At 47.2% G+C, this 142,993-nt stretch overlaps 4 protein-coding genes across 4 annotated transcripts; 1 reads left to right on the top strand and 3 right to left on the bottom strand.

The window, feature by feature from the left end:
• Positions 1–39,065: 39,065 nt before the first annotated feature.
• Positions 39,066–73,729, bottom strand: GABARAPL1 (GABA type A receptor associated protein like 1). The gene is made up of 4 exons (XM_060236759.1): positions 73,491–73,729; positions 50,918–50,996; positions 48,343–48,461; positions 39,066–41,163 (listed from the first exon to the last, which is right to left on the bottom strand). Exons 1-4 carry the CDS (start codon positions 73,578–73,580, stop codon positions 41,098–41,100), a joined length of 354 nt encoding a protein of 117 aa, XP_060092742.1. The 5' UTR covers positions 73,581–73,729; the 3' UTR covers positions 39,066–41,097.
• A 22,813-nt stretch (positions 73,730–96,542) lies between these two features.
• Positions 96,543–110,034, bottom strand: TMEM52B (transmembrane protein 52B). The gene is made up of 6 exons (XM_060236337.1): positions 109,944–110,034; positions 109,699–109,831; positions 109,176–109,219; positions 104,257–104,295; positions 99,643–99,815; positions 96,543–96,963 (listed from the first exon to the last, which is right to left on the bottom strand). The coding sequence occupies exons 2-6, from the start codon at positions 109,750–109,752 to the stop codon at positions 96,740–96,742; spliced, it is 534 nt and encodes a 177-aa protein (XP_060092320.1). The 5' UTR covers positions 109,753–109,831; positions 109,944–110,034; the 3' UTR covers positions 96,543–96,739.
• Positions 110,035–126,439: 16,405 nt separating this feature from the next.
• LOC132569866 (oxidized low-density lipoprotein receptor 1-like) lies at positions 126,440–132,838 on the top strand. The gene is made up of 5 exons (XM_060236298.1): positions 126,440–126,607; positions 127,698–127,840; positions 129,685–129,838; positions 131,898–132,011; positions 132,833–132,838. The coding sequence occupies exons 1-5, from the start codon at positions 126,440–126,442 to the stop codon at positions 132,836–132,838; spliced, it is 585 nt and encodes a 194-aa protein (XP_060092281.1).
• Positions 132,839–138,107: 5,269 nt separating this feature from the next.
• LOC132569904 (olfactory receptor 10R2-like) lies at positions 138,108–139,069 on the bottom strand. Its single transcript, XM_060236336.1, has one exon. The coding sequence runs from the start codon at positions 139,067–139,069 to the stop codon at positions 138,125–138,127; it is 945 nt and encodes a 314-aa protein (XP_060092319.1). The 3' UTR covers positions 138,108–138,124.
• Positions 139,070–142,993: the final 3,924 nt, after the last annotated feature.

Here is a 142,993-nt window from a genome sequence, read left to right as displayed (position 1 = left end):
GGTGCAGCCAGGAGACATTGGGGGTGGAGCCATAAGCAAAGCTGTGATAAGCACAATTGAACTCCAAAGGGAGTTCTGGCCATCACATATAAAGGAACCACACACCTTTTAAATGCCTTCCTACGTTAGAAATAATGAAGGATAGGGGCGCCTTCTTTTGGGGCTCATAGAATTGGACTCCCTGGTCCAATCTTTTTGAAATTTGGAAAGCATTTTGAGGAGAGTCATCAGATGCTATGCTGAAAGTTTTGTGCCTCTGCCTCAAAAAACAGCCCCTGCAGAGCTGCAGATACCCCCAGATCAATTCTCCATTATACCCTATGGGAATCGATCTCCATAGGGAATAATGAAGTGCCCAGCAGACATTTCCCTCCCCCACAACCCCGTTGCTGACTACTCTGAAGCAGGGGAGGGCCTGCTCTCACCTGGGGATTGGCATCTCTACTCTCGAGGTGCTGAACGTCCACCTTCTTCAAAGTAACACAGAGCAATCAAAGGTTCAACTTTACCTTTCCTATGCAAATGACCTCTGAAAAGATTGTGCAACCAATGGAGGGTCTGGGCTGCTTCCACAGCGGCTGGGAGCAGCCATGTTGTTCTGCCTCCTCTCCCCACCCCCATTAAGCCTTAAAGACACAGACACACCATCCTAAGAGGAAGCCTTTACGAGTGGAGTCTGAAGCCTCCGGAGGTGGAAAGCCACATGGTGGCTGTGGGGGCAGGGCTTCCCCCACCGACCAGCTGACTGGGAGCGGGAAGGAGCCTAGGAAAGCAGGAGAACCCCCACTTGGACCTGGGGATCGACAAGCCTAGTCTTAGCCCACAGAGAGGCCTTTCTGCAGCCAGAGTAGAGAGAGTATTTATGATATTGTTCCAAAGACATAATACACAGGCTTAGCACAAAAAGCATGACTGCACAGAAGCATTTGATATAAGTAATCCCAGAACTGCACAGGAACATTTGATATAAGTGGTGCATTCAACGTTGGCAAGAACCAGTTCTTGACAGCCCCTAGTCTTCTATTGAATCTGAGAAGCCTCTTGGTCTAGGACTCCCTCCCTAGTCTTCTATTGAATCTGAGAAACTTCTTGGTCTAGGACTCCCTCCCTAGTCTTCTATTGAATCTGAGAAACTTCTTGGTCTAGGATTCCCTCCCTAGTCTTCTATTGAATCTGGCAGCCCCAGAAAAGCCCTGGAGAGAAGCTGCTTGCCAGGTTCAGGAATGGGTGGTGGGTTGAGTGCAAAAACCAGATCAAAATAAAGAAGACTGGGAAAGGCCTCTCTTTGCTTGGGATTTCTGGAGAGCAGATGCCAGACGGTGCAGGCAGTCTGAGGCTTGATGGGCTAATGGTCTGACTCAGTCATTGAATACATGAAGGGAGCAGTACAATTACTAAGAGCAGGACTACACGTGAAGCAAAATCTTGAGTTCCCCTTCTTCAAAGGGGGCAACAAGTTCACAGATTCACAAAAAGCATGAGACACAGTTTTCCTAGGATTTCCTAAGACAGAATAATAACTTTGAACACTTTTCTGTGTCAGAAATTCCCTGCAGGTGATGTTACCAGATCAGAGCGATGTAAGCTACAACATTTCCTGACACGTTATCTTTTCATATGCTGCAAGTGTTAGACTCAGGAATATTAAAACATATGATCCCTTGCCTGCGCTCACGTGCTTTTTGGCCCTGAATTGCCTCTGAGAAAGCGCGGATGAATCATTCCTCATCTTCTTTCCTGTGCTTTCGTATCAGACCCAGAGGGTTGTTGTAAAGATAAATGCCATATAAAGCTGCCCTGATAACCTTGAAGAACATAAGAGGAGCCCTGCTGGATCACACACACACTGGCCAAGCTAAAGTTGCCAAGTCCAATTCAAGAAATATCTGGGGACTTTGGGGGTGGAGCCAGGAGACATTGGGGGCGGAGCCAGGAGCAAGGGTGTGACAAGCATAATTGAACTCCAAGGGAGTTCTGGCCATCACATTTAAAGGGACGGCACACCTTTTTAAATGTCTTTCTTCCATAGGAAATAATGAAGGATAGGGGCACCTTCTTTTTGGGCTCATAGAACAGGACCCCCTGGTCCAATCGTTTTGAAACTTGGAGGGTATTTTGGGAAGAGGCACTAGATACTATAATGAAAATTTGGTGCCTCTACCTAAAAAAATAGCTCCCCCAGAGCCCCTGAAACCTCTAGACCAATTCCCCATTATACCCTATGAGAAATATTTCACATAGGGAATAATGACGACGTTTCCTTCTCCTCCACACACCCCCTTCTCGCAAATCTGATGTAGGGGATTGGCTCTCTACTCACTAGCCAGCTTCTTCACAGTAACAAAGACACAGACACAGAAAACTGAAGCCTTTCACCACCTCTGGAGGTGCAAAGGCACATGGTCCTTTAGGGCAGAGCAGGAAGCAGCCTGGGAAAGCTCCGGCTGTTGCGATAGAGCTGAGTGGGAAGGGGAGGGGCAAGGAGAAGCTGCTGCGATCAGAGGTAGGAAGGGAAGGGAAGGGAGGAGGAGAACCATCAGGGATCGGTGGGAAGGGGAGAGGAGAAGCTGCTGGGTTCTAGGCTGCATGGGAAGGGCAGCCATTCCCCCCACTTTCTGGATTTTTGCCAAGCGGGGGGAGGAGGCTCCAAATTGGGGGTCCCCCGCCCAGGCGGGGGATTTGGGAAGCCTAGGCCAAGCAGTTCCTCAGGGCATAGAGGCCGAGGCCTTCCCTTCCTATCGCCTCCTGGCTCTGGAATTCAGAGATTCCGTGCCTCTGAATGCAGAGATTTCCCTCAGTTGTCATAACTAGTGGCCCTTAACAGACTTATCTTCCATGAATTGATCCAATCCTCTTTTAAAGCTGTTTGTTCCTATGGTCACCACTACGTCCTCCAGCAGCAAATTCCACATGTTAATCACTCTCTGTGGAAAGTAGTATTTCCTTTTGTCCGTCCTGAACCTACTGCCCATCAGCTTCATCGGATGCCCTCAAGTTCTAGTGTTTTTGGAGAGGGCGAAAAGTTTAGCTTTGTCAACTCTCTGCATCCCTATGCATTATTTTATAAACCTCCATCGTGTCCCTCCTCTTTGCTAAACTGAAAAGTCCCAAACTCTTCAGCCTTTCCTCACAGGAAATGGTGTATAAAAAATGAGAAAGTGATAATCAAATATTCAAGAGGGAGAATTTTGATAAACAGATTTGTTTCTATTTACCCGGTGTGAAGAGATAGATGGCTGATACCATTCTCGCTGTCACTGACTGAGGCCCCCTCAGAAATAAATATGGAGGCCATATTTACACAAAGGCTTCCACTTAATCTCTGTCTTGAATAGGGCTGCCACACTCCCACTGGGGGCATGGGATCCCCCAGTTGGGAGGGGGCCCAATCCGCAGACACAGAACAGGATGTCTGGGGGATCCCCGCCTCCAAACAGCCCTGTTACCATGCAATGTGCTCTGCATGAAGATGTCACCCAGAAGTGATGTCATCATGCTGGGCACATCATGCCATGGACGCTCTAGGATTTGTGGTAAAACTCTATGGTTCCATAGAGTTTTACCATGAATCCTAGAGCGAGTCCCCCACCAGAGCAGCAGAAGGACTTGGCAACCCTAGTCTTGAAGAACTCCCAGTTTGCTCAGCCTCATGTTATTTATATGAATAATCTAATGCCTTTTACACATCGTGTGGCTACCAACAAAAAGCATAGCTCCTTACAGAAAATCATGGCTGTATAGGGTGAAATCTATTGGGGAGTTCTCCCATGTAAGCCTGACAGCTATAATGACTCCATATTTACTTGCAGTAAGGAGAGCCAGTTTGGTGTAGTGGTTAAGTGTGCAGACTCTTATCTGGGAGAACCAGGTTTGATTCCCCACTCCTCCACTTGCACCTGCTGGAATGGCCTTGGGTCAGCCATAGCTCTCGCAGAGGTGTCTGTTGTGGGGGAAGAAGGTAAAGGAGATTGTGAGCTGCTCTGAGACTCTTTGGAATGGAGGGCGGGATATAAATCCAATATCTTCTTCTTCTTCTTCTTCTTCTTACTAACTTGGTCCCAAGCTTTAAGTGCCTGTAAAGTACTGGGGTCGACGCAGTAAGAGACCAGAGTCAGAGAGTGATTTCAGCAAGCTTTACTTCAGGAACACAACACAGACTGAGCTCTATTCAAACCTCCCGCTCCTTTATACAATTCTTGCCCCCTTCTGATTGGACCTTAACTATGTACATGGATTGGCTATTTACAGAGGCCTAAGGGCCTATCAGGGTACAGTATGAGCCTAGATGTTGATTGGCTACTTATGTTTCAATCCTTCCCCTGATTGGGCACGCTTAGGCCTTCTCTGGAACCCTGGTGTGGAGTACAAGCTTGGCTTGTTCAGCTTCCCTCCAAAAGTAACAGTTCCCTCCAAAAGTAACAGTTCTCCATTTGAACCTAGGACACAACAGTGCCATTGGAATCAAAGGGGATCCCTAAACTTTAGCTAAATTGTCCCCTTTAATTTCAGCTGGCCTGAAGCTTGACTAAGCTCAGCTGGGTTTATAACCATCTGAAAAGAAGAGAAGAGCTGTATTCAAGGCCATCCATTATTTATGCTTGATTGTGAAAAGCCTTTCTCCAATGTTTTATGTAGCAATAAAATCTAATGTGCTTGTTTTAATTTGTCCTCAGCAAAAAGCAAAAGTACAGTTACATGGTGGTCTGTTTTTCTGCTCCATTAGATCCAGCTATTTGCTTCCGTTCTTTAAATGGATTTTGTCTTGATCTGTAATCGGCTTGTACACGCGTGCATGGCTGCCTCCCTCAGTGAAATCTGCCAGCTCAGAGTCACCATCTGCAGTCTAAATTTCAACTATTTGCAACTAAGGAATCATTTCTCAGGGAGGCAGCTTTTAAACGGACAATGCGTATAATTAGGGACGTTTTACTATCCTTTGCAGGAGAAAACTGACATTGCTTAGACTGAAGGGGAGCATATTTAAATTCACCATACTGAATTGTTTCGACAGGCCTTCGATGCTTAAACTGAGAGAGAGCTGCCGCCTGATGTCAGCTAGAGTTCCCGGTGACCAACCGTCTGAAAAGCGGAACCGCCAACATAGTAATGGTACAGCACCATGGGATAGTTTTTAAATTTTAATTGTACTAATGTTTTATAGATTTTATTGACTTATCGTTTTAAATCGTGGAAACGACTGTTGTAAGCCGCCCTGAGTCCGCTTGCGGAGAGGGCGGGATAAAAGTCTAATGGAAAGAAAGAAAGAAAGAAAGAAAGAAAGAAAGAAAGAAAGAAAGAAAGAAAGAAAGAAAGAAAGAAAGAAAGAAAGAAAGAAAGAAGAAGGAAGGAAGGAAGGAAGGAAGGAAGGAAGGAAGGAAGGAAGGAAAGGAAGGAAGAAGAAAGAAAGAAGAAAGAAAGAAAGAAAGAAAGAAGAAAGAAAGAAAGAAAGAAGAAAGAAAGAAAGAAAGAAAGAAAGAAAGAAAGAAAGAAAGAATAAAGCATTACAAAATGGCAAGGGATCTTGAGAGGTTGCTTCTCAACCTTGGCTACCTAACTAGAGCTCTGTTTGGGGGGGGGGGGATCACCCCAAAAAAGGTCAGCCTCGAATCAGCCATTTACCAGGTTTTTAATTTCCTCTGCATATTCTTTTGAAGCCTGGTTTACAGCTATCTTTTTGGGAAGAATAAAGCCCAAGCGTGTTACCACACCACTGGGATGGGAATGGCCACCATTTTGAAGACCCTCCTCACAACGATGCCATTTCCCTTTTTCCAGCCCACTGCAGCAATGACTTTCCTAGAAAGATTTTGTGAGGTGTTAAAAATCGGTAATTGCTATAGTGCCATCACACTACATTGAGTTCTGATTTGTTTTACGCCTGTAAATGATTGGGGGAGGGGGAATGCAGGGGATATATTGGGGCTGACAGAGGATAGTGCTCAGAAAACTCCAAAGTAGAGTTGCCAAGTCCAATTCAAGAAATATCTGGGGACTTTGGGGGTGGAGCCAGGAGACATTGAGGGTGGAGCCAGGAACAAGGGTGTGACAAGCATAATTGAACTCCAAAGGGAGTTCTGGTCATCACATTTCAAGGGACTGAACACTTTTTAAATGTCGTCCTTCCATAGGAAATAATGAAGGATAGGGGTACCTTCTTTTGGGCACACAGAGTTGGACCCCCTTGTCCAATCTTTTTGAAACTTGGGGGGTATTTTGGGAAGAGGCACCAGATGCTATGCTGCAAATTTAGGGCCTCTACCTCAAAAAACAGCCCCCCCCCAGAGCCCCAGATACCCGCGGATCCATTCTCCATTATTTCCTATAGGAATGCATCTCCATAGGGAATAATAAAGTACCCAGCAGATATTTCCCTCCCCTCCCCCCGCTTTCTGATGACCCTGAAGTGGGGGGAGGGCCTCCAAATTGGGGGATCCCCTGCCCCCACCTGGGGATTGGCAACCCTACTCCAATGTCATTGATTTTATTTATAAAATGGACATCCCTCTTTTTTTTTTTCCTTTTTTCAGGACCACAAAGGCAGCAAACCAATCAAAAACATCCAACTACTGTGGTCGTCTTTGGAGGCTCCGCTTTGGTTGTGAAGTGAAAACACTTTACAACCAAACAGAAAACCGTTAAAGCAATTAAAACCAAATGCACACGGAAAAACCATAAACAGCAATTAAAACAAAGGGCAGGAAGGCGAGATCACTGATGAAGCACCGGAGGAAACAAACAAAAAATCTTCAACTGCTGGAGGAAGATGTGCAACCGAAGCGGGCAGACGAAGCTCCCTGGGAGAGAGTTGCCGAGTTTCAGCAGGACTAGGGTTGCCAAGTCCAATTAAAGAAATATCTGGGGACTTTGGGGGTGGAGCCAGGAGACATTGGGGGCGGAGCCAGGAGCAAGGCTGTGACAAGCATAAATGAACTCCAAGGGAGTTCTGGCCATCACATTTAAAGGGACGGCACACCTTTTCAATTCCTTCTTTCCATAGGAAATAATGAAGGATAGGGGCACCTTCTTTTGGGGCTCATAGAATTGGACCCCCTGGTCCAATCTTTTTGAAACTTGGGGGGTATTTTGGGGAGAGGTACTAGATGCTATAATGAAAATGTGGTGCCTCTACCCCAAAAAACAGCCCCCCCTGAGCCCCAGATACCTGCAGATCAATTCTCCATTATTTTCTATGGGAATAAATCTCCCTAGGGAATAATAGAGTTCCCAGCAGACATTTCCCTCCCCTCCCCCCACTTTCTGACAACCCTGAAGCAGGGGGAGGGCCTCCAAACTGGGGGATCCCCTGCCCCCACCTGGGGATTGGCAACCCTAAGCAGGACGCCTGAGAAGGCCCTCTGCTGGGCTGCCACCTGCCTGATCTCAGGAGGCCGAGAAACCCAAAGTGGAGCCTCCAAAGATGACCACAGTAGTTGGATAGATTTGTAAGGGAGTAGGCAGTCCCAAGCCACATGGGGCTTTAAAAGTCAACACACCAGAACTTTGAATTGGGCCCACAAACATATTTGGAGCCAGTATAGATGGGGCACCAAGCCCCACGGCGCAGAATGGTAAAGCTGCAGTACTGCAGTCCAAGCTCGGCTCATGACCTGAGTTCAGTCCCGGCGGAAGCCGAGTTCAGGTAGCTTCCGGTTCAGGTTGACTCAGCCTTCCATCCTGAGTGGGTAAAATGAATACCCAGTCTGCTGGGGGTAAAGTGTAGATGACTGGAGAAGGCAATGGCAAACCAGCCCATAAAAAGTCTGCCAAGAAAACGTGATGTGACATCACTCCATGGGTTGGTAACGACTCAGTGCTTGCACAAGGGACTACCTTTTTATAGATGGGGCAAGACTGGAGCAATATGGTCCCCTTGACCTACTCCAGTCAATATCCTGGGATTGCTGCAGCATTCTGTACCAGTTGAAGTTCTGAATGTTTTTCCAGGGCAGCCCCATGTAGAGCGCATTGTAGTTATCTAATCTAGATGTAACCAGGGAATGCACTGGATTTTTTTGGCCAAGGAAATACCACAGTTGGCTCACCAGTCAGAACAAGCAAAAAGCACTCCTGGCCACATACATAATGCCTCTGTATAAATCGATGGTGCGGTCTCATTTGGAGTACTGTGTGCAGTTCTGGTCGCCGCACCTCAAAAAGGATATTATAGCATTGGAGAAAGTTCAGAAAAGGGCAACTAAAATGATTAAAGGGCTGGAACACCTTCCCTATGAAGAAAGGTTGAAACGCTTAGGGCTCTTTAGCTTGGAGAAACGTCGACTGAGGGGTGACATGATAGAAGTTTACAAGATAATGCATGGGATGGAGAAAGTAGAGAAAGAAGTACTTTTCTCCCTTTCTCACAATACAAGAACTCGTGGGCATTCGATGAAATTGCTGAGCAGACAGGTTAAAACGGATAAAAGGAAGTACTTCTTCACCCAAAGGGTGATTAACATGTGGAATTCACTGCCACCGGAGGTGGTGGCGTCCACAAGCATAGCCACCTTCAAGAAGGGGTTAGATAAAAATATGGAGCAGAGGTCCATCAGTGGCTATTAGCCACAGTGTGTGTGTGTGTGTATATATATATATATATATATATATATATATATATATATATATATATATATATATATATATATATATATATATATATATTTGGCCGCTGTGTGACACAGAATGTTGGACTGGATGGGCCATTGGCCTGATCTAACATGGCTTCTCTTATGTTCTTATGTTCACTGCCCCCAGCAACAGGCCTGGATCCAAGCAGGCCCTCAGACTACAGAACTGTTCCTTCAAGGGGAGTTAGAGTAGACGGACCCCTCCCCCCGGTGTGGGTGTGGACCTCCTGGTTTCATGTGCTTCTCCCCCACCCCCCACCCCTTACCAGCAGGAACACAGAAATCATCATGATGTGTCTACAAAAACCAGAAGTGATATAAGCACGTTGGGGGTGATGCTCTGTTTGGGGGCAAAACTCTGTGATTTGAAGTGAAATCTACCATAGAGTTGTGCCCAAAAATCAGAGAATTGCCCCCCTGATGCACCTACATCATTTTCTGTTTACATAGGCACATCATGACACTCCTTCTCACTCCTGGAAATCCCCCTCCCCCCTGCTGGCATGACGATCGAATCAAACCCCATCCGGAATGGGCACAGGCCTGTAGCCAGAATGTTTCTCTTGGTGGGGCCCAAAGCCAGGATTTTTGTTTGGTGGGGCACATTTTTTGTGTAGGGGAGCCCCTAACTAGGGTTGCCAATCCCCAGGTGGGGGCAGGGGATCCCCCGGTTTGGAGGCCCCACCCCCGCTTCAGGGTCGTCAGAAAGCGTGGGGAGGGGAGGGAAATGTCTGCTGGGAACTCTATTATTCCCTATGGAGATTTATTCCCATAGAAAATCATGGAGAATTGATCTGCAGGTATCTGGGGCTCTGAGGGGGCTGTTTTTGGGGGTAGGGGCACCAAATTTTCAGTATAGTATATAGTCCCTCTCCCCAAAATATCCCCTAACTTTCAAAAGGGTTGGACCAGAGGGTCCAATTCTATGAGCCCCAAAAGAAGGTGCCCCTATCCTTCATTATTTCCTATGGAAGGAAGGAATTGAAAAGGTGTGCCGCCCCTTTAAATGTGATGGCCAGAACTCCCTTGGAGTTCAGTTATGCTTGTCACAGCCTTGATCTTGGCTCCACCCCTAATGTCTCCTGGCTCCACCCTCAAATCCCCAGATATTTCTTGAATTGGACTTGGCAACCCTACCCTTAACTATTATGATTAAGTGTGTAGCTTGGTTCCCTTGCTTCAGAACAACATTTCTTTTAACCAGCTTCTCAGGGTCTGACCCAGCAAGGCAGGTTTAATTTGGCCGCCTTTTACTGAACAGTAACATCAATACTAACGTTAAAGATTTGCAAACCGTTCGCAAGAAGAATCATGGAAGGAAAGAAGATCAAGAATCAAAGAAAAGTGGGGGACTTACCTGAAATGGGCGAAGGAAGAAAGGAGAGTGGACATTCAGTGGAAGCTTCGGGTCCTTTGTCCCTGGCTGGAAGAAGAAGAGGATGTATAGACTAAGGGGGGTGGGTTGGGGGAAACATGTAAATGGATACTAGAAAGCATGTAGAGAAATGGATAATGAATAATAATAATAATAATAATAATAATAAAAAATATACATTTAAAAAAAATATTTGCAAACCGAGAAGTATGGGTAGGGCAGAATATTCACACAGTAGTGAGAATTGCTACAGAATTAAAGTTGAAACCGACACTTCCATTAGTAAATAAATAAAAATGGCCCCTCCATTCAGCTGATTGGAGGGGTCATAAAAGTAGAACAGGGGGAGGATTGGAGGGGCTTGGAACCCCCTGGGAAACCTCTGCCTACGGACCTGAATGGGTAACACCTTAAATCTTGGGTCAGAGCTTCCATTTACCAGCAGCACTTCCATCATGTTGGGATTAACTTTCAGTTTATTATCCCACCTCCAATCCAAAAGTGCCTCCAGGCTCCACTTCACGCTTTTTACAACCTTCCTGGGACCGGACGGGAGGCCATCGGCAAAGGTCTCTGCATCCACAGTGGCAGTAAATGCACCACAGGGAATTTGCTTTTTAGCATGTCAAAGCACCTCCAGATCTGCCTAATTTCTGCAGTGGAGTTGGAAACTGATCCATGCTGCTTTCCCTTTGTTCTAGCAGCCATTGTGAAAATCACAGCTGTGACTGGTAGGTATTGCTTTCTGCAGCAACCCACGGATAGTTCTGCTAGTGTTTTCATAGAATCATAAAATAATAGCGTTAGAAGGGACCTGCAGGGTCATCTAGTCCAGCCCCCTGCACAATGCAGGAAACTCACAAATACCTCCCCCTAAATTCGCAGGATCTGCATCGCTGCCGGATGGCCTCTGTTTAAAAACCTCCAAGGAAGGAGAGCCCACCGCCTCCCAAGGAAGCCTGCTTTTTAGGCTTTATTGGTTTCTAAAAATAAGAAATGTTAAGGAACAGTATCTCATGCCTTATTGGTGAATTTCCATTTTTTTTAAAAAAAACAGTCACGTAATAAACAACAAGTCTCCCTCTCTGGAAATGTAAAAAAACGTTAAAAATACCCGGTATTTATCAATTCCTTTCCTTGTTCTAGATGTAAAGTTGAGAGCATCAGGAAAGGAAACTTTCCCCCCTCAGAATTGGAAAATAATATTAGATAGTGCACCAGCAAGCCAGAAGTACTGTCTGTGTAAAACCAAACTTTTTAAAGGCCACATAGCCTGTGTTATTAGATTGACATTGGAGACATTGGGGCAGAGCCAAGATCAAGGCTGTGACAAGCATAATTGAACTCCAAAGGGAGTTCTGGCCATCACATTTAAAGGGACGGCACACCTTTTCAATGCCTTCCTTCCATAGGAAATAATGAAGGATAGGGGCACCATCTTTTGGGGCTCATAGAATTGGACCTCCTGGTCCAATGTTTTTGAAACTTGGGGGGTATTTTGGGGAGAGGCACTAGATGCTATACTGAAAATTTGGTGCCTCTACCCCAAAGAACAGCCCCCCCAGAGCCCCAGATACCCATGGATCAATTCGCCAATTCGCTTCTGGTGCGAAATCCATGCAGATTCGCCGGCGTCAGGAGGGTCGTGGCGCCAGTAAAACGTGAGTGCGAAAACACCCTATGGGAATAAATCTCCCTAGGGAATAATAGAGCTCCCAACAGACATTTCCCTCCCCTCCCCCTGCTTTCTGACGACCCTGAAGCGGGAGGAGGGCCTTCAACCGGGGGGATCCCCTGCCCCCACCTGGGGATTGGCAACCCTACATCCATGAGAATGACAGCATCCTCTGTTTGAATACTACCCATTTGCATCTTCCAATGGGAGGGAGAGATCAGATGTTTAGACATTATGGGTGATAACAGATGGACAGTTTGAGGCAGTTGGAAGGCGTCCCAAATTGGGCCAGCTCAAAAAGAGCCGTCCCGAAGCCTCCACATGCTCCTCAGTGAAGCGCCTGCATCCCGTCTGCCAGGCATCCGGGCATCTCCAGACGTGGAGGCGTCTCAGAAGCTGGATCGCTCTTCCTTCCCCCGACAAGTTAAGCACTCATGCACTCAAGCGCTCCCGACAGTTTTTAAGGAGGAAAAAAGGCAGAAGCGGCTTTGGGGCAGCTTGGTGCTTTCACACAGTCAAGTCGCCTCACCTCTGCCCTGCTGCTGCTTCTAGACGGCAAAGATTTGCTACTTTGAAAGTGGTAGCTTTTTGAGCCACTCTGCAGAACCTGGAGGATGGGGTGAGTATGAGACGGGGACGGGCAGCAAATGTCACCTTCTGGAAGGATTTTTGGGGTCGATTTCAGAGCCATCTCTGAGTCGGCCCAAAGTGCCATTTTGTAATCACCCTATAAGTTTCAAATGGGACAGAAATCTTCCTGTTTCATTTCTTTTATCAGTCTTTTGTACCATAGCCCTGTAATCTGTATTCTCTAGATGTATGTTAGTAGAATAAAGTCTGATTCAAGTTAAAGACAAATCGGATTTTGAGAGTCAAAGCTCCCTTGTCAAGTAAAGCCAGATGTTTAAGAAACCATCACAATTCCTATTTGCGTGCCTTGGCTGTGATCAACTTTATCAAAAGAGCTCTACTTGATGCTGTTCTTGGCTTCAGATTAGAAAGAGATGGTATCCAAGAGGTAGTGGTAGCTGATGAAGGAAAGACCCTCTCCCCAAAAAACTCTCAGGAGAAGGTGGGAGCCATGAAGGATTCTCGCAGAGGAAGGTTTCCCTTGGACATGACTCCCCCTGACCCAGTTTCTGATACCAGTCTGTTAAGCTCTGGGCTGAAGACATTACAGAACCCAGATTAGAAAGCAGGTCCCCAATGGGACAGGTTACTTGCTCTTGATGGGAGAAGGTCCCGTGGGCCCACAGTGGTCTTCCCTGTTTATAATTCACAATTACAATTGCTAGGCTAGCGAGGGTTAATATATTTAAGGATTACAGCATGTAGAATGTGAGTACAAAAGAAAATCAGCTGTACTAGTGCCTCAATAAATTCTTCAACCGACCATAATATGTGTAATTTTTTTGGTTATTTATTTTGTTAATTATTTTACATAGAATATTCTTTTAGAACAACAGGCAAACAGCAATGCAAGGACAGTTCCGAAGACTGCCTCGAAGGCACACCAAATATAACTTACAGCATGGCAATTTTCATACAACATATATGACAGCAATATCATACAACATATTCAATGCCATATTCCATATCAATCAGCATATTTGATGCAGTGTTCAACATTCACTCCAATGTTCATATGAGAATTCTCGATATACATCTCATTGCGAATGCTCTTTCAATGAACCCACTACGCTGATTAAACTGGTCCCTAGTAAGACATGGCAATTTTCTACAATGTCCCAATAATTTTAATTTGTTCTTTTTTCTAGCAAGGCACCTTCAAAGTTTTCTTCCTCACAGATTAAAGCATCCGTTTTACACTGTGGTTACTAGGATTGCCAAGTCCCTCCATTGTTGCGGCAGGAGACTTGTTCTTCACATGCACTTTGCGTGTGCGATGTGATGACATCACCCGGAAGCATAGTCATTGTGCTGGGGACGTCAAGCGGGGATGCCCTAGGACTCACGCTAAAACCTCTATGGTACCATAGAGTTTTGCTGTGATTCCTGGAGCATCACACCGGAAACGCTCTAGGAGTCGCTGTAAAACTCTGTGGTACCACAGAGTTTTTAGTGCGAGTCTTAGAGCATCCCCGCACAACTTTCATGTGACATCATCACACTGGGGACGGCATCGCACTGGGGGCAGGGAGCCCCTGGCTGTCTGCTCTCGGCAGGATGGGGCCCTAAGGGCGGCGGATACCCCGCCCCCAGGAGGAGCTTTGCAGCCCTAGTGGTTACCGTGTGACTGAAGGGGCACCAAAAGTAATTCAACAGCTGCATGAACTAGCAAAGGTTAGCATTCTATGAGGAAGCTGGGCTGGGAGATGGGGGAGAGGCGGAAGTTAGGCAGGCGAGGGTGTTCAAGATTTCAATAAGATTTCTTAGACTGAGAGGTAATTGTTATACAAATAATATAAGCAGCTAATATATGTTCTGTTGAGGTTTAGCTCAGGAGCTGTAGTCTTCGTTCAGCAACGTATTGTCAAACCTGGCAGGATGAAAGCCATAGGAAGTGTTAGCCGTCATTGCCCCTGAAGTTTGTATGCCAGTGGAGGCACCAAGAAGACTCACGTTGGCTTGTCTTTTTCCACACTATGCCTTCCCTGCACATTATTTCCTCATCCCACTCCATGCCAGCCCCCGTATCCTCTTCTCTTTCCCTGCTTCCTTCTCTCCCTCCTACCCGCTCACCAGTTTATCTTTGTGTGCTTTCTAGCCCGCAGCTTTTGCTCCTTCCCTCCCTCCCCCCCCCCCAAGCAGCCTCTCCCCTTTTCTTCTCTCCCACCCACTTGTCTTTTCCTGTCCCTCCCCTTTCTGGTTTCCCCTTCACACACAGACTCCTTTGAGGGACAGAAGCCAAGACTTGGAAGGCTGACTAGTATTTTTATGATTACCTAGAAACCGTGAAGATGGCTACTAAGATTTAATAATGCTGTCTCAAAAAAAAATCTCACTGAGCATTCTTCCTTGAAATCTACAGGCACTGGTTTTATCATTTTTGTGGGGGGAGCGGGGTTAACCTCCAATGTATTTTTTCCCCTTCTTTTTAGATTTCAGGTTTTCCTGCAAATCTGGGGTTCCCTCTGTTGAACAGAAAATCTCTCTGGTCTGTGCCAGGCCTTATTGTGCGGATGTCTTCCTTCCAAATCAGATATAATGATCTGGCTGCTGTTCTAAAAGAAATACTTTCCCTCAGGAGTCTTTGGTAGGGTTGCCAAGTCCAATTCAAGAAATATCTGGGGACTTTGGGGGTGGAGCCAGGAGACTTTGGGGGTGGAGCCAGGAGACATTAGGGGTGGAGCCAAGATCAAGGCTGTGACAAGCATCATTGAACTCCAAAGGGAGTTCTGGCCCTCACATTTAAAGGGAAAGCACACCTTTTCAATGCCTTCCTTCCATAGGAAATAATGAAGGATAGGGGCACCTTCTTTGGGGGCTCATAGAATTGGATCCCCTGGTCCAATCTTTTTGAAACTTGGGGGGTATTTTGGGGAGAGGCACTAGATGCTATACTGAAAATTTGGTGCCTCTACCCCCAAAAACAGCCCCCCCCCAGAGCCCCAGGTACCTGCAGATCAATTCTCCATGATTTTCTATGGGAATAAATCTCCATAGGGAATAACAGAGTTCCCAGCAGACATTTCCCCCCCTCCCCCTGCTTTCTGACGACCCTGAAGCGGGGGGAGGGCCTCCAAACCGGGGGATCCCCTGCCCCCACCTGGGGATTGGCAACCCTAGTCTTTGGGCACGTGGGCTCAACTCACCCTGTACTGAGTCTACAGCCCTTGGAGCAGGCTAAAGAACAGAAACGTATTCTAATGTTAGAGCCCAGTGACACCTTTAAGACCAGCAAAGCTGTATTCAAGATATGAGCTTTCGTGTGCACTTCTTCAGATAAAATGAAATGGAAGAGAACCATTCAAACTTATAGAGAGAGGCTGAATAGCAAATTAACATATAACATGAAGAAGATATTTTGAAATATATCTAGAAACCAGGGCCGGTGTGTGGGAGTAGGCAAAGCAGGCAGTCGTCTAGGGTGCCAACTGGCCAAGGGGGCACCACTGGGCACCCCCTCCCTGACGCATGTCTCTGGCTCCTGACCGCTGTCCCCTTGTCCTTTCCCATCACCAAGCTGCCCTCAACAAAGCCAAGCCACCCCCCTCTCCCTGATGTGTGACTCCATTCTATCCTACCACCCTCCTTCCTAACATAGCCTAATCTCACAATTTTTTTTATAACATCCCCCCCTTTTTTAAAAAAGAAAAAGATTAAAAATCAGTTAATTAAAAATGTGAAAAGTTTCAAATTTGGCGCTCTTCAATTTCCCTGTATTTTTTAATAATGGGGGGGGGGGTAGTGGGTGATTCGCCTAGGGCGTCAGAAAGCCTGGCACCGGCCCTGCGAGAAACTTATTCTATTCCTCGTGAGTCCTCTTAATGACCTCTAGGGAAGGGACCTAAGCAAGAAGGTGATCCTGGAGGGTAGGGTTGCCAAGTCCAATTCAAGAAATATCTGGGGACTCTGGGGGTGGAGCCAGGAGACTTTGGGGTTGGAGCCAGGAGACACTGGGGGCGGAGCCAGGAGCAAGGGTGTGACAAGCATAATTGAACTCCGAAGGGAGTTCTGGCCATCACATTTAAAGGGACAGCACACCTTTTAGAATGCCTTCCTTCCATAGAAAATAATGAAGGATAGGGGCACCTTCTTTTGGGGCTCATAGAATTGGACCCCCTGGTCCAATCTTTTTAAAACTTGGGAGGTATTTTGGGGAGAGGCACTAGATGCTATACTGAAAATTTGGCGCCTCTACCTCAAAAGACAGCCCCCCCAGAGCCCCTGACACCCGCGGATCAATTCCCCATCATTCCCTATGGGAATTGTTCCTGGAGGTGCATAATAGCTATGGGGGTGGAGCTTCCCCCGCCGGCCAGCTGGCTGGGGGAGAGGGGAAGCCTGTAAAACCAGGGGATCCCCCGCTGGGACCTGGGGATTGGGAAGCCTACTGGAGGGGTATCAAAGTGTAGTCCCAGTTTGCCAGGGGCATCCCCTCCCCAGTGCATCATGGCCCCTTTGCATTCTTTCATCTCTTTCAGTCAGCCATCCGATCCTCGCCCCTCCCGCTCCCCTGGGAGCCCGACCAGACTACACTGAGTGTTTTGCTGGTGTCTTTGTGAAGTATCTTCAAGAAATCTGGCCCCCTGTTTTATTTTGTTTTGTGTGCGTGTGCCTGTGTGTGCATGCACCTGGAAGTCATGGTGACTTCTTGTGCCTTACCCGTACTAGGGTGCTGGAGGAGATTCAGAGAGGTCCCGTCCTCCTGTCTGCTGGTATTCCAAGGAGGTCTCCCATCCAAGTACTTGCCAGAGTCGACTTCGTTAAGCTTCTGAGATCTGCTTAATCATGCTTGCTTGACTTATCCAAGACAGGGCAATAAATCTGGCTTTTAGTATGTAGTTAAGTTTGCATGAATCAATTACCACCCTCCATCTCTGTCTGACTAGTAACAGCAGGAAAGCAATGGTCTTCCCCATGGTGTGTCTTGGATGTCTGCTGGTCAATTGCACATTGCATCTTACTACCATAAGCTTTTGGTTTATAATCACTAAACGCCTTTTTTTCTTCATGAATGCCTGATCTGAATTATTAGCAACATGTATTTTAAAAATGTCGAGTGCCACAAAAAAAACCTCTTAGCCAATTGACTTCTGGGATGACTTCTTGAGGAAGATTTTTTTTTAAAGGGCAGTACAATGGATGGCTCCATGTCAGTAATCAAATAAATAGCTGCAGAGGTAGAGCGAGGGGTGTGCTGACGATGAATCAGTCAGGGAGATTGGTTGGTTGGTTGATCTAGTTACCTTTCTAGCTGGCTGAGTCATTCTTCTTGAGGTAGGCACATCAGGGTAGGTCCCCAGCTCTATTGAACATATGAACATATGAAGCTGCCTTATACCGAATCAGACCCTTGGTCCATCAAAGTCAGTATTGTCTTCTCAGACTGGCAGCGGCTCTCCAGGGTCTCAAGCTGAGGTTTTTCACACCTATTTGCCTGGACCCTTTTTTGGAGATGCCGGGGATTGAACCTGGGACCTTCTGCTTCCCAAGCAGATGCTCTACCACTGAGCCACCGTCCCTCCCGATTTAGGTCCTCAGCTCTATTTAAAGCAACTACCAATAGCTACAGGTAGAGCCCTTGGGTGTCTCACCTGCATGGCGGCCTCTGGGTCTGGAATCCCCTCTCTTTTTCTTATCAGGGTCTAATTATTATTATTATTATTATTATTATTATTATTATTATTATTATTATTATTATTATTATTATTATTATTATTATTATTATTATTATTATTATGTTATTGTTATTTGTTTTAATTTTGTTTGGCTGTGGTTGATTTTGTCTGTTTTCTCTGGCTCTCACCAAACTCCCCCACGGCACTGATGAACTAACCGGCTTCTGCAGGCAAGGGATATTGCCCTGTAGTCTTATTGAAATAAGTAGCGGCTGGCACAGTTACCTTTGATAAAACCAAAAACGTTAAAATAGCCAATGGAATTTAAAAAAAAAAAAAAAAGCCCCACCATGCAATGGATTATACAGAACAAAAATGCACAATCAAAAATGCACACTATCAAAATGCAAAAATGCACACTATCAAAAATTCAACCAAACACCTGCGTCGATAAATTTTCTCCTTATGCCTATACGTAATCTAGGCAACTGGTAAATTTCTGTGGAGAAAGAGTCCTCAGCTCAAGGCCCAGGACAGAAGAGGCTGTCTCTCTGGTAGCCACACACCTGACATCTGAAAGTGAGGGTGTGTCTCTCTCTCTCGGCCTGACTTCGCGAACGAAGATTTAAGAAGGGTGCAGTAGTCCACGTCTGCTGCAGGCTCGCTGGTGGCTGACAAGACCAATGCGGGACAGGCAGGTCCGGCCACAGTGGCTGCAGGGAAAAGTCTGATTTGGGGTGTGTAAGACCTCTGCTAAAGATTTTATCTGACAGACAAGCTCCTGCGGGAACAAGTGGCTCTTTGACCTTGTGACGGTCCCCGGTGTTCCGTCTAAGCTGAGTTAGCACAAGCGAGGTCACAGATTTTTAGCCTCCAGCTCACACATTTCTGTCTTAGCTCAGGGAGGATGACCCCCAAGCAAACTCATTTATGCAGTAGTTCACAACTTTGATGCCAGTAACTCACAAAGTTGAATTTTTGTTCACAAGACACTGCAGCTTAGAGGGAACATTGACGGTCACCTTGACGGATAGCGAGTGTTAGCCGAGAGCCGTTCAAATAGGCTGATGAGGATAGTCACGCTGACAAGAAGAGTCTCCACACCAGTTCTTCCAGAACTATTAGTGTATTTAGATAGTTACACAGAAGTGTAACATATATGCAATATTTACAGTTCAGAGCTTCAAAGTGCTTCGCCAGACTACCAATAATACAGAGAGGAAAAAGACTCTGACACTCAGCACCTTTTATAGTTCAGCCCACCTATCAGTGAATATGCTGACTCATTGTGATTCCAGTGACTTCCAGGCATTGCATCAGCCTGCCTTGTGAGCCTTATCACACGACTTCAGTACTCTGACAGCACTTTTACAGTAGATGATCTAACATGCTTAACTTGTAAGCTATACAGTCACTGACACACCTGTGCAAGTTCTGTAAATGAGCCAATTATGTTTTGTGCAGGAATATACCTCCTTTTGCTGCGCCTGAATCTTTTTTTAAAAAACAGACAAGAAACCCCACGAATGATTTCGCCTTTAAAATTGAGCTGCCTGGCTCAGTCCTTTCCCAAGATGTGTCTGTTTTCAGCAGCAGTATTATTGTTTGTTTGTTTTTGTAATAAACAATTTTTATTAGTAACATATGGTAGCAAAACTATATCTACATCTTATAAAGACTTTAAAAAAGAGAAGTTCTTCTACCCCATATCTTACCTTTCCCCCACCCCCACCCCCGTTACTTGACCCCCGCCAGTGTTATTTATTTTAAAAAAAAAAAATATTAAAGGTACCTTTAACTATTAAAAAACCAAAAATTATGCTTTTTTAAAAAAAAATTAAAAAGAACTTAATCATTATCAAAAATTGTCCAATGTCCTTTTATTTTCCACTCTTTTTCTACGTATCTTCTGAACTTCTTCCACTCCAACTTAAAAAGCGCCAAATCATAGTCTCTTAATTTTCTTGTTAATTTGTCCATTTCACTCCATGACATAACTTTTATAATCCAGTCCCATTTCTCTGGTATTTTTTCTTGCTTCCACAGCTGCGCATACAATGTCCTAGCAGCTGAGAGCAAGTACCATATTAAAGTTCTATCTTCTTTTGGAAATTTTTCCATTTGTAATCCCAGCAGAAAAGTCTCTAGCAGCAGTATTATTGTAAGGGCGTCCAAACGATTAGACATGTGGATGCAAGCTCATAGGCAGAATTTTGTCCGCTAAATATTTTTATCTGTTCTATTAAGATTTGGCTGTTTTAAGTATTGCACCCTCCAGAACACCTTGTGCTTTCTTGACATCAGCATCTGCCTGCAGTTACTGGCCTGATAATCTGCAGCTGAAGCGTGACTTCCACGTGATAGAACACACCAGCGTTATGGAGAGCAATGGCTTGCCGGCTGAGAACATGCTTTGCACACAGAAGGTCCCAGGTATCTCCAGTTAAAGGACCTCAGGTAGCAAGTGCTGGGAAATACCATAATCTGCCTGAGACACTGGAGAGTGGAGGACACTGAGCTAGATAGACAAGCGGCCTGGCTTGATTTCCGGAAGTTTCACATGTTCTTATCACACAGTCCCATTGTTATTAGCAATGGAGAATAAAATGGCCAATGCTGTAATGTGCTGGAGTAGCCTCATTTGGAATCCTGGGTGCAGTTCTGGTCCGTAAACTTCCAGAGCTGGAAAAAGTGCAGAAGAAAGCAACCAAGATAATTAAGGGAACAGAGCCCATTTCCTATAAGAGTCCGGGGGGTTCTCAGTTTAGAAAAATGATGAGGGAGGGACAGTGGCTCAGTGGTAGAGCTTCTGCTTGGGAAGCAGAAGGTTCCAGTTTCAATGCCTGGCATCTCCAAAAAAGGGTCCAGGCAAATAGGTGTGAAAAACCTCAGCTTGAGACCCTGGAGAGCCGCTGCCAGTCTGAGAAGACAATACTGACTTTGATGGACCCAGGGTCTGATTCAGTATAAGGCAGCTTCATATGTTCATATGAGTAATGAGGGACTTGATAGCAATTTATGAAAGTATGCATGGGGCGAAGAAAGCAGAGAGAACTTTTTCTTTTTCTCTCATGATTGTGTCACCAAGTGAGTGTTCAGACGTACCATTAGTGGCGACACAGCTCTGTCTCGCTGACGGATTAAATATGTTCATCCAGACATCCACATCTGGCAATCGAGCATCATCCGAGGTCATCCTGGCTTGCTGCGGATCAATGCCGCGTTAATTTGACAGCGCAGAAAGTCCGGCCCTTTTTCAAAGAAGCGACACAAGATCGTGTTTTTTTTTCCTGTTTGGACAGCTCACGCGCGATACTGCCCCTTGGAATGTTTTCCTCCCCTCCCACCTTTAAAAAAAAAAAAGCCCCAGCAGACATGCGCATTGCCAGACTATCCAGGAATCTGAGGTGACGCTTCTGCTTCTCCAATCAACACAGGATCGAAGGGGGGGGGGGACGTTATCCCACTATTCAGAACAGGAAAAAAAATCTTTTTTTTCAATGTGGAGGATTTCCAGATATCATTGTCACTGCCAATTTCTAGGAAAGTAATTCCTGGCAGTTCCCTGGTTTGAATCGGCAACGTTAATTCCGGAAACTTTCCCCCCTTCCCCCCCTCGCCTCTGAAGCAACGTTTGATTTCCCACCTCCAAACAGTTGGGCGCGTGTTCGATGGACCCCCTCCCTCCCAGAAATCACCATCTGATCACGCATGCGCCAAGAAAAGAGCGTGATAGCATTGGATGTCTGATCGCTCAACAACAGAATGAGTCGCATTCTTGGATGCTCGTCTGATCGGCCCTGCATCGAATCGATGTTCCGCGGTTCAGATTTGAGCGCTACGCACCCGCTTTTAATGTGACATGTGACCACACCCCTAATGTAGTCGATGGGCAATAGATTCAGGACAAAGGATATGCTTCTTTACATGAGTGATTAAAATGTGGAATTTGCTGCTAGAGGATGCCTTGACAGTCATAGTCACAGATAGTTTTAAAAGGGAATTAGATTCATGGGTGAGAGGTCTGTCAGTGGCTATGAGCCGAGGTGAGTAAAGGGAACCTCTATATTCAGAAGCAGTAAACCTCTGAAACCCAGTGATGGGAGGCATAAGGGGAAGGCCTTAGCCTCTATGTCCTGTTTGAGGGCCATCCAAAGCAACTGGTCGACCACCATGTGGAAGAGTATGCAGGACATACTGGTCCAGCAAGACGCCTCTCACATTCTTATGTTCTTATAACTGCTGGCAAAAGTTTCAATGGAATGAAAAAGATTCAAAAGAAAAAAAAGTTCAAAAATGTACTTCATTATTTTTAAATGAACACTCTGAGATGTCATGAAATCGGGTGGCTTTACGAAATCTGTTAAAGAGACTTTGCCATTTGTAACTTTCTTTTTAAGAATCATGTTTAATACCTTCTAGGTATACTTCTACATTCAGTTAACGGATATTATAAGAAAGACATTTGCTAACAGATTTGAGTCCAGTAGCTCGTTAGAGGCCAACATTTGGGGGATCTAAACTTTCAAGAATTAAAGCTCTCTTCATCAGATACTTGATGATGAAGAGTATCTGATGAAGGGAGTTTTGACTCTCAGAAGCTTACACCCTGAAAATCTGGTCAGTCTCTCCAGAGTGCCACTGGACTCAAATCTAGCTTTGCTGTTATGGATAGGCTTCCCAATCCCCAGGTCCCAGCGGGGGATCCCCCGTTTTTACAGGCTTTCCCTGCCCCCAGCCAGCTGGCCGGCGAGGGAAGCCCCGCCCCCACAGTCACCATGTACCTTCAGAGCTCTGGCAGGATTAGAAACCTGCAAACAGGTCCCGTTTTTAAAATGTGCGCCTTTAAAGCTGAGCAGAGAGCAAGAAAGAGGAAGCACTTCATGGGGAAGGGTCAGTAACAGTTTGATCAGAGAACAGCCCCTCCCTTTGTTTTGCTTTCGTTTTCAGAGCAAGTAAAGTTGTGCAGGAACCAGACCCTGTAAGTGTTTGTGTGAGAGAGAGGGAGGGGGCAGGGGATTCCCTGGTTTGGAGGCCCTCCCCCCGCTTTAGAAAGGTGTGGGGAGGGAAATGTCTACTGGGCACTCTATTATTCCCTATGGAGAACTATTCCCACAGGGAATAATGGGGAATTGATTTGTGGGTATTGGGGGCTCTGGGGGGCTGTTTTTTGAGGTAGAGGCACCAAATTTTCGGTATAGCATCTTGTGCCTCTCCCCAAAATAACCCCCAGGTTTCGAAACGATTGGACGAGGGGGTCCAATTCTATGAGCCCCAAAAGATGGTGCCCCTATCCTTCATTATTTCCTATGGAAGGAAGGCATTTAAAAAGGCGTGCCGTCCCTTTGAATGTGATGGCCAGAACTCCCTTGGAGTTCAATTACACTTGTCATATCCTTGTTCCTGGCTCCGCCCCCAAAGTCCCCAGATATTTCGTGAATTGGACTTGGCAACCCTACTTATGGACGAATGTGGCCACCCTCCTGAAACTATCTGCTGATACTGACCTCCTATCAGGGCCAGCCTCAGGGCATCTGGTGCCCATGGCAAGACCTTGCCCCATCACCCCAACCCCCCACCCCTCTTCCTCCCTTGTCCCTGTGGTGGCGCAGCGTGGTGCCTGTGCCTCAGAGCACACATGACACCATGCTCACCCATTTCCCTCACCAAGGAGGCGAGGCTGGGGGGGAGGGCCCAAAACGGCACCTCTGGGCCATGCCCTAGGCAGCCACCTAGGGCTATCTAATGGACAGACTGGCCCTGCCGCCTAGAATCCAGAAATCCCATTCTACCACCACACTTGCTGCTTTCTGACTTAGCCTAGCTACCTGGCATCGCAGGGTCATTGTGAGAATAAAGTGTTATAACCCTGTGTACGCTGCCCCATGAGAAACAAATAAGAAAAAAAAAATTAATCTCATTTTGAGGGGGAAATGGCTGCACTAGAAGAGAAACTTGCCGCTTCCCTGTAGTACTGAACAATTTGTTGGATAAACAACAGATTAGGTGAGGGGGATGTTTCCAGATGTTTTCGAAATGATAGATGGTTGAATGAAATTACGTCTGTGTTTGTTTGAGGAAAAACTACAGATTTTGTCTGTGAAAATCAAAGCTGTGGACTGAATGAAAATAAAGTGGGAAGCTGGGCTAGCTAATCTGTTCTTCAGGGAGATTTGAAAGATTTAATTCAAAATGTCACAAAAATGCAGCAAAACATGGAAATTCAGCTGAAACACACTTGTCAAAAATATGAATTACAGAAAGGTTTTTTTTTTTTTTTAAATGTTTCCTGTCAGAAAAGAGATTCATACTTCAGAGTCTGGCAGAATTGTTAAGCTTTTTGAAAGAATAAATGGTAGAATTAGTGCTCGACATCACAGTATGGTGGATTGGAGACCATTTATTGGGGTTTTTTTACTCATTAAAATGTTTTATTTTCCACCTTTGTGGTTCATGCCATTAAAACCAAGACACATTAGATTAACAGCATCCCACTGAAAATTCCACACTGCAGCTCTCAAATCATGCAAATTGACTGGGCAACTAACATAGGCCGTTTTCGCACTTACCTTACACCGGAGCGACGTCCCTCTTCACCGCGCAGCATCTGCGCGGATTTCGCACTAATTGCTCCACAGAACCCGGAAGAGCCACAAAGTCCCGCGGCTTTTGCGTCGCAAATGTAAACTGGCAGTTTACATTTGCGACGCAAAAGCCGCGGGACTTTGCGGCTCTTCCAGGTTCTTCGGAGCAATTAGTGCGAAATCCTCGCAGACGCTGCGCGGTGAAGAGGGACATCGCTCCGGCGTAAGGTAAGTGCGAAAACGCCATAGTTTTCTGAAAACCTGTGAAATAGACTCTCTTTACCTCCGCTAGGCTGGAGTGGGTGGGTCAAAAGACAGTGCCCAGTAGATCATAAATGGCCCACAGGGGAATAACCTGAGCAACCATAATCAGTGGCAAACATGGTTGTGTACATCTCCCACTATGGCAGGAGATGCAAGCAACCCCTGTCCCCTACCACTGCTCCACTAAGAGAAAAAATAATTTTAAAAAAATCACTTATCAGTTTAAAAAATCACTTCTGGGAAAAATCCGTAACATCATGGTTACCTTGTTGTAAGTGTTCCAGGTGGTTTGTAACTTTGTTGTGAGTGTTCCAGTTGGTTAGGGGCCGTTCCAGCCTAGATGAAATTGTTGTTAATTTATTAGACTATTAAGTAAATGTTATACCTTTAAGAATGTTACATGTAGCACACAGCTGCATGGTATTATGAGCATTGGCTTTTAAATTTCAGTCCTGTGCATAGGGCAACTGCCGCTAAATTCTTTGAATTTCTACTTGAGTGTGTTGAGCAAATTGCTGCAAAAAGAAGGTTCTGCTCAACTTTAAAAATTAAAAAAAAACATATTAATCATTAAGAAAATAAGAGCATATGACCATCTAAGGAACAGCGTGCCTATTATATTCAAGGAAGCTTTAGGCCAGCAAACTCCAGAAGGCTCGTCGCATCTGGTTGAATATATCAGTTTGAACTGGCTGTGGCTCCTATATGAAAAATGTACACACTTAAGTACTTTGTAGTGGTAAGTTTTTCACTGAAATATTTACCGTACTTTTGAATTTTTGGTTCCATTCAGCTGTGTGCTCTCTTGCTCTGTCATTATCTTGGTTTATTCCAGATTGAGAGTAAAGATGTAATAAGAAGAATCATCAACATGGGTCAGTACTAATGGCTGATACTCCTGGAAAAAACATAGAAAGACATATATGAACATATGAACATATGAAGCTGCATTATACTGAATCAGACCCTTGGTCCATCAAAGTCAGTATTGTCTGCTCAGACTGGCAGTGGCTCTCCAGGGTCTCAAGCTGTTTTTCACACTTATTTGCCTGGACCCTTTTTTGGAGATGCCGGGGATTGAACCTGGGACCTTCTGCTTCCCAAGCAGATGCTCTACCACTGAGCCACCATCCCTCCCCTAGACATTACTCCTGAGGAAGTCTATTGATGAAATGGGCCTATATCCGGTTGCTCATTGACCTTTTTTGCAATACGGATATGTTAATATTGGACTTCTTTAATAACATGAAGTATGCTTAATTTACAAAATGAAACATGACTTTTTTGCAATATGGAAATGTTAATATTGGACCTCTATTGGAATATGAAGTATGCCTAATTTATAAACTGAAATATATGAATGAATATTTATTATGATATGAAGTTTGTACATTTTAAAATGTTGAGCATTAAAATATACGAGAGTCTTTTTAATTGGTTATTATATTCTTTGTTTACCATCACAGTAGTTGTTTAACTTCTATTGCCTATCCCACATGGAGGATAGCAGACAGGAATTGCTACAGGCTCCCTCCCAGTCACATTGTGGGGGGTGCAGGGCCTGTGCCAGCTGTCAGCTTCAAAACACCCTGGAATTGTGCACCACAACTGACTAAATATCAGAGGCAGACTGGGAAAGAAAAAATGGCTTTGGAAAGGGGCCTACCCCCACCTAGGGCTGCCAAGTCCAATTCAAGAAATATCTGGGGACTTTGGGGGTGGAGCCATAAGCAAAGCTGTGACAAGCACAATTGAACTCCAAAGGGAGTTCTGGCCATCACATTTAAAGGAACCACACACCTTTTAAATGCCCTCCCTACATTAGAAATAATGAAGGATAAGGGCATCTTCTTTTGGGGCTCACAGAATTGGGCCCCCTGGTCCAATCTTTTTGAAACTTGGAAAGCATTTTGAGGAGAGTCATCAGATGCTATGCTGAACATTTGGTGCCTCTACCTCAAAAAACAGCCCCTCCAGAGTCCCAGATACCCCCAGATCAATTCTCCATTATACCCTATGGGAATCGATCGCCATAGGGAATAATGAAGTGCCCAGCAGATATTTCCCTACACACACACACACACACACACACGTTTCTGACTACTCTGAAGCGGGGGAGGGCCTGCTCCCACCTGGGGATTGGCATCTCTACTCACGAGTTGCTGAACTTCCACCTTCTTCAAAGTAACACAGAGCAACCAAAGGTTCAAGTTTACCTTTCCTATGCAAACGACCTCTGAAAAGCTTGTGCTTTCACAGCCACTGGGAGCAGCCATCTTGTTCTGCCCCCCCCCCGTCCTCATTCAGCCTTAAAGACACAGACACACCATCCCAAGAGGAAGCCTTTCCAAGTGGAGTCTGAAGCCTCCAGAGGCACATGGCGGCTGTGGGGGCGGGGCTTCCCCCCGCCAGCCAGCTGACTGGGAGCAGGAAGGAGCCTGGGAAAGCAGGAGAACCCCCATTGGGGGTTGGCAAGCCTACCCCCCCACCACCCAAAAAGGAAGGGAGGTATAGATGGTAATGTCAGCATAAGAGCCAGCATGAGCTAGTGGTTCCGGTGTTGGACTAGGACCTAGGATACAGGAGAACCAAGTTCAAATCTTTACTCTGCCGTGGAAGCTCGCTGGGCGACTAGGGTTGCCAAGTCCAATTCAAGAAATATCTGGGGACTTTGGGGGCGGAGCCAGGAGACTTTGGGGGTGGAGCCAGGAGACATCAGGGCCGAGCCAGGAACAAGGCTGTGACAAGCATAATTGAACTCCAGGGGAGTTCTGGCCATCACATTTAAAGGGACAGCACACCTTTTTAAATGTCTTCCTTCCATAGGAAATAATGAAGGATACGGGCACCTTCTTTTGGGGCTCATAGAATGGGACCCCTTGGTCCAATCGTTTTGAAACTTGGGAGATACTTTGGGGAGAGTCACTAGATACTATACTGAAAATTTGGTGCCTCTACCTCAAAAAACAGCTCCCCCAGAGCCCCTGAAACCTCCAGATCAATTCCCCATTATACCCTATGAGAATCGATCTCCACATAGAGAATAATGCTCAGCAGACGTGAGAGGATGCAAGGACTACAAGTCCCAGCATGCACCTCGCGAAGGGAGGCCGGACTGGAGCAAATAGCAGGTCGGCAGTGGGTGGGTCTTTGTGACCCGGAGGAAGGGAGAAGCCTGAAGCCAGGCAGGGAAAGAGACATGATGCCGTTCCACCCCCCCCCCCCACGCCCACCCCCGCTATCAGATTTTTAGAGAGCGGGGGATTAGGATGCTAATCCAGGGGTCCCCCCGGCAGGGCGGGGGGGTTGGGAAGCCTATGGGCGACCCTGGGCCAGTCATACTCTCTCAGCCTAACCTACCTCACAGGGTTGTTGTAAGGATACAACAAAGAGAAAAGTTATGTAAGCCACTTTGAGTCCCCATTGCGGAGAGAGGTGCGATATAAACAAAGTAAATGATAAGAATGACACTCGGCTGTTTCTCTCTGACTTTCAGCCTGTAACAGACATTCACTTTAAAAAAAAAGCTATTTTGAATTTTCAGAACAATGCCAATCAAAATAACATTCCAATTTTTATCCTGTTTCATCCTGCACTTTCCTAGGTTCAGTGTTATGGTCACCCCCAAGTGGCTTCTCTAACAGCGGAGTGTGGTACGGTGAGCACCACTCTGAGGGAATTATCCTTTGAGTGGGGTCTTGTTTTGAACAAGACTCTCTTTGCAATACCCTCCCCCCCTTTTCTGTTGTTAATACAAATGAATCATCTTCGTGGATGCACACCTCATAAATCTAATGAAGTGAGCTCTGGCTGAGGAAAATTTAAAGTGGAATAAATTCAGTATGCGCTGGACTCCCGCTTTATTCTCAAGCTGTTGTTAGATTGCCATCTTGTGGGGACTCTGGTGTGATGGTAATACAACAAAAATGGCAGTTTATTGCTTTGCGTAAAACGCCATTCAAATTAACAAAACTGTCTTTTTCCTTTAGAGAACAGCTTCTGTCCATCTATATACTTTTTAGACGTTATGAAGGGGGAAAGCGCCCCTGAAATCAGTGAATATTTTTTACGTTGGGATGACTAATCTTCACTGAAGTTAATCTGTTTGAAAGCCACTGTGCCACCTGATAGCCAGCAGCTTCGCCTTCCTGCAGAAGCAGCTGTTGGAAACAGAATTCTGGAATGCCATGCTCAGATCCCACAAGATAGTTCTTAAGGGTGTAAGGTTGCTATCCTGACTCTTTTGCTAAGAGTATAATCTTAAAATCAGTCCATGTTCCACTAGCATAGCATAGCTATCCAGTTCATTCCCATGAACACCCTGTGAAACACTCCCAAGTATTTGGAGGAGATTATTCTCTGGCCAAGAACTAGAGAACCAAGACTGGAGTAGATGACCCCCAAACTTAATTCCTGACCTTCCATCTTCCTTATTATTTTTATTTTAATATAATTAATAAATCTTACTTACCGTATTTTTGGACCATAAGACGCACTCCCCCCCCCCCAAAAAAAAGTGGGGGGGAAAGTGTGTGCGTCTTATGGAGCAAAGGTATGTACCTTCCTCTGGGGGGGGGGAGGGCGATCCGCTGCCTCCGCCTCCAATCCCGGCGCTTCCCCCACGCCTGCCTGGCTCCAGCTTCTTCCAGCAAGCGCTGGGATCACTCCACGTGGCCCCACCGCAAACCCAGCGCTTCGTGAGCGCCGGCTGCGGAGGGGGCAGGTGTTTCCTCCGTGCCTGTCTGCCTGGCTCCAGCTCTGACGCTTACAGCAAGCGCCAGGATCGCTCCCTCCGATCCCGGCGCTTGCTGTAAGCATCAGAGCTGGAGCCAGGCAGACAGGCAAGGAGGAAGCACGCTGCCCTCTCCACAGCCGGCGCTCGCGAAGCGCTGGGTTTGCGGTGGGGCCACGTGGAGCGATCCTAGCGCAAGCTGGAGCCAGGCAGGCAGGCGCGGGGGAAGCGCCGGGATCGGAGGCGGAGGCAGCGGATCGCCCCCCAGGAGGAAGGTAATTAAAAAATGCGGGGTCAGATCTCCACCCCAAATACTTTTCACTGTGACATCAGGGGACTATAGATTGGGAGTGTAGGCACATGAACTGCATTGATCTTCCAAAGCGGAGAGATGGTGGATCGCTTTGGGGAGGTGTTTTTGGAGCACCATAGATATGCAGCCATTGTCAAAGAAGCCACCTCAGCTTTTAGGGTTACAAAGGAGAAAGCAGCAGGGCAAAAATGTGTTGCTGAATATCTACAGGAGGCTGAAGAACAAAGAAAACTCATCAAGCAGAACGAGAGGAACTTGGAGGCCCAGAAAGAACGTCTGAGCCACGCTCTCCAGAACTTAAAGGAAGTGAAAGTTGATTTGTGTGAACTCTGGCGACTAGAGGAGGAAGGAGCAGAAACTTTGAAAAACATCTCTCCGTCTGCAGTTCCCACCACAACAGATGCACCCAAGCTCAAACAAATAGCAGTTGTATTGAAAAAGCACAAAGAAGAGTCTGAAAGCTGGTTTTGGAAGTTTGACCAGGGTCAACTGTGATGGGCCAGCTGGTAGGATGCCTGACATCGTGTCATTTTGACAGCAGTGCAATGGTTGCATATTGGGCAGTAGAAGGCCATGGCCGCCTCTATACTTTGACTGCCCGTTGTAAAGTGGGATGCCTGACATTGTGTCGACAGCAGTGCAATGGTTGTGTTTTGAGCAGCAGAAGGCCATGGCCACCTCTACGCCTTTGCTGTCTATTGCAAGGATAATTGTAGGACACCAAGCAAACCAGGCAGTAGCAGGAATCTGACCCCCAACACATTTTTGTTGGGAATATAACACATCCTGCTATTGCCCCCAGTGACAAATACTCTGGGTGGAAGCAGGGGTGGCCCTAGGGCGTCTGGCACCCTAGACAAGGCCCCGTCACCCCACCCCTGTGGGCAAAGCCAGAAGATGGGGAGAGCGTGCACAGCAATGTGACAAGGCTCTGAGTTGTACAGAGAAGCTGTGCACCAGCCAGCCACCATTGCTTCATCTTTTGGAAGTGGAAGCCCCCCCCAGCCCACATCCTAGGCAGCCACCTAGGTCTGCCTAGTGGACAGGCTGCCTCTGGGTGAAAGGGACACACTCCTATCCTCCGTAAATTGTCCGGGAGTGTACCTGTGGCTACTGGCTTGGCATGAGTAACTTATGGGATTAGTGAGAAAGACATTTTGGGAGGAGCCTCCATTTTTTTTCTGTTTGTTATCTTTTTTCCTTGGATACAAGACAAAGAGACCACTTGTTAATACAGGTTGCTACTCTGACTTATCTATAGTCCCCCGACCAGCCCCATAGCCAGAAATTTTGGGGTGGGAGGCCCAGGACATAAAATTTTGGGTGGGAGGGCCGTGGAGTCTTGGCTGCTTTTTCCAGCAGCCAGCCTCCGGACCCCAGCTCTCTCTCTCTCACGCTCATGGGGGTGGGAAGAAGAGTCCAGGGAGAGCGGCGGCGGCAAAAACGGGCCTGCAGGGAGGCTTGGGAGGCAGGGAAGAGCCCGGGGAGAGCAGCGTGGTAAAAACGGGGCTGCAGGGAGAGCAGTGGGGAAAGGAGGGCCACATAGATGGGAGTGGGGGTTGGGTGGAGGGGCTGTGTCCCCCCCAGGCCCCACTGTGGCTATGGGCCTGCCCCAGACCAATATGCTCACTGCTTTAAAAAGGCTGCTCTTTGTATGAACAAAAACAGGCAGGCATCCACAATAGTGGTACCCAAATAACTGTTGAGTAGACCAAACTACTCCCCTAGGAAAGGGAAATCCAGGGAAAAGGAAGACGTCTTTGTCTCACTCACCATTTTCTGTTCATTGTGTATAAAAACATTATGGCTACAGCCAGTAGAACCAAGGTGGCCAAGCTTAAGATAGTCAGGATCGATATCTCAGGGCAACTGAATGTACTTTGTGATGTTATTACCTAAAAGGGAAAGACACTCTCAAATGGAAAGGGCGAATTCTGACAGGGCTCAGCAAAGGCATTTCCCAGGGGCCTTCCCTACAACTGCCATGTCCACTTTCCCCATTGGCCGCACCCGCTTTGCCCAACAGGACCGGCACAGCTTTGGTCACAAGCCCCGTGACTTGGAAGATGGAGAACAGCGGAGGATAATTCTCTATCCATTTGGGCTGGCCTGCATATTAGAATGCCCCCATTCTCTGAAGCAGATAAGTCCTCCTTTGGAACAAGTCCCTGACTTGGGAACATCTCCTCAAAGATATTCACCTGGATCTGGCAGGCTTTTGGCACAGAGGGAAACACACTTTTTTTAAAAAAAAAACCCAGTTTTTTTTTAATGGCTGTTAAACAATTTCTCAGTCGATATTGCCACAGCCCTGCAAGGAGCTTGGTATGCGAAGGGCAAGAGCTGGGAGAGAGTAGTTTGCCTCAAACCACATTGTGGAGAGGAGATTTTAACTAGGAACCTTCTAATGCTCGTACTGTTGGCAGCATTATGCTCTACCGGCTCTAGTGTGCGTCATAAGAAATCTTGGGAGAAATAGAGCAAAACTCTACGAGGGCCATGTCGTTCAGTGGGAGGGTTTGCGGCTAAGTTGTGCAGCATCTGCTTTGCATGCAGAAGGTCCCAGATTCGGCTTTAAACAATTTTATTGATAGCATATAGTAACAATATCTAATTATATCATTACTATCTCTAACCCATACGATATTTTCCAATCCCACCCCCCTCCGTTACTAGACTCCCGCCGAGGTTATATCCTTAAGTTCAGTTATAAAGGTACCCCAAACCAATCAAAATTCAATATCTTTCTTTCCTCATATTCATGTTAAAAAATTGTCCAATGTCTTTTTACATTCCACTCTTTCTCTATATATCCTCTAAATTTCTTCCACTCCTTTTTAAACACATCCAAATCATAATCTCTTAAAGTTCTTGTTAATTTGTCCATCTCACTCCACAATAAAACTTTCACAATCCAATCCCATTTCTCTGGTATTTTTTCTTGCTTCCACAACTGCGCATACAATGTCCTAGCAGCTGAGAGCAAGTACCAAATTAGAGTTCTATCTTCTTTTGGAAATTTTTTTCCATTTGTAACCCCAGCAAAAAAGTCTCTGCAACTTTCTTAAAATCAGAAGGTCCCAGATTCAATCCCTACCATATCTAGTATTTCTGCTGGCAGAATATGTGAGAGACCTTCCCGAAACCCCAAGTGCCATTGCCTGTTAGAGAAGATAATATTGTGGTTGATAGATCAATAATCGAGCTCAATATCAGGCAGCCTTAGGTGTTCAAGGGGCTGTGGAGTCTTTCTGGGAGGCAGGGTGAAATAAACTAGTTTACGAAGGTGAAAAGTTTGGCTGGGAGCCAGCCTGTCTGCATTGGCCCTTAGTAAAGAGGGAAAATGTTTCTAAGAACCTGCTAACCTGTTCCATCTCTAGCCCTTCTTTCCTAACAAAGCTTCATACTGTTCAGGAGCACCTTTCATTAGCTGGACTTGCTGTCCCAGCTTTGTGGCTTCTGTGGGGTGCAGAGGCAACCTCCATTACCAATATCTCCACTGCCATTAACGCAAAGTAGTTGTGTAGTTCAGGAGTGTGTGAAATGTAGACGCCTGGAAGGCAACAGATGGCAGAGTGAAGGTGGAAGCCTTGGGACAGTAATCTGCAACTCTCTGTGTCTAACTTTGGGGGCAGTCTGTCTTTCTGGCCTTCCATGTTTTGGCCCCCCCACCCCAACCATCACTTTACTGTCTTTGCAGACAAGCAGCAGAGCTCTTCTTGGAAGCTTCCCTCATGCAGCAGAAGGGCTGCAGACCATGAAGGCAGAAGGATGCTATGCCCCACAAATATCTGGAGCACTTTCTGGATGGACCACACTGGCCGGGGTAATTTCTATGGAGCAGCTGATGCATGAGACCTCCTCATTTGGGGGGCAGGTATATTGCCTCCTGAAGGACCAGGAAAAACTGTTCTGACTCAAAGTCTTTCCTTGATCCAGCACTCAGTTCAGGGACCCTGTTCCTCTTTGCAGTTTGCCACTCTCCTTCTTACTGCCCTGGCTGCTAGGGTTGCCAACTCCAGGTTCACAAATACCTGGAAATTTCAGGGTGGAGCATGGGTGAGTGGGGTTTATGGAACAGAGAGACCTTGGTAAAGTGAGCTGCCAGAGTCCACCTCTGCAGCTTTTTTCTTTAGAAATTGAATGTTTTTTAAAAAGTAAATAATAAGTTTATGTAGTCTGGAGATGTTATAATTGGAGATTTCCAGCACTCACCTGGAGGTTAGCAACCTTTACTTGCTGTTTTGCTCTTTGAAGAAGAAGAAGAAACAACTGGATTTATATCCCGCCCTCCACTCCGAAGAATCTCAGAGCGGCTCACAATCTCCTTTCCCTTCCTCCCCCCCCCCCTCCACAACAGTCACCCTGTGAGGTAGATGAAGATATTGGATTTACATCCCGCCCTCCACTCCGAAGAGTCTCAGAGCGGCTCACAATCTCCTTTCCCTTCCTCCCCCACAACAGACACCCTGTGAGGTGGGTGGGGCTGAGAGGGCTCTCCCAGAAGCTGCCCTTTCAAGGACAGAGTCTCAGAACGGCCTACAATCTCCTTTACCTTCTTCTGCCACAACAGGCACCCTGTGAGGTGGGTGGGGCTGAGAGGGCTCTCACAGCAGCTGCCCTTTCAAGGACATAAGAACATAAGAGAAGCCATGTTAGATCAGGCCAATGGCCCATCCAGTCCAACATTCTGTGTCACACAGCGGCCAAATATATATATATATATATACATACATACACACACACACTGTGGCTAATAGCCACTGATGGACCTCTGCTCCATATTTTTATCTAACCCCTTCTTGAAGGTGGCTATGCTTGTGGACGCCACCACCTCCTGTGGCAGTGAATTCCACATGTTAATCACCCTTTGGGTGAAGAAGTACTTCCTTTTATCCGTTTTAACCTGTCTGCTCAGCAATTTCATCGAATGCCCACGAGTTCTTGTATTGTGAGAAAGGGAGAAAAGTACTTCTTTCTCTACTTTCTCCATCCCATGCATTATCTTGTAAACTTCTATCATGTCACCCCTCAGTCGACGTTTCTCCAAGCTAAAGAGCCCTAAGCGTTTCAACCTTTCTTCATAGGGAAGGTGTTCCAGCCCTTTAATCATTTTAGTTGCCCTTTTCTGAACTTTCTCCAATGCTATAATATCCTTTTTGAGGTGCGGCGACCAGAACTGCACACAGAGTCTCAGAGCGGCTCACAATCTCCTTTCCCTTCCTCCCCCACAACGGACACCCTGTGAGTTGGGTGGGGCTGGAGAGGGCACTCACAGCAGCTGCCCTTTCAAGGACAGAGTCTCAGAGCGGCCTACAATCTCCTTTACCTTCTTCCCCCACAACAGGCACCCTGTGAGGTGGGTGGGGCTGAGAGGGCTCTCACAGCAGCTGCCCTTTCAAGAACAGAGTCTCAAAATGACCTACAATCTTCTTTACCTTCCTCCCCCACAACAGACACCCTGTGAAGTGGGTGGGGCTGAGAGGGCTCTCACAGCAGCTGCCCTTTCAAGGACGGAGTCTCAGAGCTGCTCACAATCTCCTTTACCTTCCTCTGCCACAACAGACATCATGTGAGGTGGGCCCTCACAGAAGCTGCCCTTTCAAGGACAACTCCTACAAGAGCTATGGCTGACCCAAGGCCAGGTGCAAGTGGAGGAGTGGGGAATCAAACCCGGTTCTCCCAGATAAGAGTCCGCACACTTAACCACTACACCAAACTGGCTCTCCTGAAGGGCAGGCAGCCATTTGAAGCCCCTGAAACTGCTCTCTTTCCTTCTGCTACATGATGAGGTTCATCTCACAGGCAGAGGAGAAAGGCTAGCTAAAAAAGGAGCAAAAGATGCAGGCTCCATGGGAGCGACACTGGCAAGAGGGCAGAGAAAGAACGGATAGTTTGATGTGGGGTCACAAGTGCTTGCGTTTTCTTCCACTTTTTCTGAGGGCAGAAACCTGCTATGTGGTGGTGATTTGCAATAAAAGCTGGAGATGATCAGCATTTCACCTTAGGCCTCACCTAGGTACATGGAGTCCTCCCAGGGGACAGCATGTCCAATGAGGCACCCACAGGGTCTGTTAGGTCACTCTTCTCAGCTTTCTAACCAAGGTCCTTGGCTTCAGCTGGGTGCAAAAGGCCTTGGGTACAAGAACCTTTTGCCCCGAGGTTGCTGCTATCATCCCCTGCCCCACACACTGCTGATTCAGTTTCATAGCTTTTCCTGTTGAACCTTACCCCCACCCCCTGGATTCTGACCCCCCCAGACTTCATGTTAATTTTGATGGATTTTGTAGTCAGGTTTTAGTAAATCTATTGTAAACTAACAAAAAAAGGGCTATGTTTTAAATCAACGTACAGAGAAGGATGTTCCCCACTCCCACAAGCTGAGGGGGCACTCAGTTGTTTCCAGTTCTCTTTTGGAGAATGTTTTTCCAGTCTGTTGAGTGATGGTGTGACACCGTCTCCCCTCACACTTCCCAGCAGCAGTGCCCAAGTTGATGTAGTTATGGCATGGGTCCTGCAAGTGGTTAGTAAGTCCATTGTAATGAGTAACTGCTGGATTACACGCTGCTATTATACAGGAAGCCTGAGGAGGGAAAAAAAATACAACTCCGAGTGAATTTCTATTTGTCCTCTCCCCTCAAACGGATTCACACCAACACCTTCCTTTTCACAATACACACACAAAAAAATCAAACGCATGGTCTCTCTCTTCTTCAGAAAGGCACAGTGCTTAGTGAATAAGATGAGGAATGTAATAAGTTATTGGCTCTTCGCAGCAAAGGGCAGCTGAACAGTTAACCATTTCACACACCCAACAGCTTTACTGGGGAGGGACGGTGGCTCAGTGGTAGAGCATCTGCTTGGGAAGCAGAAGGTCCCAGGTTCAATCCCCGGCATCTCCAAAAAAAGGTCCAGGCAAATAGGTGTGAGAAACCTCAGCTTGAGACCCTGGAGAGCCACTGCCAGTCTGAGAAGACAATACTGACTTTGATGGACCAAGGGTCTGATTCAGTATAAGGCAGCTTCATATGTTCATATGTTTGGAGAGGGACGGTGGCTCAGTGGTAGAGCATCTGCTTGGGAAGCAGAAGGTCCCAGGTTCAATCCCCGGCATCTCCAAAAAAGGGTCCAGGCAAATAGGTGTGAAAAACCTCAGCTTGAGACCCTGGAGAGCCACTGCCAGTATGAGAAGACAATACTGACTTTGATGGACCAAGGGTCTGATTCAGTATAAGGCAGCTTCATATGTTCATATGTTTGGGGAGGGACGGTGGCTCAGTGGTAGAGCATCTGCTTGGGAAGAAGAAGGTCCCAGGTTCAATCCCCGGCATCTCCAAAAAAGGGTCCAGGCAAATAGGTGGAGACCCTGGAGAGCCACTGCCAGTCTGAGAAGACAATACTGACTTTGATGGACCAAGTGTCTGATTCAGTATAAGGCAGCTTCATATGTTCATGACAGGCTGCTTCTGTCAAGAGAGAAGTTAGTTTCCTTTGGAACTCCTTAAACCCAAGAATCTCAGACTACTGAAATAGGAACTCCTTTGGAACTTCTTAAACCCAAGAATCTCAGACTACTGATTCAGTATAAGGCAGCTTGTCTCTTGGGATATTTTCCTCTTGGGATATTTCCCTTACAAGTCACTCACTATTTCCCTAATACAGGGTATCTGCTCTATTCCTGCCTCAGTCCTGAGTCTTATGTGCCAATAGAATATATGTCTAAGTTCTTTTCCTTCACCAGGCAAACCTTCACTAGCTATTATCCTGGTAGTTTTCCCATTTCTGTGTTGCTTCCCCCCAAACCCTTTTTGAGGCAATAACGGACTTTCCCTCCATTTAAGGGGTTCCGGAGTCTCCCATTGGCTGCTGCTTAGTATCGGTCTACTCCCAGTAGGCAGGGATTGGCTGGGATGCCTGGAGGGTGGAACTACAGGCCATCTGTCTACTGATTCTTGTTTGGCTTCAGGCAGAGTGTCTCGCGTGTAGACACAAGGCTTCAAGAAGCCTTGAAAGTTTTAGCATGTACATGAATCCCTCTAGTTTCCAGCCTCATTGCACCATTGGCAACTGCCTCTTCTCATGAGTCTTTTATAAAATATTTGCAAGTGTTTTGCGTGATGCCATTTGGGCTTAAAATCAGAATTTTTTAACACAAGTTGTGACTTAAATACACGTGCGCCACTGAAGGTGAAAACCCAAATGTGTTTGGCGTTTGGAGTGAGTATGCAGCAAACACATCATTGATCATGATGCACTAGTAATGTGATAAACCTTCGCTATATTGCTAGTCCTATATGCTGGTTAGCTGGCTATTTGGAATTGGAGGAACTTTTTTTCATTACGTTGAATATTGTGGAACCTATTATTCAAGTGTAACTTTGGTTTCTCCATTTGCACATTTTGGGAGCGTGCTCATTTTCTGGTTACCCCTCTGTGTCTTTCCCAGTTCTGAAGAACTGCCTCTCCCTTCAGCGTCTGAGTTAGATTTCTTTGGTACGCACACTCAATCCGCAAAATAGTTTTCTTTGCCTCTGATCTTGAAGTCTGGCCTGGGACCTGCCTACCTGAAGGACCGTCTCTCCCCACATGTTCCCCAGAGAGTGCTGAGATCGGGAACCCAAAATCTTCTCGCTATCCCTGGACCAAAAGAAGCCCGCTTAAAATCCACTAGAGACAGGGCCTTCTCTGTTATGGCCCCTACATGGTGGAATCAGCTGCCGGAGGAGGTGAGGGCCCTGCGGGACCTTGTTCAGTTCCGCAGGGCCTGTAAGATGACCCTCTTCCGGCTAGCTTATACCTAGCTGAGACGAGAAACTCAATGTAGCTTTGCCAGACTCCTGTTCACATAGCTTTGGAATGTTTAATGGCTTTAATGTTTTATCTGCTCTAAATGTTTTAATTGTTTATATATTCAAATAATTGTTTAATTTTATGTCTGACTAATTGTTGGGAGCCGCCCTGAGCCACTCGTGGGAAGGGCAGGATACAAATCAGAAATAAATAAATAAAGCCACGCAAGTCCACCTTTCCAAGGCTGTTGTTGCTTATATTTGGGTTGTTGGAGAAGAATCCCACCATTTGTTGGCTACACTTGGAGGTGACATTGATTTGTTTCGTGGTTATCACTGCATTATCTTTGGTTTCCCGTTGAACGTCCTGCGGCTTAGGAGACGAGCTGGACAGTAATGTTTTCCACGTATAAATTGAAAGAAACCCTCCCTCTACAAACTGCAGGTTCTATTCCACCTCATGGTTTCAGTTTCTCAAGTAAGTGTTTATTGATTAAGCCAATGCAACACAGACTTTTATATCTTACAAGAACCAGAAGCTGGCTGGAATTAATGACACAGAAAGAATAATCAACGCAGCCTTTCGTGAAAATCAAGACTAGAGCAAAAATGAAAAAGTAAATGCCACAGTCCAGTTCAAATAAAAGTTAACATAACACTTGGTTAGCAGCAGTCCGGGTTTGAGGTGGGAGAGGACAAAGCCAACTCAAGATCTGGTTCCAGCATCCACTACTGCCACCGCCCCCGAAGTGAGACAGAATAGCCAGATGAGAACAACGTCATGTGTGTTCTTGGACCCCAATGGAAAGCCCCGGCCTTGCCAGCTTCAGAGCATCTGGAGCATGACTCTCAAGGCCAACCTGGGAAAGTAAGGAGCTGGGGCCAAGAGGAAGGGATGAAGGTAGAATTCAGGAGTGAGAGGAATGTATACCTCAAACAGAAGCAAGGGTTGGGCCCTAGACAGCAACAAACTCATGAGGCAAAACATAGCACTGGAGCCAACCCGTCTTGCCCTTTGCATTCGCGTGGCACACAACTGCTATTCAGGAGTGGCACAGTGCCCCTTTCCGTCTTCAAGCCCCATGGAACTGAAAGTGTAGAAATGCAGTTCCAATGTCTCCCTTCGCACCTCCTCTGATATTGCTGAAGGAAAGTCTGCTCTGTCAGGCCATGGTTTTCTCTCAGGTGATGGCAACTGAAACGGCATCCCAAAGAAAGAGAAGAAACTAGACCAAAGAAGAAACTCACTTGCCAATTCCCCAGACCCACGGAAATCACTGTTTGCTCCCTAATGCGCTCAGTTAACACACCACACGTCCTTCCCAGCATCTCTTATAAATAACCCTCAGGCAATATAATACTAGGAAATTGGGTTACAGTAATCGTATTTTGGCCTCAGCAGAAAACTGCCGAAATTTCATAAGCTGGTGGATGTGAAGAAAGCAACACAACAAACAGGAGGGAATAAGAGAAGCAGATTAATACTCTTAAGTGGGCTGCATGAGGTAAAGAGGAGAGTAATAAAAGAGTGTGAGCATATGCATGTTTGGCCCAGGGCATAAAAGTCACAACCGAAGGAGAAAGGGGAAAAGAACGGCATCCCTTGCCCGCCCGCCCCCTGAATTCCTTTGGACCTCAGCAAATGACAGGGATTTCAGGTACCGAGATGGTGTTCTGCAGGAACAATCTTCTACATGCAAGAAGGCCACACATAACAACATCACAAAAACACTCATGCCCTTTGACAGAAGGTGTTAGTGTCCCGGACATCCGAGACCCAATTTGTCAGTAAGACCTTGGGAGAAGAGGATTTCTCCTCATGCCATGCCCAGTCTGAAACTGCACTGCTCCACACAAACCACCTCCCACAACTAACAGGGTTTCCTGCCGTTCTGCTTTCAAGCCTTGAGCGTAACGTCGGCTCAACCTGATGCCATGCCAGAGGGAGGGATAGGGGCAGAAGAGGTTTCAGGAGAGAAGGTTGGTCAACACCCCTTCCTTACGCAGAGGGCGGGGAGGAGGCAAGCAAGAGAGGGTTGCTCTTCTTTAAAAGGACAAATTACAAAGGGCAAAGGAAGTGCCCCATGGGCAGGGTTTTTCGTGTTTGCTTAGTATACCCCAGATTGCTTATGGCAGCTTGGCTCCAGTGGGCATCCTGAATCCCACTAGGGAAAGCTCTCTTCCTCCATTTACTGGGCATTCAAGATGAGCCAATGAGCCCAAGAGAAAGGAGGGCAGGGCTGGCAAAAGGGGCTCTCCATCACAAACCTGGGTGTCCCTCCCCCCCCACCCCCAATTCATTTAGATAGCCACAAAAAGACAAAATCTTTCCACCAGTGTCTAAACAATAGTAATAACAACAAAGGTGTGGCAAAACGATGCATGAAATATGTGGTTCGTCGTCCAGTTCTTCCTCCTCACGTCTGCCCCACACAAAATCCCTCCAACAACAGCCCTTTCAGTCCGTCATGTTTCTGAGGCCCGCAATGCGATGGCTCATTCTCCATAGACACTTTCGTCGCTGTAAGCCACGTACAGAAAATAATCTTCCTCGTGGTTATCCTGGTGGCAAAAGGAAAAAAAAAAAGGGGGGGAGGAAGATACAGACATCATTATTATATAACGACAGACATCATTATACATGGAAAAGTGCACCCACCCACACAGAAAAAGAGCAGGATCCGAACTTGGGGCACACTCTTGAACATATGAACATATGAAGCTGCCTTATACCGAATCAGACCCTCGGTCCATCAAAGTCAGTATTGTCTTCTCAGACTGGCAGCGGCTCTCCAGGGTCTCAAGCTGAGGTTCTTTACACCTATTTGCCTGAACCCTTTTTGGGAGATGCCAGGGATTGAACCTGGGACCTTCTGCTTCCCAAGCAAATGCTCTACCACTGAGCCACCGTCCCTCCTTCTTAGAACTGAAGGTGAGGACACGTGGACCTTCTCCACAGCATGCAGAGCCTTTGCCCACCACCAGTTGGTTTGTCTGCTGTAGCCATCCACGGATAGGCAAGACCAGGCTGCGTCCAGACTGAACAACTGCAGCTTGTGAAGAGGCTGTCCTTGAAGGCTGTTTAGAGAAGCTCTGACGGATACAAAAAGCTGCAGCAAGTGGTGCTACCTGGAACATGTCTTCCCAATTTTAACGTAACTGTGTGGGCTGCCTATTTGCTGTCACACACAGGTCAAAGAGTTTTCAAGCCATAATGAACCTGTCCATTAAGATCAGCTAATGAGGTACTCCTTTATGAACCCCCCTTTCTATGACAACGTTCATTGTTACCAGATGCAGGGCCTACAGTGGCGCCTAAATTGCGGAATTCACTCAAGATGTGGAATTCTCCTCAATAAACCTTGGCTTTCATTTATTATAGTATGTTCTAACCTGTTCCTGAGCAAAATATTTTACCGTATTGGTTCTTATTTTTTTTTTATCTGATTGGTTATTTTTTAAAAAATGAATAAGAACTGCTAGAAGATTGCAGGTTTTCACGGCTGGCATCATCATTAGGGTTTGTAGAATCTTTCGGGCTCAAGTGCCGTGTTCTACTGGAGAAAGTTTTTCTTCTTCCAGACGTTTTGTTCTCAGCTGAGAACGAAACGTCCGGAAGAAGAAAAACTTTCTCCAGTAGAACACGGCACTTGAGCCCGAAAGATTCTACAAACCCTAACTGCTAGAAGCATGCTACAATCTGAATTTTAAAAACGACCCATAACACAGGGAGACTTGGGAGAAAAAGTAAAGTGCCCAGACAGTAGCGAACATAACTGTAAGGAAACTGTCACAAACCTGCCTTGATTTTGTATGTGTGTGCATACTTCTAGAATATTTCAAGTATTATTTAACCGAGTAGGCAAATTGTCTTATATGTGCTTTGCTATGTGCAATGTTGTACAGCGCTGGTTTTCATTTGAAAGTACTCTACTTCCACAGACGTGACATCAAGATGATTCTTCTAAAGTCTTTATGGAGGACCTCAAGAGATACCTGAGCTGCAGAGTGGTAAGCTGCAGTACTGCAATCCAAGCTCTGCTCACAACCTGAGTTCGATCCCGGCGGAAGATGGGTTCAAGTAGCCAGCTCAAGGTTGACGCAATCTTCTAGCCTTCCAAGGTCAGGAAAATGAGTCCCCAGCTCGCTGGGGTAAAGTGTAGATGACTGGGGAAGGCAATGGCAAACCACCCCGTCAAAAGTCTGCCAAGACATCGTGATGTGATGTCACCACTTGAGTCAGTAACGACAGAGATGCAAAAGCAGTCACACAAAGGTGCCTTTCAGTGTCCCCTCTAAGCTGAGCTAGTATGAGCTAGCTCACAGGCTTTTTCACCTCCGGCTCACATGTTTTTGTCTTAGCTCAGGAAGGATGGCCCCAGAGCAAACTAATTAATGCAGTAGCCAAATTGCTCGCTCACAACGTTGATGTCAGTGGTGCATTAAGTGGAATTTTTGCACACAAGACTCCACAGCTGAGAAGGAGTATTGGTGCCTCCCCCCTTGAATTCACCACGACAAACAGCACATTCCTATACAGAGAGCCACCATTCTCCAATTGATTTCAGCGGTCTCGGACGGCAGTCACTCTGCACAGGACTGCATGGAAAGGCCAGTGCTGCTCCAGATGTTACCAGCTGTTCTGACGGAAGCTTGAAAAGCAGCAGGTTGTTATGCACACTGAGTTATCAATAAACCAAGAACTTCATTCAGAAGTTTCAGTCTCTGAGGCTCTCCAGCTAAGTGGCCTTAGTATCTTGCCCCATTCGCTTAATTGGACAAAATGCCCTCTTTTAGGTAGATGGAAGTAACAGTAACAATGCTTTCTAGATTCTTCTTCCTTAAAACTGCAGATTTCTATAACAGTATTTCGGGAACAGGATGTCTTCCACATTAACGAGGCATTTGCCACAGAAATTTTCTTACTAATAATCCAGGTACAAAAAAAGCCTTCCATTTAAAAAAAAGAGCCCTATTAGGTGCCTAGAAATTCACACACATGCTTAAAAAACATAGAAAACACAAGCATGCATCCCTGTTAAACTCTGTCAGCAGTAAGCACAGGCTAGATTCTGGCCTACCAACTAGTATTTTGGGATGGAGAAAGTAAAGAAAGAAGTCCTTTTCTCCCTTTCTCACAATAGAAGAACTCGCGGGCATTCAATGAAAATTGCTGAGCAGTTGGGTTAAAACGGATAAAAGGAGGTACTTCTTCACCCAAAGGGTGATTAACGTGGAATTCACTGCCACAGGAGGTGAATAGCCAGCTTCAAGAGGGGATTGGGTAAAAATATGGAGCAGAGGTCCATCAGTGGCTATTAGCTACAGTGTGTGTGTATATATCTATATATCTATATATATATATATATATATATATATATATTGGCCACTGTGTGACGCAGAGTGTTGGACTGGATGGGCCATTGGCCTGATCCAACATGGCTTCTCTTATGCTCTTATTTCACTGCATGAATTAACTGGAGGGGGATGTCCCTCAGTATTCCTTTGCTTTTCAAAAAATAAGCTGATCAAATCACAGATCGCCATTCTGTCTGAACCACATGTTTGTGGGAAGAGATCCTGGCTTACTATCTTGGGCAGCAGAAAAAGCACAAGTTCACAGAGGGGTAAACCATGGTGGGCTATTCTGTCTGAACTAGGCCACGCTGCACACCTTTGCTCTCTGTGTTTTCTTATACCTACTTCACCATTTCAGGCCAAACCTCTTCCTCTGCAACATACCTAAGAGAAGCCATGTTGGATCAGGTCAATGGCCCATCCAATCCAACACTCTGTGTCACAGAAGAACATGAGAAGCCATGTTGGATCAGGCCAATGGCCCATCCAGTCCAACACTCTGTGTCAAAGAAGAACATAAGAGAAGTCATGTTGGATCAGGTCAATGGCCCATCCAGTCCAACACTCTGTGTCACACAGTGGCCAAAAAACCAGGTGCCATCAGGAAGTTCACCAGTGAGGCCAGGACACTAGAAGCCCTCCCACTGTGTCCCCTCCCAAGCACCAAGAATACAGAGCATCACTGCCCAAGACATAAGAACATAAGAGAAGCCATGTTGGATCAGGCCAATGGCCCATCCAGTCCAACACTCTGTGTCCCAGAAGAACATAAGAGAAGCCATGTTGGATCAGGCCAGTGGCCCATCCAGTCCAACACTCTGTGTCACATAAGAACATAAGAGAAGCCATGTTGGATCAGGCCAATGGCCCATCCAGTCCAACACTCTGTGTCACATAAGAACATAAGAGAAGCCATGTTGGATCAGGCCAATGGCCCATCCAGTCCAACACTCTGTGTCACAGAAGAACATAAGAGAAGCCATGTTGGATCAGGCCAATGGCCCATCCAGTCCAACACTCTTTATCACACAGTGGCCAAAATATATCTATAGATCTGGGGAATCTCTGCTGCTTCACCCATATGAAGGGCGGGCTATAACTGCCATGATGCTTAAGCCTACCCGCTGAACCCAGAGCCAGCACAGGTAATAGTCAGAGTGTTGTGTTAAGATCTGGGAGACCCAGGCTGGGATCCCCACTCTGCCTGCGGAAGCCAGTCACTTACTCTCAGCCTAAAATAGCTCATGGAGCTGTTTGAGGGTAAAATGGAAGATGGAGTGATGATGTCAGCCGCCTTGGGCCCCACTGGGGAGAAATGTGGGGTATAATAAAAATAAATACATCCTGAGAGCCAGCACAGCTCCAAAGATTCTGCACCACAACCAGCTCACCAGAGTCATCACGAATGTCTACCTTCTGTCTTAATTGCAACAAGGGGAGGCAGAATTATGACCCGTTTTTGCAGTAGGGAGCACATGGACCTCACACTAAATGCTACACAAATGCAGGGTATTTTTACCTTCTGCCAATCATGTAGGCTGGGCTAAGCACCAACAGCAAGCAGAACGGACAATGCCTGAAACGGCACAGTGGCACCACTTCACTGTCCAGCTCTACCACTGCCACAGAGATTCCCCCACCCACCCAGAAAACCCAACATGTTGTCAAGGTAGCTTTGCTGGAGCAGAACAAAATCCATTTATAATGCAGCATTCGCTTTCCAGCAGAAGCCAGTCTGAAGTCTGGACAAGGCTATCAACAGATAACCGACAATGTCTTGCATTCTAAGGTATACTGCTCCTGAATTTGAAGGCTCGATGTACCAAACAGAGCTAACACCTGTAAACAGACCAATCCTCCATTTATCCAGCTGATCCTTCTTCAAAGCCACCTAGGTCTGAAGTCCTTGCCACAGCTTATGGCAGCTATCCCTAAATGTTAAATGCACTTTGTGGGAAATACTTTTCTGGGGTCTGTCCAGAAGCTAGTGTGGATTGGTTCATGTGCACATCCTTGAGCTGTATGTAGTCGTGTAAGAGAAATAACTGTGCATGAAGGTAGCCCTGGATCCAAAATCAGCAAAGGAATAGTTGGCCAAGCATGACCTCAGATATTCTGAGCTGCTGAGAAACTGAAGAAACGTGGAATAAAATCCAGCTTCCAAAATCAAACACCATCTAACAAGCACCTTTCAATCACAACTGCCTGTTTCTGACGGTAAGTTTTGAAATGTAGCCTATCTGCTATTTTGGATGATTCAGTGGGGATTCGCGTAAGCTTCCACAGCAACCAGTTCTCACTGAGAAATCCTAAATTGCAGCTCTTCCGACAAAATGCAGGTGACCCTGCAAAACCCCTAACAACGCTTTGTCTGATGGCCGCTATTCACAAAACCCATTTGCTTTGTGCTTTCGTATAGGCAGAGCTCTGGTTCCAGAGGATTTACCCCGTTATATGCTTTCCTGCCTTCTTTCCACAGAGCCTTGAACAACATTTCTGGCAGTGTTCTTAAAGGGCTTCAACTCTTCCTTAGAAGCAGAGAAAGTGATTTTCCTTTCCCCAAATTCCTGACTCACCCAATCCACCTGAAGCACCGTTTGCCTTGCCAAGAGCGAATGATGCATCTGAAGGGTGAAATAGCCTGATCTCATCATATCTCAGAAGCTAAGGAGGGCTAGCTCTGGTTAGGACCCGGAGGGGAGACCACCAAAGAAGCCCAGGGTCGCTATGCAGAGGCAGGCAATAACTAACTACCCTTGAACGTCTCTTGCATGGAAAATCCCTTGAGGGGTTGCCACAAAAGGCAGCACTTTCCACCATCCCACTTTTAGATTCGGCTATTTTAAGAAAAAGGGTAAGAGTGGAAGATAGAACTTTAATATGGTACTTGCTCTCAGCTGCCAGGACATTGTATGCGCAGCTGTGGAAGCAAGAAAAAATACCAGAGAAATGGGACTGGATTATAAAAGTTATGTCATGGAGTGAAATGGACACATTAACAAGAAAATTAAGAGACTATGATTTGGAGCTTTTTAAGTTGTAGTGGAAGAAGTTCAGAAGATACGTAGAAAAAGAGTGGAAAATAAAAGGACATTGGACAATTTTTGATAATGATTAAGTTTTTCATTTTTTAAAAAAAAAACTAAGGTATAATTTTTGGGGTTTTTAATAGTTAAAGGTACCTTTAATATTTGTTTTCTTTAAGTAAATAACACTGGCGGGGGTCAAGTAACGGGGGGAGGGGTGGGGGGGGAAGTAAGATATGGGGTAGAAGAATTTTTCTTTTTTTAAGTCTTTCTAAGATGTAGATATAGTTTTGCTACCATTTGTTACTAATAAAAAGTGTTTATTACAAGAAAAAGGGTAAGAGTTCAGGAGCACCTTAAAGACTAACAAAATTTATGGCAGGTTATGAGCTTTTGTTAGAGCAGCCCCGTGGCGCAGAGTGGTAAACGTAAAGTTTATTCACTTGCTGAGACCGACGGGGAAGGGGTGCTACATTCTAGACGACGGCGACCGCTAAACAAGATCCGCTAGTTTTCACTTATTTGGTTGACAAGGTATCCTGAGCCTCAAAGGCCAAGCTCGCTGCTCACGACCTGAGTTTGATCCTAGTGGAAGCTGGGTTCAGGTAGCCGGCTAAAGGCTGATCGAGGTGGGTAAAATGAGTACTCAGCTCACTGGGAGGAAAGTGTAGATGACTGGGGAAGGCAATGGCAAGCCACCCCGTCAAAAATCTGCCGTGAAAATGTCCTGATGTGACGTCACCCCAGAGTCAGAAATGACTGGTGCTTGCACAGGGGACTACCTTTGCCTTTACGGACTTTTTTGAGCCCTTGGTCACGTCTTCACTTCACTGAGCAAGTTTGCAACGACTCACGAAAGCTCCGACTCTGCCACAAATTTTGTCAGTCTCCTGCTGTCTTCTCCTGCTGCGGACAGAGAAGCACCAGCTGCCCATCTTGTTATTTTAAGATTATTTATAATTTACGTCTTGTCTTATTTTTTGTGATTGATTATCGTGGCCTTTGGCTGTACGCAAGAAATGTGATCAGCAACTTTCGCGGAGCTGCAGCTGATGGAAAGGGAACATTCTGAAATCTATAATTACACCACCGAGCAATGACGGGAGTAAGCGGATGTGTCGTCTTCTGGGAGTGGACTGGTGGGTCCCACACAACATCCCAAGGAAGTGAAGTGAGTTCAAAGTTGTCACACGACAGGCAGCAGCTGGCACCCCCTTTCAAAGGAGGAGGAAAGTAATCCGAAATGTTTTCATTTCATGGTAGGAGGGCGGGGTGATAAAGGCAAAGCCGTTCTGCACAAGACGTGCCGATCCAGAAGCTTCCCACAGCTTACACAATGAAGTCAGCTGACCCTTACCTCATACAGCTGCCCCATCGTAGCGCTGGTTGGAGGGATGGTGTTGTTGACAAAGAAGAAGAGGGCGTCCTCTGGCCTCAGGTGGATTCGCTTTCGGATCAAGAAGTAGAACTGGCCAACTGGAATCAGCAGAAAGGGGGGAGGAGAAGGAAGGGGAAAAAAAACCAGTCACTGACTGGCAAGTACTTTATCTGACCTTTCCTCCTGATTTACACTTACAGTCCACCTCGCTTGCTAAGACTCAAGGCGAATTACATAGTGTTTTTAAGTCCAGGACAGGTCACAGTCATGATCCAAGTCCCAAGCAACACAAAATAAAACCCCAAGCTTCAAACAGAGAAACACGCAGGGTTCTGGAGCCGCCCCATCCCACTGAAACAACCTCCTTCCCTCTGTCCTAACTGAACTGACAGCGCTTTGAAGGATTCCGCTCCAGGCAGCACCCCTTCAGTCACCCTCGGATGCACAGAAGCTCACATCTCAGCTAGAACTGCATCAACACACAGGGGCTGAAATGCAACTCCTAGCAGTTTCAACAGCCATATTCCTTTCAGGCTGCTCCTACCTGCTCCTGGATGCGTATAACCCTCCCTCCCCCATGTACAGCCCACAAGTAGAAACAGCTGATGCCTCAGTACAAGAACGTCCAGGGCATGAGAAGCTTCCAGCTTTGGAGAGATGCTGTGGCACAGTAGAAGAGCCTCTGCTTTGAATGCAGTAGGTCCCCGTTCAGTTCCTGACATCTCCGTTTAAAAAAAAGACCATGCAATACGTGATGTAAAATCATGAGAACTTCCAAGCCGCCACCTCCTGAAGGCAAAGGAGATATCAGAAATACAAACTAGGGCTGTGACTCTTCCTTCTGTTCTACCAGGCAACTGAGACCCAGACTTTTCACGCAGAATCCTCCTGAGCTCAACATGCACACAAATACACATGAAGCTCCTCACACTGAACATCAGAAGAACCCTGGGGGATCAGAGCAGTGGTCCATCTGGTCCAGCATCCTGCCTCACACAGTGGCCAACCAGTTCCTCTGGAGGGCCAGCAACAGGGCAGAGAGGCTGAGGCCTTCATAAGAACACAAAAAGAGCCCTGCTGGATGAGACCAGTGGTCCATCTGGTCCAGCATCCTCTCTCACACAGTGGCCAACCAGTTCCTCTGGAGGACTAACAACAGGACATAAGAGGCTGAGGCTGCCAAGTGCTGATATTTCCCAACAACAGAGTCCTTTTGTATTGAATCAAAAGATGTTTATTGTAAGAAACTCAGGAGCTTTTCCAAGAACATAAACCTTGGGAGTAATGGAGTACCAACAGTTACACAGTTGCTATATAAGATAGCATCAAAGGTTACATTACAGATGCATACTTGAGTCACGGGTTCAAAGGTTACTAAGCAACTATCTATCCATACTAAGGCATCGTAGGCTATTGAAAACATCAGAAACCTTCTCACACTTATTTGTGAACAGATAAGGGCTGTCTGTGTGAAACCGGGGGAGGCCGCTTTGAGGTACCAACTGCCAGCCTATAACATAAACATACCAGGGCCAGATATTTTTGCTACATGCCCTCTGGGTTGTAAATAATGGGGGAGAGCTGGCTCTCTACGTAATAAAATGTGGTCCAGAAATGAGCACATCAGAAGAGCCCTGCTGGATCAGACCAGTGGTTCATCTAGTCCAGCAACCTGTCTCATACAGTAGCCAACAGTTCCTTTTGAGGGCCAACAAGAGGTCATAGAGTCTGAGGCCTTCCCCTGATGTTGCCTCCAAGCTCTGAGATTCAGAAGTTTAGTCAGACTCGCAGCAGCCCTCCAGGGCCTCAGGTTTTTTCACATCACCTTGATCTCAATTCTTGTAACTGGAGATGCTGGGGATTGAACCTGGAACCTTCTGCAGGGCACGCAGACGCTCTACCACTGAGCTATGGCTCCTCCCTCACTATGCAGTGAGATGGAGACAGAAGAGGGGGCAGAACACTGAGTGGGCTAAGCTTCTCATTAACCAAACTCACCAGGAACCTCTGGCTACCTTCTTTAAAAAAGAACCTGTGTCATGTGATCCAACAGCTACACATTCCTCCAAAGGCAAACATTAAACTCAGACGTGAACTGGCTTCAAAAACTTACATTTCCCACAGATTCAGAGTACTGTGTTCTGTTTTCAAAAAGGACATTCTAATAAAAAATGGGAACCGTTTAGCGTTTAGTCGTCCTTTCTCAGCTGGTCTGTTTCCATTTGGGAATCTGAAATGCCAGCATGACTAAAGAAACCCTCAAGAAAATTCGCGGGAAAATTCGCTGTTGTTTGTTCATCACAGGTGCTAAGAACTACAGCATGAATGCTTTGCATCTCTCAGAGCCAGGGTTGCCAATTGTGCATTTGGAAATTCCTCCTCCAAAGCTGCCATTTTATCCCAGGGAATATTACAGCTGGAGATAAGCTGTAATTCTAGGAGATCTCAAGACCCCATCTAGTCAGAGCCCCTTGTATCTGCTTCCTTCTAGTGCTCGCCAAGCACCCTCTTTGAAAAGCGAGAGAGAGAACATTATGGACGGGGGTGTCTTTACCTGTGAGATCAGAAGGGACAAGGTACTTCCTCTTATCCAGGTCAGGTACTCTTGCTTTGGGGGCCTTCTCCACTATCACCTGGATAAGAAAAAGCAAGAGGGAGGAAAGAAGATCAACAGGCATCCCTCAAACACCGGTGACCTTTCCTGCTTAACCCGACATGCATTTTCCAGGTTGAAGCTCAATAGAAATAGATCTATGACAAAATCCAAGGAATGCCAAACGCAACAGGGATACACAGAGGGAATGGTTCCCAAACTTCTCCAAAGCCGGGGGGAAAGCTGCACAACACAACTACCCGCCATGAGGAAATGTATCTTCTGCCCAGGTAGATCATGGATAAGGTATTGCTTGTTTTATTTTCCATCCCATTCAGGGATGTCCGCCTCCAGGCGGGACCTGGGGATCCCCTGGAATTACAGCTCCTCTCCAGACTGCAGAGATCAGTACCCCTGGAGAAGATGGATGCTTGGGAGGACGGACTCCAGGGCACTGTACCTCACTGAGGTCCCTGTCCTCCACAAGTTCCACCCCCCAAATCTCCAGGAGGTGCCCAATCAAGATCCGGTAATCCTATATTGGGAGAGACTGTCAACCTGTGCTAAAGGACCGCCATCTAATGATGTAGTTGTCTGGTATTGTAAAGGTTTTAAATACCGTAGTAAGCAAACAAACAAACAGAATTCCTGCACACTTCTTTTAATAAACCTTATTATATTCTGTGGAATTCGTTGAGTTTTGGGGCTTCAATCTGACTCCAGCACTTGGGGCCTTCGTTGGCAACAGCAATCAGAGTAATTGCATTTGGAACTCAACCTGCGAGTGTCCCGCCTTGCAAGGCAGACTTCTTGATTGGCGCCTGGAAGGGCCAGAGCAGGGGTGTCAAACTCATTTGTTATGAGGGCCAGATCTGACTTAAATCTCACTTTGTCAGGCCAGGCAACGTGTGCCATAAAATGTATAGCCAAGTACCCGAGATGTAAACTTTATAAAGGACTCAGGCAAACCCAGTTAACAATATTAATTTTACTCAAAATACAGTAGAGAAAGAAGTCCTTTTCTCCCTTTCTCACAATACAAGAGCTCGTGGGCATTTGATGAAATTGCTGAGCAGTCGGGTTAAAACGGATAGAAGGAAGTCCTTCTTCACCCAAAGGGTGATTAACATGTGGAACTCACTGCCACAGGAAGTGGTGGCAGCTACAAGCACAGCCAGCTTCAAGAGGGGGTTAGATAAAAATATGGAGCAGAGGTCCATCAGTGGCTATTAGCCACAGTGTGTGTATGTGTATATTTGGCCACTGTGTGACAGAGTGTTGGAATGGATGGGCCATTGGCCTGATCCAACATGGCTTCTCTTATGTTCTTAAACAAAAGCAATTCTTACTCATGAAAGCAACGGATTTACTGGGGAACCCACAAAAGCCCCAATAAATATGCATATGCAAGACTAGTTTTCCCTACCCCCACACACAAAGGGATACCATAAAAGGGGGAGTATCTTACATTTCCATATATACCAGTTGCTTGTGGGCCCTGGATGGGCCAGTTCTGTGCCTCTGGGCCTTATATTTGATACAGCTAGGCTAGAGAGTCCATCTCTTGGTCTCTGGCTGGAGGTTTAGTAAAGGGACCAGTAATGGCTCATCACCGAGGTCATGGGGATGCACTGCCAGCCTTTGGGGTTGTTCTGACGCTCTGTGTAGTAACCCTGGGCTTCTTTGGTGGTCTCCCAGGACTTCCCTGGTGGTCTCCCATCCAAGTAATAGTCAGGCTGGCATAATCTCATCAGATCTTGGAAGCTAAACAGGCTGACCCTGTTTCGCTTCCAAGATCTGATGAGATTATGCCAGCCTGGGCCATCCAGGTAAGAGTGAAGACATAACTGTGTATGTGTGTTAAGCTGCTTCTGATTTATGGGGACCCTATGAATTAATGTCCTCCCAAACGTCCCATCATTAAGAGTCTTGCAAACTGAGGGCCACGGCCTCCTTGCATGAGTCAATCCATCTCAGGCTGGACCTTCCTCTTTTCCTCCTGCCTCCCACTTCCGCTATCATTATTGTAATGACCACTGTGGAAACGTTTGCAGAAAGAAGCAAATCAAATTCACTGGTGGAAGGGCTCACACTATGGAGGGGAGATACCTACAGATAAGCACGACCCTGACAATTATAAGTCAGAAGGACATCCTAGAAGAAATAGGCCTCAGGGGAAAAAAAAAGCGTTGGGGCATTTTGTTCAAAGCAGGTTTTACTGGTACGTCTACTGCAGCAAGCGGAAATTGGCTTAACAAATTGAAGTAGCCAAGGATGTGGGACTCGGAGCAGCTGAAAGCAGCAGTTTTCACTGGAGCGCGTAAAAGTGCATTGAGATCATAACCGCAAGGAAGAGCAAACAGCCCGATACGGCTAGCAGTCCCTTACTGAGGGAGAAGCTGTCCACCTTCAAGAGCTGTTGTTCTGGCCCTGAACCGAACTCTCTTATTAATACATATTAATACAGGAGGTGGCTGCCATCAGCTCAGGATGGATCAAAACCATGTTAGCAAGCGCCACCACCCCCCCCCCTTCACCTCCCATATTTGGTCCCTCTTACTTTGCCCAACTTGGGCAATAGTGTGGTGCAGTGGTTAGAGAGTGAGACTACTACCTGGGAGACCCAGGTCTGAATCCCCCTCTGCTGTGGAACCCTGCTAGAAAGAGAAGAAGAAGATATTGGATTTATATCCCGCCCTCCACTCCGAAGAGTCTCAGAGCAGCTCACAATCTCCTTTATCTTCCTCCCCCACAACAGACACCCCTGTGGGGTTGGAGAGGGCTCTCACAGCAGCTGCCTTTTCAAGGACAACTTCTGCCAGAGCTATGGCTGACCCAAGGCCATTCCAGCAGGTGCAAGTGGAGGAGTGGGGAATCAAACCCGGTTCTCCCAGATAAGAGTCCGCACACTTAACCACTACACCAAACTGGCTCTCCCATAGCTTAGTGGCAGAACGTCTACTTGGCATGCAGAAGGTCCCAGGTTCAATCACTGGTAATCTCCAGTTAAAAGATCTGGCAGGAGGTGATGTGAAAGAGCTCTGCGTGAGACCTTAGAGAGCCCCTGCCAGTCTCAATAGATGATATTTGATGGACCAAGGATCAGATTCAGCACAAAGCAGGTTCATGCGTTCATGTGACATTGGGCATGCCCTCTCTGCCTCAACTACCTCACAGGGTCATTATACGAGGATGAAACAGAGGAGGAGAATGATTGAAGCTTCTGTTTCCCTCGATTGGAGAGAAAGGTGGGGTATGAATGAAACAAAAAGAAAAAATAAGATCAGATGGTTAAATTGTGCACCGAGTTCGTTACAAGGTGCTGGTTATTACCTTTAAAGCCCTATATGGCCGAGGACCTGCCTACCTTAGGGACCGCCTTTCTCCATATGTTCCCCAGAGAGCACTGAGATCTAGTTCTCAAAATCTTCTAAAAATCCCTGGACCAAGGGAGGCCAAGCTAAAAACAAGGGAGCAGGCCTTCTCGATAATGGCTCCCCAATGGTGGAATCAGCTGCCAGAGGAGGTGCGAGCCCTGCGGGACCTCAATCAGTTCCACAGGGCTTGTAAAATCGCCCTCTTCCAACTGGCTTTTAAGGTGGAATGCTGGTAATGACATCTAGCCATCTTTATATATACTTATTGAACTGTAGCACCTTCAATTTATACTGGTTTTAATTTATTTATTTAACTTAGTTTACGACTCTGTAATTTAATTGTATTTTAACTGTATTTTATTGTATTAACTGCATTTTATTGTAATCATGGTATGTACCGTGTCCTGCAAGCCGCCCTGAGCCTGCCTCGGCGGGGAGGGCGGGATATAAATAAACATTTATTATTATTATTATTATTATTATTATATGAAATAACTGATGTCCCCAACCCTGTTCTCATAACACAGGTCACCCTCACAAAATCTACAGGGTTCATTGAAGTTTTTTTTTAATTTAAAGATCAGCATTTAATAGCTTTTCTTGCTGCTGAATTTAGGTCCCTGAGCCTGAACTGAAGAACGTTGGCCTTTTTTCTTTTTTTAGCCCAGTTTTTAGGCTATGTCACACAGCTGAGGGGGGTGGGAAGAGTGCACTGAATTCTGCTAGGGCTCAGCACTGCTACGTCCTTTGCACGTGTCCTTGAAAGCTACAGCCACCCACCGATCGGCTTCAGTGTACGGCTGCCAAATTCCAGATGTGTCCTGATGTTCCCTTGGAATTCCAGCTCATCTCCAAACGACAGAGCTCTGTCCCCCTGGAGAAAATGGTGGAACCTATTTATTTATTTTCGTATTTATATCCCACCCTCCCCGACGAAGCAGGCTCAGGGCGGCTAACAACACCAAATATCAACAATAAAACAATAAAACCATAGGACAATAAAGGCATAGGATCTAAGGGCAGGCTCCCTCCCCAAACTCCACCCACCCAGTGTCTGCCCTTAGATCCCCAGGCATTTCTCAGCCTGGAGCTGGCAACCTTTGCGTCTTCTGTATGACCTCTCCTCATCCACCCGCCTCCCGCAACATTGATTTACCGTCTGTTCCGCGCATAAACGGAGCAACCTCAGAAACAGCTGCATTTGGCACCACAAATGAAATAAAAAATGATTTTATAATTGGACTTTAATCATGCATCGCTATTGCTGATCATTTTCTTGTAAACTATTATATTTGTATTATATAATATAAATAATAAATAAATAAATAATAATAAATAAATAAATTTTATTTTTTATTTTTTTTATTTTTTTATATTTGCTCTATTGCGGTTGCGTATTGTTGTAACCCACCCTGAGCCTGGCTGTGCAGGGAAGGGCAAGCTAGAAATTCAGTAAAATAACTGAATAAACCAATCCAAAGGGCCAGGGCGCGTTGCTCTGCCACCCTGCAGCTGAAGCCCCTGACCTAATTTCTGAGGAGGCCAGCGGCACCCCCTGGCAGGGACCCATCTTTGCTTTCCGGAAGCCAAAGAAATCCCTGTCCCTCCCTTGCTGATTGTTGGCCATTCAGGAGCCCAGGTGCTGAGATCTTGGTCTGCGCCCCTGCCCGACTCCTCAGCCTTGACTACTTTGGCTTCCGGAAAGCAAAGATTACTTTGGCTTCCACTCCACATCATCCATCAAGCACTTGCTGAGCACATCTGAGGAGACAAAAACATCCCGTCTCGTTAAATAGGATCTTATTTACCTCCCCGCCATGAAGAGCTTCAGCTGCCCATTTCCACACACGTCTGAAGCCTCGATGATGTTTTTCTCCAAGCCTATCGGCCACCGTAGCTTAATGCCAGCCATGCGTCATGCCTTTGAAGCAGGGATTCCCAACATGGTGGCTGCGGGCACCACGGCAACCAACATCTTTCTTGGCACCTGCCAAGCGGGCAGGACCAGGTGGGGCTTTTGCCTAGCAAGGCTTCTGATTGCCTACCGGAGAGCTGACTGGCTGTGCAGCTTTCTAAAAACGTTGCTTTGGCGGCAGCTGCCACCCCAGCGCAAGGATCTTCACTGTGTGACAGAAGGTAAGCTGCGGCAGCCATTTTGTAGCTGGCTGTGCCTCCTGCAGCAGCCATTTTGTGGCTGTGCCCATCACTCTGTGTCAGAATTCCAAAGGCGCCTTGCAGGCTGAAAAAACGGGAGAGAGGAACCTCTGCTCTGAATGAAGCGGAGAGCTCCAGGTCATGCTCTTTCCAGCCAAACCTTTCCAGCCAAACCTAGCAATGTGCCCTCATGGAGAGCACTGGCAACTCTGAGCAAGCTGTTTGCTAGGAAACTTGTGCACTGTTAGGGTTGCCAATCCCCAATTGGGGGCAGGGGATCCCCTGGTTTGGAGGCCCTCCCCCGCTTCAGGGTTAGCAGAAAGCAGGGGGGGAGGGTGTTGGTTGAATGTCCACTGTGCACTCCAGTAGACCCTATGGAGACTGGTCCCCATATGGTATAATGGAGAATCGATATGTGGGTATCTGGGGTTCGGGGGTGCTGCTTTTTGAGGTAGAGGCATCAAATTTTCAGCCTAGCATCTGGTGCCTCTCCTAAAAAAAACAAGCCAAGTTTCAAAAGGATTGGACCAATTCTATGAGCCTCAAAAGAAGGCACCCTTATCCTCAATTATTTCCAATGAAGGGAAGTCGTTTACAAGGAGTGCGGAACCTTTAAATGTGACAGCCAGAACTCCCCCGTCAGAGTTCTATCATGCTTGTCACAACTTTTTTCCTGGCTTCACCCCCAAAGTCCCCAGATATTTCCTGAGTTGAACCTGGCAAGCCCAAGGATCCTTGAGGACCTCCGGGGTTGGCCGTTACTCATCTCAAGTAGGCAGGTTGACTGTTGTAGCCCTTATTTTTTTACACTTAGGCCACATCAAATATTTCATGGCTCAAATAATATCGACGATGCACATGTTTATGTCTAAGTAGCATTTTAGTCAAGGTATCAGCCTACAGATATGAAGTCCTGGGATGGGGGTGAGAATTGAACTTATTCCTAAGACTTCCCGCTTTCTAATTCTTCCTACAGAAAGAATTTTAAAATTTGGGGGTGCATCAAGAATAAAATGCTTTCTCTCTTCGAATGAGTGCAATAAAAAACAAGTGTTTGGTCAACTCAGAATGTGCAATATGAAGATTCCCATGTGAGAAAATCAACAGCATTTGATAATTTTTGCCTGTAACATAGAGACATCTATAGTTTGCTGCTAATTTGATCCATAATGAATATAATGCACAAGAGTTCAATGTTTTCAATTAAGTGTGTAGCGTAGTGGTTAAAGAGTGTTGGAACAATATCTGGGAGACCTGGGTTTGAATCCCCCACCCCTGCCATAGAAACTCACTGGTTGACCTTGGGTCAGTCACATAAACTCAGCCTAACCTACCTCACAGGAGAAAAGTGGGGTACAAATGAATTAAATAAAATTAAACAACTCATAATTCAATATACTGCTTGTCCTGCTGTTGTGATTCTGTGGGACCGTCTGTTCAAGCAATACCTTTCTGCTTGCTGTAAAGATTTTAAGAACATAAGAACATAAGAGAAGCCATGTTGGATCAGGTCAACGGCCCATCCAGTCCAACACTCTGTGTCACACAGTGGCAAAAAAAAATTATATATACACACACACACTGTGGCTAATAGCCACTGATGGACCTCTGCTCCATATTTTTATCTAAACCCCTCTTGAAGGTGGCTATACTTGTGGCCGCCACCACCTCCTGTGGCAGTGAATTCCACATGTTAATCACCCTTTGGATGAAGAAGTACTTCCTTTTTCTGTTTTAACCTGTCTGCTCAGCAATTTCATCGAATGCCCACGAGTTCCTGTATTGTGAGAAAGGGAGAAAAGGACTTCTTTCTCTACTTTCTCCATCCCATGCATTATCTTGTCAACCTCTATCATGTCACCCCGCAGTCGACGTTTCTCCAAGCTAAAGAGCCCCAAGCGTTCCAACCTTTCTTCATAGGGAAAGTGCTCCAGCCCTTTAATCATTCTAGTTGCCCTTTTCTGGACTTTCTCCAATGCTATAATATCCTTTTTGAGGTGCGGTGACCAGAACTGCACACAGTACTCCAAATGAGACCGCACCATCGATTTATACAGGGGCATTATGATACTGGCTGATTTGTTTTCAGTTCCCTTCCTAATAATTCCCAGCATGGCGTTGGCCTTTTTTATTGCAAACGCACACTGTCTTGACATTTTCAGTGAGTTATCTACCACGACCCCAAGATCTCTCTCTTGGTCAGTCGAAAATTTTGTTTTCTATTTTCAATATTTTCCCATATTTCTCAAGATGACAAAAGCTAAAAGTTGTGTGCTAAGGCAATACAATGTAGGATGCCGAATTCCCTCTCTAGTACTGGGTAGAGTCGCAGTTTCAATTGTCGCAGAAAAGTTATCTATAATTTTATACTCATCATCAACATGACTAATAGTACCATTTTACAGGCCAAGCTACGTGAGATACATTTGATCTTGTTAAAGAAATCTAAAAAGTTCAGAGATAGTAAGAAAGCATACTGCATATATTTTGCTTTTCCGTAAGATTTCCACACACACACCCCAAGAAAATGGGGGAAAAGAACAACCTGGACTCTTTCCCACGGCTTCAAATTTTTTTGCAAACTTTACACCTCTCTATAAATGACATACATATTCAGAAAGGGCTACTAAAAACAAACACTATTCTATGCCCAGTCTTGCTTCTTTCCTTACACCACAAGCTTATGAAGCTGTTTCACCAAATCCACTTGCTTTATCTTTTTTCAAGGTCTTGTTTTGCTAAGGCAAGGTCATTCACCATTCCTTTAAACATTAATCAGATGTTTTCACACACTGGCATGTGATGTCTAGGCAATGTTAAGCATTTTGAACGTTCTGATTTGAAATAAAGATTTAAAGCACCAATTATACACCCATTTCTTTTTACTGCCAGTTCTTGAGGGGAGGGGGCTTGCACGTGACCTGGTTCATACTGAAATATCCAACACGTTCCAATTTCACCTTGATATTGTTCTACATTGCTCCCGGGTTCTTTGGCCCCACTTCACACAGATATTTCATTTTAATAAATTAGACCAAACTACAAGCCGGAATGATGATCTCTCTCTCATTCACCTGTCTTAATTAGGGCTGGAAAAAAGGCTGTCCAGAGAACCATTCGGTTGTTAAATTGGCCAATGAGTTGTGGCAGGAAAAAGGATTCTGGAGTACAAAAACCACCCTTCCCAAAAAGTGAGGTGGTACCAGCTCTCTCTTTCTTCAAACCTCTCCGTATAACCACACTGCTCCATAAGAACATAAGAGAAGCCATGTTGGATCAGGCCAACGGCCCATCAAGTCCAACACTCTGTGTCACACAGTGGCAAAAAATTTTATATACACACATACACTGTGGCTAATAGCCACTGATGGACCTGTGCTCCATATTTTTATCTAAACCCTTCTTGAAGGTGGCTATGCTTGTGGCCGCCACCACCTCCTGTGGCAGTGAATTCCACATGTTAATCACCCTTTGGGTGAAGAAGGACTTCCTTTTATCCGTTTTAACCTGTCTGCTCAGCAATTTCATCGAATGCCCACGAGTTCTTGTATTGTGAGAAAGGGAGAAAAGTACTTCCTTTCTCTACTTTCTCCATCCCATGCATTATCTTGTAAACCTCTATCATGTCACCCCGCAGTCAACGTTTCTCCAAGCTAAAGAGTCCCAAGCGTTTCAACCTTTCTTCATAGGGAAAGTGCTCCAGCCCTTTAATCATTCTAGTTGCCCTTCTCTGGACTTTCTCCAATGCTATAATATCCTTTTTGAGGTGCGGCGACCAGAACTGCACACAGTACTCCAAATGAGAACGCACCATCGATTTATACAGGGGCATTATGATACTGGCTGATTTGTTTTCAATTCCCTTCCTAATAATTCCCAGCATGGCGTTGGCCTTTTTTATTGCAATCGCACACTGTCTTGACATTTTCAGTGAGTTATCTACCACGACCTCCATGAAGCTTGCGGCTTAATCCCTCAACTATTACCCCAAACCAAGAACATCTAACTGCTCCTGCCTTTCTCCTCATGGTTGAAGGTGGCTTATGATAAAAACTAAAACTAAAATGGCAACCCCCAAATCTCTCCCTGCCCACAAAAAGATGGATATCATTTAAGCCCCCCTCAAATGTCTTGGTAAATGAGGCCTTGCAGCACCTGCTGAAGATCTCCAAAGAGGAAGGGCCCCTCACATCTTCAGGGAACCTGTTCCACAGAGCCTGTTTCCATGATGGAAAAGGCTTGGGCTCTTCTTGATGCCACTCTAGATGGTGGGATAGCCAACAAATGGCTGCCTGATGACCAAAGGGACTTATGGAAGGTGACAGTCCTTCAAAGAAGTGGGTCTCACATCATGAAGGGCTTTAAAGGTCATAACTGAACTCAGAAACAGACTGGCAGCCAATGTAACTGTTTCAAAATAGACAACATAGGTTCTCAGCAGCTAGTCCCTGGTGCTATGAAAAGCCTAGAGATAATGACTCAACCAACAACAAAAAAACAGTGGAAAAATAACGAAAAATTACTGAAAAATACTTCAACATGGAATAAATTCATAATACATAATTAAAACAATTAAAAACAGTAAAAATGCAACAGTCATCCTAACAGATGATGCTAACCAATTCCAGTTGTGTTACTGCCCTGAGCCCCATTTTTACTGGGGAGGGCTATTTAAAATCCAATATAATATGCAATAAGAAATAAGAAGTGGGTTGGGAGAGAAGAGAGCTTACGGGAAATTTCTATTCCGCTCTGCTGCTGACTTCAGAATCTCCCTCTCCCTGAGGCGGGCCACCCGCCCAGCATCCCTTTTCTCCAGTGGGCAGCAGCTCCCTGAAACTAAAGTCTCCCCCGTCCCTGTCTTGCTATTCACAATTTTTTTACCTGGAGAGACTAAAAGCCTCATTCCGCTAAACAATCTGGAACCTTTCTACTACGTAAGCCTGCTACCAAAGGGCCACGTACACGGACATAGGAGGCATTCACCACAGGCTATCAAAGCAAGGCAAGAGATGTGAAGGCTTCGATGTTTTTCTTGCTTGCAGAAGCCTTTGTTCTCACAAACTTTAAAGTCTGCTCCACCACCCAGCAAATTTCCATTTCTTTTTTTCTTACTGTGGGATGATATATATGTAGAATGTATTAAATAAACCTTCTCTCTAAAAAAATTGTATGATAGGCAGGTGAGAGCATCACGCAGGCATCCATATATATATATATATATGAACATATGAAGCTGCCTTATACTGAATCAGACCCTTGGTCCATCAAAGTCAGTATTGTCTTCTCAGACTGGCAGCGGCTCTCCAGGGTCTCAAACTGAGGTTTTTCACACCTATTTGCCTGGACCCTTTTTTGGAGATGCCAGGGATTGAACCTGGGACCTTCTGCTTCCCAAGCAGATGCTCTACCACACAGCCACCATCCCTCCAAGATGTACATCCAAGATGTACACAGTGCATCTTCAAAGATGTTCACAGTTTATAAGCGAAGATTTCTGGCCAACAATAAGCTTTTAATATAGTTAGTTCTATAATAAAGAGTTCTGGTGTTAACCAGATATCCAAATATGGTACTAGGACTACCTAATGTGGCTGTACAAGTGTGCTTCCATCCACATAATACACTTTTGTTTACTACGACGTTTGTTTTGTAATTCCAACTTGCAGTTTTCCTGCCTCCCAGACAGCAACCATTAAGGGTCAAACTTGCCAGACATTACAGCAAGGATCCCCCACCTTTGGAATTCTGACACAGGATGGTTGGTGCAAATACAAAATGGCTGCCGTAGGAGGGAGGAGCCAGCGACCAAATGACTGTCACTTACTTTCTAAAAACACTTGGCAGGTGCCAGGAAGGGTGAGGGCAGGCTCCACGTTGGGGACGCCAGTGTTACAGCAGCCACAGTCCGGAGCCATGGATGCCACTACTATTTTACAGCTGAACTCAGGCAATTTAAAAATGCTTCAAGGACACCAACCACTTTTGTCCTCCCTCCCTCCATGCCTTTTCATAGGGTTGCCAATCCCCAGGTAGGGGCAGGGGATCCCCCGGTCTGGAGGCCCTACCTCCACTTCAGGGTCATCAGAAAGCAGTGAGGGGGGGGGGGAATGTCTGCTGGGCACTCCATTATTCCCTATGGCGACTGATTCCCATAGGGTATAATGAAAAATTGATCCATGGGTATCTGGAGCTCTGGGAGGGCTGTTTTTTTGAGGTAGAGGCACCATATTTTCAGCGTGGGATCTGGAGCCTCTCCTAAAAAAGTACCCCACGTTTCAACAATATTGGACCAGGGGGTCCAATTCTATGAGCCCCAAAAGAAGATGCCCCTATCTTTCATTATTTCCAATGGAGGAAGGCATTTAAAAGGTGTGTGGTCCCTTTAAGTGCGATGGCCAGAACTCCCTTCAGAAGTCACTTGTGCTTGTCGCATCCTTACTCCCAGTTTCACCCCCAAAGTCTCCTGGCTCCACCCCCAAAGTCCCCAGATATTTCTTGACTTGGACCTGGCAACCCTACCTTTTCAAGAGCTAAAAAGCACTGTGGGAGGTGGGGGCGGGGAGAGAACTTCACCTACCACACTCTGGGTTTGATGATCAGACCCTTGCAACCTTCTTCGATGTACTGAATTCAGCTTCAAAATGGCAGCAGGGTAATCATGGAGCGAAATGCATAAACTTACGCGAATCTTGAAAGACTATGAGATTGAGAAATTTGAAAACGAATGGGAAAAATTTAGAAGATATATCGAAGAAGAGTGGAAGATCAAAGGTTATTGGACAATTTTCAGTAATAACTAGTTAACAGATTGAGAAAGGAATATGGGAAAATTAATTTGGGTTTTTAAGGCTAAGGTAAGATATATCTTTTAGTGAATTGTTAGGTTAAGTTAAAGTGAAGGCTGATAGGTTTTATTTAGGATATTATGATCCATAAGAGTTTATATCTTCATTTTTCAAAAATGATTTAAGTATATGACACCAGCGGGAGTCAATGTGGGGTGTGGAGGAGAAAAGGGAAAAGTAATATATGCAATATGAAATTTATTGATTTTATTGATAATGGACATATGTTACCGAATAAAATTTCTTTAACCATAAAATGGCGGCAGCGCCCACCAGTCTGGCATACGGATACCATAGCATCCACTGTGGCCCTCAGAGTATCTCTCTCTCTAATATCAGGCATATTTGCAACTCTGCTTATAGGAAAACAAAGGCATTTTTAAATCCCATAAATATGACAAGTATTTCAATTCCATATGCTAGCTGGGGAGGGACGGTGGCTCAGTGGTAGAGCATCTGCTTGGGAAGCAGAAGGTCCCAGGTTCAATCCCCGGCATCTCCAAAAAAGAGTCCAGGCAAATAGGTGTGAGAAACCTCAGCTTGAGACCCTGGAGAGCCGCTGCCAGTCTGAGAAGACAATATTGACTTTGATGGACCAAGGGTCTGATTCAGTAGAAGGCAGCTTCATATGTTCATAAAGAACAATTTATCCAATGAGCTGGATCCTGCAATCCTACCAAGCAACATCTGATGACTTCCTCCAACAGAGTGATAAATTCCCCCAATGGAAGAGCCACTTATATTGCAGGGTCAATGAACTTTGCTTGGGCGACAGGATCCATGGAAGGAAGAGCCCCATCAATCAAAGAAAAGCTCCTTAGGCTGCAGAAAGGCTTCTTGAAAGATGAATCTGCAATAATACGTTTATGGGTTTCATAAAACAGAAAAGTAAGTATTGCAATTACAGTATTTCAGTTTCCCAAATTCCCCCGTAAAATCAGAATTGGATTCTATCCACGGCTTCAACCTTTCCTAACACGTTACACTTCTAGATTAGGTAATGAAGACTTCATTGTCAATTATGATTCCTCCCCCATCCCATTATCTCAGTGAGGGGTGTGCGGGGAGCCTGTTTGGCTAACCAGAGCTAGATGTTCTAGGCAAAATGTTTATCAGGCAGCTGACCCTTCTCAGGGTCATAAAATCAAATCCCATTGTCCGCAACAAGCCTGCAGCAGGGGGGACAAACAGGCCTCTCCTGATCCGTTTGTGCTCCCCCTCCTGGGAATGTCACATTTCATCTAACATCTAAGGCCCAGTCAGCCACGACCTCGCATCAGAGCTCAGACGCTAGGCAGGGTCTTATCTACAGAGAGATACCAATTGCTGCATTCTACCACATGTCTCTGGATGGGAGACCACCAAGGAAGTCCAGGATGGCTATGCAGAAGCAGGCAGTGGCAACGCACCCTGGGACGTCTCTTGCCTTGAATACCCTGCAGGACACTTTCCACTCCTAAGGCTCAGCCAAGGGCATCAGAAATTGGAGCTGGGAAGGACTATGCCTGCACCACCAGGTCAAGATGGCCCCTCATCGGGCCGAAGGTCACAAGTACAGAGAGCCAGTTTGGTGTAGAGGTGAAGTGTGCGGACTCTTATCTGGGAGAACCGGGTTTGATTCCCCACTCCTCCACTTCCACCTGCTGGAATGGCCTTGGGTCAGCCATAGCCCTGGCAGAGGTTGTCCTTGAAAGGGCAGTTGTTGTGAGAGCCCTCTCCAGCCCCACCCACCTCACAGGGTGTCTGTTGTGGGGGAGGAAGGGAAAAGAGATTGTAGGCCGCTCTGAGACTCTGTCTTTGAAAGGGCAGCTGCTGTGAGAGCCCTCTCCAGCCCCACCCACCTCACAGGGTGTCTGTTGTGCGGGAAGAAGGTAAAGGAGATTGTAGGCCGCTCTTAGACTCTGTCCTTGAAAGGGCAGCTGCTGGGAGAGCCCTCTCAGCCCCACCCACCTCACAGGGTGTCTGTTGTGGGGGAGGAAGGGAAAGGAGATTGTGAGCCGCTCTGAGACTCTGTCCTTGAAAGAGCAGCTGCTGTGAGAGCCCTCTCAGCCCCACCCACCTCACAGGGTGTCTGTTGTAGGGGAGGAAGGGAAAGGAGATTGTGAGCCGCTCTGAGACTCTGTCCTTGATAGGGCAGCTGCTGTGAGAGCCCTCTCAGCCCCACCCACCTCACAGGGTTCTGTTGTGGGGGAGGAAGGGAAAGGAGATTGTGAGCCGCTCTGAGACTCTTCAGAGTGGAGGGCGGGATATAAATCCAATATCTTCTTCTTCTACATGTCGGAGTGGGCATTCGTTTTTCTGTCCTCTGTGGCTGCATCACCCACCTGACCATGATGCTCCTTCCTTGGTACAACTTGCTGGAGGAGGGATGTAAGGTTTGCCAAGTGACACTCAGGTAGACGTCAACAGGATAAAGAAGCTTTATTGATTTGCCACCAGGCTTCCCCTATTATTGCTTCTGAGCAAAGCTTGCCAGAACTGAGTAACACACAAACAGATCTTTGATAGCGCCCAGAAGAGTGATCTCCGCCCCTCTAGTCCAAACAAACTAGTCCTCCACTACCATAAACGTGCCAATGTGCTATGCAAAGGAAAAAAATACAACTCTTATCTACAGACACTGAAGGCCATTTGGCTCCATAGCTAAATGGCGTAAGAGAAAAGGGAGGTGCAGGGCTGGGGTGGGGGGGGAGAGGGACGAAAAGAATCAGGAAGGAATCAGTGTTGTCAGACATATAACAGTACATAGGATTGTATATAATGGTTATCAACAGACAGGAGACTGAAGAAGAGATTGGATTTATACCCTGCCCTTCACTACCCAAAGGAGTCTCAGAGCAGTTTACAATCTCCTTTCCCTCCTCCTCCCCCCAGCAGACACCCTGTGAGGTAGGTGGGGCTGAGAGAGCTCTAACAGACACTGCTCTCGAGAGAAACAGCTCTGAGAGAACTTGTGGCCGACCCAAGGTCACATCAAGCAGGTGCATGTGGAGGAGTGGGGAATCAAACCTTCAGATAAAAGTCCATGCATTTAACCTCTACACCAAACTGGCTCTCGGGAGGAAGCCATGGCAGGAGGCCATGCCGGACTCCGGACAAGGGAAAGCCTGTTTGCCTTGTGGCCAGCAAACCAGGAGCAGAGCAAAATTAGACTGAACAAAGAAAGGGGGATTTGAATCATACATTCGCTTCCCAATTTGGAACCCAAAGGCATGACCCCTGCTTTAGAGGCCCTGTTTCATGTGCCCCCACCTTCTGAGATTAGGTAGGTGGTAATCTGGGCGAGGGCCTTCTCTGTAGTGGCACCAAAGCTCTGGAATGCTCTCTCCCTAGGGAGATTCGCTTGTCCCCTTCCATTGCTGTCTTCTGACAGCAGGTGAAGACTTCGTTTGCTTTGTTTTGTATTCACTCAGCAATCCCTCCCCCCTCCCGTGTTTTAATTGTTGCATTTATCTTCTGTGTTTATTTTAAGCTCCAGTTTTAATTTGTTTCAGTGATGTATTTGTGTGTGTGTGTGTTCGTTTAAATGGCTTTTCAAATGAGATTTTAATTTGTAGGTTTTAATTTGTTAGTGGCATGGTAAAAAAAATGTTGTTAATAAACCAATGGAGAAGAAGAAAAGCAAAACGTTAGCCGCAAAAAAGCTACAAAAGGAAGAAAAGGCTCAAAGCTTCTGATTTCTTGCCAGATGTTGGTTTCATTGGGTAGCATCTGCTATAAGCATAAGCCCGTGCAAGCCACACCCCCTCTGGCCAGCACAGTGCCTTGGTTGGACGAAGACCTGGGGGACCCACTCTGCCAGGGAAGATTGCTGGGTGACTTTGGGCCAGTCACACACCCTAACCTACCTCCCGGGGTTGTTGTGAGGATAAAATGGAGGAACAGAGAACAACATCAGCTGCTTTGAGTTTCCACTGGGGAGAAAGGTGGCACAATGCCAAGGAAGCCAACAGAGACCAAGGATGGTCCAGCGGTTGTACGTGGGTTGCCCCACTAGGCTACGTACCACTGTCTCCATCAACCTACACGCGACCTACTGAGGAGTCGCATCCCTGCTGCATGCAGACGTTGGCATTGCCCACATGCAGTGCACAGTCTAGGGATGGGGTGGATTTTCAGAGGTGCCTCTGCACCCATATCCTTCAGTGCAGGCAAACCCTCAGGACAGCTGCATCATGGGAAGGCATAGCAGGGCTCCAATCCACCTCGGGGATCCACCCACCTGGAAGTGATGGGTAGTTCTAGCAATCACCAGAAACTCTATGGTAATCCCTGAAGGAATAGGATGAAAAGTAGTCCTAACCATTAAAGGTTGGACAACAGAAGTTATTTTTGTGTATTCAGTGTTTTAAAGATTATTTTATGTAATGAAGCGAGTCTGGGGAAGAAAACGTTTTCCATTTTTCAGTTTATGTTACATAATTTAAACTTTCTGTATTCTTATATTATCTATTCCAAGGGTGTCAAACTCATGAGGGCCGGATTTGACATAAATGAGACCTTGTCGGGCTGGGCCATGCGTGTCAGAAAATGTAATGCCAGGTAGTGGAGATATAAACTTTATAAATTAAAGATTTTTTTTTTAAACTTAAAATAAAACATGCTTAAAATATCAGCCCGCTTGCAATATTTTGTTTTACAGTCTCTGATAAATGTCACCTCTTGCTATGAATTCTTGCATCATAAACTACAGACAATGTCTGTGCTGTACCAGTCTTGAATACGTGCTGTTCAGGTGTGCACAACCGTAAGTTGCAAACCTACTTTTGATTAACTGACGTTCATTACAGACGTCTCATGGCCAATGCTTTGAGCCTAAGACCCAGAGGAACATGAAGCAGCTGGGCATTGTGAGCTTTTGTACAGAAGTTGCTTCACGTACTAGTCAAGAACATGTGAAGGCAACATGGCACAGACTGAGGGCTATGTGCTTGTCTACAAAGCTACCATTTCCCCAGAAAAATGACTACAACTAAAAAAACAAACCCCCCCTCCCCCCAAAAAAACAAGTACAAGAACAGAGAGACAGCCACATACAGTGGTCAGTGTCAAGCTACTGTCTGGGAAGTCTAAATTCAAGACGCACAATCAAAGGAAAATGTGAAATTAAGGGAAATTTGCTGGGTAAACCTGGGGTGGAACAAACTCTCAGCCTAATGCTGACATTTCTCTTCTAAATAGTTCACATGCTTTCCTATTGAGAAAGACTGGAGGGCATGAGTACAGTGAAAAAGAGGACGGGAACCCAGTTACACCCATAACAAGCCCAACAAAACACTCTCTCTTTGTCTCTCTCTCTCTGTAGCAAGGCAAAATGTTCATACCTTCACTAAAACATTGCTAGTCTTAAAAGCATTCTTTGTAGCTCTCCTGATGGTGGGGACTGAGCAAAGGAAGCTCTGGCTCTTACTCTCCTTCCCCGGGGCACGAGGAGGGGGAGGAGCCTCAGCCATTCATTATAAGGAAGAGAGGCTTGTCTCAGTAGCTCTGCAGAGTGATTAATTGAGCCTGGCAAACTTAATCACCCAGCAGAGCTACAGAGCCACGTTATCTCACTAGCTGAGACTGCTCCTCCCTCTTCCTCCCTTTTGGGAAAAGGGAGGGGGGAGAGGGAAAGTCTGCTTTGCTGCTCCGGCCTGTCCGGGGAGAAACACAAAATGGCAACTGAAAAAAGCAGGCAAGGGAAAATGAAGCAGACGATAGCCAGTTGCTGGAGGGCCTGATTGGAGCCCTCAGTGGGCCTGATCCGGCCCACATGCCATATGTTTGACACCCCCGATCTATTCATTTAAAAATTTAACCCTAATCTTACCACAGAGTTTCTGGCAATTGCTAGAGCTAACCTTGTCATTTCCTGGTAGCTCTAGGCATCACCAGAACTCTATGATCGGAGCTTTCCGTAAGAATTGGAGGCTTTTTGTCCCCAGGATGACTGCAACCCCTCCCTCAGCTCCAGTTTCAAATGGGAACCCTAAATCTACTTTCCCTTCTTTTCCTGACTGCAGCTCTAGGCCAAGAGAAATGCAACCCAGAGGAGTCACTTGCTCTTTGTCCCTCAAGCTCCCATCTGATGATTCCCACTCCCGCACCTGCCAGACTGACCTTATCTTGCCCCCCTTCACCACTTCATGCACCCACCTCCCCAGCCCCAGCCCAGCCCCCCCACATGGCCCTGCTCCTTCTGCCCAAGTCAGCCACAAGCCTTCATTTCACAAAACCTTCCCCCCTGCCCAGCAAGCAGCAGCCACCACCTGCTAAGTGAGCCCCATCGGCATCCCATCCCTTCCCAGGTTGCTCCAGCTCGGTTGCACTGGGCTCGAGGAGGGGGCATTTTTGCTTAAAAGACTCATCAGAAACGCACAGTGCAATTCTAAGGAGAGTCACCCCAGTCTAAACCCGCTGACATGACTGGAGCTTAGACTGGAGTAATTCTCGTTAGGATTGCGCTGTCAGAAACTATGCATCCCTACCTATATTCATTCTTAAAAGGCCTAGCAAAGGGGGGGGGGGGGGCAGAATCTGAAAGAAACCAATAAATCTCAGCTGAGCATTTTCAGCCAGTGCCTATATGAATCATGGGCAAAGGACAGTCACAATGCCCGGGAGGGTAAATATTAGGAGCAAGACTCATGACACAAACATGCCAGCCATTTCCTCCTGAGCCTCCTAGAACAAAAACGATTTAAAATCACCACGAAAACTGCAAGCACGGTTAGAGAATTTGAGCCGGGCATTCTGGCTCACTTGCCCGCCCTTGGAGTCTTGGATGACTGAAACCTAAAGTTTGTACAAACTCCCCAAAGAATCTTTCTTTTTTGGTGGGTATTTGTTTGTGTGTGCAGACGCCCAAGTGCATGCATGCCTGGAAGTCATAATGGACTTCTGGAGATCTCTATTTCATTTCATTTCATTTTATTTGATTTACATCCCGCCCTACCCCACCAAAGCGGGCTCAGGGCGGCTCACAACATAAAAATTCTAACAATAAAATTCAAGAATTAAAATACAATAATAATTTACATAATTAAAACAACTAATTTATCAATACATCTATCAGTCTCAGTGTGCTATCTTATAGTCTTCCGTCAGAATATTTCAATGTTTCAATGCCGGTCAGTTATAAGCCAACCAGAAGAGGACTGTCTTACAGGCCCTGCGGAACTGTCCAATGTCCCGCAGGGCCCTGACCTCTTCCGGTAACTGGTTCCACCAGCAAGGGGCTGTGATCGAGAAGGCCCTGTCCCTAGTTGACTTCAAGCAGGCCTCCTTTGGGGCTTAGATATTTGCAGATCTCCCCACCTGGGTCAGCCCCGCTTAGCTTACAAGATCTGACTTGCCTGGGCTGTCTGGGTCAGGGCTCAAAGAGCCTTTCTTGATTTAAGTCTTTTATGAGAAACTGAATGTTTAGACTCTGTGTGTTTACAGGTGGACTCCTAATTCCACTGGGACTAAGAAAGACATTCAATACCTTTAGATAGCTGTCAAACATCCCCCCCAGAATGCAAATGCTGTACGTGTGTGGTGAAGCTGTAAATACTTACTGGGCAGGAAACTGAAACTTAGGTGGTAACCATGAATACCTAAAGTGAAAACTTCGGCTTCCATCAAATTGCTGTTTCAACAATTCAGCTTTGTCTAGAAGAAGGTATAGCAATGCTGACAGATGGTACATCAAAGGGTTGGGACACCTCTGTGAGGAAAGCCTAAGGGAGTGGGGGGTTTTAGTAGGCAGAAAAGATGGGGGGGGGGACATGACAGTCACATTAAATGATCCATGGAGTGGAGAGTTGGAGTAGAACTTTTTCTGTCTCCCACAATACTAGAACTTGGGGGTACAAAATGAAGTTGGTGGGCTGTTGATCCTAGACTGAGTGGTCTCCCAAAATGGCCACGGTTAAAAGGCAATGCCACTATTTCGACCTCCCAATACCCACTGGACAGGAAATCGGGACTCAGATGAATTATAACAAAGTTTGCTAACAGGCCCAGAGAAGGATTCCGGTGGGCAGCCATGTTGGTCGAAGTTTGAGTCCGGTGGAACCTTTAAGACCGACAATGTTTTATTCAAGGTATAAGTTTTCTCGTGCACACACCCTGTACCTTTAACACAGACTTAAGGATGTGGAGACGGGCAGCTTAAGCTTTTTATGACACGGAGGTAAATGACATCACCTGGTAAATAACAGCCCAATAAGCCTCTGTTAAAGAGATGGGACATATTTTTCTCCAGGCAATTGGCAACCCTATATTTAACTCTTTTTTGGCTTATCGCTGTAGGCTGTGCCGGATGCCACGAAGATTGTTTCAAGCTTGGCCAACACCTACATCCTCTCCATTAACAGAACGATAGTTAAAACTGCTGGACTCAACTAATATCAGTCTGTCAGCTTGTAATAAGACACAGAACAGTATCTGTGTTTACCCAAAATAGGAATACCGGAGAGAAATCAAAACTGCTTAGGGGGGAATTCCAGTTTTAAAGGTATATCTCTGAGGAGAAATGTTTTTTCCCTGTATAAAAGTATATCCTTTCTAGTTAAAAAAAAAAGTCATCACATAAATCTCCGATTCTGACACATCCTGTAAGAGAAGACACTGTTTGCCTCATTTCCACACTTGCCGAAGAGGAATGACCCAGCAATACGACGAGGAATAAATCACCACTAAACTTCCACTCATTGGTCCTTGTGGACAAGAACAAAGTGAAGATTTATTGGTTCCATTTCTGTAAAGCCCCGTCATTTTGACCTCTGCACAAAACCAGAAAACCAAATTATTCAGAAGAAACATGTTTCAAAATTGCAACCAAATATGTGTCCATATATATTTGTCCAGTTGGGGGAGGGGGGGGAGAGAAGAGATATTCCACAAATGAATAAGTGATTTCTGTATGCGTGTGTTATATTTTTATTTCACCTTTTCCCCATGGTCCCTCTAACTCCTATACTAGTCTCTATTGAAGTTAAGCCATGGCAAAGCCAAAGACACCTGGGCTGCGAGTACCGTACATTATGTTTGGGGGAAAGCAACATGAACACAGATCAAACCTTCCTGTAGAATATATATTAATGATAAAGGCAGACGAGGAGGGGAGAGCCGGCAGCCCCCACAGACCTCTTTCCCAGGGACCCACAGTTTTCATTTCTTATGTTTAGCAAGATCAAGGACAGTCATTTGCAACAGCATCGCCAGCAGGCAGGGAGAAATATGCCCTGTCCCTTTAAGAGAGGCCTGCAGCGTGCGGAAATGGGCAGTTCTTGAGGCTTCCACGGCATGAAGGTAAACACCACCAAGTGGTAAACAACACCCCATTGAGCCTCTCTTAAAGGGACAGGGCCTTTTTTTTTTGGCATCTCCAGGCAGTTTGATTTTAATGCATCACCCCATTGAGCCTCTCTTAAAGGGACAGGGCCTTTTTTTTTTGGCATCTCCAGGCAGTTTGATTTTAATGCATGTATTTACTGGCAAACCTAACCAGAGATGAGTCGACAGAAAACATCCGCCCTCGACTTCACAAACTGCCCTCCAGGCGAGGAACTCAGCAGGCCCAAGGCCACAAACCACTGGACCGTCGGTGGCTCTGGAGCCCCCCCAAGGATGGCTGGCAAGCCAGGGCCAAGCCAAGGGCTCCGATCTCCGCCCCAGGCCTTGGAGGTGACTGCATTAACACGGCCTTGCCCTTCCGACTCCATTTTGGGGGAGGGGGGGGAGAGGGTGGCAAGAGCCAGCGCCCCCCCGGGGGACTCGGGAGACAAAGGCTGCCCACGACCTCCACGATCCAGGGTTGCCAACTGCCTGGAGGAAGGGCGGGAAGGTCGAGCTTGACAGCCCGTCCATCTCCACGCCACGGCCAGCCCCAGCGGCGCGCTTCCCACGGACCCAAAGGGCACCGCTCCCTCCAGGCCAGCAAGCGGGTCAACGGAACACGCATCCTTCGATCCACACGTGCGCTGCTGCACAGAGGGAGCTTCCCCAGCGATCACACACAGCTGCGTGCGGCAGCCCACTTTGGAGCGAGGTTACGGAGGGCGCGGGGGGAGCTGTTGTTCGAATAGCTGGGGGGGCAAACAGCGAAGGACACGGGAGTTCCCCGAGCACGTCGGGACGGTCCTCAGCCGACGCAGCGCCCCCAACCCCGGCGGCTCCCCCACTCACCGGCACCCGGTCCGGGTATTTCTTTCGGATCTTCTCCCCCTCTTTTTTCCGGTACTCGAACGGGTGGTCCTCCTTGTACTGGAACTTCATGGCTGCTGCTGCTGCTGCTGCTGCTTTCCAGGCGCTGCGCTCCGTTCTGCTCCGGCGCCGCTCAGCTGATCAAAGGCGGCACAACAATCAGCCGGGCATTGTGACGTCACCGCCAAACAACCCGCCCCGTGTTTGTCCCGGACTGCACCACCTCCGCTCCGGGACGGGGGGGGGAGGAGGACAGCAAGGAGCCTGATCCCGCGCGAGCCCTCTTGGATGAACCCCCCTCGCTCGGCCCTGGACACTCCCGGCTATCCGGGAAACGGGGCGGGGCTGCTTAATTTTGGCTCTCCCAGCCTTGCAGGGAGGGGACCGCTTCCAAGGTGCTTCTTGCTGTTGACACCTCCCCCCCCTCCCGGGATCCATGGAGCAGTCCTCACGCAGCCATTAACGGAACGGTGGGCTCCAAACCGCTTCTGTTGCCAAGTCCTGCTGGGTAATAAATAAAAAGGCTTTATTGGTGTGTTTGTCCCTTAGAGCGGGATGCATCAACCCGTGGTGCTTTTGAGAGACGGGGAGTGGAGAGAAAGGCTTGCATTCTGCGACGCTTGTGTTGAGAGCGGAAATCCCGCTGGTTTTAGCGGCGCTTGCGTCCAGTAACAAGACCTAGGATTGGGGAACGGTCGTAGCAATAGAGAACTTGAAGGGTTGCCAGTTGCATGATGGAGGCGAAGGGAATGGCCTTCTTTAGCGGAGGCTTAGGGTTGCCAACCTCCTGGCGAGATCTGGATGGAGATATCCCAGAGCTACATAAATAAAATTGCAACTGAATTTCAGGCGACATAAGAGATCGGTCCCCCTGGAGAACATGGCTGCTTTATATTTGGCTGAGGTCTCTCTCCCCAAATCCTGCTTTTCTCAGACTCCAGCACAAAATCTCCAGGAATTTCCCAACTTGCAGCTGGCAACTCCAGCAGAAGAGGCGAGGGGCGCGAGCACTGGCGGCCCTGGGAATGCCAACGCGGGCAGTGCCCTTGAAACCAGCTTGCCCGCGGCATGTCTTTGCAAATCGTTCGGCCTCGCCGGGATTAAGAACATAACAGAAGCCATGTTGGATCAGGCCAATGGCCCATCCAGTACGACACTCTGTGTCACAGAAGAACATAAGAGAAGCCATGTTGGATCAGGCCAGTGGCCCATCCAGACCAAAAGCCATGTTGGGTTAGGCCAGTGGCCCATCCAGACCAACACTCTGAGTCACAGAAGAACATAGGAGAAGCCATGTTGGAGCAGGCCAGTGGCCCATCCAGACCAACACTCTGAGTCACAGAAGAACATAAGAGAAACCATGTTGGAGCAGGCCAGTGGCCCATCCAGTCCAACACTCTGTGTCACAGAAGAACATAAGAGAAACCATGTTGGCTCAGGCCAATAGCCCATCCAGTCCAACACTCTGGGTCACAGAAGAACATAAGAGAAGCCATGTTGGATCAGGCCAGTGGCCCATCCAGACCAACACTCTGTGTCACATAAGAACATAAGAGAAGCCATGTTGGATCAGGCCAATGGCCCATCCAGTCCAACACTCTGGGTCACAGAAGAACATAAGAGAAGCCATGTTGGATCAGGCCAGTGGCCCATCCAGACCAACACTCTGTGTCACATAAGAACATAAGAGAAGCCATGTTGGATCAGGCCAATGGCCCAACCAGTCCAACACTCTGTGTCACATAAGAACATAAGAGAAGCCATGTTGGATCAGGCCAATGGCCCATCCAGTCCAACACTCTGTGTCACATAAGAACATAAGAGAAGCCATGTTGGATTAGGCCAGTGGCCCATCCAGACCAACACTCTGAGTCACAGAAGAACATAGGAGAAGCCATGTTGGAGCAGGCCAGTGGCCCATCCAGACCAACACTCTGAGTCACAGAAGAACATAAGAGAAACCATGTTGGAGCAGGCCAGTGGCCCATCCAGTCCAACACTCTGTGTCACAGAAGAACATAAGAGAAACCATGTTGGCTCAGGCCAATAGCCCATCCAGTCCAACACTCTGGGTCACAGAAGAACATAAGAGAAGCCATGTTGGATCAGGCCAGTGGCCCATCCAGTCCAACACTCTGGGTTACAGAAGAACATAAGAGAAACCATGTTGGATCAGGCCAATGGCCCATCCAGTCCAACACTCTGGGTCACAGAAGAACATAAGAGAAGCCATGTTGGATCAGGCCAGTGGCCCATCCAGTCCAACACTCTGTGTCACAGAAGAACATAAGAGAAGCCATGTTGGGTCAGGCCAATGGCCCATCCAGTCCAACACTCTGTGTCACATAAGAACAGAAGAGAAGCCCAACACAACATATGTGTGTGTGTATATATATATATATACACACACATATACACACACACACTGTGGCTAATAGCCACTGATGGACCTCTGCGCCATATTTTTATCCAATCCCCTCTTGAAGGTGGCTATGCTTGTAGCCGCCACCACCTCCTGTGGCAGTGAATTCCACATGTTAATCACCCTTTGGGTGAAGAAGTACTTCCTTCTATCCGTTTTAACCCGACTGCTCAGCAATTTCATTGAATGCCCACGAGTTCTATTGTGAGAAAGGGAGAAAAGGACTTCTTTCTCTACTTTCTCCATCCCATGCATAATCTTGTAAACCTTTTATCATGTCACCCCGCAGTCGACGTTTCTCCAAGCTAAAGAGCCCCAAGCGTTTTAACCTTTCTTCATAGGGAAAGTGTTCCAGACCTTTAATCATTCTAGTTGCCCTTTTCTGCACTTTTTCCAATGCTATAATATCCTTTTTGAGGGGCGGTGACCAGAACTGCACACAGTATTCCAAATGAGGCCGCACCATCGATTTATACAGGGGCATTATGATACTGGCTGATTTGTTTTCAATTCCCTTCCTAATACTTGCCAGCATGCCGTTGGCCTTTGTACCATCCAGGTATCCCAAAGTAGAAGCTAAGAGCTGGAAGCCAACCATGGGGCAGGGCCTGTTGCAAGGAACGGTGTTGCTTCACGGGGCTGACCCACTAAAACTAGAAGAACCCTGGGATTAAACCCTTGCTCAGATGATCGCCTCAGCCTACCCCATAGGGTTGTTGTGACAGGCACCCACCGTGACCTTTTTGCCTCCCCCACCCACGGACCGTAGCAAAAGGGGTCGGCGCTACCTGCCTCAAGTCTCTTTGGTGGAAAAAAAGAAAGCTCAAAAAACCCCAAAACAACCCCCCCCTTCCCCCTGCCGAGGCTTTGGGTTTAAAATAAACTTTGTAGAGGAGCAGTGCTTTGAAATCCTTCCAGGGGAGGTGGAATCGTCTTTGTTGCCTCCCTCTGCATATGCTCAGAGGAACGATGCCCAGCCCTTAAATGCTGCCTAGAGGGACTCGACGTCCTCGCAGCCATTTCCCAACAGGTATGAAAGGAGCGGCAGCCGCGAATCCTGCCCACCTTACAGCACCTTATGGCCTCCCGTTGCTTGGAGGGAGAGCGGATTTGGGCTTATCTGGTCTCTCTCTTGGGTGTTCGTCCTCTTTGAGGTTCTGGAGATCCAGTTTGGTGTAGTGGTGAAGTGTGCGGACTTTTATCTGGGAGAACTGGGTTTGATTCCCCACTCTTCCACTTGCAGCTGCTGGAATGGCCTTGGGCCAGCCAGAGCTCTCTTATCTGGGAGAACCGGGTTTGATTCCCCACTCCTCCATTTGCACCTGCTGGAATGGCCTTGGGTCAGCCAGAGCTCTGGCAGAGGTTGTCCTTGAAAGGGCAGCTGCTGTGAGAGCCCTCTCAGCCCCACCCACCTCACAGGGTGTCTGTTGTGGGGGAGGAAGGAAAAGGAGATTGTGAGCTGCTCTGAGACTCTGTCCTTGAAAGGGCAGCTGTTGTGAGAGCCCTCTCAGCCCCACCCACCCCACAGGGTGTCTGTTGTGGGGGAGGAAGGGAAAGGAGATTGTGAGCCGCTCTGAGACTCTGTCCTTGAAAGGGCAGCTGCTGTGAGAGCCCTCTCAGCCCCACCCACCTCACAGGGTATCTGTTGTGGGGGAGGGAGATAAAGGAGATTGTGAGCCACTCTGAGACTGAGATTCAGAGTGGAGGGTGGGATATAAATCCAATATCTTCTTCTTCATCATCTTCTTTTACAAAAATATGCAAATGTCCCCCTTTTGGGCTGGAAGGTTAGGAATATTCCTAGTTAGTAGCAGTGTTCCCTATAAGCTGAGTTAGTGTGAGCTTGCGAGCTCACCGATTTTTAGCCTCCAACTCACACATTTCTGTCTTTGCTCGGGAAAAATAGCCCCGAGGCAAACTAATGTACGCAGCAGCTCACAACTGTAGCGCCAGTCGCTCACAAAGCAGAATTTGTGCTCATAAGACTCCGTGGTTTAGAGGTTGCACTGGTTATTCGCAATGATCACAGCTTCAATAAGGGGCGGGGGGGGGGGGTATTTAAAATGAGATTTGTCACAGTGACTGCTGGCTTGAAGCACTCAAGAAATAGGTCCTCTTTTTTTTTGCTTTCCGAAACGCGGCGCCCCTCGACTACTCTGTCTTCTGGTCTGATCTGGGTCCGCTTCGGGGGACTGGAAACCCAGCGCAGCCCCGCCCCCATCTCCGCAAGGCAGAGGAAGCGGCGTCCTTCCCCGCGGCGCCGGCAGGGGGAGCCCGCGAGGCGCGCCGCCTCCTGCCTTGTGCCGCAGTGCCCGGGACGTGCCGCCTTGTGAGTGTCGCAACGCGTGGCCGCTGCGCTGGGTCTGCTAAGCCCGAGGCGGATGAGTCAGCGGCGCGCTCCCCGTCAGTCACCTGCTCCGGCAGTGCTACGCAACCCGACGGCCTTAATTAACGAACCGCACAGGAAACTCCACTTTGCAAACGGTGATTAGCAACGCAGCAAGGACTCAGTAGCAAACAGGGCTGGCGGGGGATGCAGCCAGAGGGTGCCAACCTCCAGGTGGGACCTGGGGATCTCCCGGAATTACCGCTCATCTCCAAACGAAGGAGATCTATTCCCCTGGAGAAAAGGGAGGCTTTGGAGGGTGGGGTCACTGCCCTTCCTGGGCTCCGTCCCCAAATTTCCAGGAGTCTCAAAAAACTGGGTCCGGTAACCGTACCCTCCCGCGGGTCTGGGTAAAAGTCGGATCTACAGGGAACTTCATGAATTCATTTGATTTTTACATTGAAATGGAATAAAACCGCTATTATTCTGTAGATCCTGTCTTAGACTGTAGGAAGGACCGCAAAAACCGCGCCTCCACGGATTTGTGGCGCCTCACCACTGGAAAAACAGGGTTCCAAAGCACGGATCCTCATGAATTCATACGATTTTTACGGTGAAATGAAATTAAACCATCATCGTGATGTAGATGCTGTCTTAGACTATAGGTCGCACCAGAAAAATCATGCCTCCATGAACCCGGGGTGCCAAAATAGTGGGAAAACATGTTTCCGAAACATGGATCCGCATGATTTTTGCTTTGGATCCCCCCAAGCCCTCCATCCAATCACATATCATGTCCATGGGCAGAGCTTGCGCACCGGAAATCATGGCTCACCACATTCGTTATCCATCCAGGTGTCACAAGGTGCAAACACGGCTTCAAATACTTTGAGGCTTGTGCGTTATGACATCAGACCACTGTCTACAGAATGACCAAGCAAAGAGGTATCTGTAATGGTTCCACCTTATGATGAACGCCAAAGTAATACGAGGAATCAAAATCACGTCCACATCTTTCACTGCAAATGATTGCATTTCGAACTCTCTGATGCCACAAGTTGGAAAACTATCCAAGACGGAAATTGTAATGGTCTTCTTTGACTGCAAAACATCTTGCCCACTAGACAGGGACCACCAAATTAATCATGAGAAGCTGTCATCTCTCTTGCATTGATGCAGCTGTAAGTGGTTTAAGGGGGACAGTTTGTTGTTTAGGGGTGGGCTTGTCTTGTACTCATGAATGTAGGTGCAATCACAACTGTTTATGGTCAATAGATTTTTTTACGGCAACCTTCTAAAGCAGGAGTCTCCAAACTAGTGATGCCTATAGGTGCCATGGTGCCCACCCTCACCTTTCCTGGTAACAGTGCTTTTGGGAAAGTGGGTAGAATCAGGTGGCAAACTGTGCCCAGCTTGGCTTCTGATTGGTTGTCGCACATTTGATTAACTGTGTGGATTTTGGTAGATGTTGCTTTGGCAGCAGCTGCCTCCAACAGTACAAGGATATCCTCTGTGTATTGTTGGAACTCTCTGTTTGGGGCAAGTGATGCTCTGTATTCTGGGTGCTTGCAGGGAGGCAACAGGGTGAGGGCTTCTGTTGTCCTGACCCCACTGATGGACCTCCTGATGGCACCTGGTTTTTTGGCCACTGTGTGACACAGAGTGTTGGACTGGATGGGCCATTGGCCTGATCCAGCATGGTTTCTCTTATGTTCTTATGTGACACAGAGTGTTGGACTGGATGGGCCATTGGCCTGATCCAACAGGGCTTCTCTTATGTTCTTCTGTGACACAGAGTGTTGGACTGGATGGGCCATTGGCCTGATCCAACAGGGCTTCTCTTATGTTCTTATGTGACACAGAGAGTTGGACTGGATGGACCACTGGCCTGATCCAACATGGCTTCCCTTATGTTCTTATGTGACACAGAGTGTTGGACTGGATGGGCCATTGGCCTGATCCAACATGGCTTCCCTTATGTTCTTATGTGACACAGAGTGTTGGACTGGAGGGGCCATTGGCCTGATCCAACATGGCTTTTCTTATGTTCTTATGTGACACAGAGTGTTGGACTGGAGGGGCCATTGGCTTGATCCAACATGGCTTCTCTTATGTTCTTATGTGACACAGAGTGTTGGACTGGAGGGGCCATTGGCCTGATCCAACATGGCTTCTCTTATGTTCTTATGTGACACAGAGTGTTGGACTGGATGGGCCACTGGCCTGATCCAACATGGCTTCACTTACGTTCTTATGTGACACAGAGTGTTGGGCTGGTTGGGCCATTGGCCTGATCCAACATGGCTTCTCTTATGTTCTTATGTGACACAGAGTGTTGGACTGGAGGAGCCATTGGCCTGATCCAGCATGGCTTCTCTTATGTGTGACTGAAGGTAAAATGTGGCATCCATGTTTATTTGCTGGCTTTGCCCCTGCAGCAGTTGTTTTGTGACAGCCATTTTTATTGGTTGCACCCACCATGCTGTGTCATGATTACAAAGGTGCAGATAGGCTTAGGGAAGTCATACACCCTCATTCACAATGCTGTACTCTTGGCTTGCCAGGTCATGCAAAGCCAGTATGGTGTGGTTGGAATATTACATTTGGATCTAGTTAACCCAGGTTTAGATCCTGACTGCCATGGAAGCTTGCTGTGTGACCTCAGAATAGTCATGCACTCTCCGCCTAACCGACCTTGCAGGGTTGCTCTGAGCATAAAAGTGGAGGACAGGAGGATGATATTAGCCCCTTTGCTTTCATTGGGGAGAGCCGGTTTGGTGTGGTGATTATGTGAATGGACTCTTACCTGGGAGAGCCGGGTTTGATTCCCCACTCCTCAACTTGCACCTACTTGGGATGGCCTTGGGTCAGCCATAGCTCTGGCAGAGGTTGTCCTTGATAGGGCAGCTGCTGTGAAAGTCCTCTCAGCCCCACTCACCTCACAGGGTGTCTTTTGTGGGGGAGGAAGGGAAAGGAGATTGTGAGCCGCTCTGAGACTCTGTCCTTGAAAGGGCAGCTGCTGTGAGAGCCCTCTCCAGCCCCACCCACCTCACAGGGTGTCTGTTGTGGGGGAGGAAGGGAAAGGAGATTGTAGGCCGCTTTGAGACTCTGTCCTTGAAAGGGCAGCTGCTGTGAGAGCCCTCTCGGCCCCACCCACCTCACAGGGTGTCTGTTGTGGGGGAGGAAGGGAAAGGAGATTGTAGGCTGCTCTGAGACTCTGTCCTTGAAAGGGCAGCTGCTGTGAGAGCCCTCTCCAGCCCCACCCACCTCACAGGGTGTCTGTTGTGGGGGAGGAAGGGAAAGGAGATTGTAGGCCGCTTTGAGACTCTGTCCTTGAAAGGGCAGCTGCTGTGAGAGCCCTCTTAGCCCCGCCCACCTCACAGGGTGTCTGTTGTGGGAGATGAAGGGAGAGGAGATTGAAGGTGTTCTGAGACTCTGTCCTTGAATGGGCAGCTGCTGTGAGAGCCCTCTCCAGCCCCACCCAACTCACAGGGTGTCCGTTGTGGGGGAGGAAGGGAAAGGAGATTGTGAGCTGCTCTGAGACTCTGTCCTTGAAAGGGCAGCTGCTGGGAGAGCCCTCTCAGCCCCGCCATCCTCACAGGGTGTCTGTTGTGGGGGAGGAAGGGAAAGGAGATTGTGAGATTCAGAGTGAAGGGTGGGATATGAATCCAATATCATTATCATCATCATCATCATCATCATCATCATCATCATCATCATCATCATCATCATCATCAAAAGTGATACATACGCAAAGCCAGCAAACAAAGGTAGTTTTGGAGACTAATGAAGTGAGATGCAAAAGGAGAATCCATCCATGAGTCCTCCAATATACATGCAGAAAGTGGGGTGTGCCTTTTCCCTCGTCAAACTGGAGAGCATATGACTGAGGACAGAAGGGTTGCCATACATATATAATATGCATCTTGATGGGACACCTCAAGAGTGAAACAGGGCCAGTGGCAAAGGGTCGACTTTTTCCATACATCACTTACTTGCTCAGAATTACTGCTTATTGTGTCTTCTTTTAATTACAGTCAAAACATGGCGACTTCGCAAAATCTGTGGTTTTCCCCCCGGAAGAGCAAGCTGTGCAAAAGAGCTTCATAGATTGGTTTGTGAAACGAGACTAGGAATTTCAAGGCCTGCTCTGTTGTGTGCTATTCTCATGAATCCGTCTCTCTCCCATTAGCTAAACCAGAATTGGATTATATTACCGAATGACCATACGTTTCCTTACCGATATTCAGACTGGAGTTCAGCTACCTGATCTGTGATTAGCTGCTTTTGGGACGTGTACAGAAATGGCAGCTGCCCCTGCATGAGCTCTCTGGATGTAAGTGGGGGCAGGATACAAGGATCATGCTATAGTTATCCAAAAACAGTTTTGTGGACTACTTATAGCCCCTGTTTACAGTTCTGGGTTTTATTTTCAAAGCCAACTGTAGGATTCCTTTCTGAACCTAGATGCATATTCAATATAGCACCGGGGAGATTTGTCTTCGCAGTACTATGTGTGAAAACAATCTAGGGGGCTTTGTAGACCACACACTGAACATGAGTCAGCAGTGTGATGTGGCGGCCAAAAAGGCAAAAACAATTTTGAGCTGTATCGACGAAAACCAAGTGTCCGGTGATTGTGTCATTTTATTCTGCTGTGGTTGGGACCCACTTAAGACTGCCGTGTTCAGTTTGGGGCACCACAAGTTAATAAGGATATAGACCCGCTGAAACATGTCCAGAGGAGGGCGATAGAGAAGATGAGGGACATGGAGGCCAAGTCCTATAAGGAAAGATTGAAGGAGCTCGGTATGTTCAGCCTGGAGAGGAGACAACTGAGAGGTGATGTGATCACCATCTCCAAGTACTTGAGGGAGTGTCCTATAGAGGATGGTGGTGTTGCCCCAGGAGGCTGGACCAGAAACAGCAGGTTTAAATTAAATCAGAAGAGTGTCTTGGTAAACATTAGGAAGAGCTTCCTAACAGAGCAGTTCCTTAGGGGAACAGGCTTCCTTGGGAGGTGGTGGGCTCTCCTTCCTTGGAGGTTTTTCAACAGAGGCTAGAGGGCCATCTGACAGCAATGAAGATCCTGTGAATTTAGGGGGAGGGGTTTGTGAGTTTAGAGTGGTTCCTCAGTGGAAGAGGCTTCCTCAGGAGGTGGTGGGCTCTCCTTCCTTGGAGGTTTTTAAACAGAGGCTAGATGGCCATCTGATGGCAATGCTGATTCTGTGAACGCAGACAAATCATGAAAAGGAGGGCAGGAGAGATACCTGTGAAGTCCCAGCATGGTGCAGGGGGTTGGATGAGATCAACTTTGAGGCCCCTTCAAAGTATAGGATTCCATGAGTCTATGATCTGTTTGGAAGAGGCCAGAGCACCATCATGATTGATGTAACTCCCCTAACACTCACCCCCAACTCCTATGGTCTAAATGAATGGGTCATGGAGTTGCCCATGTGCGGCTTGATCATGCTTCTAGCATGGGGTGAGGGAATCATCCATCCCTGGAGCAAACTGCATGTAGAACACGATTTTGTATGGAGTGCAGAACCAGCTCTTCTCACAAGCAACTTAGGTGAGCCCCTGAGGCACAGGCTGTACTACCGGAACTGGCAGTGTGGTTTTAACACCAGGTGGAGGTCAGAAGGATGTAACTCTTTCTGAGTCCTCATTGGGGAGAACGGGGGGGGGGGGGGGCTGTCAGTGAAGTAAAGGTCTCACAGAACAACACAACTGCCAGCTGGGACTGAGGGAAGCTCACTGAGGCGCTTGTACAATTCCACTGTGCTTTGGCTCGCTCCTTTCATGTGCAGCGACTTTTGTCTCCCTGGCTGTACACCTCTAGAGTACTAGCTCATCTTTACAAGTAGATGTGGGTGGGTGTTACTCAGGCCGCAAACAAATCTTAGCCCCCCCCCCCCCAAACAAGGAATCACCTTTTCAGTTGCAAACCTCTCTTTAATGCTACAGTGACTGCACCCTTACGAACAGTTAATTCTATTGTAGGCTCCCAACTGTAGATGGTTTTGGGGGAGCACCCTGATGATCTTGTGGTCTAAGAATGATGTCATTGTCCTTTACTTGCCCTTATCATGCTCTTACCCTAATCTGCTGATCTCTGATTTTTTTGGGGGAAAAGTGATGGCTAACTGATGTTTCTGCTGTCCCACCTTTAACGTTACGGCTACAACAGCAGCCGGAACAACTTAAGTGCCTTTTCCAGTTTTCAGTACAAGGTCAATAATGTGCAGATAACATCCTTTTCTAATCATGAATGTTATGGTGGCCACCAAAGTATGAAGCGGAGTAGACAACTCCCTGTGATGAATTGTTCTTAAAGTAGGAATGAAAAACGTGAATTCAGCATATAATCCTGTTTATTTGGCTTTCAGGTCTCCATGGGATCATGTGAACAGAAACCTCAGAAGGCTGCGCGGTGCTGGTAGCACGTTGCAGGATGATCAAAGCAAAAATGAGAGTTGTGCATATTTGATCTTTTGAAGCGTTACAGAAATATTCAAGATTTAGTTTTACGATATCCATCACAAGCTCTGATTGTGTCAGTTCTCTCCTCCCACAAGCGTGCTGTTCTAATTCAATCCATTTGTTCTTAGCAATAATACAACTGCATATAAAGCTATCAAGGTTAAAGTTAAGCTTTAATGCTGTGTCTTTCTGTGTATTCTTTCAGCACGAAGGCTTAAAACGGTCGCCAAGGAATACAGGTGGTCTCTATATTGTGAAAAAATCCCCAAATTAAATTATAAAATGGGTGTGGACGACCATCTAGTCCATAATCTGATTCCACACAGTGGCCAACAAATGCAGTAGAGACACAAAATTCTGCCTCTTGGCGCTGGGTTTCACAGGTTTCTTGGCTCTGTATATGAAAGTTCCCCTCATTTAAATTGGCTAGTAGCCGCCGATAGACCTCCCCTATGTCGTCAGATGGTGAATTCCATGGTTATGTCAGTCATGGAGTAAATTGGTGCTTCCTTTTAGCTGGGTCCTCCTGAGTGTAGTATCATGGCAGGGGGAGGAACAGTTATCTCTCTCCGCTTTCTACACTCCGTGCATAACTTTAAAGCCTCAATCGTGTCTGCCCCCGCTTAGTTAAATTTTTCATAGACTGAAAATCGTCAAGACTCTTCAGCCAATCTGGTGTAGTGGTTAAGTGTGGGGACTCTTCTCTGGGAGAACCGGGTTTGATTCCCCACTCCTCCACTTGCAGCTGCTGGAATGGCCATAGCTCTCGCAGGACTGGTCCTTGAAAGGGCAGCTTCAGGGAGAGCTCTCTCAGCCCCACCCACCTCACAGGGTGTCTGTTGTGGGGGAGGAAGAGAAAGGAGATTATGACCGCTCTGAGACTCTGATTCAGAGAGAAAGGCGGGGTATAAATCTGCAGTCGTCTTCTTCCACCTCTCCCTTCCTTCTCCGTCTATTTTCCTTCCTTCCCTCCCTCCTTGTCTTGCGGCTCTCAAACGTTTGAAGTTCCTGTCTTAAGGCTCTGAAACATCTGACATTTATTCCGTGTGGCTTTTGTGTCAAACTAGTTTGGCCACCCGTGCTGTAGGCTGAGCCTGCATTGAGTGTGTGTGGGGCTGGATCAGATGGAGTTTATGGCCCCTTCCAACTCTGTGATTCTATGATTCTAAGTTATTATGCTGCTGCAAAAAGGAGCGGCGGTAATTTAGTGATTCAGAAGATTACGAGATTTATATTTTACTGTAAACTCCTGTCAGACATTGTAACTTACCTGTTTAATGTGCCTTAAACTGCTCATGTCCCCTTGCCCTGACTAACTCCATTTTGAATGTTCTCACTAACCCTTTGAATGGAAACTTGCATTTCAAACACTTTGGTAACAGCCACCCGCTCCCATGGGAATTCATAGCATAGCACTAACAAATGTAACAAAGCTTTTGAAGATAGTGAGCCTCAAGGGTAACCAGCAGGGTTCCTTCCTTGAGAAAGAGATAAGGGGCCTGGGAACCGGTTATTGCCTCCCAAAAGTGTGAGAATGGTTTTATTGTTTAGCTTTTGATGTTAGAGGTTAAAATGGCATGTATTGCTCTGCAATGTATCAATCTCAACTCGTCCTTGTCTTAGACAACTAGTTCTCAAATAAGTGGATTAAGCTGCTACAAACTATGGTCCGTTTTACTTTGCAGTTCCAAGTCTGACAACTCCAGCAACACGTCTTCTGGGACTCTGTGTGTGGAGTGCCATCGAGTTGTTTCCAACAGCTGACAACCCTATGAATTGATATCCCTCGAATTGTACTATCTTTAACAGGCATACTTGGATCTTGCAAACTGAAGGCCACGTCCTCCTCAATGGAGTCAGTCCCACCAATGTTGGGTCTTTCTGTTCTCCCACAGCCTCCACCATTTCCTAGCAATATCACATAGACCAGTTTCGCAGTAGACCTTTAACTCTGGTTTAACCCTGTCCCCAAACCAACATTCTACACTGGAATCATAGAATCAGATAAACCAACTCAACAATTCGATGATTTTAGTGTAGAATGTCAGCTTGGGGACACAGTTAAATCTGGAATAAAGGTCTATTGTGAAATTGTTTCCCAAGATTTCTATCTTCTCATAAGAGGAGCCATGAGGATCTGTGCCTCAAAATCATGTTTTGGATCCATGGTGCCACCAAAATGCCATGGATCCATGAGTTTGGATGGCAAGTTTGGGATAATCCAGTGCAGATATCATAAGGATACATGAGGCTATGTGCTTTAAAACCATGTTTTGGCTCTATGATGTTGCCACGATTTCATGGATTTGTGATATCTGGGGTGTAAACTCTGGCTATGGACACAAAATGTGATTTAACCTGATGTTGGCATGACACAATGCAGAAATCATGAGGATCCATGAGGATCCGTAATCCAACACTCTGTGTCACATAAGAACATAAGAGAAGCCATGTTGGATCAGGCCAATGGCCCATCCAGTCCAACACTCTGTGTCACACAGTGGCCAAAAAATTTATATATATACATACACACACATATATATATATATACACACTGTGGCTAATAGCCACTGATGGACCTCTGCTCCATATTCTTATCTAACCCTCTCTTGAAGCTGGCTATGCTTGTAGCTGCTACCACCTCCTGTGGCAGTGAATTCCACATGTTAATCACCCTTTGGGTGAAGAAGTACCTCCTTTTATCCGTTCTAACCCGACTGCTCAGCAATTTCATCGAATGCCCACAAGTTCTTGTATTGTGAGAAAAGGAGAAAAGTACCTCTTTCTCTACCTTCTCCATTTGCATGGTGCTCCCAGGAAGCCGTGGATCCATGATTTCTGGGGTGAGAGCTCTGCCCATGGACACGATATGTGATTAGATGGTGAGCTTGGGGGGGATCCAAAGCAAAAATCATGGGGATCCATGAGGATCCGTGGTTCAAAACCAGGTTTTTGATCCATGGTGCTGCCACGAAGCTGTGGATCCATTATTTCTGTGGTGCAAACTCTGCCCATGGACAGGATATGTGATTGGATGGTGATCTTGGGGGGATCCAAAGCAAAAATCATGAGAATCCATGAGGATTTGTGGTTCAAAACCAGGTTTTTGGTCAGTGGTGCTGCCACAAAGCCGTGGACTCATGATTTCTGGGGTGCGAGCTCTGCCCATGGACACGATATGTAATTGGATGGTGGGCTTGGGGGAATCCAAAGCAAAAATCCTGAGGATCCGTTGTTCAAAACCAAGTTATTGGTCCATGGTGCTGCCACGAAGCCATGGACCCATGATTTCTGTGGTGCAAACCCTGGCCATGGACAGGATATGTGATTGGATGGTGAGCTTGGGGGGGGGGGGCGGTCCAAAGCAAAAACCATGGGGATCCATGAGGATCCGTGGTTCAAAACCAGGCTTTTGATCCATGGTGCTGCCATGAAGCTGTGGATCCGTGATTTCTGCAGTCAAACTCTGCACATGGACATGATATAAGAATTGATGGTGAGCTTGGGGGGATCCAAAGCCAAAATCATGAGTATCCATGAGGATCCGTGGTTTGGAAACATGTTTTTCCACTGTTGTGGCGCCACAGATTTGTGGAGGCATGATTTTTCTGGTGCTGCCTATAGTCTAAGACAGCATCTACATCATGAGGATGGTTTAATTTCATTTCACCGTAAAAATCATATAATTTCATGAGGATCCGTGCTTTGGAAACCTGTTTTTGCACTGGTGAGGCACCACGAACCCATGGAGGCCTGATTTTTGGAAGTTGGAAGGGACCTCCGGGGTCATCTAGTCCAACCCCAAACTTCACAAATCCCTCCCCCCTAAGTTCACAGAATCATTGCCCAATCAAGGCAGATTGCCCGTAGCTTTCACACGTGCGAAATAAAGCCATTTCAGTCCATTTCAGCAACCATTTGCGAGTGGATTTTGCCATTCCGCACAATAAAATCCGGTTGCAAAGTGCATTGAAAGTGTGTTATTCAGTGTGAGTGAGTCAGTACAATCGACAAAATGGACTATTAGGATTTTAGAAGTCTGGACCCATCACAACGATCAGCTTCACATCCTACGGCAACTGCAGAGCAAAAGGACTGGCCCTGAACTCATCTTCACCCTTCCACCTTCTCAGATGGCTCAGTCCAGCAGTCCTCTGAGCAAGCTGTAGAATGCACCTGAGACTTAACTAGCATTTACTTACTTGGTGCATCTCCATTGTGTTTAGTAATAAAATACTGTTGTTTTTAAGAGTTTGCTGCATCTCCCCTCCCTTTTTCCTCCCTGGAGGCCCAGTGCTTTGCAAACACAACTTTTAACTTGGAATTCCAGTTGCGTTCCATGGGATCGGCTCCCACATAACCGAGCACAAGATTTCAGCAGGTTTCAAGCACCAACTCTTGGAAAATTTGAAGGGAACTGGGAGGGAAATTGAAATCTAGCATTGGCGGGGGGGGGGGAGTATTATGGCCACTGCAGAGGGATAGCTACATTAATATGTGGTCACTCAAATGGTCTCTTACAGCACCTTAGAGATTAAGCCAAGTATTGTGGGCTACTGGCTACTTCCAGCGCATGGAATGCTATCCTCAAGTGCAGACACTCTTACACAAATGATACAAATGGAAGCATGGGGAATGCGCATGGGATTGCATGCAATATATGCTGAATTGAGTCGGGAAGATTCGCTCCCCAGGAACAGAGTCTGTTGCCTAAAGGGACTCGCTGATATCTCCCTTGTAAAACTTTGGAGGGAAACACATTTAGTCTAGCCAACATAAATGCCCTGCGATGACTTGGAATGGTGAAGTCTGATAGATAATGGGGCATTTTGCTGCATAAAGACCTAAGGAAGCTGGGGAGCAAATATAAGAGTCTGTTGGACGTAGTTTCGTTTCCTCCAACTCTCAACAGTCTCAATTTAATACATCTGAAGATATATGACTCATCATGCTGTGTACCTCTGCATAATGTTCACAGACCTGAGTTTTAAGGATGGGCTTTAAGGTCCGTACTTCCTTGGGAGCAAACTGTTGAACTTTGTGGGACTTCCTATGGCAAACTAATAACATCCCAGTAGTAGGGTGGCCAGACCGTCCCGGTCTCCCGGGACTTTCCCGGTTCTGGCCACCAATTCCCGGCTCCCGGGCTGCCTATACCGGGACCATTACAAAGTCCCGGTATAGCCAGCGGGGAGCCGGCGGGCCGCGCGCGCGGGCCGGGAAGGTGGGGAGTGAGGCAGCCAGCGTCCCTGCGCGTGCGCACAGCGGTGTGCACCCCTACCTTCCACCCCCCCCCCCCCAAGGTGTCCCTGGCTGGCCTTCAGACATTATGGTCACCCTACCCAGTAGGCGTCTATTAAAGGGTAAGGATATTTTTACTCCAGGCAGATGGCAACCCCACGAGTTGTTCAGGCCAGCAATAAGCTAAGGCAAGGTGATTACAGATATATATGAAAAGACCACTCTTCCTTTGTGTCGTGGAGACCAAGGCATGCTTCTTCCCCTTTCTGTCTTCAGTCCTTGAGGGCGAAAGAGGCAGTGCCTCAGCTGAGTCATATGGCACTCTAGGATTTCCCCCTGGCCGCTGTTGTACAAAAACCTAGAACATTGTGCGGTGCAGCGCTGGCACTTCTGGGTTCCGTCTGAAAGTGATGTTGCTGCTTTTGGCAAAGGGCCTGCGTAAGCGGTCAGAACACCGAACTGATTGAGGAGTAAAGAAAGCTTTATTTAGGAATGAACAAACTGGATAGGCAAGAGACGAGAACTGCTCTCTGGCTGACAGAGAAAGAAAGAGAATTATAAAATAGTCTAGAAGAATATCCTGTGATCCTAGTGCCGAAGGGTAGCATTTTGTAGACAAACAAGGAGAAGACCCCTAAAGAAGGGACTCCTCCCTACAGCCCCCTGAAGGATCTTCTTGCTTCGTCTTCTTCTTTGTATAGGAGACATTTCTGAATTCCAACAATCACATCTAGAGTTGCCAGCCTCCAGGTCGCGGCTGGAGATCTCCTGGGATTACGGCTGATCTCCAGGTGGCAGAGGTCAGTTCCCCAGGAGACAGTCGGTTGATGGCTAACAGTTTGCAGTATAGAATTAGCACGAGTGATCCTGCATTCACGGTTAAAACAGAAATAGCATTTGGGGACGAAGCTTGAAGCTACGTTGGTGGCCCTCGTGCATAACATAATAGAGCGAGCGAAAGCCAAAGTAGGTAGCGCTACCTTGTTTTGAGAACACACGGTTCTCCCCCCCGCCCCAGTCTGCTTTCATTCTGCTGGTAGTTTCCCATCTTTCTTGACTGAAAGCAGATCGATATCCCTGAAATTGCAAAAAGTTATGAACGGCCATATCGATTCATGCAAAAGACACAGCAAAGAATGCGGCGAGCCAAAGCAGAATGGCGGGAGAAATGGGGGACAGAATCTATGTCCACAGCGCCAACAGCATGTCCCAGCATGTCCCAGGGCAGAAGCTTCCACCAGTCAGAAAAGTTTCCTTCGTCAGGAAGGACAGAGAGAAGCTTTAGGTGAACACACGAAGAATTGCTATGGGTTGGAAAGATAAAAGTAAATGGTCAATAGAAATCTGGCACAATTATTTGTTTGATTTCATACAGTCTGACATCGTGGCATCACTCACCAAGGATTCAACGTGGGAAGATAAAGCCAAGGAAATCGAGTCCAGATGGAAGCTCTATTTAGAATGGATGTCAGAACAAAGAAGGAAGGACATTGAGTGGAAGATCAAGACTTTGTGCCCGTGGCTGAGGGGGAGAGATTAAGAGTAGATGGGGAGGGATGGGGGGGGGGGGGTGGAAGGGCTTTTTGTAAATGGAACAAACATACGTTGTAATGCTCATTTTTATAAGAGTTAATAAAAAATAATATTGGGGGGGGGGGGGAAAGGTGAACATATGAAGCTGCCTTCTACTGAATCAGACCCTCGGTCCATCAAAGTCAGTCTTGTCTACTCAGAATGGCAGCAGCTCTCCAGGGTCTCAAGCGGAGGATTTTCACGCCTATTTGCCTGGTGCATGGAACATGACTGACATCTAGTGTCTCTCTTGATTCTGTGCAACTGCAAAAATCACCTGTGTCTTCATTTGAGGCGGGGCTGAGGAACAGTTATTTCCGTAAAGCTGAAAGAAGAAGAGTTGGTTTTTCTACTTCACTTCTTTCTGCCTGGAGGAGTCTAAAAGTTGCTTGCAACCTCCTTTCCTTCCTCAACAGGCACCTGGGGAGGCAGGTGGGGCTGAGAGAAATGAGACTGGCCCGGGGTCACCCAGCAAGCTTCATGGGGACAAGTGGGGAATCAAACCCAGTTCTCCAGATTAGGGTCCACTGCTCTTAAAAACAAACCCAGTTCTCCAGAGTAGAGTCCACTGCTCTTAATTGCTACACCCAGCAGAAAGGACTGCTTCTGTGTTTAGGTATTTGGCACCATCAGTTGAGTCTGTAGGCCCCGAAGCCTATGTTTCCGAACATTCAGAACTGGTGTGCCATTGCCTACCTCTGGGGATGCCAGTCCCCAAGGGGGGCAGGGGATCCCCTGGTCTGGGGGGCTTTCCCCCAATGCCATCCAGTTGTCAGGCAGAGGGAAGCCCTGCCCCCAACCGTCCTCCGTGAGTACAGTGTGCTCCTCCCACCCCGAGCCGTGGAGTCATACTTTGTGGGTCAAGTGTGCCTAGCACCTGCTCTTCTCCAGTGGGGGCTGCTTGCTCCTGGGGTTTGCAAGGCTGGAGTGCATGGTGCCCATTCGCCCCTCCCTTGAAATGGTTGGGGCAAGCGGGAGGTGTGGATGTGTGGCACTGCATCCCCAGCACGATGATGTCATTCTGCATGATGTCATCATGTTGAAGATGGGCCCTCCCTCTCCCAGAACGCCCCCCTTGCCCCCCCCAACTGGGGGGAAATTGGGACCTGGCGACCCTACCTACCTCTGCGTGACAACCCTGGACTTCCTTGGTGGTCTCCCATCCAAGTCCTAACCAGAGCCAACCCGCAATAGCTTCTGAGATCGGCTGAGATAGTAGGCTTGCCAATCCCCAGGTCCCAGCGGGGGTTCTTCCGCTTTCCCAGGCTCCTTCCCGCCCCCGGTCAGATGGCCGGTGGGGGGAAGCCCCGCCCCCAAAGCCACCATGTGACTTTCCACCTCCGGAGGCTTCAGTCTCCGATTGAAAGGCTTCCTCTTGGGATGGGGTGTCTGTGTTGCTGTGAAGAAGTTGGCAGCAACTCGTGAGTAGAGAGGCCAATCCCTCGCTTCCGAGTCGCCAGAAACGGAGTCGGGGGGGGGAGGGAGGGAAATGTCTGCTGAGCACTTCATTATTCCCTTTGTGGAGATCGATTCTCATAGGGTATAATGGGGAATTGAGCTGGAGGTTTAGGGGGCTCTGGGGGAGTTGTTTTTTTTGAGGTATAGTATAGATTTTCAGTATAGTATCTAGTGCCTCTCCCCAAAGTACCCCCCAAGTTTCAAAATGATTGGACCAGGGGGTCCAATTCTATAAGCCCCAAAAGAAGGTGCCCCTATCCATTATTTCCTATGGAAGGAAGACATTTAAAAAGGTGTGCTGTCCCTTTAAATGTGATGGCCAGAACTCCCTTGGAGTTCAATTCTGCTTGTCACACCCTTGTTCCTGGCTCCGCCCCAACGTCTCCTGGCTCCGCCCCCCAACGTCTCCTGGCTCCACCCCCAAAGTCCCCAGATATTTCTTGAATTGGTCTTGGCAACCCTATGAGATAGGGCTAGCCTGGGCTAACCAGGACAGAGACAGCAGAGGTGGTTTGCCCTGGCCTGCTTCTGCAAAGCAGCCCTTGGAGGTCTCCCATCTGAACACTAACCAGAGCTGACTCCACTTGGCTTCCGAGATCAGACGAGATCCGGCTGTCCTGGGCCATGAATTCAAGAATAAATTGATATGCAAGGCGTTGAATGAAAGATCCAGATTTCAGAATGTCATTTGTTAAATAAAATTGCTGTGATCCACCAAGTGAGCTCAAATACAAGAAGAAGAGAAGAGTTTGGATTTATACCCTGTCTTTGACTCAGAGTGGCTTACAGTTCCCTTCCTCTCCCCACAACAGACGCCCCGTGAGGTAGGTGGGGCTGAGAGAGCTCTTGAGAGAAGAACTGCTTTGAGAGAGCAGCTCTGAGACTAACCCAAGGTCTATGACTAGCCCAAGGTCACTCCAGCAGCTGCATGTGGAAGAACAGTGGGGAATCAAACCCAGCTCTCAAGATTAGAGTCCGCACAGTTAACCACTACACCAAAGCGGCTCTCAAGAAAGGCGTTGATGTCCATCTAGGCCCTGTGGAACCTGCTGGTTGCGTCTCATGGCGCAGGATGGGGAAAGCACATCACCATCTGGGACTGTGAGCCGTATGGGTGAAGTCCGAACACTGTGAGTCACTTGATCCTAGAGTTTGTATTCAGAAGTAAGCCTGCTCACTTCAGTGGGACTTCCTAGGAAGCATGCCTTAATCATTTGCAATTTGAACATCTGCCAGTATTTTTTAAAACCCTTCTTCTGAGACGTGGTTAAAAAAAAAAAACACCATGAAACCAATTAATCATACAGCACAAAGAGGAAATAGTCACAGTATAACTCACAGTCCAGCACGTGATTCACTCAGACACTCTTTTTCCAGCGCTTTATTTGAGTAGCCTTCCTCAGATGGGAATTGGCTGGTAACCAGGGATCTGGTCTTGGCCTCTGTTGCTTTAACCGCTGCGGATGGTAGACCTGGGGAAGGGTGGGCTAGCCTTTGACCGTTCTTGGTTGGACAAAGGCATCGGCTCACACATAGGGAGGCTCACACAGTTGTCTACCACTGCGTTGACGCTGTCCCCTCCACCAACACAACACTTTGAAACGGATGGAGAAAACCTTTTCACTCCACTTATTCCTCTAAGTGCAACATGGTTTTAAACGCGCTTTCACATTTAAACAATGCACAAACTTGAAAGCCACTGCGGTAAAACGGTTCAAGGGTCAGGCTAGGATCTGGAAGTCCTGGGTTTGAATCCTCACTTTGCCGTGGCAATTTGGTTGTTGACCTGGAGCCGGTCTAACCTTCCTCACAAGGTTGTTGTGAGGATAAATATGGAGAAGAGGAGAACGATGCAAGCTGGTCCGGGTCTCTCTTCAATAGAAGATGAAGATGAAGAAGATATTGGATTTATATGAAGATAGAAGAAGAAGATATTGGATTTATATCCCGCCCTCCACTCCGAAGAGTCTCAGAGCGGCTCACAATCTCCTTTACCTTCCTCCCCCACAACAGACACCCTGTGAGGTGGGTGAGCTGGAGAGGGCTCTCACAGCAGCTGCCCTTTCAAGGACAACCTCTGCCAGAGCTATGGCTGACCCAAGGCCATTCCAGCAGGTGCAAGTGGAGGAGTGGGGAATCAAACCCGGTTCTCCCAGATAAGAGTCCGCACACTTAACCACTACACCAAACTGGCTCTCCATCCCACCCTCCACTCCGAAGAGTCTCAGAGCAGCCTACAATCTCCTTTCCCTTCCTCCCCCACAACAGACACCCTGTGAGGTAGATGAAGATATTGGATTTATATCCCGCCCTCCACTCCAAAGAGTCTCAGAGCAGCTCACAATCTCCTTTCCCTTCCTCCCCCACAACAGACACCCTGTGAGGTAGATGAAGATATTGGATTTATATCCCGCCCTCCACTCCGAAGAGTCTCAGAGCGGCTCACAATCTCCTTTCCCTTCCTCCCCCACAACAGACACCCTGTGAGGTGGGTGAGCTGGAGAGGGCTCTCACAGCAGCTGCCCTTTCAAGGACAACCTCTGCCAGAGCTATGGCTGACCCAAGGCCATTCCAGCAGGTGCAAGTGGAGGAGTGGGGAATCAAACCCGGTTCTCCCAGATAAGAGTCCGCACACTTAACCACTACACCAAACTGGCTCTCCATCCCACCCTCCACTCCGAAGAGTCTCAGAGCAGCCTACAATCTCCTTTCCCTTCCTCCCCCACAACAGACACCCTGTGAGGTAGATGAAGATATTGGATTTATATCCCGCCCTCCACTCCAAAGAGTCTCAGAGCAGCTCACAATCTCCTTTCCCTTCCTCCCCCACAACAGACACCCTGTGAGGTAGATGAAGATATTGGATTTATATCCCGCCCTCCACTCCGAAGAGTCTCAGAGCGGCTCACAATCTCCTTTTCCTTCCTCCCCCACAACAGACACCCTGTGAGGTGGGTGGGGTTGAGAGGGTTCTCACAGCAGCTGCCCTTTCAAGGACAACCTCTGCCAGAGCTATGGCTGACCCAAAGCCATGCTAGCAGGTGCAAGTGGAAGAGTGGGGAATCAAACCCGGTTCTCCCAAATAAGAGTCCGCACCCTTCACCACTACACCAAATTGGCTCTCGGGACAAAGGGACAAAGGCAGATCATAATGAAAAAAACAATAGGGACAAAGGGACAATAGGGACAAAGGCAGATCATAATAAAAAAAACCACTACGTAATCCTTTTTTTCTCCTTTGACTTAAGGGGTCGATGTAATTATCAGGTCTCTGGCACTCAACTAGGGTTATGATATACTCACTGGGTTGGGAAACCTCCTCCCCCCCCCCACCAGGCCTTTGTGATGGATGGCTTCTGGTTCCACCCTCCAGGCATCCCAGCCAATCCTTGTCAATCAGGGGAGTAGGCAGATATTTAGTGGCATCAGCCAATGAGGCAGGGGGGAGGAAGGTTGAGGAAAGTCTGCCATCCCCTCTGAAAGGACTTAGTAGTGAGGGTTTGCCCAAAGAAAGAAAAGAACTTCAACGTCTGTAATATTATTTCATTGCTTGCATACCGCAAATTGTTGCGTTAGAGAACACAGAGAGATCTTCTTTCTGTCTACTAAATTAAAAAGAGAACACCTCGACTGGAGTTGCACCAGCCAGGAAGAGATTTCAAACTCTCCACCAGGGTATGGAAGCCGCAGTCCTTGATGGAGCCTGTCTCGGGAACCTGGCCGGTCTCAGGGGAGATCTGCTTCCGGGGCTTTGGTCTCAGGCTTCTGCTCCTCTGGCACCAGCTCCACATCCGGCATTCTGGCCACAGTGAATCTGCTCATGCGGAGGGCCTCCTCGTAAATGGGGGGTGTCTCACCGCCGGCAGAGGGATGAGCCCCTGGCCCAGCACCGTGGGAATGAGCCACAGCGAGTATCCTTCGAGCTGCCGGCCCAAACACTGAATGCAGGGCTGCAAGAAGGGGGGGGGGAGAAATGGTGAGGGGCTACATGCAGAGTTCACTGTTTCTCATTCACACTGAGTCTGGATGCACTTGGAGCTCTCTCTCTCTTTTTTTGAGAAGCCATGTTGGATCAGGCCAATGGCCCATCCAGTCCAACACTCTGTGTCACATAAGAACAGAAGAGAAGCCCTGTTGGATCAGGCCAATGGCCCATCCAGTCCAACACTCTGAGTCACATAAGAACAGAAGAGAAGCCCTGTTGGATCAGGCCAATGGCCCATCCAGTCCAACACTCTGAGTCACAGAAGAACATAAGAGAAGCCATGTTGGATCAGGCCAATGGCCCATCCAGTCCAACACTCTGAGTCACATAAGAACATAAGAGAAGCCCTGTTGGATCAGGCCAATGGCCCATCCAGTCCAACACTCTGTGCCACACAGTGGCCAAAATACACACACACACACACACACACTGTGGCTAATAGCCACTGATGGACCTCTGCTCCATATTTTTATCCAATCCCCTCTTGAAGCTGGCTATGCTTGTAGCCTCCACCACCTCCTGTGGCAGTGAATTCCACATGTTAATCACCCTTTGGGTGAAGAAGGACTTCCTTTTATCCGTTTTAACCCGACTGCTCAGCAATTTCATTGAATGCCCAGGAGTTCTTGTATTGTGAGAAAGGGAGAAAAGTACTTCTTTCTCTACCTTCTCCATCCCATGCATAATCTTGTAAACCTCTATCATGTCACCCCGCAGTCGACGTTTCTCCAAGCTAAAGAGCCCCAAGCGTTTTAACCTTTCTTCATAGGGAAAGTGTTCCAGACCTTTAATCATTCTAGTTGCCCTTTTCTGCACTTTTTCCAATGCTATAATATCCTTTTTGAGGTGCGGTGACCAGAATTGCACACAGTATTCCAAATGAGACCGCACCATCGATTTATACAGGGGCATTATGATACTGGCTGATTTGTTTTCAATTCCCTTCCTAATAATTCCCAGCATGGCATTGGCCTTTTTTATTGCAAACGCACACTGTCTTGACATTTTCAGTGAGTTATTTACCACGACCCCAAGATCTCCCTCTTGGTCATTCTTTGCCAGTTCACACCCCATCAACTTGTATTTGTAGCTGGGATTCTTGGCCCCAATGTGCATTACTTTGCACTTGGCCACATTGAACCTCATCTGCCACATCAAGGCTCACTCACCCAGCCTCAACAGATCCCTCTGGAGTGCCTCACAATCCTCTCTGGTTCTCACCACCCTGAACAATTTAGATATTAATCACATTGATGACAGACATGGGGTGCTTCGTGATTATTCTAATTAATATGAAAACAAAACCCACTGCCCATCCAAAGGACCTACAATGAAGAGGAGGGAAAGTTTGTTTTGTTCTCGTTTCTTTCGTTACTGCAGTCTCTGCCTCTGTTGGTTTTCCCTAATGAAGGCATAGAGAGAGATCCGTTTGCCTGGAGAAAATGGCAGCTGTGGAGGGTGGTGTCTGTGACCTCACATCCCTGCTTAGCTCCCCCAAATTCTGCCCTCCCCTGTCTCTGCCCACAGATCTCCAGGAGTCCCCCAACCCAGACGTGACAGCCCTGCACAAAGACGCCTTCGGGTGTCATGGAAGAAATGTGAGCACTGAGAAGTAGGCTTGCCAATCCCCAGGTCCCAGCGAGGGTTCTTTCTCTTTCCCAGGCTCCTTCCTGCCCCCAGTCAGCTGGCCCGCAGGGGAAGCCCCACCCCCAGAGGACCATGTGCCTTTCCACCTCCAGAGGCTTCAGTCTCCGATTGAAAGGCTTCCTCTTGGGATGGGGTGTCTGTGTTACTTTGAAGAAGCTGGCAGCAACTCGTGAGTAGAGAGGCCAAACCCTTTCTTCAGAGTCACCAGAAATGGTGGGGGGGGGGAGGGAAACGTCTGCTGAGCACTTCATTATTCCCTATGTGGAGATCGATTCTCATAGGGTATAATGGGAAATTGATCTGGAGGTTGGGGGGGGCTCTGGGGGAGCTGTTATTTGAGGTAGAGGCACCAGATTTTCAGTATAGTATCTAGTGCCTCTCCCCAAAGTACCCCCCAGGTTTCAAAACGATTGGACCAGGGGGTCCAATTCTATGAGCCCCAAAAGAAGGCGCCCCTATCCTTCATTATTTCCTATGGAAGGAAGACATTTAAAAAGGTGTGCTGTCCCTTTAAATGTGATGACCAGAACTCCCTTGGAGTTCAATTATGCTTGTCACACCCTTGTCTCCTGGCTCCGCCCCCAATGTCTCCTGGCTCCACCCCCAAAGTCCCCAGATATTTCTTGAATTGGACTCGGCAACCCTTGTTCCTGGCTCCGCCCCAATGTCTCCTGGCTCCACCCCCAAAGTCCCCAGATATTTCTTGAATTGGACTTGGCAACCCTACTGGGAAGCAACGTCACATTTCTTGCAGGCGGTAACAGTTGATGGTGCCCTGAGAAGCCCTCCACCTGATGGGGCCTCTCCCAGATCTGGGGGGGCGGAAATGGAGATTCCCAGAGGAGAATATGTGACATCTAGGCCTTATCTTTATGACACAGTTCCGTCCAGGGCCACACTACTCTTCCCAATCAAGGCAGGGTCAGCTCTAAGGACGTCTGGTGCTCTGAAGCTTCTGAGATGCTTCCTGACCTTTTGGGGCCCGCATTTCACTCACAGGTGATGGTGCTTTGAAGAGTGCTGCTGTCCTGATCAAATGCGATGACCGTCACCTCGTACGGGCGGGTTCTGTTGTCATCCCCAGCTGGTTGGCAGTTGAGGCAACAGCACTTCACGCAGATGGAGACCAGGCCACAGAGAAGGAGCAGCCCACCGATGGCCACCGCAAGCCTGGAAGGGAAGAGAAAGGACCGGAGCAGTCACTGGTTTTTCATGTAGGGGAAGGGAAAGAGCTAGGGTGGAACTGATGGCTGGAGCAATGGTCTCCACTGTGCTCTGATCACCGGAGCAATGGTCTCCAGTTGTGTAGAAGGCCACCAGAGTTTGTTTGTTGGCTTTTGTCATGATTCTGGACTTAGGCCTTAAGGCCCCAGGAAAGCCTGCTTAGGAGTTATTGGGAAAAGCCTACATCTCCCAGGATCCCCTCTGTCCCTCTGATTGGGTAGTGAGGGTTTTGGAGGGAAACAGGCCCAGAGAGGGGGTGGGGCCTGGGAAGAGAATATAAAGGCCCAGCCCAGGAAGCGGGTGTTCTTTCCCTGGAAGGCTTAGCTGGAAGCAGGCTATAGCCTGGAGAGCTGGAAGCAGGGGAGAGACCCTTACCCAAGGGGGTAAGTGCTGGTAAGAGTAGGGACTGTAAGACAGACTCGTTAGGGTATTTGGTCATTTTCCCTTCACCTTTTTACTGGTTAATGCACCTTGTTAATTTATATTGCACTGGAATAAACCTTTTTGTTGTTGTTTACTCTGCCTGGTCCTCATGCCCATTATTTGGCCTAGTTAAGGGAGACCTGAAGAGCTTGGGAGGGGACTCTGGGCCTTCTCAAGGGGAACCCCTAACCCAGAGTGGTGGCAGCAATTTGGTAAGACCCCTCTGAGTCATGACAGCTTTATTGATATCCCGCTTTTCTCCCCATGGGGGACCCAAAGCATCTTCTGTTCTTCCCTCTCGTCTGTTTTATCCCCACTACAGCAGCTGAGAGGGTGTGACTGGCCAGAGATCACCCCAGAAAGCTTCTGTGGCAGAGTGGGGATTAGGAGAGGGTTACCAGGTCTGAATGCTGTGCTGGCGAGGGCAAGAGGGAATATTCTGGGAGTGGGGCAGAGCACCATGACTTGCTGACATCAGCACATTGGGGACATTGCGCAGTGACACTCTGATTTGGGAGCAAAACTCTATGATAAAATCAGCCTCAAATAAGAGTTTTGCCCAAAAACAAGAGTGGCAAGCTGACGCCACTTCTGCATGATATCAGTGTGTCATGTTTATTTCCAGCCATGTCACAGCTTGGGAGTGAGATTTCCTCCTGCCAACCAGCTGGCTGGCAGTGGGCAGAAGCCTCCAAAATGGGGGGTCCCCTGCTCCCAACTAGGGAATGGCAACGCTAGTTAGAACCTGGCTTTCCCAGTTCCTAACACCATGCTGGCTGGCTGTGGCCAAACAGCCCAGCTGTGACCTGCAGACCCTGCTCTCCCATGCCCTCTGAGGTGTCTGGGCACCAATGACTGCCCAAGGTCTGTACCTGGAACATGCCACCCACCTGGCTTTCCCGACACCTGGAAGGGCTTTCCTCTCCCTCAGTTCAACCACTGCCACCACCTGGCCTTTGTAGAAAGCTTAGTCCAGCTTCCCATAGCTCTTCTGAGGCCTTGCCTCTTTGTCTTCTGCTATCCAGCATCTGGTTACCAGAGAGACAGCTTATTGGCAGGTCTCCACTGGTTTGATGTAAACTTTCAGGAGTTTGACCTCCTTCTTTCCAGAGTCTCCAGAGGAAGAACTAAAACTAAAGCCAGAGTCCCGAGGAAAAGGCCATTTTTCAGATTCACTTGTGAGGTTTTTCCTTTCACTCTGTACACATCCTTTTACCCCACCAGGCTCCACCCCCACCCCACAGACTCTGTAATGTTCACTAGCATCCAGCAGGTATCTCTCTCAGGGTCTCAGGAAGGCCAAGTAGTCCTATGTGCGCAACTTCAAAGTGGGAGATTGCTCACATAGGAAGTAGAGGTAGACACCTACATGCAATGACTGCCTGGTGATATGTTCTTAGCCTTCCCAACCCTCCCGCTCTGGCGGGAGTCCCCTGGGTTTGCAGCCTCATCTCCCGGTCTTCAAGAAGTGAGAAGCGGGGGGTGGGGGGTGGAGGGGGGGGAGAACATACCTGTAGGCTTCATTATAGAGCTCCTGAGCCGTTTGTAAAATGTCTGCCACTTTAAGGCTGGGCAGGGAGCAGGAAGGGCTTGGGAGAACAGCCCCGCCCTTTCTTTTGCTTTCACTTTCACAGCAAGAGTTCTCCGGAAGAAGATCTGGTAAGTGTGTGTGTGTGTGTGTGAGGGAGGGGGCAGGGGATTCCCTGGTTTGGAGGCCCTCCCCCCTTTTAGAAAGCGTGGGGGGGGAGGGAAATGTCTACTGGGCATTCTATTATTCCCTATGGAGAACGATTCCCATAGGGAATAATAGGGAATTCATCTGTTGGTATTGGGGGCTCTGGGGGGGGGCTATTTTTTGAGGTAGAGGCACCAAATTTTTAGTATAACATCTAGTGCCTCTCCCCAAAATACCCCCCAAGTTTCAAAACGATTGGACTAGAGGGTCCAATTCTATGAGCCCCAAAAGATGGTGCCCCTATACTTCATTATTTCCTATGGAAGAAAGGAATTTTAAAAGGTGTGCCATCCCTTGAAATGTGATGGCCAGAACTCCCTTGGAGTTCAATTATGCTTGTCACATCCTTGTTCTTGGCTCCACCCCCAATGTCTCCTGGCTCCACCCCCAAAGTCTCCTGGCTGCACCCCCAAAGTCCCCAGATTTTTTTTAATTGGACTTGGCAACCCTATATGTTCTGCCACGCACAAATTGGGGTGTAGGCACGTAGCTCAGTGTGTGAACTGACCCTCGTAAGGCAACTCTCCTTTTCAGTGTTGTGCACACATTATGTCTGTGTTTCACTACGTTCTAGAACAGCCAGGGCTTACAGAGGGGTGGCTTGGGCTTCATTCTCCTAGATCTTGCTCTGTCCTCTAAAGCTGATGTAGAACATGCGGCTGCGCAATTAAAAACAGAATCTGAAGTGTCTTTTCCCCCCACATCATCTTCTGCCTTTGCTGTCTCAACAAATATTACATATTTGTAATAAATCAGGAGTTGGAAAGAGCTGGGGTTTGAAAAATCTGAAGGGATAAATGCCAGAGTGACTTGGTAGAGGAGGGAAGGATTGATTGGCTGGTCGATGTTAAACATTTATTAGCTGCTTTTCACCCTTATGGCGGTTGAGACAGCTTGCCGTATAGATAAAATACGTAAAATAGAAGACATAAAATATATAAAATCCCCAATATTTAAAATCACGATCGAGGACCGCTAGTAACTTAATCAAAGCAGTCATAAATAAAACCATCTTCAGTGCCTCTTAAAGACAGAAAGGGGGCCAGCTGCACCTCCCTGGGGAGGTTGTTCCATAAACTGGGGACAACCACCAAAAAGACCCTCATGTGACCACCAGACAAGCTTCTTTGCTCAGTGGGACGATCAGGAAAGCGTCTCCCTGTGATCTTAATTCCTGGGTAGGAACATATGAGAGAAGACAGTCCTTCAGTGTCTTACTTTACCTACTCTAGACAACCCCCCCCCCCAAACCAGTGGTCCCTCCCTCCCTCCCTTTTAAAGGAGGTACCAGGGCTTGGTGTCTTCTACCCGAGGGCCTTCACCCGCTGTGTACCTGGGATGCATGGAGAGAAGGCACCCTGCACACGCTCAGAGGCAGTTGTTTTTAATTCATACATCTTGGGACAGAGCACAGATTCTCCAAAGATGTTCCAGGGCTGAGCCCTGGCTCATATTTAGTCAGGCGCTTGGTTTGTGGCTGAACCATGAACCAAACCAGGAGATTTGTTCATGAACTAAACTGGTTCATGGACCTGCCAAGCCCACTGAAAGGGACCATATTCCCATTAAACAGGGTTTGCCGAAACCCCCCAAAACAGCTGAGCCACTCAGTTGTTTTGGGCTGTCTTGTGCAGTCCCTTTAAAGTTTAACGCACCTCTCTGTTATGCAGCTGCTTTTTGGGCTGCCTTCTGCAGTCCTTTTAAAGTTTAACACACCTTTCTGTTATGCAGCTGCTTTTTGGGCTGTCTTGTGCAGTCCCTTTAAAGTTTAACACACCTCTCTGTTATGCAGCTGCTTTTTGGGCTGCCTTCTGCAGTCCCTTTAAAGTTTAACGCACCTCTCTGTTATGCAGCTGCTTTTTGGGCTGCCTTCTGCAGCCCTTTTAAAGTTTAAAGGGACTGCACAAGACAGCCCAAAACAGCTGTTTTGTAGCTTTCACAAGGAACAGAAAGCAGGGGCATGGAGGGACTTGGTCCCTTTAAACTTCTGCTTTCTGTTCCATGCATGATCAAATGTGAACATTCATGGAAGTTCAACTGGTTCTGTTCCGAACCCAGAATAGGGCAAAATTCATGACAAATTTTGCTTCATGTTTCAGTTCGTGCCCATCCCTAGTCCTCAGTAAGGCCCAGAAGAATGGAGAAGTAATCAGCACAATTCTTTCACACACACATCAAGAAGAAAACAGTTACCCCTACAGGGGCTCCCCCCCCACCCCTTATACTTACCAAATGTACCAAATGTGGATCAAGTTTGCATCTGGGCAGCTTTAGCAGAGGGAGAGGTTCAAGACGAGGTTAATGTCAACAAAGCAAAGAGCACATGAATTTGTATCATTTAATTTTTTTTAAAAAAAAATAACGGATTGTGGAATAGCTCCCCATAGCAGAGATGTTGGAGACTGACTGCCCTTCCTTTCGAAGCAGCCTCTGCATAGGCTGCGCCTACTTTATGGCTGTCAGTTTAGAGAAGATCAGATGAACATGTCAATATCCCATTCCACCTGCCCTTTCCCATACATTCAGTCCTACTGTTATCTGCTCAGGACTTGTGTATTCAATGTGGGAATTGACACTCGAAAGGCATCGTGCGGGCTGAAGGGGTAGGAAGAGGGATGAAAGGTCTGTTTTTGTTGTTGTTCATTTTTGTTTGTTGCTTCGTTGTCGTTGTTGCACCGCATGCCTTCCAACTTATTTGGTAGATTTAACAGGACTGAGTACTCTAATAGACATTGGCTTTGCAATCCCAAGTGTATTGAAACTATTTCCCAAGTATTATTGAACTGTCCCCCTTATGGTGATATTCGTTGTATATACCTGAAAGATACTTTAGCAGATATGTTGGGCTGTGCTGATTCAGGCAAAGTCCACAAACTTTTAAATGACACTTGCTCTGAGGTAACTTTAACGGTTGCTAGATTTCTTCAACAGGCCATGGAAATCCGACAGAGAATGGTTCTGGAATGACCACATTTTATTTGTTTTAATTATTTAATTTGGCTAAACTTGACTCATATATATTTTACTTATTTTATGTATATTAGCTCCCTACGTACTCTATTATCTAGGATTTTGTATTATTTATATTGCTATTTTACTGAACATATGAACATATGAAGCTGCCTTATACTGAATCAGACCTTTGGTCCATCAAAGTCAGTCTTGTCTTCTCAGACTGGCAACGGCTCTCCAGGGTCTCAAGCGGAGGTTTTTCACACCTCTTTGCCTGGACCCTTTTTTTGGAGATGCCGGGGATTGAACCTGGGACTTTCTGCTTCCCAAGCAGATGCTCTACCACTGAGCCACCGGCCCTCCCCAAACATATGAACATATGAAGCTGCCTTATACTGAATCAGACCCTGGGTCCATCAAAGTCAGTATTGTCTTCTCAGACTGGCAGCGGCTCTCCAGGGTCTCAAGCTGAGGTTTTTCACACCTATTTGCCTGGACCCTTTTTGGGAGATGCCGGAGATTGAACCTGGGACCTTCTGCTTCCCAAGCAGATGCTCTACCACTGAGCCACCGGCCCTCCCCAAACATATGAACATATGAAGCTGCCTTATACTGAATCAGACCCTGGGTCCATCAAAGTCAGTATTGTCTTCTCAGACTGGCAGCGGCTCTCCAGGGTCTCAAGCTGAGGTTTTTCACACCTATTTGCCTGGACCCTTTTTGGGAGATGCCGGGGACTGAACCTGGGACCTTCTGCTTCCCAAGCAGATGCTCTACCACTGAGCCACCGTCCCTCCCCGGAGATTTACTGCTAAATCTGTTTTATGCCAATAAAGGCTTGCTGCTGCCGCCTTCCGACTGTGATTTTCAGCCAAAAGATCGGCTTCCGGATAAAATCCGTCAAAATACAGTAAAAATGCAAGCACATATCTGTGATGGTAACTCCTTCTGACACTACAGTTAGCCAAGGAGGGACATAAATGCTTGCAGAAGATGCTGAGGACAGGAGAATTATTCCACTCCAACTTACTGGGGAAAAAATATTTATGACAAGCAATTCCTCCAGAGGTTGATCTGTAATCTTTCCCTTTGACAAGACCCTTCCATAGGCAAGAATATGTTTTCTTTAATCCCATATACTTATCCTTTCCTCATAAATTCTCATGTATGGAATATTTATAACCCTCTGTAAGTATCCATGAAGTTGTGACTATCCCAGGAAAATATTGGCTACTGGGAAGTGTTTAGAATCATTCCCCCCCCACATTTCCCTTAAAATGGCTTTCAAAAATCTCCCTCGGATGGACATAGGAGCATAGAGCAGGAAGGGGCCGCACAGACCATCCAGTCCAGTCCTCTGCTCAATTGAGGATCATGGGAGTCAAACATGCAGTCTGGGGGCCGAATCAGGCCCCTGGAGGGCTCCTATCAGGCCCCTGAGCAACTGGCTGTCATCTGCTTCCTTCTCCCTCTCTCTTGCTTTCTTCTACATAACAACTTGCTTTGCAAGGCTTGCCCAATTGCACAAGAGCTACGGAGCAAAACCTCTATTTCCTCCCTTGGCTGAGGGTCCTCCTTGGGGAGGAAGGGGAGGATGGAGCGCTGCTTTGCCAGGCTCTCTCAATTGCACAGCAGAGCTACTGAGCCAAGCCTCTCTTCCTTCTATTGGCTGAGGATCCTCCCTTGGGGAGGAGATGGGGAGGTATAGCTTGCTTTTTCAGGCTCTCTCAATTGCACAGCAGAGCTACTGAGCCGAGCCTCTCTTCCTTCTACTGGCTGAGGCGCCTCCCCCTCCTGGTCCTCTGGGGAAGAAAGGAAAGAGCCAGAACTTCCTTTGCCCAGTTCCTTGGATCCCGTGGGAGAGAATTCTTTCCCAATATCCAGCCCGTAATTAAAACCCATTATTGCGAGTTGTATCCTCTGCTGCCAATGGGAAGAGCGCCCTGACCCCTCTAAGTTACATGGGCCTGCCTTACACTCAGTCAGACACCACCAAGGTCTATATTGTCCTCTCTGACCGGCAGCAGCTCTCCAGGGTCTCCGGCTGTGAGGCCCTTCACATCACCTCCTGCCTGTTCCTTTTATCTGGGATGCTGGGGATCGAACCAGGGACCTTCTGCATGACAAGCAGATGCTCTGCCACTGAGCCACAGCCCTCCTTCTGCTTTTCTGCCTTCTCTCCTTTGTCAGAAATGCAGCCCAGGAGGGGCTGGTTCAGACATGAGAATTATCGGCTGAAGCCAGACGGCCGGTTTGGAGCGGCTTACAGCCCCCCCAGAGAGAACCGGCTGGAAATAGAATGCCCCGGAGCTTCCGGATGGCGCTTGGGGAAAGGGGCGGGCAGTGGGTGTCCGGGGAGCATCAGGAAAGCTTGCGCATCCTGGCCGCAGCTCCCCGGGTGCTCTCCAGGTACTTCCTGACCTTTCAGGTGGCCGGGAGGCACCTCAGAGGTGCTGTAGCAAAAAGCTTTTTGAGCTGGGTGGATCGGCCCAGAGGACGGGGCAGGGACGGGCAGCTGATGTTGCCCCTGGAGGGGTTTTTGGGGTCGACTTCAGAGTCGTCTCTGAGTCGAGCCAGAGTGCCAATCTGTGATCAGCCGTCTGCTCCTCATAGGGTTGCCAGCTCTGACTCTGGAAATATCTGGGGATGTTGAGGTTCTGACAAGCCTAATGGAACTCCATTCTGGCCATCCCATTTAAAGGGACTGCACTCCTTTTAAATGCCTTCCCTTCATTGGAAAGAATGGAGGATGGGGGCACCTTCTTTTGGGGCTCGTAGAATTGGATCTCCGGTCCAATCCTTTTGAAAATTGGGGGTTTTTTGAGGAGAGGCGTCAGATACTATGCTGAAAATTTGGTGCCTTTACCTCAAGAAGCAGCCCCTGAAGAGCTCCAGATACTCATAGAACAATTCTCCATTATACCCTATGGGGACCTGTCTCCTTAGGGCAGGGGTGGCCATACGGTGGCTCAGGAGTCACATGTGGCTCTTTCACATGTATTGTGTGGCTCTTGAAGCTCCCATTGGCCGACTTGGAAAAGGCATTTGTCTCTTTAAATCACTTCTCCAAGCCAAGCCAGGAGGTGGCTGGCTTGGAGAATGCATTTAAAGTTGCTTTCTTTCCACCTCTCCCTCCCCCCCCCCAATCTCTTTGCTTTCCTTCCTTTCTGTCTTGTGGCTTTCAAACATTTGCTGTTTATTCTATGTGGCTCTTACATTAAGAAAGTTTGACCACCCCTGCCATAGGGTATAATGGAATGCCCAGTGGTCATTCAACCCCACTCCACCCCTGCTTTCTGATAACCCTGAAACGGAGGGTGGGCTTCCAAACCAGGGCATCCCCTGCTCCCAACTGGAGATTGGCAACCCTAACTCGTCACTAGCTGCTGTGGCCAAGAGTGAAGGCAGAAAAGAAGCCGGTGATTGGGACGGGGCTGCAGTCCAGACCCGTGCTGGGATTATCGCCCAGGGCAGGGAGGGGGCAGCCACTTGGCCCTGGGATGGATCCCACCCCTGTCTTGCCACTCCACTGAGCAAAGTTTATTCATTAATTAAAATATTTACACCCCGCCCTTTCTTTTGGCTGAATTTCAAAGCCTTCCTTCAGTCTAAAGGAGGCTTCCTCCAACTTAAGCTGCTCTTCCTTAGACTAAAGGAAGGCTCCTTCTAAGATGGTTGGATCCACCCCACTGCCTCTAAAGGAAGGCTCCTTCTAAGATGGCTGGATCCACCCCACTGCCTCAGTGGTGCTGCCCATAGTGCCGCCATTTTAACTTGGCACAGTCAAAAAACCAGGAAGGTCAGAATATTCTTACTTTGCCTTCAACACCTTTTCCAGGTTTAGGTTGCTCACAGACTTCCAAAATCCGGGGACTGGCATTTAGGTGAGCCAGAAAAGGTCCAAATTTCTTTAATGCCCCCCCTGCCCCCTTTAACTACACAACCCTAGTTCAACTTTCGTCTCTTACTCCCACAGATACCCTCTTGGATGAAAATATTCTAAATCAGACCCAGGAGAGGATTTTATTTGTCAGATCCTTGGAAGACAGAAGTGGCAGCCACCCTCATTAAGGGACCAAGGGGACCATTCACCGAAAACCACGGATCTCCCCCTTCTCAAATCCTCATTCTTCCAGAAATGGAGGCACTTCAGAATCTCTGATATTTGATTGTGTTTAGATGGCTAATATACTCACTGGCCAGCATTTGTGCAGCTTCCCTGAAGTTCTACCAGAGGAACCTTCAAAGAGAAAGAGTTAAGAAGGTTGGATGCTGGGTTATCATCCTTTAATCTTCTGTCTTCACTCATTTCACCTTCTCCTCCCCCAACAAACAGGTAGAATTTTATTCACTGTTTTCATCCTATCTAGTCCGACCTCAGAATCTCCCTGCACTTTTTTTGCAATACATGTCTTTCTTGACTCTGTGTGTGTGTGTGTGTGTGTGAGAGAGAGAGAGAGAGAGAGAGAGAGAGAGAGAGAGAGAGAGAGAGAGAAAATTGTCATCAACCAGCTTCCGGCAACCCCAGCAAGTGAGAAGCAGAGGTGGTTAACCATTGTCTTATCTTTTCCCTTTCTTCTCCATGGCCGAGACACTATTTTCTACATTCTACATTATTTCAAATGATTACCCACCTTCCATTTCCTGCTGGCTTTCTACCTTCCTTTCACTTGCAGCTTTTCCAGAGCGCCCTAGCCAAGGCAAAGGGGAATGACTTACCTGCGATAGACTTGCCAAAGCCGAGATGATCACGACGTGGCTACTCTTCCCCATGAGTAAATGCTTTGCTTCTTCTGTTGTGCAAGGTTTCGTCCTACTTCCTAACTCATGTTGGTTTCGTGCAGCCCTTGGGCTAGGATAAGAAACAGAGAAATATTCTCCTCACTGGCTGTTTCCTATCATACAACTTTTGTTGGTATCACCAACTTTCTTTTGTTTTTTGTTTGTGTGTGAGAATGGCCCACCTCTTTCATGAAGACCCACAAAACCATGCACACACTCCTTTTCAGTGCCTGCCCACTTGCCTCAGAGAGGCAGTGGGCTGAAAAGTGACCCAAGTACTTGAAAGACGCCCATGCCTTTTGAATATGCTGCTACTGCTCTCTTCACCCTCCTAGTGTAAGTTGAAGGTCATCTTGTTTGACCTTCTACTTCACCTGGGATGAGAGTTCCCTCCTTCCTTCTCCTGCATCTACATATTTATGTCAATCCTTCTGCACGGGAAATGCTCCTTCTGGGTCAGTAAATCAGCGCTGTACTTCAGAATCCCGCAGTATTTTGTGCTTGAAGTCTGACTAGCCGAGTTCAGCCTGTTTTTCTCTAAAGCATTCCTGGATCATCTTGAACCTAAAGCCAGCTGCGGTGACTTCCAAAAGTTCCACCCCTTTTTTGTTTAAGGGGAGGGGACTGTTCCAGCTTCTGTTCTACAGTTTTTCTCCTGCAAAGCATTTAAATTCGACAGAATCTCTTAGTGACCTGTTGTTTTTCTCTTGTGTAACCACCTTGATTGCAATTCCACTTATAAGCTTTCTCTGTGAGGTGAGCTGAGTTTGTACTTATTCATGCATATCATTTTTCTGGGATGCTGTATCAGAGAGCTTCACTAATCGACCATTTGCGTCGTCAGCCAGCTGGGCATAAAATAACTCAAGAACCCGTCTCGCCTGGGCTCTGTAATTTCCATGTCTGCAAATGCTTGGCCGGTGTTGGACCTAAAAAGGTTTGTCACCCACTGTTGTGGCCATGTTGCTTTAGTAATTAAGCTGGTGAATCATTACTCCAGCATAACTTTAAAAGGCAGGAAGCGGAACGAATGGATTCGAACACACGCAAGGGGAGTTCCGACAAGAACCTGCTACTTGCAGTTTATTCATGCATGAAAAACTAATTCAGCCATCTCTGCACCTTCCAAACTTCTTATTTAGATACAGGAACTCAGCTGAGTGTTTTGAAGTTCAAGGTTATAATGTGGGGCCAGGGGAGAATCAAGCTCGCTGAGAGCACCGTCCTAAACAAGGCTACATCCTTCTCACTGAAGTCAAGGGACATGTGTATTCATGTCCCTGTTGATTGGCCAACAAGACTGAAAAAGAGATATTTGGAAGGGAGTATGCTAAATATTATACATGGAAAAGCAGCCTGAAAAGCTAAGATTAGAATCATAGAGTTGGAAGGGACCTCTAGGGTCTTCTAGTCCAACCCCCTGCACAATGCAGGAAACTCACAAACACCTCCCCCTAAATTTACAGGATCTTCATCGCTGTCAGATGGTCATCTAGCCTCTGTTTAAAAGCCTCCAAGGAAGGAGAGCCCACCACCTCCCGAGGAAGCCTGTTCCACTGAGGAATCAGAATCATAGAGTTGGAAGGGACCTCCAGGGTCACCTAGTCCAACCCCCTGCACAATGCAGGAAACTCACAAAAAAATCCCCCTACATTCACAGGATCTTCATTGCTGTCAGATGGCCATCTAGCCTCTGTTTAAAAACCTTCAAGGAAGGAGAGCCCACCACCTCCCAAGGAAGCCTGTTCCACTGAGGAACTGCTCTAACGGTCAGGAAGTTCTTCCTAATGTTGAGCCGGAAACTCTTTTGATTTAATTTCAACCCATTGGTTCTGGTCCTCCCTTCCAGGGCCACAGAAAACAATTCCACACCATCCTCTATATGACAGCCCTTCAAGGACTTAAAGATGGTGATCATATCACCTCTCAGCCACCTCCTCTCCAGGCTAAACATCCCCAGCTCCTTCAACCTTTCCTCATAGGACTTTGTTGCCCTCCTCTGGACCCGTTCCAGCTTGTCTATCTCCTTCTTAAAACGTGGTGCCCAAAACTGAACACAATACTTCAGGTGAAGACTTAACAGAGCAGAGTAAAGCAAAGCGATACCATCACATCACATGTTCTGGACACTTCTGTTGATACAGCCCAAAATTGCATTTGCATTTGCATTAGATTGAGCTGGTCAGAGTTTGGGAGCTGAGCAGGGTTGACGAAGGTCAGGACTTGGAAGGGAGTCACCACAGAGGATCTAACACCCTTTTGGATCCAACACTGGCCAAGCATTTGCAGACATGGAAATTACATAGCCCATATTATGCACGGCTGGCTGAAAACTCAACTGGTCGATTAGTGAAGCTCTTTGATACATTTCTGATACAGCATCCCAGAGAAATGATATGCATGAATACTTGGTAGGCCACCTTTGCACATCTCTTGCCTGGAATGCCCCACAGATGGGGTTTCTATGAGTCAGGTGTGACTTGACAGCATATTCTTCCTTCCCCTGACCTGGATGGCTCAGTACAGCTTAATCTTGTCAGATTTCGGAAGCTAAACAGGCTTAGCCTAGTTAGTATTTGATGGGAGACCACCAAGGAAGTCCAAAGTTGCAACGGGGAACCAGTCAGTGGCAAACCTCTTCTGAACATCTCTTGCCTTGAAAAACCTCTAAAAAGAGGACATCTGGTAACCCTATTGTTTGCTATTTGGGAGTTAAGATGGAATTAAAAGAAGTCTTCCGTTTCATTATCTATAAATTATGGCTTTTTCAGTTTATAGTCCATACAGATTGAGTCAGCAGTTCATGCCTATTCAAGAGTAATTTTTGCTTTCATTTTAATGAAAGATTTCTATCCCTCCTTTCCATAAAACGTATTCAAAGTGGCTAACGATGCCATAAAATAATAATACAGTTTATGCCATAACTACAAGTAAAAAGAGACTAAAATGCCATAATTCAAAGAGCAGAGTGAAAAGGTAATAAAAAAATAAACACGTTATACAATAAAGCAGGGACGGTCAACAGTAGCTCTCCAGACGTTTTTTTTGCCTACAACTCCCATCAGCCCCAGGCAGCATGGCCAATGGCTGGGGCTGATGGGAGTTGTAGGCAAAAAAGCATCTGGAGAGCTACCGTTGACCGCCCCTGCAATAAAGTAAAGCTTTAGTAAAGCGAAGTGGCTGGAAGACTATCTGGGCGTTTTCGCACTGACCTTAATCGGCAGCGACGCCCCTTTTCAGCGCGCAGGATCTGCCCGGATTTCGCACCAATTGCCGCGGAGCACCCGGAAGAGCCGGAAAGTCCCACGGCTTTTGCGGCGCAAATGGAAACTGGTTTTGGCGGTTTCCGTTTGCGCCGCAAAAGCCGCGGGACTTTCCGGCTCTTCCGGGTGCTCCGCGGCAATTGGTGCGAAGTCCGGGCAGATCCTGCGCGCTGAAGAGGGGCGTCGCTGCCGATTAAGGTCAGTGCAAAAACGCCCTCTGTTAAATTGGAATGTGCCAGAAGAAATAAATTACAGAAGCTTTACCCAATTACAGTGAGGAGTCCATGGAACATCTCCCTTGACAACAATCTCCTTAAATTACATTGAGTAAAAGATCAGAAGAAGCCACTAGCACTGGTAGCTATTTTTCATCCTGTTTTTCCACTAGTAGAAAGAGTAAAGGACAAAAGTACTGAAATTATAGATAGTCTTGTTGAATTCAGTTGAGCTGACATTTGTGCTTTTGGGCCTCAGTCCTGCACCCTCAGCTCAAGAGGAGCCCCATGCAGAGGGACTTCTCCAGAGCCTAGCCTCCTTCCTCCTTCCCCACAGGTGTGCCCTACAGCTAGGCCAGATGCTTCCCATTCATCTCACCTTGGGGCACTTGGCAGACTTCCCTTGTCTAGGATTCCATGCATGTCACCATCCATCTTTCTGGTTAGAGGAGGCTGTACAAGGTGAGTGAGAATCAGCCTTGGAGAAATAGTGGGTTTTATTTTTATTTTATTTTATTTATTTTATTCGATTTATATCCCGCCCTACCCCACCGAGGTGGGCTCAGGGCGGCTTACAACATAAAAACCAACAGAATCCATTTAAATACATTCATGATAGATTAATAATTATAATTATACAATAAAATATATAAAATACATATAAAATACATAAAAACACATAAACTTACTACAATATGTACTATGCTAACCTTCCTTAAATCAATTCTTCACTATTCCAGTATTAAATAATCTGGTGTTATAGATTGGAGTGTTCAGGCATTCTGATAGCAATTAATTATATGCCAGCCGGAAGAGGACTGTTTTGCAGGCCCTGCGGAACTGTTCAAGGGTTGTTGAATACGCCCGTAGGAGAGCAGTTAGCTATGGTTGCCAACCTCCAGATGGAGCTTGGAAACCTCCCAGGATTACAGTTGATCTCCAGATAACAGAGCTCAGTTCCCCTGGAGGAAGTGCCTGTTTTGGAGGGTGGACTCTATGACACTATATCAGGGGTGGCCAAACTGCGGCTCAGGAGCCACGTGTGGCTCTTTCACACATATTGTGTGGCTCTCAAAGCCCCCACTGCCCCCATCAGCCAGCTTGGAGAAGTCTCTTTGAATCACTCCATCAAGCCAAGCCATCCGGCAGCTTGGAGAATGCACTTAAAGTTGCTTTCTTTCCACCTCTCTCTCCCTCCTCCATCTATTTTTTCCCTTCCTCCCTTCCTGCCCTCAAACATCTGACATTCATGTCTTCCAGAACCTAAACAGCAGGGTCAGCCCTGGTTATTACTGGGATGGGAGACCACCAGAGAAGTCTAGGGTCAAGATCCAGAGTCAGGCAATGGCAAAACCACCTCTGAACATCTCTTTCTTTGAGGGGTTGCCATGAATCAGCTATGCCTGGAGGGCACTTCCCACCACTACCCCTCATCCTGTTGCGTTGTTTGTTGGCCCTGCTTGATGCTACCTGATCAGTTTGGGGTTTTTAAATACTCTGTAATCTAGCCCTGAGTCTCAGAGAGAGAGGCAGGCTGTGTCAAGCATGGTGAAATTCCATTGATAATTGATTGTTACAGGGTCCTGCCTAACCCTGGTCTGTGAAGTATCATGGAGGACCCAGCTTTGTTCGCTGTTATTCTTTCGCTCCCCCCTTCTTGCTTTATTGCCTAAACAGTAGAAGTAGTGAGAAATGAAACTACGTAACTTGAGAAACAATAATCAGCACCTTCCCATACATTCTCAGTAGGGAGTGTGAGACATCTGGGGAAAGCAAGGACAGAGTCCTGATAGCACTGTGAGAATGTAGACATTTTAAAATAAAATGATAGTTTATGTGTGAGAGCTACCCCGCAACCCCATCCTTTGGAATCCTTTTGAAGTAAGCCTTAAAAGTATTGCATCAATGTATCTGCAGTATTACTCTCAAGAATCTGTTACACAGAAAGTATCGGTCTATCAATAAACGTAGTCTTCGTATCAACTTCGACTCGTCATTGAACCCGCATGCTTGACAGGCTGTGGGAAGAAGCAGATGAATAAAATCCAATAAGCATTTTGTAGGTTTCCTTCCCCTGCAGACTAAATGCAATTTTGCCTTTTTGGCTAGAAAGCAATGGGAATGCATTGGTTATTTCTGTCGTGCGGTTTGAGGTAAAGTGCTGAGGGGAGTGATTCAGTCGATACGAGTCTTCTGCTTTTTATCTTGGAAACAATGTCGAGCTTTAAAGCGTCTCTTTATTTTTTCCAGGATTGTACCAATAATAGTCACTCACTAGAAACAATTCCAGCCCCCTGAGAAATCTGCTATTTTAAAAAAAATTATTTTGGATTTTACAGGGATGATGGTGGGAAACGCTGTCAAGTCAAAGTCAACTTAACGGTGACTTTTCACAGAGTTTTTAAGGCCAGAGATGATCAGAGGTGGTTTGCCATTGCCTGCCTCTGTGTTGCAGCCCTGGACTTAAGAACATAAGAGAAGCCATGTTGGATCAGGCCAGTGGCCCATCCAGCCCAACACTCTGTGTCACAGAAGAACATATGAGAAGCCATGTTGGCTCAGGCCAATGGTCCATCCAGTCCATCAATCTGTGTCACATAAGAACTTAAGAGAAGCCATGTTGGATCAGGCCAATGGTCCATCCAGTCCATCAATCTGTGTCACATAAGAACTTAAGAGAAGCCATGTTGGATCAGGCCAATGGCCCATCCAGTCCATCAATCTGTGTCACATAAGAACTTAAGAGAAGCCATGTTGGCTCAGGCCAATGGTCCATCCAGTCCATCAATCTGTGTCACATAAGAACATAAGAGAAGCCATGTTGGATCAGGCCAATGGCCCATACAGTCCAACATTCTGTGTCACATAAGAACGCCTGCCAAGAAAGGGAACAGAATACAATCCGAGAGAGGTCACTATAAGGGATAATACCACAAAAAATGCCAGCTAGTGGCCAATTTACTAAGAAGTACATAGTCCAAATGTCCAAAACATGTACATTCAAGTCCCAAAGTAGTGTGGTGACAAGCCAATCGATTAAGTACTAGTTTCTTTCCAGTCTTCATCAGACCTGGGACCAATATTGATTCAATGATATAGATTCTTTACACAATTTTCAAAAAGTATGAGGCTTCTGAGCTGTAGCCGATGTGAAATTGCTGCTGGAGACGCTCTGCGTCCCTCTTTTTGGAAAATTGTGTAAAGAATCTCTATAATTGAATCAATATTGGTCCCAGGTCTGATGAAGACTGGAAAGAACATTTGAACATATGAAGCTGCCTTCTACTGAATCAGACCCTGGGTCCATCAAAGTCAGTATTCTCAGACTGGCAGCGGTTCTCCAGGGTCTCAAGCTGAGGTTTTTCACACCTATTTGCCTGGACCCTTTTTTTGGAGATGCCGGGGATTGAACCTGGGACCTTCTGCTTCCCAAGCAGATGCTCTACCACTGAGCCACCGTCCCTCCCTATTAAGAAACAAGTACTTAATCGATTGGCTTGTCACCACACTACTTTGGGACTTGTATGAACATGTTTTGGACATTTGGACTGGTTTCTATATAATTCTTAGTAAGTTGGTCACTAGCTTGCATTTTTTGTTGTGTTAAGAAAGGGAACAGGGCCGATGGAACCACAATCCAGGACAGCCAAGGAGGCAACAAACTGCCCAGCAAAGAGTTCTGGCCTTAGAGCCCGGCAGGGTCAGGCAGACCTAGATCCTGAAAGATGCAGAAATGGGATAAGGGATTGCTGTCCCCTGCCCATTTTGCACCTTTCTCCCAGTCAAGCTACAGGCAGATAACACGGAAAGGAAGAAGCAAGGATAACATCGGAAAGGAAGAAGCAAGACTGCAGACTGCCAATGCTTGCGACAAAAGACAGGCTGTTACTGGGCCTCAAGGAATCTCCACACTGCTCGTCCACTATTTTATTCCCTTGACCAATCGGTTCATGGATTCATTCCAGGGTCATGACTGGGAGATGCAAGACGCTTTGAAGCACATCCAGGGGTCCCCCAAGCTCTTTCCCAGGGAGGAGGGCCCTAAAATGCAAACACGGCCAGCAGCCAGAGATGAGCCCCCTGCAGAGAGAAAGGCCAGGTGGCAGGAAGAGGCAAGATGGCTGGCTACTGCAAACACACCAGCAGGGAAGGTGTCTGATCCACCCTAATGGGGGGTGGAGGGAATGCCAAGGTCCCATGAGGGCATCAGTTCCCAAACTCAGGACTGGGCAAGGGACTTCCACCAAACTGGGGCAGGAAGGGTTAAAAGATCAGAACAGCTTGCGAGAAAGCATTCAGTGAGGTGTTTGACCAGGACTGGGAACAAGGAAGGGAATAGAAGGTCAGACAGACTCCAGTTCCCCCCTTCCAGCGGCTGGTTCTCATTCTCTCCCCCACGGGGATGCTGAGGGAACATCTGGGCCTCTAAGTTAGACTAGTGGGAGTATTTTATTTCCTTTTCTTAGATCTGCGACAGTCCTCAGTGTTATGAAATCCTCTTTCCGTGAAGACTTCTGCTCTAGACTGTAAAGCTGTGCTGAAGCAAATGAAAGTCTGTCTTCAACAACTCAGGCTGCATTCGTCTACACGCCTAGCTGCTCATTCGCGTACACAAGAGGGCAGTGTGTGAGAGCCGAGGGCCTCTACACTCTGCACATGCACCGAGAACCATTGTCCCAAACCTCTGGTAAATGTGATAGTCTAAAGTCCAGTTTGGGTGGTAGCATTCTGAAGACTGCTGGGAAAGGGGAAGGAAGCGGGGCATGACGCACAGACACACAACCCCCCTGCTCTGTTATGATACCCAGGCCTCATTCCCTGCTTTGAGGAAGCCAGAGTCAAATCATGCACTGAGCAACGTCCCCTTCCCCTTCTCTCAGATGGTCCAAGAGGACGAGGGTGTGTCCTCAAAGTCACACATTCCCGCAGTGCCTGTGCCTCATTCCTTCCCTTGTGACTATAAAGCCTCTGGCTGCTTGTGGTCTCCCTTCTCTCCAAGGCTCCGGTTTGCCTTGGAGCTTAGCCCACAATGGCAGAAGAAGTGACCTATGCTGACCTGAAGTTCATGACTCTGAAGAAGACCCAGAAGCAGGAGGAGAACCAGAAAGCCAACGGCAAAGGTACTGGGGTGGACTGGACAATCCACACACACCCATCTCACCTCACTCGGAGGCATTTCTGAGACAGGACACAGGAAAAAAACACACGGTGCTTAAGAAGCTAGAGGGCCTGGAGTATCAGTATCAGATTATACTCTGAAATTAGCCAGTATCAGATTATACTCTGTGTCACCCCACAGAAACAATTTGAGATGGCTGCAAAAGCAGCGTTTGCAGTATGTTTTGTCTTCTGCATATAGGGCAGCCAGCTACATTAGCTAAAGAAAGAGCTCTACTTTCTGTGGACAGCGCATAGTGATCTAGTTGACTGGGCAGGAGTCAAGGGCAAAGGAGGAAGGGTGCTACTGGGGTTGCCAGCTCTGGGTTGGGGAATACCTGGAGATTTTGGGGGTGGAGCCTGAGGAGTGCAGGGGGTGGGGAGGGGAGGGACTTTCATGGTGTACAATGCCACAGAGTCCACCTTCCAAAACAGCCGTTTTCTCCAGGGGAACTGATCTCATTCGCCTGGAGATCAGTTGAAATCCCAAGAAATCTTCACCCGGAAGTTGGCAACTCTTAAGTGATGCTGATCAGCCTTTTGAACATATGAAGCTGCCTTATACTGAATCAGACCCTCTTGGGTCCATCAAAGTCAATATTGTCTTCTCAGATTGGCAGCCAAGGTCTCAAGATGAGGATTTTCATGCCTTCTTGCCTGGACCCTTTTTGGAGATGCCGGGGATTGAACCTGGGACCTTCTGCTTCCCAAGCAGATACTCTACCACTGAGCTATTGTCCCTCCCGGTAGGGAGGGTAAAACAGGAGCCATTCTCTTCACTAAGAAGTGAGAGCTGCCTCATAGGGTTGCCAACTCAAGTTGAGGAAATCCCAGGAGACTTTGGGGGTGGATCCTGGGGAGGGCAGGAGGGGATGCAGAATGCCATACATGCCCCCTTCTATCTTGTCCAGGGGAATGGATCTCTGTCATCTGGAAATCAGTTGAAATTCCTGGGGATCTCTAGGCCCAATCTGGAGTAAATTGTGATTCGGCTCATGAAATTCTCCTGGCACTTCGAGCCAGCAGCTAATGTTCAGAGCAGTGTGCTTGGGGAACTGCAATCTTGGTGATGTGGGAACTGGTGGTTTTCACCCTTTAATTTGTCTCCCTTTGTTTCCCTTTGTTCACCCTTCAGCCTCTCCCCTGGTTTCCCACCACTGGCGACTGGCAACCGTGACTCTTGGGACCTTCTGCCTGGCCCTACTGGGGGCTTCTGGAGCTCTGAGCTTCAAAGGTAAGCAGCAGATGGGGGGCTTTGGGCCAGCTTTGAGATTCCAGCTTTGAAAATGCCCCCAAATACACCACTCAGTACATTCCTACAACCGCTAGTTCGTGGACGGTTGCTAACCTCCCACTATTACGACTGGTCTCCAGGTAAAAGAGATCAATTCTGCTGAAAGGTGGACTCTGTGGCATTATAACCCATTGAAGTCCCTCCCTCCCTTCTCACCCCACCCTTCTCAGGTTCCACCTAGAGTTGCCAAAGTCAAGGTGGTAGAAAATATACACCAAGTACCGTAACTCCAAATTACTAAGGCAACTATAAGTGATGTCATCATGTTGGGGACGTTGCACAGGGGATGCTCACGTTTTGGGGTTATGGTTAAATTGGGCTTAAACCATAGAGTTTGCCCCAAAACCAGAGCGTCCATCCCCAACATGACATGACATTATTAATGGGTGACATTATCACACCAGGGACATCATATGGGGGAAGGGTTTCCTCCACTGGCCATCCAGTCCATGGTGGAGAGGAGCTCCTGAAACGGGCGGGGCGGGGGCGAGGGAATCTCCTACTGGGACCTGGAGGCTGGCAGCCCTATAAAGGCCAGCTGTAAAGTTTCCTTTCATTCTGATCTTCAGAACCAGCTTGCACGATTAACAGAGAGGCTGACATTAGTTCCCCTGCCTGGAACAAGAGATTTCAGCAACTCTGATGTGGCTGCTGCAGGCGCAAATAGCCGCCCTGGGTCTGTAAAGTCTGGGCCTGCGAAATGCAGGATGTAGGGTTGCCAATCCCCAGGTGGGGGAAGGGGATCTCCCGGTTTGGAGACCCTCCCCCCCGCTTCAGGGTTATCAGAAAGCGGGGGGAGGGGAGAGAAGGGAAATGTCTGCTGGGAACTCTGTTATTCCCTGTGGAGATTTATTCCCCTAGAAAATCATGGAGAATTGATCTGCAGGTATTTGGGGCTCCAGGGGGGCTGTCTTTTGAGGTAGAGGCACCAAAGTTTAAGTACAGCGTCTAGTGCCCCTCCCCAAAATACCCCTCAAGTTTCAAAACGATTGGACCAGGGGGTCCAATTCTATGAGCCCCCAAAGAAGGTGCCCCTATCCTTCATTATTTCCTATGGAAGGAAGGCATTGAAAAGGTGTGCCGTCCCTTTAATTGTGATGGCCAGAACTCCCTTGGGAGTTCAATTATGCTTGTCACAGCCTTGATCTTGGCTCCACCCCTAACGTCTCCTGGCTCCACCCCCAAAGTCTCCTGGCTCCACCCCCAAAGTCCCCAGATATTTCTTGAATTGGACTTGGCAACCCTAGCAGGACGTGAAGACACTATTAAGCTGTAGGCTTCTGTGTCTCTGCTTCTGCTGCTCCCCAGTTGCCTGCTGGTTACAAGACACAGGCCCTAAAGGTGTCCAGAGGGATGTTACCCTCCGCCTGAAATGCCCCTGGACATTGTGAACAAAGTCATAAAGGGGTGCTCTTTTCGGCAGCAGGCTCAAATTTGCCTGCTGCAGTGCAAAATCGAGGGCGTGAAATGAGGTGTGGGGAGGGTTGTGCTCCAGTTGTTCTTATTGCTTCGGCATGCAAAAAGTGGAAGCCAGAGGTTCACAAGCACCAGTGTGGGCAACCTGGAAGAAAGGTTAAAACGCTTGGGGCTCTTTAGCATGGAGAACGTCGACCACGGAGTGACATGATAGAGGTTTACAAGATTATGCCTGGGATGGAGAAAGCAGAGAAAGAGGTACTTTTCTCCCTTTCTCACAATACAAGAACTCGTGGGCATTCAATGAAATTGCTGAGCAGTCAGGTTAGAACGGATAAAAGGAAGTACTTCTTCACCCAAAGGGGGATTAACATGTAAAATTCACTGCCACAGGAGGTGGCGGTAGCTACAAGCATAGCCAGCTTTAAGAGGGGATTGGATAAAAATATGGAACAGAGGTCCTTCAGTGGGAATACTGCTACTAACTAACTCTGCTCTGGAAAGACCTCACCTGGAGTATTGTGTTCAGTTTTAGACACCACATTTTAAGAAGGATATAGACAAGCTGGAACGGATCCAGAGGAGGGTGACGAAGATGGTGAGGGGTCTGGAGACCAAGTCCTATGAAGACTTGAAGGAGCTGGGCATGTTTAGCTAGGAGAGGAGGTGGCTGAGAGGTGATATGATCACCATCTTCAAGTACTACATTGGCCACTGTGTGACACAGCGTTGAACTGGATGGGCCATTGGCCTGATCCAACATGGCTTCTCTTATGTTCTTATATTATGAGATCTCCTGAAATTATAACTGATCTCCGGGCTTACAGAGGTCAGCTGCTTTGGAGGGTGCCCTCTGTGGCATCGTACCACATCAAGGGTCCCCCCCTCCTCCAATCCTGCCCTCTCCAAACTCCACCCCACCCCCACCCCCCAAAAATCTCCAGGTATTTCCCAACCTTCATGGATAAAAAAGTCCTGTACTTTTAATAGAGGCTTAATATGCTTTAAAAAAAAAAAAAGAAGAACCCGATGTTATTTACTTCCATGCCATGAAATGTTTCAGCAGCCCATTTGCACACCTTAAGCTTGTATTAAAGGGACAGAGCATGTTTTTCTACCATGAATACAACCGCAGGGGCAGGTTCCACTGAATGCCAGTAACTGCAGGGCAGACAGCCGTAGAAGCATTCCTGCTGTTTTTTCATTGCAGCCTGTGGCCACTGTGACCCAAGGAATGCTGGACGAGGCGGACCCAGCAGGCTGGATCCAACCATCTTATGTCAGGAGGAGGGATCATTGATTTGACTTCGTTAGAACATTATACAGCTTCCCTCTCTAGGCATATCTGGTTGCCAGCACTAGGCTGAGAAATTCCTGGAGGTCTGGGGGCAGAGAGGGCAGGGTTTGGGGAGGAAAGGAAAGGAAAGGAAACTCAGCGGGGTATAGTGCCAGCCTCCAAAGCACTCGTTTTTCCTGCAGGGGAACTGATCTCTGTTGCCTGGAGATCAGTTGTAAGTTGGGGAGCTCTCCAGGTCCCATCTGGAGAGTGGCATTCCAGTGCTCAAAGTAGCTCAAGATGAGAACATATGGTTATGTTCTCATATGTACAAATTAAAGGTAAATTTCCAACTCTGGGGTGATACCACGTTACGACGTTTTCATGGCAGACTTTTTACGGGGTGGTTTGCCATTGCCTCCCCCAGTCATCTACACTCCCCCCCCCGCCCCCGCAAGCTGGGTACTCATTTTACCGACCTCGGGAGGATGGAAGGCTGAGTCAATTTTGAGGGACTTTGGCTTAGTGGTAGAGCATCTGCTTGGGAAGAAGAAGGTCCCAGGTTCAATCCCCGGCATCTCCAACTAAAAGGGTCCAGGCAAATAGGTGTGAAAAACCTCAGCTTGAGACCCTGGAGATCCGCTGCCAGTCTGAGTAGACAAGACTGACTTTGAAGGACTGAGGGTCTGATTCAGTAGAAGGCAGCTTCGTATGTTCATATGTCTAAGGAGAGGGATGGTGGTTCAGTGGTAGAGCATCTGCTTGGTAAGCAGAAGGTCCCAGGTTCAATCCCCGGCATCTCCAACTAAAAAGGATCCAGGCAAGTAGGCGTGGAAATCCTCAGCTTGAGACCCTGGAGAGCCACTGCCAGTCTGAGTAGACAATACTGACTTTGATGGACCGAGGGTCTGATTCAGTATAAGGCAGCTTCATATGTTCATATGTTGAGCCAGCTACCTGAACCCAGCTTCTGCTGGGATTGAACTCAGGTCGTGAGCAGAGAGCTTGGACTGCAGCACTGCAGCTTTAACACTCTGCGCCACGAGGCTCCAGACATGTGCAAATTATGCAAGGATATAAAAGGCCATTAACCCCATGGCAACTTAGCACAGAGCGCATGAAACTCAGCACATCTCAGACATGCCTTTTAATATCCTTGCAGATCCTTCTTCACCATTTTCGTGCTGGTTTTTCTAGCCATTTGCACCCCTGTGCCTCCACTTTTCATCCTCGCCCTGCTTCACAGATCTTGTTTCAGATTGGCTGTAATGAGGAAATAAATGCCATAACAATTGGTTTAATCAAGACATGGTCCCAAGATTGCCACTGGTGGTGACATTGGGTTGCCAACATCCAGGTAGGACCAGGCAGTCTCCCAGAATTTTAACAGTGTGCGATTGCAATAAAAAAGGCCAACGCCTTGCTGGGAATTATTAGGAAGGGAATTGAAAACAAATCAGCCAGTATCATAATGCCCCTGTATAAATCGATGGTGCGGTCTCATTTGGAGTACTGTGTGCAATTCTGGTCACCGCACCTCAAGAAGGATATTATAGCATTGGAAAAAGTGCAGAAAAGGGAAACTAGAATGATTAAAGGTTTGGAACACTTTCCCTATGAAGAAAGGTTAAAACACTTGGGGCTCTTTAGCTTGGAGAAATGTCGACTGCAGGGTGACATGATAGAGGTTTACAAGATTCTGCATGGGATGGAGAAAGTAGAGAAAGAAGTCCTTTTCTCCCTTTCTCACAATACAAAAACTCATGGGCATTCAATTAAATTGCTGAGCAGTAAGGTTAAAACCGATAAAAGGAAGTACTTCACCCAAAGGTTGGAAGGAAGGAACATGTGGAATTCACTGCCACAGGAGGTGGTGGCAGCTACAAGCATAGCCAGCTTTAAGAGGGGATTGTGTCAAGTATGCGGTTTCAATGACGCGTCAAGTTTGGTACAAAACTATGTTTTTGATAGACCGATACTTTCTCCTGGACCAGGATTTGAGAGTGCTAAAGATACATTGATACAATACTTTTAAGGAATACTTCAAAGGATTCCAAAGGGTGGGGGTGAGGGATGCGCTCTAACACATAAACTATCATAAATGTCTGCATTCTCACAGCGTTATCAGTACTCCATCCTTGCTTTCCCCAGATGTTCTACACTCCCATACAGGAATGTATAGGAAGGTGCTGATTACTCTTTCTCAAGTTAGTTTCGTTTCTCTCTATTCTACTTCAGAAGCAATAAAGCAGGGAGGGGGAGGGGGAAAGAATAACAGAGCTAATAGGCTTTGGTCCTCCATGATACTTCACAGGCCAGGTCGTATGAAACCCCTCTTCAGATTCTTATCTAAGAATTTCCTCAGTTCCACCTTTTCAGCCCACTCCATTGAATACAGCTTTGCTTTGGGCAGGGTTTGCCCCGGGATCAGTTCAATAGCACAGTCCGTGTCCCTATGGGGTGGGAGTTCATCAGTCCCCTGTTCACTGAACACCCCCCTTAAGTCTCGGTATGCCTTGGGAATCGCCTGAACCTCCTCCATCGTCAGGCAAACCTTCTCATTTCGGGGTGGCGGACTGGGGCCCCACTCCTGGTTCCAATGATGGGTTCGGCACCTCATATCATTGAACTCTATAGTCCGGTCCCCCCAGCGGATGTCTGGTTCGTGCTTTGCCAGCCACCCCACCCCCAGGACTACATCGTAGGAAGAGGAGGGGGCTATTACAAAAGCTTCTTGGTCCCAATGGTCTTTAGTGCCCACTGGCACCAGCTGAGTTTCCAACACGCAGGGCTCCCCCCTCATCACTGACCCATCCATTTGCTCAAACTGGATGGCATGCAGCAAAGCCGCCGTGGGGAACCCTAAAGCGTCTACCAACTTAGGGGTGATGATGTCCCTTGTGCACCTCAAGTCAATTAAGGCCTTCACCTGTACGAACTGCCTGAGTCTGCTGTTTAACAAAATTACTGGGACAAAATATAACAACCCCGTTACTCTCACCCTGAGTGGTGCCAGTTTGTCAGCAACCTGCTGATTGGCACCATTTAGAGCAGGTCGTCCTCATTTCCCGCCGGCTCATCCTCCCAGGACATCTCACTCAGCTCATCGATGATGATGGTCTCCTCAGCCAGCACTGAACTTGCAGCTGCGCTGCTCTTCACCGCATCCTTAGGGTGGCTGGTCTGCTACTTCAGAGTTGGAGTGCTTGTCTTGGTGGTGGTCGACGCCGGCCTAGGGGAGTTGGGGCAGTTGCTGGCCAGGTGGTTCGGGTCCCCACAACGGAAGCATTTGCGGATCACCGTGGACTTCCCTGTTCCTCCCCTCACCTGGGTCTTCTTCGCCTCTGTCTTCACCCCCAGTTTCTGGTCACGGCCTGTCTTTCCGCTCTGCTGCTGATGCTGTAGGGCCACCCTTTTCATGTTAGTCTCTACCTCTCCCGTCATCTGTATCCACCCCACCAGGGTAGTTGGCCTTGCTTGCTGCAGGGCTTGATCCAGAACACTCGCATTCATCCCCCGGGTGAAATGCTCGATCTTCATCAGCTCACTCCACCCCCTCACTTTAGCTGCGTTGGTGCGGAACTCGGCCGCATACTCATGGATTGACTTAGAACCTTGTTGTATGTCCCTCAGGGCGGCTAATGCACGGGTCTCCTGCAGGAGGTCCTCATACTGGGTCAGCAACGCCTGAAGGAAGGTGGCCACGTCGTCCAGCTCGGGGCTCATGACCTCATACAAACTCACGTACCATCGTTTAGCTGCTCCCTTCAGCTTCGATCCCAGGTAGTCCACTCGGCTGACTTCATCGGGGAAGGTGTTACCCCAGTAATGCATGTAGCTGTTGGCCTGGATCGTGAAGTACTCCACCTCTTTGGGGTCCCCATCGAAGGTGGCCTCCAACTCCCTCCCTCGACCGCTCTCTCGAGGGGGCGGGGGTGCCGCCGGTTGCGCCTGGGGCGGTATTGTCGAGGGTCTAGCCACAGGCAGTTGCGGGGCTCTTCTCGGGTCAGTCGTCCTCATGATGCTATCAACTTGCCTGTTGAATTCTCTGGCCATCATGATGGTCATCGCTTGCATCTCACCCCGCAACCCCTTGGTGACCTCTTCGACTTCCTTTCTCACCATCGCATGCCACTGGCATGGGGTGACCGAGAGTTGTTGGATGTGGAGAGGGGAGCCTTTCCAGCGACTCTCCAAGCGTCCAGCACATGCCACGGTGGTGTTGGTACTCTCGTCCCTTCCTCAGGTTCTGGAAGTTCACTGCTCACTGGAATCTTTTCAGCCATCCGGTTACAAAGCTGCCAGGGCTGTTAAACTTCTTATAGGATCACTCTCAAAATGTCAAGCATGCAGTTTCAATGACAAGTCAAGTTTGATACAAAACTACGTTTATTGATAGACCGATACTTTCTCCTGGACCAGGATTTGAGTGATGCTAAAGATACATTGATACAATACTTTTAAGGCATACTTCAAAGGATTCCAAAGGGTGAGGGCGAGGGATGCGCTCTAACACATAAACTATCATGTCTGCATTCTCACAACGTTATCAGTACTCCGTCCTTGCTTTCCCCAGATGTTCTACACTCCCGTACAGGAATGTATAGGAAGGTGCTGATTACTCTTTCTCAAGTTAGTTTCATTTCTCTCTATTCTATTTCAGAAGCAATAAAGCAGGAAGGGGGAGGGGGAAATAATAACAGAGCTAAGAGGCTTTGGTCCTCCATGATACTTCACAGGCCAGCTTTATTGAGGACCCTGAAACAATTAATTACTAGTGGAATTCTACCATGCTTGACAGATTGGATAAAAATATGGAACAGAGGTCCATTAGTGGCTATTAGCCACAGTGTGTGTGTGTGTGTGTGTGTGTGTATATATATATATATATATATATATATATATATATATATGTATGTGTGTGTGTGTGTGTGTGTATGTGTGTGTGTGTGTGTGTGTGTGTACACACACAAATATATTGGCCATTATGTGATACAGAGTGTTGGAATGGATGGGCCATTGGCCTGATCCAACATGGCTTCTTTTATGTTCTTATGACTTGCAGAGTTCAGAGATTATTTCTCCTGGAGAAAATGGCACCTTTAGAAGATGGACTCTATGGCATTACACCCCATTGAGGTCCCCCCCCTCCCCAAATTCTGCCATCCCCTGGCCTCAATCTCTCTGTCTCTCTCTCTTTGGCATGGCCAACGTTTTCACTGCCACAAAATGCAATACAGTAGAAAACAACGATAACTGCAGCAGCAATAGGGGAAACATTCTTTGTAATTTTGCTGTGGACTGAAGTTTTGCAGGCGCACCAAGCAGTGAGAGGACAAAACGAAAACCTGACCCAGCAGAGGGAGATGGTAGAAAAACCTGCTGAAGATGCTGAGTGTTCTGCAGGACCAGAATCAAAATCTTTCCGAGACGGTGCAGCAGTTGTCAAACAATGGAGGTAATAAATAAGGACCAGCTATAGATTTGGGGAAGTTCTGATGAAACCAAAATGTGATCACCACTGCCCTCTACAGGATAAAATTAGAGCCAGTCTGAGCAGGCTGGATTTTTCCAGGAGCAAAATCTCCATCAGGGGGCGTTGCCACCAAGGAAAAATCAACCTCAGGGCAGTGATAAAACCATCACAATGAAATAACTTCACTTGACTAAGGAGGCACCAGAATATTCCTTCTGCAGGTGTGTTTGTTACAGGAGGAAACTGTACAAACCCAGAAATGAGGAGTCTTGAGTTCTGACCCAAACCCTGATCACAGGTTACATTGAAAAAACCCTTACAATCGGTGTATGGTGCGCACTTGTTTTTTATATGTGCATTGAACCATCCTTATGTTATGTCCAATCATAATAATAATAATAATAATAACAAACTTTTATTTATACCCCGCCCTCCCCGCCTAGGCAGGCTCAGGGCGGCTAACAGGACATGGTAGAAACCATGATACAATTAAACAATAGATAATACAGTTAATAATTTAAAGAATAAAACCAATAAAACAGTAAGACATTAAAATACAGTCGAATGGCATATAAGATGGCTCGGTATTATTGATCTTATCAAGAGTTCTATCTTAAAAAGCTAGCCGGAAGAGGGCAGTTCTGCAGGCCCTACGGAACTGGTTAAGATCCCGTAGGGCCCGCACCTCTTCCAGCAATTGGTTCCATCATTGGGGGGCCTTTGTAGAGAACGCCTGTTCTCTGGTAGCTTTTAATTTAGTTTCTTTTGGCCCAGGGATTTGAAGAAGATTTTTTGAGCTTGATCGCAGTGCTCTCTGGGGAACGTATGGAGAGAGGCGGTCCCTAAGGTAGGCAGGTCCTCGACCATATAATCATGCCTTCATTTATCTGGGCATTAGTCCCCAGCTTCGAAGGATGGTGGAAGACGGATGGTAGAAGACAGGAGGGCCTGGTGCGACTCGGTCCGTGGGGCTGCAAAGAGTCAGACTCGACTGTCTGGCTGGACAACAAAGTCCCCAGCTGCAAGCTGAATGTGCGTCGGCATTTTCTTGCAGAGACTTGCAAGGTGTACATGCATTTCCTTGTTACGTGTGAAATGTGCCTTCCTCTGTATCTGGAGGAAGAGATGCCCTTGGCTTATCTTTCCTCCGTCCTGAAGGCAAGGATGGCTGTCAACAAGACATTCTGTCTTCAGCTCAGCATCTGGCTTGCCATTGCCTGCCTGGGTGTAGCAACCCTGGGCTTTCTTGGCGGTCTCCCATCCAAGCACTGTTTTCTGAGGTCTGACAAGATCAGGACTGGGCCTGGGCCATTAAGGTTGCCTGCTCTGGGTTAGGAAATTCCTGGAGAGTTTTGGGAGGGCAGCCTGTGGGAGGTGGAATTTGCGGAGGGGAGGGACCCCATGCAGGTATAATGCCACAGAGTCCCGCCCTCCAAAGCAAACAATTTGTCTAGGGGAACTGATCTTGTTTGGAGAGCAGTTGTAAGACTGGGAGATCTCCAGACTGGCTACCTTGTGGGCCACAGAGTTTGCCAAAAAACCAGAGCAATCGTCGCACTATGTCCCTGACGTGTGACTCATTATGTTGCAGTCGTCACGTGATGATGTCACGCTTTGGGGGGTGGGTTTCCCCCCACTAGTCAGCTGGCCAGCAGCGGGCTGAAGCCCCCCCAAAGCGAGGGGAAAACCCCAAGACCTGGAGGCTGGCAATTCTGTCTAGAGATGAGCCGTAATTCCAGGGAAACTGTCAGGTCCAGCCTGGAGGACTGCTGGGCAACCCCCCTCTGTCCATGGCTGGCTTTCTTCAGGGTCTTTCTCTTTTTAAGGCCATCGGTGCAGCCCTTGCCCCGAGAGGTGGCTACAGCGAGGGGAGAAACTGCTACTACTTTTCCACCAAGTGGAACTCTTGGGAAGAAGGCAGAGCCCAGTGTGGCGACACTCAACTCCAGACTTCTTAAAATAGAGAGTAAGGAAGAGCTGGTAAAGACTGCTTTTCTTCTGTTTTTCATGATTTGGGCACCATTTTATAAACCTTCAGCAGGACAGGTAGATTTGAATCCAGTAGCACCTTCCAGTGTATGAACTTTCAAGAATCAAATCTCCCCTGGTTAGATAAACTGCCTTGTCTGTCTTTCTGTCTCTCTCTCTCTCTATCTATCTATCTATCTATCTATCTATCTATCTATCTATCTATCTATCTATCTATCTATCTATCTATCTATCTGTCCTGTCTGTCTGTCTGTCTGTCTGTCTGTCTGTCTGTCTGTCTGTCTGTCTGTCTGTCTGTCTGTCTGTCTCTCCTCTCTCTCTCTCTCTCTCTCTCTCTCTCTCTCTCTCTCTCTATCTATCTATCTATCTATCTATCTATCTATCTATCTATCTATCTATCTATCTATCTATCTATCTATCTAGGCTGTTATCTTTGATCTCCCAGCAGTTTTATTTAAACTCCTGGAGAGCCAGTTTGGTGTAGTGGTGAAGTGTGCGGACTCTTATCTGGGAGAACCAGGTTTGATTCCCCCACTCCTCCCACTTGCACCTGCTGGAATAGCCTTGGGTCATCCATAGCTCTGGCAGAGGTTGTCCTTGGAAGGGGAGCTGCTGTGAGAGCCCTCTCAGCCCCCACCCACCTCACAGGGTGTCTGTTGTGGGGGAGGAAGGGAAAGGAGATTGTAGGCTGTTCTGAGACTCTGTCCTTGAAGGGGCAGCTGCTATGAGAGCCCTCTCAGCCCCCACCCACCTCACAGGGTGTCTGTTGTGGGGGGAGGAAGGGAAAGGAGATTGTAGGCCGCTCTGAGACTCTCTCCTTGAAAGGGCAGCTGCTGTGAGCGCCCTCTCCAGCCCCACCCACCTCACAGGGTGTCCTGTTGTGGGGGAGGAAGGGAAAGGAGATTGTGAGCCGCTCTGAGACTCTTCAGAGTGGCGGGATATAAAATCCAATATCTTCATTTACCTCACAGGGGTGTCTGTTGTGGGGGAGGAAGGGAAAGGAGATTGTGAGCTGCTCTGAGGACCTCTTCGGAGTGGAGGGCGGGATATAAATCCAATATCATCATCATCTTCTTCTTCTTCCTTGTGTTTTTGCTTTCTCAGCAAATGAAAAGACCCACAGTAATAAGTGTGCTGCTGACAGATCTAAAAGTAGGGGTTGCCCAACCCTCCCCGAGGGGCTTGAGGAGCTCCCAGAATCACCACTGATCTCTAGTCTACAGACAACAGTTTCCCCTGGAGAAAATGGTCCACTTTGGAGGGTGGATGCTGTGGCATTTATATGCTGATGGGGACCCTCTCAGTAGGGTTGCCAAGTCCAATTCAAGAAATATCTGGGGACTTTGGGGGTGGAGCCAGGAGACATGAGGGGTGGAGGCAAGATCAAGGCTGTGACATGCATAATTGAACTCCAAGGGAGTTCTGGCCATCACATTGAAAGGGACGGCACACCTTTTCAATGCCTTCCTTCCATAGGAAATAATGAAGGATAAGGGCACCTTCTTTTGGGGCTCATAGAATTGGGACCCCCTGGTCCAATCTTTTTGAAAATTGGGGGATATTTTGGGGAGAGGCACTAGATGTTATGCTGAAAATTTGGTGCCTCTACCCCAAAGAACAGCCCCCCCAGAGCCCCAGATACCCAAGGATCAATTCTCCATGATTTTCTATGGGAATAAATCTCCCTAGGGAATAACAGAGTTCCCAGCAGACATTTCCCTCCCCTCGCCCCGCTTTCTGACGACCCTGAAGGGGGGGGGAGGGCCTCCAAACCGGGGGATCCCCTGCCCCCACCTGGGGATTGGCAACCCTACCTCTCATGCTCCCTTCCCCTAAATCTCCAGAAATTTCCCAACCTGGAGGTGGCGTCCCTTCCCTTGCCTCCTCCCTCTTCTCTGTCAGCCAAGGTTTTTTATCGGAGGCTGTTTGTTAGCCCAGTAACGTGAGGTCCTTTTTTGTGTGTGTTTGTTCAAGTGCCTCTCTTTGACATTGATGCTTCTTTTCAAAACAGAAACTGATTTGGGCCTTTCCTTGGGTCTCTTCCATTCAGGCTTTCATGCTGGAGTCAGCTCAGGCCTATAGTGCTTTCTGGATCGGCTTGTTCCGCAGCACAGCTGGTGGGCCTTGGTTGTGGGAGGGACAACAGCACCTTCTCCAGCGATCTGTAAGTCAAAGGGAGGTGAGATGGGGAGTGATCGTGGTTGCCACCCTTCAGGCGGGGCCTGGGAAGAGGGTTGCTAGTCTTACCTGGCTGCTGGTGGGGGACTCTGTTAGGTGTCTCTGGCATGTGTGGTTTGCATGTGTGGTGCAATGACATCACCTAGAAGTGACATCATTGCACCAGGCCCTTCATGCTGGGGACGCTCTAGCATTTGAGGAAAAACTCTACGATTACCGCCATAGAGTTTCCCCCAAAATGCTAGAGTATCCCCCATGCGATGTGCCTGAAGCTATGATGTCACTTCTGGGCAACACCATCATGCCATGCACATTGGGCATGCTAGCACTCTTTGGGGGGCAGGGCTCCCCTTACCAGTCCGTTCAGTGGCAGCAGGTTGGAGGGGGAATCGGGGAGAAATCCACTCCCAGAGGGAGAATGGGCCCCCTACCTGGGGATCTTCCAGAATTATAGCTGATCTCCACATTGCAGAGATTTTACTTTGATCTTCTACATCTGTAGCTTTGCTCTTTGGGTCCTTTGATACCAGGCTACAGTGCTTCTGTAGGTGCAGACTAGGCATGAGGCCACCCCGACCTGGATGGCCAGACTAGCCCTGGTGAGGACTTGGATGAGAGACCAACCAAGGAAGTCCAGGGTCGATACACAAAGGCGGGCAATGGCAAGCCACCTATTTGTCTCTTGCCTTGAAAAATCCAGAAGTCAACCATAAATCAGCTGCGACTTAATGGCACTTCACACCACCACCTGGCATGAGCTCAGGAGATCTGCTCACACCTCTCCATTAAGATGTCTCCTTTTTTTAGGCTTAAGAGCAACTGCCAGGGAGGGGTAGAGAATTAGACAAGGGCTGTGCTGTGGAAGAAGGGTTTTGGAGCCCTCTTGCTAATACAGAACATTTCCTCTCTCAGAGGTGTTATTTGCACCATGAAGGAGACAGGCAGGCATGGGTGGAAATACCTGTATGTTTCTTCCCAAGGAGGAAATGACAGCAATGAGGATCCTGTGAATTTAGAGGGAGGTGTTTGTGAATTTCCTGCATTGCGCAGGGGGTTGGACTAGAGGACCCTGGAGGGCCCTTCCAACTCTAGGATTCTATGAATATAGATGGTGTGGTTGAGATCAGAAAAATGGGGGGGGTATACTGCCTATACATTGTTCTTGACTTTTTTGTGAAGGAAATATTTGAGCAGTGGCTGACTGTAACGTGGTAACCTGTGGCTGATTGTAACATTTGTGTTGTTTAATAAATGTGCTACTTCTTTATCATGGGTGAATGAATCAATATAGTGCATACTAAAGTTTCATCACCCAAGTGGAGTGATTTGTACACAGTGTTATTTACATGATTGCTCAACCCTCCAGGTGGGGCCTGGAAACCTCCTTCAGTTCCCCTGAAGGGCGAGGTTTGGGACGGGAAGGGATGTCAGTGGAGTACAAGGCCACAGTCTAAACCTTCCAAGGCAGCCATTTTTCCCAGGAGAACTGATCTCAGTCACCTGAAGTCCACAAGATCTCCAGTTCAGCCAAAATTCCATATCTCCAGGCCCCTCCTGGAGATTGGCAACCATCTCTAGAGAAGGAGACTCATTCCTTGGTTTGAAGCACTTCAGGCAGTGAGGATCTGCAGTTCTAGGAAGTATGTGCATGCTAGGCATTTTTTTTTTTAAAGCTATAAATGATTATTTTCTCCTGTAGGTTTAAAATTCCTGAAGACGGCTCCAGCAATTACCCGATCTGTGTGTCTGTCCAGGGTGGGAATTTAATTGCTTCAGATTGTTTGGGGTACCGGTTCTGCATCTGTGAAAAAGTGGCAACTCCGGCATAATGGAGATACAGAACTTCAGACGTAATCAAACGTATTTCTGTGAGCATACCAGAAAGGAAATAATGTACTAGCAGAATGCTCTCACTCATCAATATTAGTTCCAGGCAATACCAAAATGCCACAGACCTACTTCTTTCTGAACTGTCTTCCTGCTTTCTTGACTTTTTTCTCATTTCCGGCTCTCGCTTGTCCATCTCTCCCAACAGATTATATGAGAAAGCCTCAAGAAATATCATAAAATTACATAGTACTAGAGAGAAGGAAGGACTTCACGTGGAGCTTCGTGGTTTGGTGGAGAATGCAAGGAATGTAACAAGTTATTGGTTATTTACAGCAAGGAGAACTAGGCTTTAAGATGGTTATAATTTCAGACACCCACACCTTTACTGAACTGACAGAGTATTTCACCTGGAACGTCTCACTAACCCAAGAATGTCAGCCTATTGAAATAGTCTCTTGGGCTATTTTCCTCCATCCCCTCACAAGCCCACTAACCCACTGCTCCCAGGTAGCCCAGGATTAGGCTTGCCAATCCCCAGGTCCAAGCAGCGGTTCTCCCACCTTCCCAGGCTCCTTCCCGCTCCCAGTCAGCTGGCCAGGCTTCTTTCCGCCCCCACTGCCACCATGTGCCTTTCCACCTCCAGAGGCTTCAGACTCCCCCTGGAAAGGCTTCCTCTTGGGATGGGGTGTCTGTGTGTCTGTGAATGGAGGTGGGGGGAGGAGGCAGAACAAGATGGCTGCTCCCATTGGCTGTGAAAACAGCCCAGACCCTCCTGGGGACCTGGAGGATCGGTTGCACAATCTTTTCAGAGGTTGTTTGCATAGGAAAGGTAAACTTGAACCTTTGGTTGCTCTGTGTTACTTTGAAGAAGTTGGAAGTTCAGCAACTCGTGAGTAGAGATGCCAATCCCCAGGTGAGAGCAGGCCCTCCCCTGCTTCAGAGTCTTCAGAAACGGGGTTGTGGGGGAGGGAAATGTCTGCTGGGCACTTCATTATTCCCTATGGAGATGGATTCCCATAGGGTGTAATGGAGAATTGATATGTGGGTATCTGGGGCTCTCGGGAGGACCTGTTTTTTGAGGTAGAGGCACCAAATTTTCAGCATAGCATCTGGTGCCTCTCCTCAACACCCCGCCCCCCAAGTTTCGAAAAGATTGGACCAGGAGGTCCAATTCTATGAGCCCCGAAAGAAGGTGTCCCTGTCCTTCATTATTTCTAAAAGGCGTGTGGTTCCTTTAAAGGTTTATTTTTTATTTATTTAGTAGGCTTATATGCCGCCTTTTCCCATAAACGAGTTCAAGGCAGATCACAACATATAATGTGATGGCCAGAACTCCCTTTGGAGTTCAATTGTGCTTGTCACACCCTTGCTCCTGGCCCCACCCCCAGTGTCTCCTGGATCCACCCCCAAAGTCTCCTGGCTCCACCCCCAAAGTCCCCAGATATTTCTTGAATTGGACTTGGCAACCCTACACAGGATACCTGCTCTATTCCTGCCTTTTTATTAGCCTCTTGGCCCCCATGTATCTAACCTATACTGTAGATGTCTTTCTTTTCTTTCACCAGGCAAACCATCACTCCCTAGGTATTCTCCTGGTACATTCAGGTGGCTAGGTAGCTATGCTGGTCTGAAGCAAGTGGCACCTTTAAGACCAACAAAGTTTGTGTATGCAAACTGTATGCTCATTACCTCTGAATATGAATCCATTGGTTTAGTTAATGTTAATGCTACATCTCCCATGTATTATTTTTCTAATATTGCTGCTCAAGCTGAAGACCATTTATTTTCCCACTGTCTTGAAGAGGTACTGCAAATGGCTCAAGTGTCAAACCCAACAATGGTGGATAGCCTTGACGCGTCCTTCAAGGAGAATAAACATCTCTGCAATACTGCTGTTGATGAAAATTCTGGCCTATAACTGATTTTATATATATGCCAAAATCCACTTTTTTTTACATTTTCATTTATTTAATGCATTTAGTTTGTTTCTAGTTTACCTTTCACACTGAGACTCGAGGTGAATTACACAGTGTAAGTCAGTTCAACGAATAAAATAAGACATCTAATAATCAATGCATTAGGTGAAAGAAGCCCAGAACTTTAAATATGTACGTTCCTTTCTGTCAAAGGCCTTTTCAGCATCTACAACAATCAGTGTAAAAATTTTTGTATGATATTGTTTGGAGTTGTTTGGACATGGAGTTTTGGAGTTGTTTTAGAGATCTGTTTCAGATCAGATGACACCTGTCTAATTTCAAGAAAGCCTTTTTGATCCGGATTTATATATTTGGAAATAACTGGGTTTAATGTTTTAGCAGTTATGGACAAGAAGATTTTAAAGTCATGACTGAATTAACAAATTGGCCTGTATGTACCCAACAACATCCGATCTATTCTCAGTTTTGTAACAATTATTTGGGTTATTTCAAGTTGCAGGAATTCTTGGGGACATTGTGACTGTTATTGATTAGTGTAGTCTAGTCACCAGATTCTGTGGGGCTGCCAGAGTTTACAGAGTACAGTGTTGATTCAGTGATAGATATTTACTTCTCATCTGTATTTTAGTGGAAGATTGTATATAAGTTCTTGTAGTCACTCTGTTCATGTATGTTTTATTCTGCGGTTCTGTGACTGTAATAAATGACTGGTAGTCAGAGGATGTTTAATCTTATCTTATTTTATAACAGTTTTCTATTAACCCATATGGGCTTTATTTGTTCTTTCAAAGTTTGTATGGATAAAATCAATCTCTTGGTTAAGTACAGGTTTCCAGGAATTCAGCAGCCTAACTTTTGGAGTTACTTTTGGGGTTGGGGTGTTTTTTTAAAAAATATTGTAAGTGTTGGAGAAACGTCGACTGCAGGGTGACATGATAGAGGTTTACAAGATAATGCATGGGATGGAGAAGGCAGAGAAAGAAGTACTTTTCTCCCTTTCTCACAATACAAGAACTCGTGGGCATTCAATGAAATTGCTGAGCAGACAGGTTAAAACGGATAGAAGGAAGTACTTCTTCACCCAAAGGGTGATTAACATGTGGAATTCACTGCCACAGGAGGTGGTGGCAGCTACAAGCATAGCCAGCTTCAAGAGGGGATTGGATAAAAATATGGAGCAGAGGTCCATCAGTAGCTATTAGCCACAGTGTGTGTGTGTGTGTTGGCCACTGTGTGATACAGAGTGTTGGACTGGATGGGCCATTGGCCTGATCCAACATGGCTTCTCTTATGTTCATCAGGTTTTCCAGAGTATATAACTTTTCATAAAATTATTTAAATTGATCTTTTACAGGACTTCTAGCCTCACTTGTGAACCTCCTGATGGCACTTGGGTTTTGTTTTTGTTTTGTGGCCACTGTGTGACACAGAGTGTTGGACTGGATGGGCTACTGGCCTGATCCAACAGGGCTTCTCTTATGTTCTTATGTGACACAGAGTGTTGGACTGGATGGGCCATTGGCCTGATCCAACAGGGCTTCTCTTATGTTCTTATGTGATACAGAGAGTTGGACTGGATGGGCCACTGGCCTGATCCAACATGGCTTCTCTTATGTGACACAGAGTGTTGGACTGGATGGCCATTGGCCTGATCCAACATGGCTTCTCTTATGTTCTTATGTAATAACTCTGGAAGGTGGCCAGATTGCTCTCTCAATAATATTACTATGAATCAGCTATGGGAAATATAGCAAGATTACTTAGAAGTGGCTGGCTGGAATGGTTTGATGCAACCATTTCCTGGACTTTTCATGAGAACTCTGTGAATGACTTATGCCAGTTCCAGGCTATTATAATGACACAGAGAGGTTCTCCAAGTTCCCCAAAGAACTTACCACAGGCACTTGTGAAGGAAATCAAAAGGTTTTATTTGCATATATACTGCAGAAGACCGTTGGCTTTCCCTCCAAACATTAACTCTTTCTCAATTGTAACTAGTCATTTGGTACTCTTTACCACACTGAGGAAATGGCTACCACACTACCTTGTCCCCCCAGAGGGGGCCTTCTCAGGTGGCTCAGTGGTAGAGGATCTGCTTGGTAAGCAGAAGGTCCCAGGTTCAATCCCTGGCATCTCCAACTAAAAAGGGTCCAGGCAAATAGGTGTGAAAAGCCTCAGCTTGAGACCCTGGAGAGCCACTGCCAGTCTGAGTAGACAAGACTGACTTTGATGGACCAAGGGTCTGATTCAGTAGAAGGCAGTTTCATATGTTCAATTGTTTTCCCCAATGTAAAACGAATAACAAGACTGTTTCATTCACTGTAAATGCTGTTCACATCTTCTGGATACACATGCTTCTGCCCAGAGATTTCCTGAGTGCTACTTGGACATCTTTGTTCCTCAAACTGTAAACGACAGGATTCAGCAATGGAGTCAACAGTGTGTATGTAACCGAGATTAAGGTGTCCTCATTCAAAGTGTACCTGGATTGGGGCCTCAAGTAGATAATGGAAGCGCATCCAAAATGCACCACCACCACAATGAGATGGGAAGCACAAGTTGAAAAAGCTTTGCGCTTCCCGTCTGTGGTGGGGATTTTCAGAATTGTGTTTAAGATTAAAAGATATGACAGGAGAATCAGAAGGAACGAACAAGATACCATTAAAAAACAAATAAGAAAAATGACAATTTCACCAAAATAATTTCGGCCACAGGCCAGCTGAAGTAAAGGTGCTAAATCACAAAAGAAGTGATGAATTTTATTCGGCCCACAGAATGGCAAGATAAAAATGAAATACGTTTCCATTGTAGAAAAAAGAAAACCCATGGCTACTGTAAAGACAACCAGTTTAGTACAGAATCTTTGATTCATCAGAATCGGATAATGTAAAGGCTTACATATGGACACATATCGGTCATAACCCATCACTGTGAGAAGCATACAGTTTATGTTTGCAAAGGTCAGGAATATATACATCTGAATAGCACAGCCAACGAACGAAATAGTTGCCATTTTTTTCAGAAGATTTACAAGCATATTGGGGATGATGCTGAATGTATAGCAGGTTTCTGAACTGGAGAGCATGGCAAGGAAGAAATACATGGGGATGTGGAGGCTGGACTCGCGCCTTATTGTAGCAATAATGATGATATTTCCAGCCAAAATGGACAAGTACATGATGGAGAACACCACAAACAGTGGGACCTGCAGGTCTGGGAAACTGGAAAATCCAATCAAGATGAATTCTGTCACTATGCTTTGATTTCCTTGTTTCATTGGTGTAGCATCTGGAAAGAAATCATTGCACTCTTACAAATTTATAGCACTGTCAGTCAATTGATACTTTATATCCGTGACACTCAGTGGCTTGGGAGCCACGTGAGGCTTTTTGACATGTGACCTGTGGCTCTTCAGAGTATTATTCTCCAACGTGGCACGAGCCCCATGTTCCCGGGAAGTGATCGAGTCCTGTGCACAGCGAGACTTGTCGTTGGCGAGTGGTTGCCAACACTGTAAAGACATTAATATATAGACCATGATATTTTAGAATTAGCAAAATGTATTTCTACTGGGATTCAATGAGAATCGGCCTCTAATTAGTCATGGATGAATTTGCTACACATGCTGTTGTGGAGCCATCCTTTTGATCTATAAATAGAATTGCTTATCAGAACAGAGCTAATTTTTATACAGAACCAGATCCAACAAATATAGTAGAAAAAGAGTGAGTAGAGCTAGTGGAGTTATGATATCTAAAACAGGGGTGTCAAACATGAGGCCTGGGGGCTGAATCAAGCCCTTGGAGGGCTCCTATCAGTTGAGATATGCCCCAAGTTGAGATATGCCCCAAGTTGAGATATGCCTCTTGTCTGCTTCCTTCTCCCTCTCTCTTGCTTCCTTCTGCATCTCAGCTTGCTTTGCCCGGCTTGCTCAATCACATAGGAGCTACAGAGCAAAGCCTCTATTTTCTACATTGGTTGAAGCTCCTTCCCCTCCTGGTCCCCTGCGGAGGGAGGGAAAGAACCAGAGCTTCCTTTACCCATTTCCTTGGATCCCATGGCAGAAATACAAAGAAAGCACCTTTAAGACCAACAAGTGCTAATGTTTTAAACATGTTTTATTTAAAGGGTTTAAAAAAAAAACTTTAGTTGTTTGTGTCCTTTAAAAAGTTTATATCTCTGCTACCTAATCTGAAATAAGTATACACACGGTCTGGCTCAACATGGTCCAGCCTGGCCCTACAGGGTCTCATTTATGTCAGATCCAGCACTCGTAACAAATGAATTCGTCACCCCTGATCTATAACATGCGCTAGCCTTGTTCTGTGGTATAGATGCATATAAAGAACTAACATCCAGAGTAAAAGCATACTTATTTTCCTCTACATGCAGGTTCTCTACTCATTGTATAAATAGTGAGATGTCCTCGATGTGAGAGAAGTACCGTTTTCGCACACAGCTTACCTCGCAGTCACAATCCACGTACAGAGAGAACATGAGTTCTGAACAAAGAGGCAGTTATGCACAGCAGAAGTCTGCCCTGGAAGTCACTTGGACAACCTTCCTAACTCCTCCTACAGTTGCCCTCCCTCTCACATGCCCACTCCCTTTTTCTCCGTCCTTGTTTCTTCAGATAGATCAAGATGGGTAGATATGTTAGGCTGTAGTAGTTGAAGAGAACAAGAGTCCGGTAGCACCTTAAAGACCATCAAAATGGCACACAAGGTCAAGAGCTTGGGGGTGCTATTGGAGCCTGCCTTAGCAATGGAGGCCCAGATAGCAGCCATTGTGAAATCCGCGTTCTTCTGTCTTAGGCAGGCAAGGCAGTTGGTCCCCTTCCTGGAACACGGCGACCTGGCAACAGTGATCCACACAACGGTCACCTCGAGGTTGGACTACTGTAATGCCCTCTACATGGGGCTGCCCTTGTGCTGAACCCGGAAGTTGCAACTAGTGCAGAACATGGCCGCCTGGCGGTTATTGGGGCTTCCCAGGTGGGAGCACGTACAGTCGAGACTCCAGGAACTGCACTGGCTACCAATAGTATACCGGGTTTGTTACAAGGTGCTGGTTATTACCTTTAAAGCCCTTTATGGCCTAGGACCTGCCTACCTTAGGGACCGTCTCTCCCCACATGTTCCCACAGAGTACTTAGATAGGGATCACAAAATCTGTTAGTAATCCCTGGGCCAAAGGAGGCCCGATTGAAATCAACTAGAGACAGGGCCTTCTCAATTGTAGCCCCCTGCTGGTGGAACCAACTGCCAGATGAAGTGAGGGCCTTGCGGAACCTTGCGCAGTTCCACAAGGCCTGCAAGACTGCCCTCTTCCGGCTGGCATACAATTGACTGACATCGATATTTAAGTGCCGTGGAAGAAGGCCGCTGCCATCAGAGTAGAACCAACTTAATAATCTGTTTTAACAGGAACTTGTAACTGTTTTAACTGTTTAATTATTGTTATTTATTACTGAATGTGTATTTTAATACTATTAATCTATTGTCCTTGGGATTTGGAGTACTGTGTGCAGTTCTGGTCGCCGCACCTCAAAAAGGATATTATAGCATTGGAGAAAGTTCAGAAAAGGGCAACTAGAATGATTAAAGGGCTGGAACACCTTCCTTATGAAGAAAGGTTGAAACGCTTAGGGCTCTTTAGCTTGGAGAAACGTCGACTGAGGGGTGACATGATAGAGGTTTACAAGATAATGCATGGGATGGAGAAAGTAGAGAAAGAAGTCCTTTTCTCCCTTTCTCACAGTACAAGAACTCGTGGGCATTCGATGAAATTGCTGAGCAGTCAGGTTAAAACCGATAAAAGGAAGTACTTCTTCACCCAAAGGGTGATTAACATGTGGAATTCACTGCCACAGGAGGTGGTGGCGGCCACAAGCATGGCCACCTTCAAGAGGGGGTTAGATAAAAATATGGAGCAGAGGTCCATCAGTGGCTACTAGCCACAGTGTGTATGTGTGTGTATATATATATATATATATTTGGCCGCTGTGTGACACAGAATGTTGGACTGGGTGGGCCATTGGCCTGATCTAACATGGCTTCTCTTATGTTCTTATGTTCTTATGTTGTAAGCCACCCTGAGCCTGCTTCGGCGGGGAGGGCGGGATATAAATCAAATACAATTAAATTTTAAAAGAAATAAAAATTTGTGGGTATACTCTGCCACGAATTTTGTTAGTCTTTAAGCTGCTCCTGGACTCTGGCTCTTTATTCCTTGTTTCTTCAGAGACATACTTTTTCTTTTTTTTTCACACGAAGCACTTTCCCTGAGCTTCATCTGAACACGGATGCCACTTTTCCCAAGGTCCAATGGGGGATATAATTCAAATGGACCAAAATGCCTCACCTAGGAAACCATCTCCTGTCATAATCTGAATAAATGAATGAATGAGTGAATGAAAGCTTTATTTGTGGTCAAAGACCATTAATCATAACCTAATAGGTGAATTCCAGCATACAAAACCCGTTTGGACACGAGAACAAGAGAACTACAAAAATATTTACCAGATACAATTGTCTCAAAAATCTAGTGTGAGACTCAAATGTCAAATATGTAGGAAATGATTTTGAGTCAAAGCAGTTAACACAAAACAAAACCACAACTATACATTCTCTTGATCGTGCTTCCTATTAAGAAATTTTACCAAGTAGAAGCAGAATTTGGTACTTGCCTAGAGATAGTTGGACTTCCATTAATTAGAAGTCTCTCCGGGCAGGTCTTACCTGCACCCACTGTAGGTCTTTCTAGAAATGCTGAAATAAAGTAATCTCTATGAACTTGATGGAACAGGCATCGAAAGAACATATGGACCATAGATTCCCTTTCTCCAATAGAATATGAGCAGCATCCGTCTTCATATGGAATCTCCCTCTGTTTCCCATCTAGAACCCGTGAGTGGGTAACCACACAATGAGCCAAAGTGAACGTTCTTCTATAAGATTGCACATCCAAATAAGCAAGGTATTTGGCCATTTTCATGACATATTTGGACTTGTTGGGGGCCAGGAAAGAAGCCTGTCATAATCTGGATTATTAATCAGAGACATCCCTAATAAAACAATGGCTACCCATGGCCATCTGAATCTACATTCCAATCAGCCCATTAATCTATTGATCATTGTCTATTACAAACTGTTGCCGCGGTTTCCCCAAGTCATTTGTGGAGGTCTTTCTCAGACGTGCT

Source organism: Heteronotia binoei, chromosome 4 (genome assembly GCF_032191835.1).
Source record: "Heteronotia binoei isolate CCM8104 ecotype False Entrance Well chromosome 4, APGP_CSIRO_Hbin_v1, whole genome shotgun sequence".
Lineage (NCBI taxonomy): Eukaryota > Metazoa > Chordata > Lepidosauria > Squamata > Gekkonidae > Heteronotia > Heteronotia binoei.
This window is presented reverse-complemented; position numbering and strand designations above follow the sequence as displayed.

What these genes read in the sequence shown, in the direction of transcription:
- GABARAPL1 (XM_060236759.1), bottom strand. Translation starts at nt 73,580, where the DNA reads ATGAAGTTCCAGTACAAGGAGGACCACCCGTTCGAGTACCGGAAAAAA. An exon ending in AATACCCGGACCGGGTGCCG is followed by an intron (nt 50,997 to 73,490) that starts GTGAGTGGGGGA and finishes TTTCTTATCCAG; the next exon opens with GTGATAGTGGAGAAGGCCCC. An exon ending in CGATGGGGCAGCTGTATGAG is followed by an intron (nt 41,164 to 48,342) that starts GTAAGGGTCAGC and finishes TTTTGCCACCAG; the next exon opens with GATAACCACGAGGAAGATTA.
- TMEM52B (XM_060236337.1), bottom strand. Translation starts at nt 109,752, where the DNA reads ATGGGGAAGAGTAGCCACGTCGTGATCATCTCGGCTTTGGCAAGTCTA. An exon ending in AGCTGCACAAATGCTGGCCA is followed by an intron (nt 104,296 to 109,175) that starts GTGAGTATATTA and finishes CCTCTGCTAAAG; the next exon opens with CTGCCCAGATGCAAACTTGA. An exon ending in TCTTCAAAGCACCATCACCT is followed by an intron (nt 96,964 to 99,642) that starts GTGAGTGAAATG and finishes CCCTTCTTGCAG; the next exon opens with CCCTGCATTCAGTGTTTGGG.
- LOC132569866 (XM_060236298.1), top strand. Translation starts at nt 126,440, where the DNA reads ATGATGGTCATCGCTTGCATCTCACCCCGCAACCCCTTGGTGACCTCT. An exon ending in CACATGCCACGGTGGTGTTG is followed by an intron (nt 126,608 to 127,697) that starts GTACTCTCGTCC and finishes GAAGTTTTGCAG; the next exon opens with GCGCACCAAGCAGTGAGAGG. An exon ending in TAGAGAGTAAGGAAGAGCTG is followed by an intron (nt 129,839 to 131,897) that starts GTAAAGACTGCT and finishes TCTTCCATTCAG; the next exon opens with GCTTTCATGCTGGAGTCAGC.
- LOC132569904 (XM_060236336.1), bottom strand. Translation starts at nt 139,069, where the DNA reads ATGAAACAAGGAAATCAAAGCATAGTGACAGAATTCATCTTGATTGGA.